Source organism: Calypte anna, chromosome W (assembly GCF_003957555.1).
Source record: "Calypte anna isolate BGI_N300 chromosome W, bCalAnn1_v1.p, whole genome shotgun sequence".
Taxonomy (NCBI): domain Eukaryota; kingdom Metazoa; phylum Chordata; class Aves; order Apodiformes; family Trochilidae; genus Calypte; species Calypte anna.
This window is the reverse complement of record NC_044276.1, coordinates 25,155,328-25,299,506: the sequence shown is the minus strand read 5'-3', so window position 1 is coordinate 25,299,506 and position 144,179 is coordinate 25,155,328. Positions and strand designations below refer to the sequence as shown.

The following is a 144,179-nucleotide window of genomic DNA, read 5'->3' as shown; positions in this document are numbered from 1 at the left end:
TTCGGCACAACCACACTAAAAGTTAGATTGTTACAAATGGCTCCACACCTCCCCCAAAGCAACATTTCCAATGTTAAACAGTATCCTATTCCTGTTGCAGCAAAAGAGGGGATCAGAGAAGTAATTTCTGATCTAAAACAGAGGCACCATTGTGCCTTGCCATTCTCCATTTAACTCCCCAATCTAGCCAGTAAAGAAAACAAATGGTAAATGGAGAATGATAGTATATTATAGGAAATTAAATGCTGGTACCAAAAAATTGACTGCAGCTGTTCCAAACATTGCAGATCTGGTACGAGAAATACAGGAAGTAGCACATCCTGTGCTTGCCTCCCTCTATGTGAAAGATATGGGTTTTTAGATTCCCATTGACTCAGAAGATCAAAAATATTTTGCTTTTACTTGGGATGGGATACAATATATTTTTATGTGGTTGCCTCAGGGTTAACACTCTCCCATGCTTGCCCACCATTGCTCTTATCCATGAACTGGAAAACATTCCCGAGATAAAAGACAATCCGAATGTAAAAATCTATCAATATATTGATGATGCACTGATAGAAGATCCAACTGAGGTGGCCGTGAGAAGAGTTTACGATGCCATAATTGGGCACTTAATGAGCTTGAAAATAGAAATTCCTAAGGAGAAAAGGCAACCTCCCTCCCAAGAAACAAAATTTCTAGGAATCAAATGGAAAGGCGGGAATGGAATATTCCTAATGATACTCTCTCTTACCTAGGAGAAATAAAAGCACCCAAAAATAAAAAGGAATTACAAGAAATTATGGGAACATTTCAATATTGGAGAAGGCACATTCCCGATCATTCAATGATTGCATGCCTGTTATATGACCTGTTAAAAAAACACCAACACTGGGAATGGAACCACTCCCATGATGCAGCACTAAAACTCTTACTCTTGGAGGCACAAATAAAATATAAAATAATAATAATAGTTACGGACTGTGACACTTAGAACACTGAAGACCAATGGGTTCCAATTGTTACTTCAATAGTGCATCAATGACAATATCACACCAACCAAGATGCTGTGATGCCCATTCATAAGCTGGGAGAAGAGGGCGTGAGTGGCTGCGTGGTCCTTTGTTAGTGGCTGGGCTTAAACCATGAAAACAGCCTTTTCCAATGCTTGACAACCCTTTCGGTAAAGAAACTATTACAATCTAAACCTCCCTTGACACAACTTGAGGCCATTTCCTCTTGTTCTGTCACTTGTTACTTGGGAGAAGAGACTGACACCCATCTCACTACAACCTCCTTTCAGATAGTTGTAGAGACCAATAAGGTCTCCCCTCAGCCTCTTTTCTCCAGGCTAAACAACCCCAGTTCCCTCAGCCGCTACTCCCAAGACTTGTGTCATGGTTTAGCAGTTTGGGTGGACCAAAACCCAGAGGACAGATTGCTCTCTATTACCCCCTTCCACCCTCCCAAAGAAATATAAAAGGGGAAAAAGGACAAGAGATGTAAAAGTTGGAAATTGAAATAGGTTTACTAGAACAGGAGAAGTGTTGGGAGAGTTTTTGGAAGAAATCAGACGTGAGCAATCCTGACTATTCAGCATTAGCCAGAGTGAGCTAAGGGCCTTGAGGCCCAGCTGCAAGGTTACTGAAAGATCAGCTATGTGCAAAAGATAAGGGAGTTGGCAGTAGAAGAGAAGAATAACAGGCTGGGAAATCATCTCACAGACAAAACATAAAGAGTTGTACTTAACCCGTTAGATAATGCACTGCGGTGTACGAAAGATGTGTCGTACCAGTCAGCAAAATGTTTGTATTATTGTTATCTGCCTGCCTGTGTATAAAAGGGCTACTGCTGCTCCCAATAAACGGCAATACTTGGATTACATTAATCTGTGTGTTGTCCACTGATTCTCCTGCAGAGAAGGGCAATAAAACATAGGATAATGAACAAATATACAAATATATACAAATATATATACAAGCTGATCTTGATGATCACAGGTATAGGTGCCTCAATTCCCCTTGTGGCAGGGCTGACTCAGGACAGGGCTCCACGGCTCTTCCAAGCACCGGATGGATGTGGATTCTGAAGAGCATGTGGCAAGCTGATGGTAAAGGAGCACAGGTGAACAGCAGCAGAGCAAGGAACAGGCAAAAGAGTGGGGCTGCCAGTCTGCCTGACCTTTAGAGAGTATGGGCAGGAAATGGGAGGGAATATCGACCCCTCGGTGTTCCACCCCTCTCGGATCCCTCAGGGTCCTAAGACCTTTTCCTTTAATTCCTCATACTCAGACTTTGAACACTTGTGCTCTAGATCCTTCACCAGCTTGGTTGCCCTTCTGTAGCGGGAGGAGCCATTCTTGCTCCTGAAGCTCAACGAGCTGCTGGTCTCTTCCAGGACTCCAGCCACCACACAGCGCTTCCAGGGTAGAAGTGTAGCGGGAAGAGCCTTTTTACTCCAGAGGCTCGACGAGCTGCTGACCTCTCCATGCCTTGCACCAGAGTGAGCTGAGGTTTTTTCTGTGGGTGTGTGTCCCACCTTTATTGGCCCCCTGGTCTTGCTCATGCCCAATAGGGGCCTGTCCTAATCAGACACAGGTGGACTCACACCCACTCACTGGCAACTCACGGCACCTGGTTGACAATGTTTCTCTACATTTCCCCCTTTTTTTTTTTTTTTTTTTTTTTTTTTTTTTCACAACAAAGCTTTCCCGGTTTGCCCTAGCTTATAGGATTTTTACACACACACATTTTTACAACACTGATTACAGGATACACTTATACAGGATTTAGACATACAGGATTTTTCTTCGGGCCCCGCGGGACACTCAGCTAAGAGCATCGAGGGGGGCGCTGAGGGGCAGTACAGAACACACTTATACAGGATTTAGACATAGACATACAGGATTTTTACACACAAAAATTTTTTACACAAAAATATAACTTACAAGATTTAGACATATAACTTACAGGATTTTTTACACATACAGGATTTTTTCCCAGCCCAGGCACTTTTTGTTCTTCTCCCTCCTGTATCTGCTCTTCTCTTGGCTTCCCTCTGCTCAGGGGCTTCCAAAGAGAGAATTCTTATCTTGGCTTCCCTCTGTTCAGGGGTTTCCAGTCCAAAGAGCTTGCTGATCATACCTTTCAGGGAGAGTGTTAGCCCAGGCATTTTTTCAAATCAGGGAGAATGTTCCTGTTGCCAGCTCCTCACACTGCTGCTTCTTTAGACATCTGTATGTTGCCCGCATTCTCCACCAAATGTAGCGGGAGGAGCCATTCTTGCTCCTGAAGCAGCTCGTCGAGCCTCTGGAGCAAGAAAGGCTCTTCCCGCTACACTTCTACCCTGGAAGCGCTGTGTGGTGGCTGGAGTCCTGGAAGAGACCAACAGCTCGTCGAGCTTCAGGAGCAAGAATGGCTCCTCCCGCTACACCCTTCTTTGGACAAGCTCCAGCAACTCAATGTCTTTCTTGTAGTGAGGAGCCCAAAGCTGAACATGGTATTCAAGGTGCGGTCTCACCAGTGCCAGATACAAATGGACAATCAATTCTCCTACTGACCACACTATTCCTGATACAAGCCAGGATGCTGTTGGCCTTCTTGGCCACCTGGGCACACTGCTGGCTCATATTCAGCCTACTGTCAACCAGCACTCTCAGTTCTTTTTCCAATGGGAAGCTTTCTAGCGACTCCTCCCCAAGCCTGTTGTGTTGCATAGGCTTGGCAGGACCCAGCACTTGGCCTTATTAATCCTCCGCTTTGCAGCCAGGATTAGAGTTGCTCTGTGGCTTATCTTTGGTAACTGCTGCTTAAGAACTAATTGTGATATGGTCTTCGATACCGATCTAAAGTGTGGTATATGGTTCAGTGGTGTTTCATATAATAGAAAACTTTGTTGGTAATTACACTTATAGTTTTAATTTGGGAAATTATACCACTCCATTTTGTTTCAGACCGAGTCCACTAGATTTTAGTCAGAATAGCATTATGGTTCTGAATTTCCTGCTGGGTGTTATTAATGTTTGGGAAGGAGTAAGACAGCTATCCCAACTGTGAGAGTGAGCATGTCTGTTCAGATATTGAGAGTTGCTGCTCAGAGAGCGAGAGCTGCCTCCCATAAAGAGAGCACTGCTGCTTTTGTCCCCACAGTCACTGCTTAACCCCCCACATGCAAGGCCACAACTCTGATATGGCCGGTGAGCATTGCCAGCTGTTACGGTCTGTAAATATGATTTTATATTTTGTTGTGAGGATATATTAGCCTCTGCTCGTATATGCGTCACATGAATTTGCAAAAATGACAGGTTTTATAGTTTAAGCAACTTACAAAGATTTATTTCAGGGAAAGGAAAAAAAATTGGCGCCACCTTTAAAAGAGAGGTTTGTACTAGGAAAGGTTTTACATAAATTAGTTGCTCTGGGGAAAGAGTAGTTAAGAAAAGAAAAAGTAGGCAATTAAGTCTAGGGGCTGTTTGGTCACAGGCGAGGTCCTGGAGTCGCTCCTAGGCTCTTGGTGCGCTGCTGATCTGGTACTGTAGATGCATTTGTAGTCATAGATGTAGCCAAAGTCGAAGAAGCAGTGTCTCCTTTTCCCTCTGAGTTTTTATAACAAAAAAAGGGTTCTGTCTGTTTTCATTAATTATTGTCAGAGGCTTGCGATTTTGGGGATTTCCTTGATATTCCGTATTTCTTCAGTTTTTGTTATCAGGATCCAGTCTCATTAGCATTTTATCTAGTTCTGTCAGAGGAAAGGGTCTGCTGGCTGATACATTTCAAACAGAATCTGGCAGACCAGGCTTTTATTTACTGATACGTTTCTAAATAATGTAAATTAAGATGTGTAGTGAAATGAGGCAACCAGGTGCCACTAATTGCCAGGGAGTGAGCATGAGCTTGTGTCAAGCCCACCTGTGACTAATTAGGGTGAGCCTCCACTGCACATGAGCAGGACCAGGGGGCCAATAAAAGGTAAGGCCTAAGACACAAACTCAGCTCACGCTGGAACTCACAATCTCGGCATGCTTGGCTTTAAGTGCTGCTTTCAGCACTGCACTACCTTTATTGCTCCACTAGAGCTCATCGCCAGCAGGGTGAGGCTTTGAGGAGTCTCGAACCCGTGGCCTCCAGCATTGCTCAGGGTGTGTCGTTACATGCTTAGCCAGCTGCGCCACTCAAGCCTCACCCTGCTGGCAATGAGCTCTACCTTTTATTGGCCCCCGGTCCTGCTCATGCACAGTGGGGGCCTACCCTAATTAGGCACAGGTGGCCTTGACACAAGCTCATGCTCACTCCCTGGCAATTAGTGGCACCTGGTTGCCTCATTTCACTACAAAGATGAGCCAGAGAAATAAAAACATTTTGCTATAGATTTTTAAAAGAGTAGAGAAACGCTGAACCAAGAGACAGTTCATAATTTCCATGTGTCCACATCACCAGTGTATCTGCTACAGCCACAGTTGCTGCTTCCCCCCTGCCCAACATGCTGCCGCTGTTCCAGTTCAGGAGGTAAGCCCTGCTGCTGCTGCCGCTACTGCTGTAGATACCACAGCCTCTCCCCCTCAATCCACACTGCTACTAGTTGACCCTGTGACTAGGAGAAAAGCAAAACAAAACAAATCAGATCTTAGCCCTTGTCCTCCAAAGTTTGTACAAGATCAGAGGAGAGAGGATATAACTTTTTCAAGCAGATAAGGGAGCAGAGCCTTCTAAGGCAGAGTAATCTGAGGAGGAGGAGTCAGAACCAGAAGTACTTGTTCAATCCTATTCTATGAGGAACTTACGTACTCTGAGAAAGGATTTAGGCTGTACTGCAGGTGAACCACTCCTCACTTGGTTACTCCAGTGGTGGAACAAAGGGGTTGATACCATGGCATTAGATGAGAGAGAAGTCAGCCAGTTGGGATACCTGGCCAAAGATGCAGGTATTGATTGGGCATTTGGGGAAAAAGGCTGGAACTATCAGCGTATGGAGGCAACTCTTGTCAGCTGTGAAGGAGAGATATACCTATACAGATGAAATACACTGCCCACAGATCAGAGCAGCCACACTTGAGGAAGCTATCACATATCTGAAAGAATTGGCTGTGTGAGATGTGATTTATGATGATGGTCAGATTGCAAATCTTGATGAAATGCCATGCCCTAAGCCTATGCTGCAAAAGTTTGTGTATGCTGCACCACCACCATTTACCCATACATTGTCAGTAATGTTATGGGTTCCTGGAGACCTAAAACCAACTGTGAGTGATGTGCTTAGACAAGTACAAGAGTATGCAGCTGCTGCCACTACTACTCATCGGGCCTGGATCTCAGCTGTAAAGAGAGTGACTTAGAGACTCTGTAAACACCATTCTTCCCCAACAGGGGAAGGAGGCTGCATTGCAGCCATTAGGAGGAGACGCTCTGCTATTAGACCGAATTGAGAGAAACATAATACAATAAGAGGTATCCTATGGTCTCTCCTTTGTCAGTATGGAGAGGAAATGAAAAAGTGGGATAAGAAACCTACTGCTGACCTACAAGCATGAATATGTGAGCTGCTAGGTACAGGAGGTCCTTCTAGGAGGATGGCTGCTCAAGTCTCCAACATGGAGTTACCAATCGAAGTATGTGGGTGACTCAAGATCCCTGTACATCAGATATGAGTAATGGGAGTGCAAACCCTAGTAACCCACTTGCAGAAAGTGCTATATGTGCTCAAGCTTGGAGTTGACCTGCCTCCAGCCAGGAGGAGGAAAAAGAGACAATTGAACTTATTGGACTGCATGGATTTGATTGCCTGGCACATTAGAACCACAAAAGTATAAAGCCTTGGTGGACACTGTTGCACAGTGCACCCTAATGCCATCAAAGCAGAAAGGGACAGAATCCATCACTATTTCTGGAGTGATGGGGGGATCTCAAGAACTGAGTGTTGTGAAGGCTGATGTGAGCCTCAATGGAATAAGGTGGAATACTCACCCTCAAGTGACTGGCTCAGATGCTCCATGTATCCTTGGCATATGCTACCCCAAGGGAGGTGACTTAAAGGACCCAAAAGGGTACCGGTGGGCTTTTGGTATAGCAGCTTTAGACATAGAACACTGATGACCAGTGGGTGCCTATTGTTCCCTCAATAGTGCATCAACAACAATATCGCACCAACCAAAATGCTGTGATCCCCATTCATAAGCTGATCTGGCAACTAGAGAGCCAAGGAGTGATCAGTATACATCACTCACCCTTCACCAGTCCTATTTAGCTAGTGCAAAAGCATACTGGAGTGGAGGCTAAAAATGGTCTATTGTGACTTAAATGAGGTTACACTGGACATGCGAGAACTTCAATATGAACTGGAGTCCAAGGCAGCCAGGTGGTATGCTACTATAGACATTGCTAATGCTTTTTTTTTTTTGCTATTCCTTTAGCACCAGAATGCAGGCCACAGTTTGCTTTCACCTGGAGATGTGTCCAGTACACCTGGGATTGACTGCTCCAGGGGTGAAATGACAGCCCTACCATCTGCCATGGGCTGATTCACACTACCCTAGAGAGAGGTGGAGCATCTACAGTACATTGACAACATCATCGTGTGGGGTAACACAGCAACAGAAGTCTTCAAGAAAGGTAAGAAGATAATCCAAATTATTTTAAAAGCTGGTTTTGCTGTAAAAAGAAGCAAGGTCAAGGAATGTGTTCAAGAGATCCAGTTTCTGGGAAGTCAAGGCATAATGGGCCTTGCCACATTCCAATGGATATGATTAACAAAATAACAGCTATGGCCCCACCAACTACCAGAAAGGAAACTCAGTCCTTCTTAGGAACTGTGGGTTTCTGGAGGATGCATATTCCTGCTTACAATCAGATTGTGAAACCTCTCTATGAGGTTACCCAAAAGAAGAAAGACTTCAAATGGGGCTCGGAACAACAAACAGCTTTTGAACATATTAAAAAAGAGATTGTGCAAGCAATTGCCCTTGGATTAGTTCAAACAGGACCAGACATTAAAAATGTGCTCTACACCGTAGTTGGGAGCAACGGTCCTACCTGGAGTCTCTGGCAGAAAGCTCCAGGAGAGACTCGAGGTTGACTTCTAGGATTCTAGGGTCAAAACTACAAAGGCTCCAGGGCCAACTACACTGCCACTGAAAAAGGGACATTGGCTGCATATGAAGGAGTTAGAGGTGCTTCAGAAGTGAATGGTACTGAAGCACAGATCCTCCTGGCACCTCGATTACCAGTACTGGGTTGTATGCTCACAGGTAGAGCTTCTTCTCCTCATCATACCATTGATGCTACATGGAGTAGCTGGATTGACTTAATCTCACAGAAGGCTCAATCAGGAAACCTTAATCATCCATGAATTGTAGAAGTGATCACAGACTGGCCAAAGGGCACATACTTTGTAATGCCACCAGACAAAAAAAGTGACTGAGACTCAATACTGGCAGCAAATGCCTTATGGGGCTGGTTAAAGCAGTGGGAGCAAAACAACTGGCAGCATAAAAATAAACCTATCTGGATTGCCAAACTGTGGTAAAACATTGATGCTTGGTTAGAGAAACTTGATGTAAAGGTGTGTCATGTAGATGCCCACATACCTTCATACTGAGCTACTGAGGAACACTGAAACAACCAACAAGCAGACAAGGCTGCTCAAGTGTTCCAAATAGATCTGGACTGGGACCATAAAAGTGAACTGCTTTTAGCTTGGTGGGCCCATGACACTTCAGGTTATCAAGGAAGGGATGGAACATACTGATGGGCTCATGACCGAGGAGTGGACTTAACTCTGGACCCTACTGCGCAGGTTATCCACGATTGTGACATAGATGTTACAATTAAGTAATCCAACCACTTGAACCCTTTGTGGTATGGAGATAGATGGTTGAAATATTGGTTTGGAGAGGCCTGGAAAATTGACTGCATTTCACTGTATTGGTGATTTCTTTTATGTTCAAAAGATTTTGCTGAATTGGGTGACCAAAACTGACCAAACAGTGTATTCTGTCCCATATGGAATTGTGTCATGGATAGCTATGTGCTCTTTAGGAAAGACAGGTCATCAAAGCGGGTGGTGGAGTGGCTCTTTATTTGAAAGAGCACCTGGAATGTATCAAGCTCTGCCTAGGAGAGAAGGAACAATGTGTTGAGAACTTATGGGTGAAAATTAAGGGGCAGGGCAACATGAGTGACAGTGTTGTGAGTGTTTACTACAGGACACCTCACCAGGATGAGGAGGCTGATGAGGCCTTTTACAGGCAGCTGAAAATAGCTTCATAATCACAGACCCCGGTTCTCATGGGGCATTTCAGACACTCACATATTTGCTGGAAAGTCAACACAGCCAGGCACGCATGGTCCAGGAGGCTCCTGCAGAGTGTTGATGACAACTTTGTGATGCAGGTGGTTGAGGAACCTAGAAGGGGAGGTGCACAGCTGGATCTGTTGTTAACAAAGAGGGTCTTGTTGGGAATGTAAAGGCTAGGGGCAACCTTGGCTATAGTGACCATAAAATGGTGGAGTTCACTTTTTTGTGTGGAAGAAGTAGAGAAATAAGAAAGATTACAACCCTGGACTTCAGGAATGCAAAGTTTGGCCTCTTCAAAGATCTACTCGGTGGAATACTATGGGTCAGGGTTCTGGAAGGTATGGATGCCCATGAGAGCTGATCAACTTTAAAACACTACTTGCTCCAAGCTCAAGACTGGTTCATCCCAATGAGGAAGAAATCAAGGATGTAGGAGACCTGTGTGGATGAGTAAGGGTCATCTGGAAAAACTCAAATGGAAGAAGGAAATTTACACAATGTGGAAAATGGGACGGGTCACTTGGGAGGAATATAGGAACATTGTCAGAGAATGCAGGGATGCAACGAGGAAAGCTAAGGCCCACCTGGAACTAAATGTGGTTAGGGATATCAAGGACAACAAGAAGAGTTTCTTCCAGTACATCAATAAAAGAAGAATAGGGGAAATGTAGGCCTGCTGATGAATGAGATGGGTGCCTTAGAGGCTGAAGACACAGGAAGGTGGAGTTATATAGTGTAACAAGGCAACCAGGTGCCACTAATTGCCAGGGAGTGAGCATGAGCTTGTGTCAAGCCCACCTGTGTCCAATTAGGGTGGGCCCCCACTGCGCATGAGCAGGACCAGGGGGCCAATAAAAGGCGAGTCCTGAGACACAAGCTCAGCTCAGTCCTGAGCACGCTTTGCAGAGAGGTCAGTCGCTCTTGGAGCACTGTGTTACCTTCATTGCACCACTAGCGCTCCTCGCCCTCAAGGTGAGGCTCTGGTGGCGCAGCTGGCTAAGCTGCACTACTGCAATGCCGAAGCCCCGGGTTCGAGACTCCTCAGAGCCTCACCTTGAGGGCAATGAGCGCTAGTGGTGCAATGAAGGTAACACAGTGCTCCAAGAGCGACTGACCTCTCTGCAAAGCGTGCTCAGGACTGAGCTGAGCTTGTGTCTCAGGACTCGCCTTTTATTGGCCCCCTGGTCCTGCTCATGCGCAGTGGGGGCCCACCCTAATTGGACACAGGTGGGCTTGACACAAGCTCATGCTCACTCCCTGGCAATTAGTGGCACCTGGTTGCCTTGTTACACTACAGAGTTATTGAATGCCTTACTTGCTTCAGTTTTCACTGCAAAAAACAACCCTCTTGAATTCTGGACCCTGGAGGTAAGAGAGAAGGTCTGGAGAGAGGAAGACTTTCCCTTGGTACAGAAGGACCAGGTTAGAAGCCATTTAGCCAAACTAGATGTCCATAAATTCATGGGACCTGATGGGATGCATCCACAAGTTCTGAGAGAGCAGGCAAATGTTATTGCTAGACCACTCCCCATCACCTTTGAGAGATCATGGAGAAGAGGAGAAATGCCTGAGGACTGGAGGAGGGGTAATGTCACTACAGTCTTCAAAAAGGACAAGAAGAAGGACCTAGGGAACTACAGGCTGGTTAGTCTCACCTCTGACCCTGGTAAGGTGTTGGAAGAAATTGTTTTGGATGTCATCACAAAACATGCGTGTCATGGCTTAGCAGTTTGGGCAGGCCAAAAATCAAAGGACAGAATTATTATTACTCCCCCTTCACATAAAGGGAAGATAAAAGGGAAATAAAAACTGAAGACTCCAAGTTGGAAATTGAAAACAAGTGGAGAGAGATTTACTCACTCAGGGGAAAGTCAATAACAGAAGCGATAAAGTAACCAAAATACAAATATATAAATATATATATATATATATATACAACCTGATCTCGTTGACAGCAGGGATAGGTGCCTGAGGGCCCCTTACAGCACCAACTCAGGAGGGGGGGCCCATGGCTCTTCCCAGCACCCAACAGGTATGGACTCTGAAGAGCATGTGGTGAGCTGGTGGTAAAGAAACACAGGGGAACAGTAGTGCAGAGAGGAGTGAGCAAAAAGAGAGGAGGGGATGCTGGTCTGCCTGACCTTTATAGAGTATGGGCAGGAATAGACCCCTCTGTGTTCTGCTTCTCTCAGAGTCTAAAAGCTCTCCTTCTTTAGTTCCTCAAGTTCAAATGATGACAATATGAAAGCAAAGAATGTCATTGGGTGAAGTCAGCATGGATTCACCCAAGGGAAATCATGCTTGACCAATCTACCTTCTATAATGTCATTACTGGCTGGCTATATGAGGGGAGAGCAGTGGATGTTATCTACCTTGACTTCATCAAGGCTTTTGACACACATAACATCCTCATAGGGAAGTTTAGGAAGTGGGGGTTAGATGAGTGGACCATGAGGTGGATTGAGAGCTGGCTGTGTGACAGAACTAAGAGGGTGGTGATCAATGGAGCAAGGTCGTGTTGGAGGCCTGTAAGAAGTGGTGTCCCCCAGGGGTAAATACTCAATCCTGTCTTGTTCAACATGTTCATCAAGGACCTGGACGAGGGGACAGAGTGCATCCTCATCAAGTTCGCTGATGATGCAAAGCTGGGAGGGGTGACTGAGACTCCAGAGGGGTATGCTGCCATCCAGTGTAACCTGGACAGGCTGGATAGCTGGGCAGAGAACAACCTTATGAGGTTCAACAAAAGCAAGTGTAGGGTCTTGCACCTGGGGAGGAAGAACCCCAAGTACCAATATAGGATAGGGGTGAACCTGCTGGAAAGCAGTTTGGAGGAGAAGAATCTGGGAGTCCTGATATATCGTAAATTATCCATGAGCCAGCAGTGTTCCCTTATTGCCAAGAAGGCCAACGGAATCCTAGGTTGCATAAAGAAAAGTGTGGCCAGTAGGTCAAAGGAGGTCATTCTCCTCCTCTACTCTGCCCTGGTGAGGCCACAGCTGGAATACTGTATCCACTTCTGGGATCCCCAGTTCAAGAGAGACAGGGAAACTACTGGAGAGGGTACAGCAGAGTGCAACAAAAATGATTGGCGGATTAGAGCATCCTCTTATGAGGAAAGGCTGAGAGAGCTGGGACTCTTTAGCCTGGAGAAGGCTGAGGGGAGACCTTATCAATGTGTACAAGTATCTAAAGGGTGGGTGAAAGGAAGATGGAGCTGGCCTCTTCTCAGTAGTTCCCAATGACAGGACAAGGAGCAACAGACACAAGCTGGAACACAGGAAGTTCCATTTAAACATAAGAAAAAACTTCTTTACTATGAGGGTGACAAGGCACTGGAACAGGCTTCCTTGGGAAGTCGTGGAGTCCCATTCTCTGGAGATATTCAAAACCTGCGTGGATACAGTCCTGTGTAATGTGCTCTAGGTGATCCTGCTCTAGTGGGAGAGTTGGACTAAATAATCTCTAGAGGTTCCTTCCAACTCTGATGATTCTGTGATATGTGTCATACATACTTGGTATAAATTTCAGGGGTCACAAGGGTCAAGCTTCTTCCTCTTTTTCTGCACCTTCGCTCCTGTCCGGCATCTGGGGAGGATTCCATTTGTTCATCTGCCTGTGGTCCCGATCCATGCCATTCTGAATCTGTGTGTTCCTGCCTCCAGCTCCTGTCTACTGATGACTCTTTGAGCCCAGCCTGGGACTTTTCTAGGGCCTGCCCTTCAGCCTCAGTGTTGATGTAAGGGTTACTGGGGGGAAGGGGAGGAATGTGATATCACTTTTGTGTACATTTGTATATATTTGATTGTTTTCCCTTTCATCATTACTATTTCATTAAAGCTGTGTAGTTTAGTTTCCAACCCATAAGTCTCCCTCCCTTATTCTTGCTCCTTTCTTTATCAGGGAGGGAAGGGGGATTAAAAGAGAGCATCTGTCATTGGATAAATTGCCGGCCCAACATGAAACCATGACAGCTAGATATTAGGAAGAATTTCTTTACTGAGAGAGCAGTTAGGTATTGGAATGGACTGCCTAGGGAGGTGGTGGGATCACTATCCCTGTAAGTATTTAAAAAACATGTACAGGCACTTCAGGACATGCTTCAGTGGGCATCGTGATACAGATATTGATAAACATATTTTATTTATTTTATTGGGGGAGGATGTTGATGGCTGGATGTGGTGATCTTAGAGGTCTTTTACAACTGTGACAATTCTGTGATTCTGTAAGCCCAAAACAGCCTCTGACCACTACATTGCCCACCAGTCCTTCCCTGTTTGTATACAATAGGTCTAGCAAGGCACCTTCCAAGGTACACTCACTTATCAGCTATCAGGAAGTTATCTTCTATACACTTGAAGCAATTCTTGGCCTGTCTCCTCTTTGCTGTTGTGTTTGAGGAAATAATACAGATAATAATACAGAAATAATACATATCCTATGAGGAGAGGCTGAGGGAGCTGGGGGTGTTCAGCCTGGAGAAGAGGAGGCTCAGAGGAGACCTCATCACTCTCTACAACTACCTGAAAGGAAGTTGTAGCCGGGGGGGGGTTGGCCTCTTTTCCCAGGCAACTCTCAGCAAGACAAGAGGGCATGGTCTTCAGTTGTGCCGGGGCAAGTTTAGGTTGGACATTAGAAAGAATTTCTTTAACCAAGAGGGTGATCAAGCATTGGAATGGGCTGCCTGGGGAAGTAGTGGATTCTCCATCCCTGGAGATATTTAAAAAGAGACTGGATGTGGCACTTAGTGCCATGGTCTAATAACTGCAGCGGTAGTGGATCAAGGATTGGACTTGATGATCTCTGAGGTCCCTTCCAACCCAGCCAGTTCTATGATTCTATGATTCTATGATAATTCTGATCTGTAGGGGACAGATATTTGGTGTGAAATTGGGAATTTGAACCCCTCCCCCTGGTGTCCGCATAGGCGCATACCAGGGGTTAACAGATAAAGCAAGCTTTGCTTGTTTCCTGGCCGCCCTACTGATTGCACGTGACAGGGTGCTCCATGAATAAAAGAGAGAAAAACCAGAAGGAGGTCGGAGAATGACTTCTGGAGGAACATTATAGTTTTTCCACAGGAGGACTCCCGTTAAACTTTTCTTTCAAGTAATCTGAGTTCAGTTTTGAGGAAGACTTGTTTTGTGAATCCTGTCAATGACTTCCATATTGCAAGTAATTTGTATCTGTGTGTTTATAGTTGGGATAGTGTAATAAAACTGTTTCTAGTAGGTTTATGTTATGGTTTAACACTGGCCCAGCAATTAAACCGAGTGACAGATGCTCTCTATTAATCTCTCTCTCCTCCCTGATAAAGAAAGGAGAGAGAATAAGGGAGAGAGACTTATGGGTTGGAAACTGAACTACACAACTTTAATGAAACAGTAATGGTAAATAGGAAAAAATTACTAAATATATACAAATATACAGGAAAATTGATACCACGTTCCTCCCCCCTTTTCCCCCAATAACTCTCATGTCACCACCGAGGCTGCAGGGCAGCCCTGGGAAAGTCCAGGCTGGACTCCTGGAGTTGGCAGCAGTCGGGAACTGGTTGCAGGAACACACAGATTCAGGCTGGCACAGATCAGGATCACAAGCAGACAAATGGACGGAATCGTCCTAGAATGCTGTAGGAAACAGGGAAGGGGTGAAGGAAGGGAAGCAGGAAAGGCAGGAAGGGCAGCAAGCTGGAAGCATGGCTTGGCCCTCGTGATCCCTCAAATTTATACTGAGTATGACGTATATGGGATGGAATACTCTGTTTGCTCAATTCTGGCATCTATCTTATCCGTTCCTCCCCAAAGGAGGGCTGCAGGTGGGACCTCTTTATTCCTTCTGGAGGGTAAAATGTTCCTCAGAGCTGAGCAGTGTCCTTGGCTCTGCATACCAGTCTCTAGCAGTAACTATAAACATCAAGTGTTATCAGTCCTAGAAGCACACTCTGTCTGAGAAACTTGCTGTTAATTTCAGCAAGTGCAACTACTTACAAGAGACTCTGCTGAAAGCAAAAGTACACGACAGAAAATCACCTTTATCCTGGCCGAAACCAGGACAGTTTATAAGGAGTTTGTATTTGTAATTTCTTGCTCAGTCTCAGACCTAATGGGAACAGCTGTGTTATATTTCCAGCAGACATCTGGATGGTTGAAGTCCCTCACCAGAATAAAGGCCAAGTGACTGTGAGACTTCTGCCAGCCACTTGTAGAATATTTCTTCACCTCCTCATACTGGTTGGGTGGTCTATAATAGACACCCAACAGCATATCTGCCTTATTCAACTTTGCCCTCATCCTTACCCATAAACACTCAAACTTATCATTGATCTCTGTTTAATCGAAACAGTTCCTAACATATAGAGCCACCCCAACACCTCTCCTTCCCTGTCTATCCTTCCTGAAGAGCTTATAGCCATCCATTGCAGCACTCCAGTCATGAGAACTATGCCCTCATGTTTCTGTGACAACGACTAAGTCATAGCTGTCCTGCCATACAATTGCTTCCAGTTCCTCCTGTTTGTTTCCCATGCTGCATGCATTGGTGTAGATGCACTTGAGCTGGACTATTGATTTCACCCTCAAACTTGGCATGTCACCCCTAGGTTCATCTCTGGTGGGCCCAGTTTTAACCCTTTCCCACTTCAAACCTAGTTTAAAGCCCTCTCAATGAGCCCTGCCAACTCCTGGCCAAGAATTCCTTTCTCCCTTAGTGATAGTTCTACACAATTTTTTGCCAGCAGGCCCAGTGCCATATAAACACCCCGATGATCAAAGAAACCAAAATTCAGTTGATGGCACCAGCATCTAAGCTGATTCTGATTCTAAGTGTGAATTACAGACTTGTTTTTCCCCTTTGTTAATAATGCTAATACTTTAGATGTTACTAAGAAGGTAAAGAATGAAAATGTTTATAGTCTCTTATGCCTGTGGAATAATTGCAATAATTGCTAGAAATTACCCAGAGTCCATTTGTATTCTTTAAGGTACAGAATTTGGAGCTGGTGGAATGTGGCCAGTGTAAAATGACTACCTCAGATGTAGCATTATCACAGGTATTCAGTGTTCTAACTCGAAGAGAAATTGCATGGAAGGTGAAGCAGAGTGGAAACACCGTGGCCATGCTCTGTGGCAACAATACCAACTAATTGCACCTTTGATACCCTGGGCCAACACCAACAACCTGCAACCCTTTGAAAAATGCTGTTCATGGAATGTACTTTTGCTCATTGTAATTTCATTATAATATAATCTCAAAATTACACCTCCATCCCTGAAGTTACCCACCTCCAAGGTGCGACCACCCCTCATGGAGGCTGTGCACTGAATTTTTTTTAGCCTATATCTTTAAATGCTAAGCGAGAGAACTTTGCACCAATCAAAATAAAGATATGCTTGACTAGAGTAACTCAAGCTCCACCTGTCAGGTAAAATAGTATAAAAATAGCCAACAGGGGAAAGGATGTCAGGGAAGATACCATCACAGGGAAGATAGCATTTCAGGGACACCCCAACTCCTGGGAGCAGTTGACAGGCTGAGCCTCTCTTCCCCCCTCATTGGGATGCCTTTGGGTAAGATTCTAACACTCGAGTGCCCCCCTCCCTTTCTCTTCCCCTTGATTCTGTAGAGTGTCTTTAATAGTATAAATGTCTACACCTGTGGTTTTGGCCAGGTTGCCACCCAGGAAATCTCTATAGAGTACTCATAGCCTAGGCATTTTGCGTGTGCTTCTTTTGCAGACAAATCTATCACTGACAATCCAAAAGAACTTGTATGGTGTTGCTTTAATAAATCACAATATTCAGTAATCTGGTGGTGAGAAACCTCATTGAGCAGGACTGAATTTTAGTGTGTGGCTGCAATAGCTTTTATTAAACATGACTGGATGGGCAGTGTGGTGTTAGTAGTACATCCAGATCCTTGTTTTCCAGCCTACTATAGATAAATTGTCTATCACTCAGAATCTAAGCCCAGCCACCTCCAGCTCCTCTAATATCTGAGGGTCACCTGAATTGCAAAGGGGTTTCTTTTTTGCCAAATTTCTTTATTCGCTTTAACGCAATAATGCCCATGTTGTTTTTTATATATATAAATGTGTCTTTCAGTGAGGAATCTGCTTGCAGATTAGAAATAATGACAAATATCTCAACTGGGTGTGTTGAGTGGCTCTTTGCACACCAGGTGAACAACCCAGATTTGGGACAGCATAAGCACTCCTCAGCAATAACTAAAACATCCCTGTGTCAGTAAAACTCAACTCCTATAATAGATTTGAGGCAATGGGCACAAACTGAAACACAAGAGGTTCTGTCTGAACATCAAGAAACACTTGGTACTGTGAGGATGACTGAGCACTGGAAAATGTTGCCCAGAGAGGTTGTAGAGTCTCCCACCTTGGAAATATACGAAAGTTTTCTGGACATGATCCTGGTCACCTGCTCTAGGTGTCCCTGCTTGAGCAGCAGGGTTGGACCAGATGACTTCCAGAAGTCCCTTCCAGCTTCAACCATTATATGATTCTGTGTTTCTTCAAATACCCTGCTTGCCAACTTTTCACAGGCAAAAGCCTGAGCAAATATGTAGCATCAGCACTATTTGGTACTAATTTAACTCTTAACATAGCAGGTTTGGTAGCTTGTGAATCTGAACTTAAATTTAGCAATTTTTTTAGACATAACTAAAGACTTATTTCCCCTTTTATATTGATGATGATGGATAAGTAAGAGTAATTGAAAATTTCAGTCAACCTTACTCATACTTTTATGTCTTGCGATTGATGCAACATAGAATCATAAAATGATTTGGGTTGGAAGGAACCTTAAAGATCCACACCCACCTCACACTAAAACAGGTTTCTCAAAGCTCCATCCAACCTAGCCTTGAACACTTTCAGAAGGGGGCAGCCACAACCACCCTGGGCAACCTATTCCAGTGTCCCACCACCCTCACACTGAATAATTTCTTCCTAATACCTAATATAAATCTACCGTCTTTCAGCTTGATACTGTCCCCCCTTATCCTATTGCTACACGCCCTTGAAAAAGTCCCTCCACAGCTTTCCTGTAGGCCCCCTTCATGTACTGGAAGAACTCTATAAGGCCTCCCCAGAGACTGACCAGCCTGTAGTACCGCTTGTCTTCATTTTTTCCCTTTTTGAAAATGAGTATTATGTTTCCCCTTTTCCATTCAGTGGAAACATCACTGGACTGCCACGACTTTTCAAATATGCTGGATAGTGTTTTAGCAACTTCATCCACCCTGAAGAGCCATGAATGGATTTCATAAGGTCCCATGGATCTGTGCATCATAGATGCATTCTCAGACCATTTGTTAGATGGACTTGAACCTTATCTGCCCCTACCATGTGTGGTTTTACATTCTCACACTCCCTGCCTTTGCCTTCTGTGACTTGGGTGGTGTGGCCTGAGCACTTGTTGGTGAAGACTGAGGCAAAAACATCGAGTACCTCAGGCTTCTCCATATACCAAGTGACCTGTTCTACCATTTTCTTCTGGAGACAGTCCACATTTTCCCTATTTTTAAAATACTTCCATGAATGGTGATTCTACCACCTCTCTGGGCAGCCCATTCCAATGCCAGACTACTCTCTCAGTAAAGAAATTCTTCCTCATATATAGTCTAAACCTCCCCTGGTGCAGGTTCAGGCCATTTCCTCTAGTCCTATCATTGTTCACTTGAGAGAAGAGGCCAGCAACCACCTCCCTACAACCTCCTTTCAGGTAGTTGTAGAGAGCAATAAAGTCTCCTCTAAACCTCCTCTTCTCCAAACTAAACATTCCTAATTCACTCAGCCTCTCATAGGGCTTTTCTCCAGACCTTTCACCAGCTTGGTTGCCCTTCTCTGAACTCATTCCAGCAGCAAAATGTCTTTCTTGTAGCAAGTGGCCCAGAACTGAACACAGTACTCGAGGTGCAGCCTCACCATTGCTGAGTACAGGGGCACCATCACTTCCCTTCTTCTGTTGGCCATACTATTTCTGATACAAACCAGGATGCTGTTGGCCTTCTTGGCCACCTGGGCACACTGCTGGCTCATATTCAGCCTACTGTCAGCCAGAAGCCCCAGGTCATTTTCTGCCTGGCAGCTCTCCAGCCACTCCTCCCCAAGCCTGTAGTGTTCCCTGGGGTTGTTGTGGCCCAAGTGCAGTACCCGGCACTTGGCCTTGATAAACCTCATTTTATTTGCCTTGGACCACTGGTCCAGCTTGTCCAGGTCCCTCCGCAGAGCCTTCCTACCTTCAAGCACTCCCTCAGAACTTAGTGTCATCTGCAAACTTTCAAAGGAAGCCCTCAATCCCCTCTTCTCAATCATTAATGAAGATATTGAACAAGACTGGCCCCAAATACTGAGCCCTGGGGAACACTACTGGTGACTGGTCATCAACTGTTTTTAAATCCATTGACTACAACTCTCTGGGCCTGGACATGCAGCCAGTTTTTAACCCAGTGAAGAGTACACCTGTCTATGCCATGAGCTACCAGCTTCTCTAGGATAATGCTGTGGGAGACGGTGTCAACGACTTTAATAAAATCCAGATAGACACTGTCCACAGCCATTCCCTCATCCACTAAGTGCGTCACCTTGTCATAGAACAAGACCAGGTTGGTCAAGCAGGACCAGCATTTCCTGAACCCATGATGGCTGGGCCTGATGCCCTGGCTGTCCTGCACTTGCCATGTGAGCGCATTCAAGATGAACTTCTCCATAATTTTTCCAGGCACTGAGGTCAGGCTGACAGGCCTGTAGTTCCCCAGATCCTCTTTCTGGCCCTTCTTGTAGATGGGCATCACATTGGCAAGCCTCCAGTCATCTGGGATTTCCCCTGTTAACCAAGAGTGTTGATAAATGATGGAGATGCTTGGCAAGCTGCTCTGCCAGTTCTCATGTCACGGCCCGCCAATTAAACCGAATAACAGATGCTCTCTATTAATCCCCCTTCCCCTCCCTGATAAAGAAAGGAGAGAGAATAAAGGAGAGAGATTTATGGGTTGGAAACTAAACTACACAACTTTAATGAAACAGTAATGATAAACAGGAAAACCATTATTAAATATATACAAATATATAGGAAAATTGATACCATGTTCCTCCCCCCTTTCCCCCAGTAACTCTCACGTCACCACCAAGGCTGCAGGGCAGCCCTGGGAAAGTCCAGGCTGGACTCCTGGAGTCAGCAGCAGTAGGGAGCTGGAGGCCGGAACACACAGATTCAGGCTGGCACAGATCAGGACCACAGGCAGATGAATGGATGGAATCTTTCCAGGATGCCAAAGCAAACAGGGACAGGCGAAGAAGGGGAAGCAGGAAAGGGTTTGATACTTGTGATCCCTCAAATTTATACTGAGTATGACGTGTATGGGATGGAATACTCTGGTCAATTTCTGGTCAAGCTTCTGCTGGTGGTCTCAGGCGAGGCCAATCAGCTGATAAGGGGCAGCACCCAGCAATGCCTAGAGGGATATAAAGGGCTGCGAGGAGCGCCAGCAACCCAGAGCAGGCAAACAGTAATGTGGCACGGCAGTTAGCAAGGCAGTTTGCGCAGGAGGGGCACAGCCACCTCCCAGCTCTCTTGAAGGAGCAATGGTTTCCAAAAAAGCAAAAGCTGTTGCTGTTAAGACGAAGGGTGTGTCCACACAGACAGAACCCCTTAAGAGGGACACCAAGATGGACATAGCTGTTCAGGCCTCTGGCTGTGTAGAGTGTTTGAGCCTGGTGTTAGCACCAGAGGACAGTGTGAGTGGGGTCTGTGTGCGATGCGAGCAGGTGAATGACTTGCTATGCCTGGTGGCAGAGCTCAAGGAGGAGGTGGAGAGACTAAGAAGTATTAGGGACAGTGAAAGGGAAATTGACTGGTGGAGTCACACCCTCTCTAACCTAAAAGAAGTCCAGAAGGAGATGGTGAAGCCCTGCCCCTCCTGCCATCAGGCAGTTGGAGCAAACCAGGTGGATGGGAGGGAATGGAAACAGGTCCCTCATCAGAGAGGCAAAAGAATTCCCCCCCAACCCCCACCATCCCCCCAGGTGCCCTTAGAGAACAGATATGAGGTCCTGGACTCAGAGAATCAGGCAGAAGACACACAAGAGGAAGATCTGTCTGGAAGGTCTCCTGTTTGCTCCCCATCTACCAGATGGGTTACAACTACAGCTATAAAGAAAAAAAGGAGGGTAGTTGGTGACTCCCTTCTGAGGGGAACTGAGGGCCCTATATGTTGACCGGACCCATCCTACAGGGAGGTCTGCTGCCTTCCTGGGGCCCGGGTGAGGGTTATTAGTAGGAGACTCCCCCTGCTAATTCGACCCTCTGATTATTATCCACTGCTGGTAGTCCAGGCTGGCAGTGATAACATTAATGGAAGAAGTACTAAGATAATTAAAAAGGACTTCAAGGCACTGGGTCGTTTAGATGATGGGTCAGGAGCACAGGTGGTGTTTGTCTCAATTCCTGCAGTAGCAGAGATGAATGAGGAGAGTAGGAAAACCTATCTTATCAATAGGTGGCTAAGGGATTGGTGCCACCAGCAGAATTTTGAGTTTTTTGACCATGGGCCAAATTTCATCAAACCTAGTCTCTTCAAACCAGATGGGTTTCATCTATCTAGCAAGGGCAAAAGGACTCTAGCCCATAAGTTGGCAGGGCTGATAAGGAGGGCTTTAAACTAGGTTTGAAGGGGGATGGGGTTGAAACCGGGCTCTCCAGAAAGGAGCCCAAGGGTGGACAGCCCAAGTTAAGAGCCAAATCATCAGCCCAGCTGAAGTGCATGTACACCAATGCACACAGCATGGGCAACAAACAGGAGGAGCTGGAAGCCATCGTCCAGCAGGAAAGCTATGATGTAGTAGCTATCACGGAAATGTGGTGGGATGACTCCCATGACTGGAGTGCTGCCATGGGTGACTACAGGCTCTTCAGAAGGGACAGGCAGGGTAGGAGAGGTTGGAGGGGTAGCTCTGTATGTTAGAGAGTCTCTTGACACTGTAGAAGTTGAAGTCAGTAATGATAAGGTTGAGTGCCTGTGGATCAGAATCAGGGGGAAGGCCAACAAGGCTGATATCCTGGTGGGAGTCTGTTACAGACCACCCAATCAGGATGATGAGGGTGAGGAATTATTCTACAAGCAGCTGGCGGATGTTTCAAAATTGTCAGCCCTTGTTATCATGGGTGACTTTAACCTGCCGGATGTCTGCTGGGAACTCCACACAGCAGAGAGGAGGCAGTCTAGGAAATTCAGAGTGTATAGAGGATAATTTCCTGCTCCAGCTGGTAAATGAGCCTACCAGGGATGGAGCCCCGCTAGACCTCCTGTTCACAAACAGAGAGGGGCTGGTGGGAGATGTGGTGGATGTCTGGGACACAGTGATCATGAAATAATAGAGTTTTCAATACTCAGGGATGCAAGGAGGGCCATCAATAAAACCTCTACATTGGACTTCCAGAGGGCAGATTTTTGCCTATTCAGAAGACTAGTTCAGAGAGTACCCTGGGAAACAGCCCTTGAAAACAAAGGGGTCCAGGAGGGATGGACGTACTTCAAGAAGCAAGTTTTGAAAGCACAGGAGCAGCTGTCCCGGTGTGCCAAAAGGTGAGCCGGCAGGGAAGACAGCCGGTCTGGCTGAACAGGGAGGTTTTGAAAGAAATTAGGGTAAAGAAGAGAGCCTACCGATTACGGAAAAAAGGGCAAACTACTCAAGAAGAATTTAGGAATATAGTTCGGTTGTGTAGAAAGAAAATTAGAGAGACAAAGGCACAACTTGAACTGAATCTCACCACCTCTGTGAAGGATAACAAAAAGTCCTTCTACAGATACATCAATAGCAAAAGGAGGGGCAGGGAAAACCTCCATTCTCTACTGGACTTGGGCAGGAATAAAGGTATCAAAGATGAAAAAAAGGCCGAGGTATTTAACACCTTTGCCTCAGTTTTCCACAGTAAGACAGGTTGTCCTGAGGACAGCTAGCTTCTGGAGCTTGTAGAAAGAGACAAGAATCTGAACAGCCCCCCTGTAATCCAGAAGGAAAGAGTCAGTGACCTACTGAGATGCTTGGATCCCCACAAGTCTATGGGACCAGATGGGATCCACCTTAGGGTGATGAGGGAGCTGGCAGAAGAGCTCGCCAAGCCTCTATCTTCTACCAACAGTCCTGTCTCACTGGGGACATCTCAGATGATTGGAAGTTGGCAAATGTTATGCCAATGCACAAAAAGAGCCGGAAGGAGGACCCGGAAAACTACAGGCCCGTCAGCCTGACCTCAGTGCCTGGCAAGGTTATGGAGCAGATCATCCTGGGGGCAACCACACAGCACCTACAGGATGGACAAGGGATCACACCCAGCCAGCACGGGTTTAGGAAGGGCAGGTCCTATCTGACCAACCTGATCTCCTTTTATGATCAGGTGACCTGACTGGTGGATGAGGGGAAGGCTGTGGATGTGGTCTACCTGGACTTCAGCAAGGCCTTTGACACCATCTCCCACAGCATCCTCCTGAAAAAGCTGTCAGCCCACAGCTTGGACAGGGGCACTCTGCGCTGGGTTAGGAACTGGCTGGAGGGCCGGGCCCAGAGAGTGGTGGTGAACAGTGCTGCATCCAGTTGGCGACCGCTCACCAGTGGTGTCCCCCAGGGATCAGTGTTGGGTCCAGTTCTGTTTAATATTTTCACTGATAATTTAGATGAGGGGATTGAGTCCACCATTAACAGATTTTCAGATGACACAAAGTTGGAGGAAAGTGTCGATCAGCTGGAAGACAGGAGGGCTCTGCAGAGGGACCTAGACAGACTGGAGAGTTGGGATGATTCCAATGGGATGAGGCTCAACACGGCCAAGTGCCGGGTCCTGCACTTTGGCCACAACAGCCCCATGCAGCGCTACAGGCTGGGCACAGAGTGGCTAGAGAGCAGCCAGGCAGAAAGGAACCTGGGAGTCTGGATTGACAGGAAGCTGAACATGAGCCAGCAGTGTGCCCAGGTAGCAAAGAAGGCCAATGGCATCCTGGCCTGTATCAGGAACAGCGTGGCCAGCAGGTCCAAGGAAGTGATTCTTCCCCTGTACTCAGCGCTGGTGAGGCCACACCTCGAGTACTGTGTCCAGTTCTGGGCCCCTCAGTTCAGGAAGGATATCGAGGTCCTGGAACAGGTCCAAAGGAGGGCAACTAGGCTGGTGAAGGGACTCCAGCACAAGTCCTATGAGGTGAGGCTGAGGGAGCTGGGGCTGTTCAGCCTGGAGAAGAGGAGGCTCAGGGGAGACCTCACCACTCTCTACAACTACCTGAAAGGAGGTTGTAGCCAGGTGGGGGTTGGTCTCTTTTCCCAGGCAACTATCAGCAAGACAAGAGGGCATGGTCTCAAGTTGTGCCAGGGGAGGTTTAGGTTGGATATTAGAAAGAATTTCTTTACAGAGAGGGTGATCAGACATTGGAATGGGCTGCCCGGGGAAGTAGTGGATTCTCCATCCCTGGAGATATTTCAAAAGAGACTGGATGTGGCACTTAGTGCCATGGTCTAGTAACCGCAGCAGAAGTGGATCAAGGGTTGGATTTGATGATCTCTGAGGTCCCTTCCAACCCAGCCGATTCTATGATTCTATGATTTTGGCCATCTATCTTGTACGTTCCTCCCTAAGGGAGGGCTGCATGTTTGACCTCTTTACTCCTTTTCTCCTGGATGTCAAAATGTTCCTCAGAACTGAGCAGTGTCCTTGGTTCTGCATACCAGTCTCTAGCAGTAACTATAAACATCAAGTGTTATCAGTCCCAGAAGCACACACTGTCTGAAAAACTTGCTGTTAATTTCAGCAAGTGCAACTACTTGCAAGAGACTTAGCTGAAAGTAAAAGTACAAGACAGAAAATTACCTTTATTCTGGCCCAAACCAGGACACCTCAATACTTTTGGGTAGATCCCATCTGGCCCAATTGACTGTTGGGCATCCACGTGCCATAGCAGGTCGTTAACTGCTTCCTTGTGGATTATCGGGAGCTTGCGCTTCACTCTCTCCTCATCTTCCAGCTCTAGGGCTGAGTGCCCTGGGGCTGGCTTGTCTGACTGATGAGAATGAAGGCAAAGAAGACATTAAGTATTTCAGCCTTTCCCTCATCCTTGGTTGCATTATTTCCCCCATCGCATCCAACAAAGGATGGAGATTCTCCCTGGCTCTCTTTTTGTTTCTGATCTATTTGTAAAAACTTTTTTTGTTGTCCTTTATGGCAGTAGCCAGATTGATCTCCAGCTGCGATTTTGCCTTTTTTCTTTTTTTTTTTTTTTTTTTACATAACCTAACTAGATTCCTGTACTCTTCTAGAGATACCTGTCCCTTCTTTCAAAGGACGTAAATTCTCTTGTTTTCCCGAGTCCTGGAAAAATCTCCCTGTTTAGCCAGGCGGGTCATCTTCCCCACCATTTTGTCCTATGGCACATGGGGACACCCCTCTCCTGTGCTTTTAAGATTTCCTTCTTGAACAGTGACCAGCCTTCCTGGACCCCTTTGTCCTTTAGGACTGTCTCCCAAGGCATTCTCTCTACCAGTGTCCTGAACAGACTGAAGTCTGCTTTCTGGAAGTCCACAGTGGAGGTTTTGCTGACCCTCCCTCCTTACTTTACCTAGGATTAAAAACTTCACCATTTTGTGGTTAAGCCCAAGATGGCCCCCAGCTACTACATCCCCCACCAGTCCTTCCCCATTTGTGAATAACAGATCTAGCAAGGCACCTCCTCTAGTAGGCTTACTTACCAGTTGTGTCAGGAAGTTATCTTCCATTCACTCAAGGACCCTCCTAGCCTGTCTCCTCTCTGATACATTATACTCGCAGCAGAGCTGGTAGGTTGAAGTCCTCTACCAGAACAAAGGCCAGCAATTGTGAGACCTCTGCCAGCCGCTTGTAGAATACCTTGTCTGCCTCCTCTTTCTGGTTGGGCCATCTATAACAGACACCCAACAGGATATCCTCCTTATTTGCCTTCTCCCTCATCCTCACCCATAAACACTTGACCTTATCATCATTATCATCATCAAGCTCTATACAGTCAAAACACTCCCTAACATATAGAGCCACCCCACTGCCTGTCCTTCATTGCCTCTCCTTTCTGAAGAGATTATAGCCATCCATTGCAGCATTCCAGTCATGAGAGTCTTCCCACCATGTTTCTGTGATGGCAACTACATCACAGCTATCCTGCCACACAATGGCTTCCAGCTCCTCCTGTTTATTGCCTGTGATGTGTACATTGGTGTAAATGCACTTGAGCTGGGCTATTGGTTTCACCTCTAGCATCGCCATGCCACCCCATGGCTCATCTCTAGTGGGCCCAGTTTTATCCCACAGAAATCACAGAATCACAGAAAGTTAGAGGTTGGAAGGGACCTCGAAAGATCATTGAGTCCAACCCCCCTGCCAGAGTGGGGTCACTTAGAGCAGGTCATGTAGGAATGCATCCAGGCAGATGAAGAGACCCAGCTCCCTCAGTCTTTCCTCATAAGGGAGATGTTCCACTACCTTAATCATCTTGGAGGCTTTGTGCTGGACTCTTTCAAGACATTCCCTGTCCTTCATGAACCGAGGGGCCCAGAACTGGACACAATACTCCAGATATGGCCTCACCAGTGCAGAGTAGAGGGGGAGGAGAACCTTTCTCAACCTACTAGCCACCCTCTTTCTAATGCACCCCAGGATGCCATTGGCCTTCTTGGCCACAAGGGCACATTGCTGGCTCATGACCTTCCTTCCATCTACCAGCACCCCCAGGTCCCTTTCCACTTCACTGTTCTCCAAGAACTCCCCTCTTCAAACCTATTTTAAATCCCTCTCAATGAGCCCTGCCGACTCCCGGCTGAGAATCCTTTTCCCTCTCATGGATAGTTCTGCTCCATTCCATGACAGCAAGTCTGGTGCCATGTAAACATCCCCATGATATAAGAACACAAAATTCAACCTATGGCACCAGCCTCTAACTTTTCCAAACCTGATCCCTGGATGCTCGGACAATTTCTCTGTATTTCTCTGGTGGGGGCTGGACAGTTGCTCTGTCACTTAACCCCACCCAGAAGGAGGAATCAGGAAAAGGAAAGGAGACTCACAGATTGAAGTGAAAACAAATTTAGTGAATAATAATAATGAACTGATATTAATCCCAGCGCTTATATAGGATACAAAGTTATACTCAGCTCCAGATAGTATTCATGAGCTCTGCGCTTCTAGCAGTGAAGGCTGAATGCACAACGCTGCAAGCATGACATCTCCAGAGTGAATGCGGTGGTCACAGCAAGTGGAGGAGTAGGTCTTGACCGATGAGATGGACAAGACCTTCTTGGTAAGGCAGCCATGGTAGAAGCCTAAACATCCTTGCAATGTTCCTGATTTATAGTGAGGGCAACATTTATGGTATGGAACACTTCTGCTGGTTTCACGGTTTAATGCTGGACTGGCAATTAAAAGAATGACAGATGCTCTCTATTAACCCCCTCCCTTCCCATCAAGGGAAAGGAAAGAGAATAAAAAAGAGAGATTTATGGGTTGGAAACTAAATTACACAGCTTTAGTGAAACAGTAATGATAAAATGATAAAAAAATAATGATAAGAAAAAATAAAATCTATACAAATATATACAAACACAACATCATGCTCCCCCCACCCCAATAATGCTCACATCACTACTAAGGCTGTAGGGCAGGTCCTGGGAAAGTCCCAGAATGGGCTTCTGGAGTCAGCAGCAGATGGGAGCTGGAGGTAGAAACACACATTCAGGAATGCACAAATTGGAATGAAAGGCAGATGAACAGATGGAGTCCTCCCAGGACACCAGCCATGAATGAAGAGAGATTGACCCTTGTGATCCTTCAGCTTAATACTGAGTATACTGCTTTATACAGCTTTATACTGCTTTACACTGCATTTGGTCAATTTTGGTCACCTGTCTGGCCCACTCCTCCCCAAAAAAGAGGGTGTGACCCCTTTACTCCTTTTTTCTTTCTGGAGCATAAAATGTTGTAGTGTAACAAGGCAACCAGGTGCCACTAATTGCCAGGGAGTGAGCATGAGCTTGTGTCAAGCCCACCTGTGCCCAATTAGGGTGGGCCCCCACTGCGCATGAGCAGGATTAGGGGGCCAATAAAAGGTGAGTCCTGAGACACAAGCTCAGCTCAGTCCTGAGCATGCTTTGCAGAGAGGTCAGTTGCTCTTGGAGCAATTAGTGGCACCTGGTTGCCTTGTTACACTACAAAATGTTTCTCAGAATCAAGCAGTGGCCTTGGTTCTGCATACTATTATAGAATTTCAGGGTTAAAAGGAACCTTTAAGATCATCTAGTCCCAACCCCCCTGCCATGGGCAGGGACACCTCCCACTAGATCAGGTTGATCAGAGCCCTGTACAGCCTGTCCTTAAAAACTTCCAGGGATGGGGCTTCCTCCACCTCTCTGGGCAACCTGTTCCAGTATTTCACCACCCCCGTGGTGAAGAACTTCTTCCTAATATAGAATCTAAATCTACCCTCCTCTAATTGGAATCCATTCCCTCTAGTCCTTTCCCTACTTGACATCCTAAAAAGTTCATCGCTGACTTTCTTGTAGGCCCCCTTCAGATACTGGAAGGCCTCTCTCTGTCTGTCCTCATAGGAGACGCAAAGTCAGTGTGAGTTATAAGAATGTACTAATGAAGTACCTTGTTAACAAAAGGGATGCTGGAAAACTACTGAAAAACACTGGAAAAACCTTAAAACCTTAGTGGAAGGATCCCTGGGGGAGGGGCTAGAGTATATATATGGACCCTCAGGTGAATAAACTTTGTCTCATTAAGGGAAGCTTGGGAGTGTGAATAGCATGCCACAAGTCTACATGTCAGAGTTGACATTTTTTGGTTGTTTAATAGATGTTTTAAATAAGTTCAAACCTAAATGTTGATGAATGTTTTGCGGTCAGACAGAAAAGAATCTTTAATAGAGGTAGTTTCTTTCCTACCCATTACTGAGACTCTTCTCCTAGTAGAGGTTCTTAATAAAAAAAAAAAGAAAGTGGTTCCATTGTGTCTGTTTTTAAATTATCCATCTTCTTCCTCAATAACTTTTATCAGCTAGCAAGTTCAATCAAGTCTTTCGAAATGGCAGGGGCTCTAAAAAGATAATGCCTCATGAGGGGCCTAAGTGAATGCCCTACTTAAAAAAAGGCTCTGTCTTGAGCTCAACTGGTATCCAACAAAGCCAAATCAGTCTCCTCCTGCCTTCTTCACCTTATTACAGGACACAATACTTTTTGTTCAGCCAGCAGTTAATGGACATAAAAAGGAACTTGAGGTGTTGAAGCGTGAGAAAAGTCATAGGGAATATAACAGAGACTGAGATGGTGCTATACAGAATTAAAAAATTGAAGCAAGATCCTCTTAGTTGTCCCCAAAACACCTATTCATTTTCCTTAAAAATGTGGAGATTGTCAGACAGTCTGAACCTGCAACAAAGCTAACTAATCTTGCACTGTAAACAAAAGAAAGATCTATATAGCTGGTGTGGCTATGGCTGAACCTGTCCTTTGGTGATTTTCTATTTATATAAAAATCCATAAACTTGATAAACAATATTCAAAGCCTGATTGATTTTAAAACTAAAGTACTGTTTCAAAATAAGATGCTATTCCTATGATATCATATGAATAATGGAAACGTGGTGGGACAACTCATAGAATCCTAGAATTGTCAGGGTTGGAAGGGATCTTTAAAATCATATAGTTCCAACCCCCATGCCATGGGCAGGGACACCTCCCACTAGATCAGGTTACTCAGAGCCTCATCCAACCTGGCCTTAAGAACTTCCAGGGATGGGACTTTGAACACCTCCCTGGGCAACTTGGTCCGGTGTCTCACCACCCTCATGGTAAGGAACTTCTTCCTAATATCTCATCTAAATCTAGCCTCCTCTAGTTTGAATCCATTCCCCCTTGTCCTACCACTATCTGAGATCCTAAAGAGTCCCTCAAAAGCTTTCTTGTAGGCCCCCTTCAGATACTGGAAGGCCACAATAAGGTCTCATCAGAGTATTCTCTTCTCCAGACTGAATAACCCCAACTTTCTCAGTCTGTCCTCATAGGAGAGGTGCTCCAGCCCTCTGATCATCTTCATGGCCCTTCTCTGGACACGCTCCAGCACATTCATATCCCTCCTGTAAAAGGGGCTCCAGAAGTGGACACAATACTCCAGGTGGGGTCTTATGAGAGCAGAATAGAGGGGGAGAATCACTTCCCTCGACCTGCTGGCCACACTTCTTTTGATGGAGCCAAGGATCTGGTTATCTTTCTGGGCTGCAAGTGTACACTTGTGGCTCATGTTGAACTTCTCATCCACCAGCACCCCCAAGTCCTTTTCCTCAAGGCTGCTCTCACGCCAGTCACTGCCCAGCCTATACTGGTGCTTGGGATTGCCCTGACCCAGATGCAGGACCTTGCACTTGGTCTTGTTGAACTTCATGAGGTTGGCATGGACCCACCTCTCCAGCCTGTCAAGGTCCCTCTGGATGGCATCCCTTCCCTCCAGCATATTAGCCATACCACACAGCTTGGTGTCATCAGTGAACTTGCTGAGGGTGCACTCAATGTCGTTGTCCATGTCACCAACAAAGATGTTAAACAGAACTGGTACCTGTACTGATCCTTGAGGGACTCCACTTGTCACTGACCTCCACTTGGACTTGGACCCATTGACAGCCACTCTTTGGGTGCGGTCATCAAACCAGTTCTTTATCCACTGAGTGGTCCATCTGTCAAACCGATGTTTGACCATCTTGGAGACCAGGATGTTGTGCGGGACTGTGTTGAAGGCTTTGCTCAAGTCCAGGTAAATGACATCAGTTGCTCTTCCCTTATCTATTGATGTTGTGACCTTTTCATAGAAGGCCATCATGTCTGGAAGGCACAATTTGCTCTTGGTGAAGCCGTGTTGATTATACCCAGTCACCTCTTCATTATTCTTATGCCCTAGCAGTGCCTCCAGGGGCAGTGAGACTGACTGGCCTGTAGTTCCCTTGATCATCCTCCTTTCCTTTCTTGAAAATGGGGGTTATGTTTCCCCTTTTCCAGTCAGTGGGGACTTCACTGCACTGCCATGGCTTTTGGAATATAAGACAGCAGTTTACCAACCTCATCCACCAGTTCCCTCAGTATCCATGGATGTATCCCATCAGGTCCCATGGACTTGTACACTTTCAGGTTCTTCAGATGGTCACAATCCTGATCTTCACTTACATTTGGCAGTTCTTCCTTCCAGCCGCTGCCATTATCTCCTGTCACTCCAGGAGTATGGCTGGAGCCCTTGCCAGTGAAGACTGAGCTAAAGAACTCATTGAAAACCTCATCCTTCTCCATATCACTTGTAACTAGTTCACCTGTTTCCTTTCTGAGGGGGCCCACACCTTCCCTAGTCTTCCTTTTGTTGTTAATATACCTATAGAAATTTTTACTATTCCCCTTAATTTCCCTGGCTAGATTTAGTTCTAACTGAGCTTTAGCTTTTCTAACCAGGTCTCTTGCTGCTCAGACAGCTTCCTTATATGCCCCCCATTTTGATGTCCTTTCTTCCACTCTTTGTAAAGTTTCTTTTTGTGTGATACTGTGTCCAGGAGTTCCTTGTTCATCCAGACTTGTCTCCTAGCATTCTTTCCTGCCTTCCTCTTTGTCGGTATACTTTACTCCTGGTCATGGAGAAGGTGATCCTGACCAGCTGTCCTGGGCCGCCCTTCCCTCTAGGGCTTTATCCTATGGTACTCTGGACAGCACATCCCTGAAGCCATCAAAGTCTGCATGCCTGAAGTCCAGGGTCAACTCACATGACTAGAGGATTGTGATAGAAGACTATAGGCTGACTTTAGGAGAAGAGGTGGACGTGTTGCACTCTATATTAAAGAGAACCTTGAATGTATAATTGTGGAAACCCTATCGAATGCCTCTGGGTCAAAAATCAGAGGGGTCATCTCCGAAGGAGACCTTACAGTGGGCATCTGTTACTGACCCCCAAACCAAGATGACAAGACCAGTGAAGTGATTCTTGGGTCACTTAAGCAAGTTTTGGGAAAACAAAACCTGGTTCCTGTGGGAGATTTTAACTACTGAGACATTTGCTGGAAGAACAATACAGCAGAATACAGCAGTTCACGTGTCATCCATCAAGTTCCCAGAATGTGTAGAAGACTCCTTCCTCACAAAAATGTTGGATGTGCCAACCAGGAATGGGGTGCTGCTGGACTTGCTGCTCACTAACAAAAAAAACCCCTGCTTTGTAATATCTCGATCAGTGATAGCCTTGGATGCAGTGACCACAATATTGTGGAGTTTGGGATACTGCTGAACATGATGAAGGTTAGTTCCAAGACTAAGGTTTTAGATTTTAGAAAAGCAAACTTCAGTTCACTCAAGGGTCAGTTGGAAGGGATCCTGTGGGAAGCTTTCATGGAGGATAAAGGAGCTAGGGAGTGCTCGGAGTTTTTCAAGAACACTTTGCTAGATACACAAAAACAGTTCATCCCCTCTAAAGGCAAGGGAAGCAGGCAGAGCAAGAGACCCCCTTGGCTTAACTGCAAGCTTCTGCTCAGAACCAAAAGGGAAACATACCATAGTTGGAAAAATGGAACATTACCATTTGAAAATTACAAGGGCATTACCAGGGAATGCAGAGAAGCAGTTAGGAAAGCAAAAGCTCAGCTTGAACTTAAATCGGGCAGAGATGTAAAAAACATCAAGAAAGCGTTCTTCAGATGTGTTAACAACAAGCACAAACAAGAGGAGAATGTTTGCCCACTAAAAAAACCCCAGGACAGATGAACTAGTCACCAACAACGCTGAAAAGGCAGAAGTCCTCAACACCTTCTTCACCTCTCTTTTTACCAGCACTGTTGGGTCCCAGGCCATGGGAACAAAAATTCAGGTTGATGCAGACACAGACCCACTGTTAGTGAAGGAAGAGTTGGTGTGTCAACTCTTACTCTTACAGGAGCTTGATCCATACAAATCAATGGGCCTGGATGCCATCTACTGAAGGGTGTTAAGAGAGATGGCTGATGTCATTGTGAGGCTGTTATGCATAATCTTTGAGCAGTCATGGAGATCAAGAGATGTCCCTGAAGACTGGAAGAAGACTAATGTCACCCTCATCTACCAGAAGGGCTCCAAGGAGGACCCAGGTAACTATAGACCCATTAGCCTCACTTCAATCCCTGGAAAAGTTATGGAGCAAATCCTCCTGGGGACCGTCACAAGTCAACTGAAGCATGGGATTGGGAAAAGCCAATATGGATTCTCCAGGGGCAAATTGTGCTTGACAAACCTGATTGCCTTCTACAACAAAGTAACCCACTTGGTTGATGCAGAGCAAGCTGTGGACATTATCTACCTGGACTTCTCCAAGGCTTTTGACATGGTCCCCCACAGCCTCCTCCTAGAGAAACTGACATTTTATAGCCTAGACAAGTGGTCTGTATGGTGGGTGCGGAACTAGCTGACAGGCCATACCCAGAAGGTGGTAGTAAATAGTTCTTTCTCAAACTGGCAACCACTCACAAGCAGGGTCCTCCAGGGATCCATATTGGGCCCAATGCTGTTTAATATCTTCATGAGTGATCTGGATGTTAGGGATCAAGAGCATCCTAATGAAGTTTGCAGAAGACACCAAAATGAGTGGGGAGTTTGACACTCCAGAAGGGACAGCTACCCTCCAGGAAGACCTGGACAGGCTTGAGGAGTGGGCTAGCAAGAACCTTGTGAAGATCAACTGGGACAAATGTAAGGTCCCGCACCTGAGAAAAAATAATCCAGGAGTGCAGCTCAAACTGGGATCCACCTGTCTGGAGAGAAGCCCCATGGAAAGGGACCTGGGGGTCTTCGTGGACAACAAGCTCAACATGAGTGAACTTTGTGCTTCAGTGGCAAAGAAAGCCAACAGGATGCTGGGTTGCATCAACAAGGGCATCATCATCAAAGATAAAGAAGTAATTATCTTACTCTACTCAGAGCTTGTCAGACCACATCTAGATTACTGTGTTCAGTTTTGGTCCCCGCTATACAAAAATGATGTGGGCAGGCTAGAAAGGGTCCAGAGAAAGGCCACAAGGATAGTCAGAGGACTGGAAGACCTGCCATATGAAGAAAGGCTGAGAGAAATGGGTTTTTCAGACTTGAGAAGAGAAGGCTTAGGGAAGATCTTATTACCATATACCTGTACTTAAAGGGTGGCTACCAAGAAGGTGGAGACTCCCTTTTTACAAGAAGTCACATGGAAAAGACAAGGGGTAATGGGTACAAGTTACTCCTGGGGAGATTCCGATTGGACTACAGAAGAAAATGTTTCATCATGATAAGAGTTGGACATTGGAATATTCTCGCAAGACAATTGGTGGATTCACTACATTGGACAGTTTTAAGACTCAGCTTGACAGGGTGCTAAGCCATCTCATTTAAACTATATTATTACCTAGAAAGGTTGGACCAGATGGTCCTTAAGGTCCCTTCCAACCTGACATTCAATGATACTGATTTACATATGTGTAGATAAGAATAAAAATAAGCTATATCTTGTCTTAGATACTGTTACTGGACCCATATACTTTTTTTTTCTGGATAACTGAAGCACTCTAAAAATTCAGAATAAAGCACAGTCTGTCGTGAAGGAGAATTTCAGTATCCAAATCAAAAGAGCAAGAAGTCTCTCTGCTGTTATATCTAGCTTCTTGGCTTTTTTACATATAAAAGTCATAGACCTTAAATTATCAGGTTCCTAACACGGACATTGACTAACAATACAATTTTTACTAATTACAGTAACAGCTTTAATTGCTCCTTTACAAGCACAATTATCAATGGTCCTAGAAGAGTGGAAAGAGCTAAAATCGTAGACCAAAATAAATAAATTCAACATAAACCAGAAAGCATATATATTCTATTCATATCAGAAAATGTCTTTCCTTTTCTAGACACATCAAAACTAAAAGGAAACTAAAGATTGGCAAAATCATCTCAGAATGAGTATGTCACAGGCAATTAAGGGAAAAGAGTCTATTTCTCTCATTATCCAATTCCAAAACAGAACTAACAAGAACTCTAAAACTCACTGCATGGCAATATCATCTAATAAAGAAATTATTTAATAATTCATTCATAGGCTATTTAAAAGATATATGCATAGGATTAGCGTGATTTAAAAAAACCCACAAACCAATAAAAAGATTTAATTAAATCAACAAGTATAATTAAGGGGAAAATAGTAATGTTTAAAACTATCATCTGACACTTTTTTATACAAAGACAATTTACTGCTTGAAGGATCATGGCTATACATTTCTTTTTTAACCCTGGATGCTGAATTTATTGTTTTTATCTTCACATGTAAATATTTATTGTGATTGAGTAAGCCTTTAGGAATTAATTTTTCCCCTACCCCAGAATATAGCCTGAAGCAGTCTACTGTATAGTTTTTCCTTCATCTTAAAAATATCAAGCATTACTGCCTAAGGAAAACAAAAAATACTTCACTCTCACTTCACACTTTCCCTAGCTAATCACTGAGAAGGTTATATTAACAGGAACACAATATTTATAGAGCAGGCATTTTAGATTTTTAGAGAGAATTAATGCTTCCAGCAAACCAAGAGCAATTTACAGACAGACCAAATAAAACAGCAGTAGAAAGAGTAGTGCGAAGATTTTCTCAGCTGTCTTGATGGTTTAAAATTTGAAGCTTCATTATAACCATGTCAATGTTTTAATTATTTCTTCGGTCTGTTCAGCAGAACCTTCAGCTAATGCACTAATTCATTGTCACTGTTCAGATGTTCCAATCATGTACAGATACTCTGTCCATACAGAGGAAGTGATCTGGAGAAAGGATATAGGTTATTGTACTACATATCACACCTGCAACCCTCCTTTAGGGAGGAGCGGACAAGATAAATGATAAAAATTGACCACAGTATTCCATCCCATACGTGCCATACTCGGTATAAATTTGAAAGATCATAAGGCTCAAACCCCTTCTGCCTTCTTCGGCCTTTCACCTTCGTCTGTTCCTGTTTGCTTCGGCATCCTGGGAGGATTCCGTCCATTCGTCTGCCTGTGGTCATGATCCGCGCCAGCCTGAATCTGTTCCTGCCTCCATCTCCCAACTGCTGCTGACTCCAGAAGTCCAGCCTGGACTTTCCCAGAGCTGGCTGCCCTGCAGTTCCGATTTTAGATAGGAAAACCCTGAAACAAAAAAACCCCACGCTGCACTAAAGAGTAACGTGTGGCTTGGGCCAGATTCCCTACCACGCTGCACGGGTCATGGGTGCCCGCGTCTGTTAGCTGCTGCTGCTGGGGGCGCCTGTTTCCCCCAGCCCCGACAGTATACAGGCACTGCAAAGGAGGCCGCTTTGGCTCCACTACTCCCTCCAAGCAGCCCTTCCTGCCGCCATGGCCCAGCGGCGCTGTCCCCTCCCCGCTGTTGCTCCTCCTCCCTGCTCTGTCCCAGAGCGCAGGACTGACATCACGCCCAGAGTTTCCATCCGATTAAGAGAGGAAGAGGTTGAGCGTAGTGGCAGCGCAATGGCGGGGGTCGGAAGGACTTAAGCGACGGCGGCGGAGCAATACACCATCCACTTCCCAGGCTTTTCCCTGCTCAGTTTGGGGCCCTATTGTTCAAGCCGGTGGGGGCTAGAGGCGATCCTGCAGCGTGGGGCTGTTAATGAGCCGGAGGCCCAGGCTCTGTGACGACTACAGGAGCAGACTCCAACCCTAGGTTGCTGCACAGATCTCTCCGTGGGGTGAAGCGCCGTCTCGCACTAGGCCAGCCCTAGAGGGCCGGGCGCACACACGCAGGCACGCAGGTAGGCAGAGGTCCGCCATAGCCCCTTTCCCTGATACGGAGTTGTGTGGTGGCTGTCGCTTTCAAAGATGGATAGGGAAGCGACTGGCATTGAGAAGAAGGGGTTGAATGCCCAGCGCAGAGATGGGGTCCTGACCCCCTCGTTTTTTTCCTAAGAGGGAGGGAGGGAACTGTGAGAGCAGAGGCGGGCAGCCGCGATTGAGCCTCTTTCGCTGTGTCCTATGAGGGGAGCCTGTGACGAACTGGCTGGGAGGCAGGAGTGCGGCCTTCGCTCTTTGGCCATGGGGGGGCGCTGGGAGAAGCAAGCACAGAGGACAGTAACCGCTTAGGCAATACTACCAGGAAGCCTTGGCCAGGACCCACGCCTGTACGGGTCGCGCCACCAGCAGAGGGCCGTCTCCAGGGGCGGGAGGTGAACCCGCGGGAGATTATGAGGCAGCCCTGGCCTGGGCTCTCCCCGGGAGCGCTTTGGTAGCGGTCGGTCACGGGAGGCCGCGAGAGCGTGATGCCGGTGGTTGGGGGGAATCGTCGCAGAGCAGGGAGTGGGCGACAAGAAGTGAGTTTCGTGGCCACTAAAGATGTTTCCTGGGGCCTGGGGAGTACGGGTCCTGGAGGCGGAAAGGTTGTAGCAGACAGCGCGGAGCTTGGCTTTGTCGGGCAGCAGCGGTCGATCCGCTAGGAACCATTAAGCTGCCCGGCTTGCCGCCGCGGGGGCCTCTGGTCTTTTCTATCAACGCTCTATCCTATCACTTTTCTTCCGTCATCGCCTTTGTTTGCCGGTTTGAGTGGCCCTGTCGTCTTAGATAAATGCCTGAGCGCAGGGCTTTTTCCATCCCGGAACGAGGAGGCTCCCGCCTCCATCATGAGCTGTCGGGCGGTATTAGAGGAGTGCACCTCGAGGCGGGCAACCTGCAGGCGATCCCAAATCGCTATTACACCACTGAATCTGATTATCAGTGAGTTTATATTTGCATTACATTTAAAGTGAACCTAAACTTTTTCTAGGAGCATCTGACGCGGCAGAGATCCGATTGAAGACGTTCATTTATATGAAATAACTATCACTCCATCCGTGGGATCCTGTTAGCTTGATGTAGTTGACATTCTCTGTTTTCCTCTCTCTTCCCCCACTGGATGTAAACATTTTTTCTTTGCCTGGAAATAATTCTTATATGTTTGGTTTGTGCATTAATAATTTTGCTATTCAGATCTTGGAGCATTAATGACCATAATTTATGTGTTTGGGGAGGCTGTTTTCCTTTAGAAGTTAGATCTGATTATTCTTAAGACAGTACTATGGCATACCAAAAGCTATTTTTCAGTTTAAAAAAGTTGTCAAATGTGATAGATATGCCCTTTCAGTTTTGTTGTGGCGAGACAGGTAATTTTCAATATCTTTCAGTTGCAACCATCAAATATTTCAAACCATGTAAACATTTTCTTTTACTATTTTAGGTAGTTTGTGAAAAATCTTCAATACTTGCAGAGAACAGTTGAGTAAACAAGTCACCTGGAAAACAGAGTGCCAAGAAGTAGATTGCCCTCTAACCTGAGTGGACTTCTATTTCTCTTTTAAGCATCTTAGTATTTACAATGAATGGACACAGTGATGAAGACATTATAAGAAATAGTAGTGAAGAGTCAAGGTAAGCACTTTTTATCCTTGGCTACATATTCTCCTGTATCTTGTTTATTAGAACTGGTTTACATTTTACCTTTGTGCCAAAGCTTCCTGGTAAGCAAGTAGACCGTTATTTGGGAGGACGGGTCATGCTTTTTTACAGATGCTTAATCTGCTTTTTAGAATTAGTTAGCTTCATTTAATAACTATAACAAACATGTATAAATATCTTACATAATACAGTTTTAATACTATTTAAGTTCTATCAGCATTCATTATTCTTTTCCCTCAAACTTGTCTGAAGTGTCAAAAGCTGAAAGATTAGATTGAAATGTTTAAGTAAAACTCATGTCTGTGAAGTGCAGGGCATGCATGCATAATATGTGCTGTATAAACCCCAAACTAGGCTATCTCTAAAGTTGGAACAGTAGAGTTCTAGTGAGACTTCCTTTTTTTGTTGAATTGTTAAAGCAGTATAACTGAAAGCCTTAACTTCATGTTTGTTTTCTAAAGTGAAAGTACAGTTTTCCCATCTGTTTTATTAATTAAAACAAAAAAAAATTAAAAAATCCACCCCTCTAGTGTCAATAACTGGTGTTCTAGGATGTCTAGAGGGTTTACTTAGTTTGACAAGCCTGGTTAGAACCACCCTGCTGCAAGATGAGGAGAACAGTAAACTTGTAGGGGTGAAATTAATTTTTTATTCTAGAACACTGCTAAATTCTACAAGTATCTACTGTGCTGGTTAGTTAATATTTCTAAAACTGGGAGTATGATGAGTGCTGCAGATATATTCTTAAAGGCAGACTAACAAATAGAAGTGGTTGTGATCGTTTTGTCAGTCTACCCATCTGTCTCCTCTTTCTGATCATAGCCTGTTGAACCTGTTAGTTGATTCCATCTGTCAGAGGTCATAAAGAAAACTGAATTCTGTGGACTGTGAAAACAGGCAGTTGGATAGAGGGGATAGATCTAAATTATTGGTATAAGTGAAGAAATCCAAGAACAACATAATGGACAGCTGATCATTCAGCATGTGGCCATTAAGCTTGCATGTAGCATAGTGAATAATAAGGTGGGAAGAAGGGGAAAGAGAGTTTAGGTGAAATGTTAGTCAGAAGTGTTCAGGTGATAGTAGGTGCAAATCTTTAGGAAACCTATGATCAGTAAACCTAACAAAGCTTTTTTAAGCTTTTTTTTTTTTTTTTTTTTACTGAAAGCTTCTGTATTATACTTAGAAATATCCCAAAAAGTCAGTGAATTTTGAATCTTGTGAATAATTTGTAAGGTTTTTTTGTTTGTTTTTTTCATTCTTGAGATTTCTCCTTCCAGTAAAGATGGTACTTGTCTAGTTAGCATACAAATATTTGGCTTCTTCTAAGAAGTGGCAAAATATTCCTGATTACTTTTTTAAAAAAGAAAAAACAAAAGAACCAACAACCCCCCCCCAAAAAAACCCCAAACAAAACAAAGCAAAAAAAAAACCCCAACAAAAAAAAAAAAAAAAACCAAACAAACAAAAAAACCACAACCAAACACAAAACAAGCCTTGTCAGTTCAGTAGAGGAATATGAACAAAATAAAACAGTGTGAACAAAGCTAGTCATCTGAACTTTTAGAGTTATAACTAAGACCTCCAATAAATATTAACTTATGGGGGATAACTCTGATGACTTTGTATTTAGGAGTTGTTTAGCAGTTGAAATGAGCCACCTAGCTAAAGATAATGTAGGAATAATGCTGCATATCAAACTATGACCACTTGTAAATACCAGTATATCAGTTATTCAAAAGTTGAAGCAATTCTCATAAGACTGAATCAACTAAATATCAAAAAAGCTTCCAGGCACCTTTATTCTAAGTAAATATAAGGAAGAAGCAAATTATTTAAAACATGATAGTTGCCCATGAAAGCGAGACTTTGTTCTGTCTTAAATATGCTGCTGAACACATTTTAAAGCATTAAAAATGCTTAAAAGTGTTAAATTCCCCCCCTCAGGCTTATATCAGTCACTAACCCTGTAGTGTAATTCACAGGCAGATCTCAGAAAACCTATTGCTTGCCATTTACTATCAGAAAACTTTAGGTGAAGGCTTCCAATATTAAAGAATTGAGCCCTTTTTCTGTCCAGCCTATTTTCATTATTGTTGGTGTCATGTCTGTTGTTGTCACTGCCCTCCCCCCCCTTCTTCAAGTTTTCCAGAACTCTGAATGGTTTCTACTAGAAGGAAAATTCATTAAGGTAGCTGTAACTGTGGACTAACTGTAACCAGGGAAGTTAAGATGCATTTAGTCTTCAAATGGTCTGAAAATATGAATTCTACAGAATGAAAATCGGTAACAAAATAGCTACTACTGACAGCAAATTATCATTACTAGGCTTTTAGTGTTCCTGTTCAATTCAGAATGCTAGGAAGAGAAGCAAAACAAGTTGAGAAACTAATTGAGAATTGCTGCTGGAAAGAAACTGCAGAACAAGTCAGGCTTTGAAAAGTATGTAGAAAAGGAGAGATGAAGGCAGATACAGTGACAAATTTAGACTAGATATTAGGAAGAATTTCTTTACTGAAAGAGTAGTCAGGCACTGAAATGGGATGCCCAGGGAGGTGGTGAAGTCACTGTGCCTGGAGGTATTTAAAAACCATGTAGACGAGGAACTTCAGGAAATGGTCTACTTGGATGAGATGATTTTTTAGGGGGTTGATGGATGTGGTGATCTTAGAGTTTTTTTCCAATCTTTATAATTCTATGATTCTGTGAAACTAGACAGCAGCATTGGTGATAATGACAATAAATCTTTGAAAAGTATGTGACACAAAAAATATGACACTTTACAAATGCAGAAATGCCATTTTTCTCTCTTTGATGTCTGCATATTGTTCTGGGGTGACAGTCCTGATCACAATTAAATATAGGCAGATCTGAGGGAACCACCATCACTACTTTGGAAAGTCAAGAGAAGCAGTGGATCTGGACTGGCTTTAAAGAAATACACAGAATGATGGATACTGCTTTATATTGTTTCAAAGAAACTCTTACCATGAATTGCAGAAGTTGTGGAAAGCCTCTAGTATTCTCAGCAATAGGAGGGATGGAGAAAGGGCTAACTGGAAATCTTAGATTGTGTATACTGCCTAGCACTGTGGTAGCTGTCTTCTGTTCCCTGTGACTGACTGTGAAGAAGCATTTCTGAAGCATGTGGGAAAGAAATGACCAATTTGCCATGCCCCTGTGTTCCTTTTCACTGTTGAGCCTCTTCATCTGGCTGGTAGATGACCAAAAATCTTTCTATTGCTGCCAGTGCTGAGCCTGAAGTTCTGTTGTAGAAGTTGAATCCTTTTTATTTATTGTTTAATAACTTGTTGCACTTTTTGGACTTCCCTTGGCCATGTTAGCAACTGCTGAAGTTATAAATCTGTGCTAGTACCAAGCATGGTGAAGGTTATACATTGACATAAACACTATAATCTAATCTTGCTGCTTGATGGTAGAATTTTTGTGTAATAATTACAGTGGAGTCTACTCTCCAGTTTTTTATGTACTTGAAATCATTGCTTTGTAATGTTTTCAATAGATCTAGGTGAAATATCACAGATAAATATTATGTGGATAGCAAGTAAATATAAGCATGAACTTTATAGCAGTGCTCTGAGAAACTGACTCTTAAATTTAAGAAAAGTATTTTTGTTTAGTGTTCTTGAAAGCATTCTATTGCAAACTTGAATAGGAGTAAGTACTTGTTAGTTAGCTAGCATTAAGGAAGCTTAATGAGCAAAGAAGAGTAGTTATAGCTGAACTGCATGCAACACAAGCTCCAGGTAGAACTGGGAATGTAGAAGTGAAACACTGATGTCAGCTGAAAAGCAATCTGGTTTCCCATCTCTTTCTTCTTCCTGTGTTTCCTGTAGAACAAGACATGGAGCGCTTGAGCAGACCTTACTTCTCTTTAGGTAAAAAAGACTGTGCTTAGTAAAGCTTATCTAGAAAGTAGCTGGCAGGAGTTAATTGCATTTCCTTTTTCCAGTAAGCAGAAAGTGGCTTCTTGCACCAAGGTACTTTACCATTACGTTCTCACAAGCTGATGTCAATACAAGATTGTAATTTCTTCTGTGCCTGGGAAGATCAGAGAACAGATCCTCCTACAAGCTATGCTAAGGCTGATGGAGGACAGGGAGGTGATTTGAGACAGCCAGCTGAGCTGTCCTGGTTTGGGCCAGGATAAAGGTGATTTTCTGTCTTGTACTTTTGCTTTCAGCTAAGTCTCTTGTAAGTAGTTGCACTTGCTGAAATTAACAGCAAGTTTCTCAGACAGTGTCTGCTTCTAGGACTGATAACACTTGATGTTGATAGTTACTGCTAGAGACTGGTATGCAGAGCCAAGGACACTGCTCAGCTCTGAGGAACATTTTACCCTCCAGAAGGAAGAAAGAGATCCCACCTGAGCCCTCCTTTGGGGAGGAACGGACAATATAGATGCCAGAATTGACCAAACAGAGTATTCCATCCCATATACGTCATACTCAGTATAAATTTGAGGCATCACGAGGGCCAAGCCATGCTTCCAGCTTCCAGCTTGCTGCCCTTCCTGCCTTTCCTGCTTCCCTTCCTTCACCCCTTCCCTGTTTTTGCTTCGGCATTCTGGGAGGATTCCGTCTGTTTGTCTGCCTGTGGTCCTGATCCGTGCCAGCCCATATCTGTGTGTTCCTGCATCCAGCTCCCAACTGCTGCCGACTCCAGGAGTCCAGCCAGGACTTTCCCAGGGCTGCCCTGCAGCCTCGGTGGTGACGTGAGAGTTATTGGGGGAAAAGGGGGGAAGGAACGTGGTATCACTTTTCCTGTATATTTGTATATATTTAGTAATTTTTCCTATTTATCATTACTGTTTCATTAAAGTTGTGTAGTTTAGTTTCCAACCCATAAGTCTCTCTCCCTTATTCTCTCTCCTTTCTTTATCAGGGAGGAGAGACAGATTAATAGAGAGCGTCTGTCACTCGGTTTAATTGCCGGGCCAGTGTTAAACCGTGACACCAGTATGGCTTTACTAGGGGCAAATCCTGCCTGACCAATCTAGCGGCTTTCTACAGTGGAGTGACTACACCAGTCGACATAGAAAAGCAGTGGATGTCATCTATCTGGACTTCTGCAAGGCCTTTGACGCAGTCCCCCACAGCATCCTTCTCTCTAAATTGGAAACATATGGATTTGATGGGTGGACTATTCGGTGGATAAAGAACTGACTAGATGGTTGCATCCAGAGAGTAGTGGTCAATGGCTTAATGTCCAAATGGAGATCAGTGACAAGTGGTGTCCTTCAGGGGTTGGTACTGGGACCAGTACTGTTCACCTTGAGGGAGGTGATTCTGCCACTCTATTTGCCTCTTGTGAGACCCCCACCTGAAGTCCTCAGTACAGTAAAGATATGGACCTGCTGAAGCTGGTCAGGAGGAGGGCCACAAAAATTATAAGCGGGCTGTAACACCTCTCCTATGAGGACAGACAGAGATTTTAGCTTGTTCAGCCTGGAGAAGAGAAGACTCTGAGGAGACCTTATACTGTCCTTTCAATACTTAAAAAGGAGGCCTATAAGATAGATAGTGTCCTTGTTTCAAGGAAACAGAATAATGGGCTAGTCATGGAGGGCAGGCCATTAGTAAACTGCTGTAGTTAAGCCCTGGATATCATAGAATCATAGAATGACTAGGGTTGTAAGGGACCTTAAAGATCATCTAGTTCCAACGCCCCTGTTTGGGCAGGGACACCTCCCAATAGACCAGGTTGCTCAAGGCCCCGTCCAACCCGGCTTTGAACACTCACAGGGAGGGATCATCCACAACATCCCTGGGCAACCTGTTCCAGTGCTTCACCATCTTCATAGTAAAGGATTTCCTCATAATGTCTAACTGACATCTCCTCTCTTCAAGTTTCAAATCATAGAATCATAGAATTGGCTGGGTTGGAAGGGACCTCAGAGATCATCAAGTCCAACCCTTGAACCACCGTTGCAGTTGCTAGACTATGGCACTGAGTGCCACATCCAGTCTCTTTTTAAATATCTCCAGGGACGGAGAATCCATTACTTCACTGGGCAGCCCATTCCAATGCTTGATCACCCTCTCGGTAAAGAAATTCTTTCTAATATCTAACCTGAATTTCCCCTGGCACAACTTAAGACCGTGCCCTCTTGTCTTGTTGAAAGTCGTCTGGGAAAAGAGACCAACGCCCACCCGGCTACAAACTCCTTTCAGGGAGTTGTAGAGAGCAATGAGGTCTCCCCTGAGCCGCCTCTTCTTCAGGCTGAACAGCCCCAGCTCCCTCAGCCTCTCCTCATAGGGTCTGTGCTCGAGTCCTTTCACCAGCCTGGTTGCCCTCCTTTGGACCTGCTCCAGGACCTCAATATCCTTCCTAAACTGAGGGGCCCAGAACTGGACACAGTACTCGAGGTGTGGCCTCACCAGGGCTGAGTACAGGGGCAGAATCACTTCCTTGGACCTGCTGGCGACGCTGTTCCTGATACAGGCCAGGATGCCATTGGCCTTATTTGCTACCTGGGCACACTGCTGGCTCATGTTCAGCTTCCTGTCAATCCAGATTCCCAGGTCCCTTTCTGCCTGGCTGCTCTCCAGCCACTCTGTGCCCAGCCTGTAGCGCTGCATGGGGTTGTTGTAGCCAAAGTGCAGGACCCGGCACTTGGCTGTGTTGAACCTCATCCCATTGGAATCAGCCCAACTCTCCAGTCTGTCCAGGTCCCTCTGCAGAGCCCTCCTGTCTTCCAGCTGATCGACACTTTCCCCCAGCTTAGTGTCATCTGCGAATTTGCTGATGATGGACTCAGTCCCTTCATCTAAATCATCAATAAAGATATTGAACAGAACTGGGCCCAACACTGATCCCTGGGGGACACCACTGGTGACCGGCCACCAACTGGATGCAGCACCGTTCAGCACCACACTCTGGGCCCGGCCCTCCAGCCAGTTCCTAACCCAGCGCAGAGTGCCCCTGTCCAAGCTGTGGGCTGACAGCTTCTTCAGGAGTATGCTGTGGGAGACGGTGTCAAAGGCCTTGCTGAAGTCCAGGTAGACCACATCCACAGCCTTCCCCTCATCCACTATACGGATCACCTGATCATAAAAGGAGATCAGGTTGGCCAGACAGGACCTGCCCTTCCTAAACCCGTGCTGGCTGGGTCTAATCCCTTGCCCATCCTGCAGGTGCTGTGTGATTGCACTGAGGATGATCTGTTCCATGACCCTGCCAGGCACTGAGGTCAGGCTGACGGGCCTGTAGTTTCCTGGGTCCTCTTTCTGGCCCTTTTTGTGTATTGGCGTGACATTCGCCAACTTCCAATCATCTGGGATGTCCCCAGTGTGCCAGGACTGTCGATAGATGATAGAGAGAGGCTTGGCAAGCTCTTCTGCCAGCTCTCTCATCACCCTTGGGTGGATCCCATCTGGTCCCATAGACTTGTGGTGATCCAAGCAGCTCAATAGGTCACTGACTCTTTCCTTCTGGATTACGGGGGGGTTGTTTAGATTCTTGTCACCTTCTACAAGTTCCAGAAGTCATCTGTCCTCAGGATAATCTCTCTTACTGTTGAAAACCGAGGCAAAGAAGGTGTTAAATACCTCAGCCTTTTCTTCATCTTTGACAACTATATTCCCGCTCATGCCCAGTAAAGAATGGATGTTTTCCTTGCACCTCCTTTTGCCAATAATGTATCTGTGGAAGGACTTTTTGTTATCCTTCACAGAGGTGGCAAGATTCTTTTCAAGTTGTGCCTTTGTCTCTCTAATTTTCTTTCTACACAACCTGAATTCCTCCCGAGTAGTTAGCCCTTTTTTCCATAACCGGTAGGCCCTCTTCTTTACCCTAATTTCTTTCAAAGTCTCTCTGTTCAGCCAGACCAGTCGTCTTCCCTTCCGGCTCGCCTTTTGGCACACCAGGACAGCCTGCTCCTGTGCTTTCAAAACTTGCTTCTTGAAATATGTCCATCCCTCCTGGACCCCTTTATTTTCAAGGGCTGTTTCCCAGGGTATACTCTGAACTAGTCTTCTGAATAGGCCGAAATCTGCCCTCCGGAAGTCCAACGTAGAGGTTTTATTGATAATCCTCCTTGCATCCCTGAGTATTGAAAACTCTATTATTTCATGATCGCTGAGTCCCAGCCGACCACCGACCACTACATCTCCCACCAGCCACTCTCTGTTTGTGAAAAGAAGATCAAGAGGTGCTCCATCCCTGGTAGGGTCAGTTACCAGCTGGAGTAGGAAATTATCTTCTATCTATCATTGTCCCTTGTCCTCTCGTTATACACCCATGCAAAAAGCCCTATCCCAGCTTTCTTGTAGGCCCCCTTCAGGTATTGCAAAGTCATTATAAGGTCGCCTGGGAGCCTCCTCTTCTCTAGGCTGAACACCACCAGTCTTCATAGGGGAGGTGCTCCAGCCCTCTGATCATTTTTGTGGGTCTCTTCTGGACACACTCAAGGAGCTCTATGTCCTTCTTATGTTGGGGACTTTAGAACTGGACACAGTACTCCAGGTGGAGTCTCACAAGAGCAGAGTAGAGGGGGAGAATGACCTCCCTTGACCGGCTGTCTATGCTTATTTTGCTGCAGCCCAGGACATGGTTGGCTTTCTGGGCTGCAAGCACCCATTGATGGCTCATGTTAAGCTTGTGGTCCACCATCACTGCCCAGTCCTTCTCCTAAGGGCTGTCCTCAATCCTTTCACCTCCCAACCTGTATTTGTGCATGGGATTGCCTTGACCCAAGTGCACAACCTTGAAATTGGCCTTCTTGAAATTCATGCAGTTTTCACAAGCCCACATCTCTAGCCTGTCAGTGTCCCTCTGAATGGCATCTCTTCCTTCTAGTGTGTTGACTTCACCACAAAGTTTGGTGTTAACAAACTTGCTGAGGGGGCATTTGATTCCACAGTCCATGTCACTGACAAAGATGTTAAACAGCACCATTCCCAGTGCTGACTCTTGAAGAATACCACTCGTCACAATCTCCATTCGGGCACTGAGCCATTGGTCACAACTCTCTGGATGCAACCATCTAGCCAGTTCCTTATCTACCAAATAGTCCACCCATCAAATCCGTATGTTTCCAGTTTAGAGACCAGAATGTCATGTGGGACAGTGTTGAATGCTTTGCACAGGTCTAGGTAGATGACATCTGTTGCTCTGCCTTTGTCCACCAAGACTGTGACCCCATCGTAAAAGGACACCAAATTATGCAGGACTTGCCCTTAATGAAGCCGTGTTGGCTGTCACCAATCACCCTTTTGTTATCCTCGTGCCTTAGCAGAGCCTTCAGGAGGATCTTCTTCATGATCTTGCCAGGCGCAGAGGTGAGACTGACTGGCCTGGAGTTCTCTGGGTCTTCTTTTTTTCCACTTTTGAAAATGGCATTAATGTTTCCCCTTTTCTAGTCAGCAGGTACTTCACCAGACTTCCATGACTTTTTGAATATGATGTACAGTGGCTTTGCAATTTCATCTGCCAGTTATTTCAGGAGCTGTGGGTGAATCCCATCAGATCCCATGGGCTTAGGTGGTCTTGAACCTGCTTTTCCTCTACAGAGGGAGGATCTTCCTTTTCCCAGCTGCTGCCTTTGGCTTCTGTAACATGGAAGGTGTGACCAGAGTCCTTTCTGGTGAAAACAGAGTAAAAGTAGTCATTGGGGACCTCAGCCTTCTCTACATCTTCGGTGACCAGCTCTCCCGTTTCCTTCTGGAGTAGGCCCACATTCTCCCTAGTCTTCCTCTTATCATTGCCATACCTACAGAAACTTTTCTTGTTGCTTTTAACCCCCCTTGCCAGATCCAATTCTCTCTGTGCTTTTGCTTTCCTAACCTGATCACTTGCTTCTCTGACTACTTCTCTGTACTTCTCCCAGGGTGACTGTCCTTGCTTCCATCCTCTGTAAACTTTGTTTTTACCCCTAAGTGTGTCCAAGATTTCCTTGCTCATCCATTCTGGCCTTCTGGCACTCCTACCTGCCTTCCTCTTCATTGGGACACACTGGTCCTGGGCATGCAGGAGGTGATCCTTGAATATGGACGATTGAGTCTTCCTATCCTAGCTCTCTGTGAGAGTAAAGCAATCCATTTACTCCAGGTAGCATCGGTAGCATGATGGGAAGATTCTCTACCTATGTACATAAAACCCAGTACAGGTAATCGTGGCACTAGGAGGAGCTGTGCTTCAGTACCAATCACTTCTGAAGCAGCTCTAACTCCTTCGTATGCGGCCAGTATCTCTTTTTCAGTGGCTGTGTAGTTGGCTTCAGAGCCTTTGTAGCTTCGACCTCAAAATCCTAGAGGTCGGCCTCGAGTCTCTCCTGGAGCTTTCTGCCAGAGGCTCCATGTAGGACCATCACCTCCATCTCCGGTGTAAAGAACATTTTTAATATCTGGCCCTGTTCGAATTAGTCCAAGGGCCATTGCCTGCACAATCTCCTGTTTAATACTCTCAAAAGCAGCTTGTTGTTCTAAACCCCATTTAAAGTCTTTCTTCTTAAAGTCTTTCCTTTTCTCCTAGTTACAGGGTCAACAAGTAACTGTGTGGGCTGAGGGGGAGAGGCTGAGGTGTCAGCAGCAGTAGCAGGGCTTGTTTTCTGAGCAGCAGCAGTGTCTGTGGGGGTAGAGACAGCAACTGCAGCTGTAGCAGAAACACTGGCAATGCTGGCTGGCCTTATCTGAGTTGTGCCTTTGCGCGAGGGGGGGCGAGAAGCAGCTGGGGAGGCAGGAGTGGGGGTGCTCTCTGTACGAGGAGCAGCTCTCACTCTCCGAACAGTAACTCTCGGCCTCCGAAAAGGCATACTCATTCTCAGTACTGTGGTTTTTGTGTTACTCCTCACCAATATATGAGAGAAATTAACAACACCCACCAGAAGATTGAGAAATGAAATGCCATTGCTACTAAAATCTGGTGGAGTCAGCCCAAAATACGATGGAATGGTATAATTTTCCAAATTAAAACTGGGAGTGTAATTACCAACCAAGTTTTTATCTCTGTATGAAACACTACTGCACCATGCACCATGATATACACCAGTGTTGAGGACCATATTGCAACGATGGTTCTTAAGCAGCTCTTATGAAAGACAAACCACAAAGTAACAGCAATTCCAGCTGCAAAAAGACAGATCGCATACCCTAAATACCAAAGGTATGGCACAATTGGTTTATTCTCCAACCCTGTGAAATTTTAGGGTGAGGCCCGAACTCGGGGCTTCGGCATTGCAGTACTGTGTCTTAGCCAGCTGCGCCACCAGAGCCTCACCTTGTGGGTGATGAGCGCTAGTGGCACAATGAGGGTAATACAGTGCTCCACAAGCAACTGGCCTCTCTGCAGACGTGCTCAGGACTGAGCTGAGCCTGTGCTTCAGGACTCACCTTTTATTGGCCCCCTGGTCCTGCTCATGCGCAGTGGGGGCCCACCCTAATTAGGCACAGGTGGGCTTGACACAAGCTCATGCCCACTCCCTGGCAATTAGGGGCACCTGGTTGCCTTGTTACACTACAATTACAAGAGAGGAAATTAACTCTGTCATGACCCAAACCAGGACATTCCACCCTGTATTCTATACCATTTGCATCATGCTCCAGTCATGACTCTCTTGTCCCTAAATACACCTAAACACAAATTATTACTATTTCTCTATACTAAAACCCACTAAGTTAATTTAGTCTATGATTGCAGATGTTCATCTATTGTATCAGACTCTTAAGGCAAGGAACAGTTGTCACAGTTTATGTCCAGGGTCCACAGGTTGCAGATTACATATGTTAACTTTGAGGAAGTTACTGGATGTCAGTGAATGAACCTAGTTTCATCACCTCAACATTATCCTGAAAAACACTTATTGAACACTTAGTTTATGCAACAAGTCACATAACAGCAATTAACGTGGGGCACAAATCCACAACTCCCAAATTTCCATGATCTACCAACTGAGCTAGTCAAGCAAAAATTAGGTATTCTAACCCAGTATTAGAATCCCTTGTGGTACATGTTGTGCTTCATCTTTCATCATCACCCACCAAGTCTTTCCAGGCCCTTGAGCGAAAGCAACCCCACAAATGGGTTTGCCTTTGCCCGAGGCAGGATAAACCCAAACTGTTTTCCCTAGCAGATTCTTTTCATGCACCACAGGTACTTTGTCCCCATCTACTATGTGTGGAAGATGTGACTGAGCAGGACCAGCTCGATTGATGGAACCCCTGGTGTTAACTAACCAGGTAGCTTTTGCCAAGTGCTTGTCCCAGTTTTTAAAGGTTCCACCACCCATTGCCTTCAGGATAGTTTTTAACAGTCTATTGTACCTTTCAATTTCTCCTGAGGCTGGTGCATGATAGGGGATATGGTATACTCACTCAGTACCATGTTCTTTGGCCCAATTACTTACAAGACTGTTTTTTAAATGAGTCCCATTGTCCTTCTCAATTCTTTCTGGTGTACCATGTCTCCACAAGACTTATTTCTCTAGGCCCAGGATGGTGTATCAGTCTGTGGCAATGACGCACAGGATATGTTTCCAGCCATCCTGTACTTGCTTCCGCCATTGCAAGCACATAGCACTTACCCTGGTGGATTTGAGGCAGTGTGATATAGTCAATTTGCCAGGCCTCCCCATACTTTTATTTCAGGCATCTCCCTCCATACCACAAAGGTTTCAACTGTTCAGCTTGCTTAATTGTGCCACATTTCACAATCATGGATAACCTGTGCAATAGCATCCTGAGTTAAGTCCACCCCTTGGTCATGAGCCCATTGGTATGGGCTAGACACAAAGCTAATTCTATACTGGGCCAAATCAGTACAGCTTTGATGGGGTTCTGAGCAACCTGACCCTAGCTGATGATGTCCCTGCTCACTGCAGGGGGTTTGGACTAGATGATCTTTAAAGGTCCCTTCCAACCAAAATTATTTTACAATTCTATATTTCCCTGTTTCCTACCTCCTTTGCAGATACAAGCTTTTGGCTATAATACTGGTTGTGTCTCCAAGTCAAAGCTCTACTGAAACTTAGTTTGGAAAGCAGCCTCTTCCCCTCCCTCCTCCCCTAGGGAGAACACATGATAAATTTAATTTGTGCTGGTAGTCCTCAGAGCCTTCCATAGCTGATCATCCTGTAGCCAGTGAATAGGGAAGTTCTTTACACTTTAGTAAAAATCATAGAATGGTTAGAGTTGGAAGGGACTGTAAAGATCCTCTAGTTCTAACCCTCCTGCATGAGCTGGGATACCTCCCACTAGACCAGGTTGCTCCAAGCCCCATCCAACCTGGCCTTGAACACTTCCAGGCATGAGGCATCCACAGCTTCCCTTGGCAATCTGTTCCAGTGTCATCACCCTCTCAGGAAAGAATTTCTTCCTAATGCCTACCTTAAAGTCAAAGCTATTCATCTTGTATGGTTTTTGTGTGTGTGCTGTAGATCTCTGTTTATGTATAGTACATATAAGAGGGTGTACAGGCAGAAACTAGTGGTTTCCCACAGCTGCATTAATTTGGATCACTAAGTTGACATAAACTCTACCCAGTATGCGTTGGTCTTCTGTGATTGAGCTCCTATAGGTAATTTTACTAGTGAATTTGAAACTTTTTAAAGCATGTATGATCACTGCCATAGCATCCCAAGATTTGATAGATGTTTTAGTAAGGCCTTGTTTAAAAAAAAAAAAAGAAACCACCAAAACTTGCTGATGCTTAGTTTGCCTTTTTCCATTTTCTTATGTTGATTTAATACTGGAGTAAGTAATACCTTGTGGATGGTAGGGCCTTTAAACTTTACCTTTCTGGTTTTTCATTACAAATTAGCTGTTAGTCTTTGGTATTGACCCTGCATTCTTCCTCATAGAGGGTTTCATTAGGGTATCCCTGAAACAATTGTGGTGAACCTTTTTTTTTGTTTGTTTTCTTTTTCTTTGTATTATCCTTTCTTCATCTCCCCATCTCTCTTGCTTCTAGCTACATATTTGTACTGTAATCTTGCATTTATTAATAAATTAATACTGACCGAAACTTTTACTGTTTTTCAGGTGTTATTATTAGTTGATATGCAATCTGGTCATATTACCTTCCTCATGTCCAAATTGGGTCAGAAGCATATTGTGAGAAGCAGAGATGATGAGACAGGTCTTATTTTGCTGATCCTGCTAAGCCCAGTGGGGAATCCATTCCCAGGTAGCTGCTGTAATGAGGCAGTGTTGCAAAGATATGGAGTCTATGTATTTTGCCTTATCACTGAATATTGTATGACCCACATCTGTTAAATGGTGTTACTTAATGGAGAGCATAGATGATAGTTGATCTCTTAATAAATACAATTATTTGTAATTAATAGTTTTTTACATCCAGCTCCTGAGCATATACTTTCAGTATCTATTAGACTTTTTCTTTCTATCTTGCAAGCCTTTTGTTTTTCAACTTGTCATTTCCTATGCTGAAAAACATTTTTGGTGGCATTTTGTCATCAGGGACTTGTCTGGCAGGTATTTACTTGGGTCTCAAGGTTTCTCCTTGCTGAATTCTCTTCATGTACCATCTTCCACAGTCTCTTTCACTTTTACCTATGGCACTGTGCTATGCTGAGAAATGCTGTTGTTTTATAATGCCTGAATTTACCCAACACTAAAGGTAAGGTAGCAGTGGTGTACAATATTACTGTACTTAAACTGTCTTTGGTGAATCATGGTGGATGTTGCCCTTAATTTCTTGTCAATAGTTTAAAATGCAGCCATATTCTACACTGGATGCCTTGCTTTTATTTTTCAAGTCAGGTTAATGTGTTAGTGTTATAGCATCTTGCCTGAAGTAGGCCTTTGAAAGGAATGAGAAGTTTGGAAGCAGCCTTGTTACTCCCTGGTTTTCTCTTCAGCAAGTGTAAGTAAATCCAGCGGTTGTATGTCTTCATATCTCCTCACTTCAAAATAAGGAAGCTTTTTTATGTTTTGTTTGTTTCTTTCAAAGTCAACAGATGCAGATGGTTGTTTGAGGTGCTGTGTACAGGAATACATTTGTGAATAGCTTCATTTTTTTCGCCTCACAAGTACAATTGAATTGCTGTTAGCAAAAGGAAGAGTAGTAGTTCTGTTTTGTGGCTTTAAACATTGTCAAGTGTATTCTAGTGCAGAAGTTGATCAACCCACCACCCCTTGCTGTCTGACAGCCAGATGAATTGTGCTGGCAGCGATAGACTTTAATAGCAGCTTTTGGGGTTTTATTGTTTTGGATTTTGGTATTATCTTTAGTGGGGGTTTGTTTCTTTTTAAATTCTTGCAACTCAAGTCTACATAATTAAAAATTATTTTTCTTGTGTGTTGTTGTAATCCCAATGTTTTCCTTCATGATATCTCTAAAATATGGTAGTATGTAACCTAATGAGGAATTTGATTTAAGTTTTAACTCTGTTCCTTTGTAAAATTGTTTTAGAATACTGTGTTTCTATGTTTTTGAATAGTCATGAAAAAATGTTTAACTTTAAATATTATTCTATTTAAATATATTAAATCTAATGTGAAATGAATGTACAGGTGTAATAATCCAGTGGCTCAAGCATATGCTAAGGTCACTGATTATATGACTTGATACAGAGTTTGTGTGAGCAATTTTACTGCTGTTATTTTAACAGTATGAGATGGTCTGCATAGATTTATGTTATGAATGAAAACACTTCTGGTTTTCCAGTTAGTTTTATAAACACTTTATTTAATCAAGTGTTTGGTTGTGTTTTGTATATTGTTGGTCCAAATCACAACATGAAATATAATTTGCAAGTAGTTCTTTAAAGAGTTTTCTCCCTATTGTTTTTATAAAAAAAAAAAAAAAGTAAAACTTGGGAAGTAAACCAGTTTATATTTGCTTTGAAGAAATGCATACTCAAAAAATAGATAAATTGGGAGGGGGAGGGGCACACACTGCTGATTTTGAAAGAACTTAAAACAGTTGTGTGTGTATACAGAAAAATATAGAGCTATGTAAGGCTTTGGGTGGGTGAGGAATACCCTTGTTTGTCTTGTCTACATTAATGATTAATGTTCTCCCTTCTTTCTTGCTTCTCTCTTTTTTTCCTTTTTCTTTTAAGGTTTATAGAAAAGTATCTGATTAAACTCTGACTTTTCATTCCTGATCTATTTAATCCAGCGCATTCATTTGTATGCTGTGTGTCTGGGCTAACCTAACAGCTGATTTATAGGCGAAGCTGAAGTCTTTTTAATGTAAGGTTTTTAAAATCCTGTTTAATTAGCCATTGTATAATATCCTGTGAACTTCTAATTGCAGACAATCAGATGATGATTCTGGGTCAGCATCAGATTCTGGATCTAGTTCAAGCTCTGGAAGCAGTAGTGATGGAAGTAGCAGTCAATCAGGTAGCAGTGACTCTGAGTCTGTTTCAGAGTCAGGCAGTCAATCAGAATCACAGTCGGATGCATCTAGAGAGAAGAAACAAATTCAAGCTAAGCCACCACCAAAAGTTGATGGATCTGAGGTAAAACAAAACATACAAATTAACCCTTTGTGTGGGAAAAAAAGCACTCTGCATAGCAGTTACAAGAGCACTTTTAATTAAAAAAACCAAAAACCTTCATAATTTTTACTTACAATTTTTACTTGATTGAGTTAGTGAACACATATGCTTAGCTGTCATAATGAATGTTGGGCTCTTAAATTCTCATCTCTCTAAATACCTACAGTTGCTTACCTAAATTTTATCACACAGAAGCACCCATTAACTTATTGCGTATTTCTGATGACAAAGACACACATAATGTTGTTATTTCTGATTTTTTTTAAAGTAATCTGCCAAATTTAGAAAAAAAAAAAAGTAAAAAAGTGGTGGTTAGAAGTCTCTGAAATGCAGTGCATAAAAGTTACCTGAACTCTTCTCTGTGTAATATGGCCTTAATTTGGATGATATAGGATATATATGAAAGATAATAAAATATTTCTTACCATAACATTCAAAGGTTGTTAAGGATCATTTTTGATCCTTAACATGGTAGTTTGGGTTGATGGCAAGTTGAATGCAAGTCAATACTGTGCCCTGGTAGCCAAAAGGGCCAACTGTGTCCTGGGGTGCATCAAGCACAGCATTGCTAGCTGGTCAAGGGAGGTGATTGTCCCACTCTGCACCACTAGTGTGACCCCACCTCCAGTACTATGTGCAGTTTTGGACACCAATATAAGAAGGGCATCAAACTGCTGGAGTGTAGTTTGGAGGAGGGTGACCAAGGTGGTGAAAGGCCTCATGGGCAAGACTTATGAGGAGAGGCTGAGGTTACTTGGTTTGGTCAGCTTGGAGAAGGCTGAGCGGTGACCTCATCACAGTCTGCAACTTTCCTCAAGGGGGACAGAGGAGGGGGAGGTGCTGATCTCCTCTCTCTGGTGACCAGCACTAGGACATGAGGAAATAATAGAATGAATTTGTGTCAGGGGAAATTCAGATTGGACCACTCTAGTAAAATGCTCTTCACTGAGAGGGTGATTGATCACTGGAACAGGCTTCTCAGGGAAGTCGTCATGGCACCAAGCCTGTCAAGAGTTCAAGGAGCATCTCATGCCGCTTATTTATATGGTTTAGTTTCAGGCAGTCCTGTGAGGAGCAGGGAGTTGGCCTTGGTGCTCCTTATGGGTCTCTTCCAACTTGAGATATTCTATGTGCTTTGGTATTTTAATGTCAAGGCTATTGTTATACTTACTGTAAAAACTGTGCTAGTGGTTTTCATAAAACATTCACAGAATCATGGAATTGTCATGGTTGGAAAGGACCTCTGAGATCACTGAGTCCAACCATACACACACACAACAAGCAAAAAACCAAACCCCCTACAATCTTGGCCACTAGAGCATGCCCTCAAGTGCCACATCAACATGTTTCTTAAATACCTCCAGGGTTGGTGACTCAACCACCTCCCTGGTCAGGCTGTTCCAGTGCCTGACCACTCTTTCAGTAAAGAAATTCTTCCTAATATCTAATTTAAACCTCCTCTGCTGCAATTCCTTTCAGCAGAAGTCTCACTGCTTTAAAATGCTATCAAATATTATTGTGTGCAGTGTTTTCTAGTGAATTTTTTATTATTAATAAAATTGAGATCCATTTGAATAGTGATGCTGCTCATCTAAAGTAATTGCATAGTAAACTTCAAAATTTCATTAGGTTTAAATGATTCTTGTATCTGAATTCCAATTCAGTTTTGGAAGTCCAGTCCAAGTATACTTGCTGTGCAGAGATCAAGAGTGCTTGAGAAGCAACAACAGCAGAAGGCAGGCTCATCAGACAGTGATTCAGAAGAGGTGAATAACATACACTAGTAAATAAAATGTAAACATGCATGTCTCATTACCCCATATGTTAGAATAAAATTATATTGAGCCAAGTTATGTTCTCTTAAATGTATGTGTTTAAAATTCTGGGTTTAGTCTATAAAAGTAATGTTCAAATAACTGACATGTTCATAAGGAAACATAGGGGAGGAAAATACTTATTTGCATGTATTCAGGTGAGTTGTGCATGTTTATTGCATATGTCTGAAGACAAAGCCACACATAATGATGAGATTTCCAATTTTTTTAAAAGTTATCTCTCTAATGCTTAATTTCTTCACATCAATAAATGATTGACAATTTCAGGCTTAGATACGGCTTGTCTTCTGTATGGGGAAAAAGTTGACCAAATTTAGGAAAAAAAAAGTAAAAAAAAAGTGGTAGTTAGAAGTCTCTAAAATGCAGTGCATAAAAGTTACTTGAACTCTTCTCTGTGTAATACGGCCTTAATTTGGATGATATAGGATATATATGAAAGATGATAAAATATTTCCTACCGTAAGATTCAAAGGCTGTTAAGGATCATTTTGTGGTTTTATTGATTTTGCTCATGCTCATGCTTTTGATACTGCCTCTTACAGTATCCTTCTGAACAGAATGTCTAGCACATAGCTAGATAAGTCCATAATGCAATGGGTGAACAGTTGGCTGATGGTTTGGGCTTAAAGAGTTGTAGCAAATGGTAGCAAGTCAGTAGTGGGGTTCCCAGGGCTGAATTTTAGGTCCAGTGCTTTTTAATGTTTTTATAAATGATCTGTATGCAGGAATTGAATGTACATTAAGTAACTTTGCTGATGATACTATACCAAGGAGGAGCTGTGGGCTCCCTTGAGGGTAGAGAGGCCTTACAGAGATATCTGAGAGCTGGGCGATCGCCAACTGTGTGAAATTTAAGAAGAGCAAGTGCCAGATTCTGTACTTAGGACGGGGTAATCCTGGTTATACATACAAATTGGGGCAGGAGAGGCTGGAGAGCAGCCCTATGGAAAGAGTTCTGGGGGGTTGGGTTGATGGCAAGTTGAATGCAAGTCAGTATTGTGCCCTGGTAGCCAAAATTTTCCTGGTGGTGTTTAAATGTGAGAGAATATAAAAGGTGAGAGAGCTCCCAAAAGGGCAGAAGATTTTATTCGACTTTTCATAGAGCCTTTATCTTGATTTATTAACTTGAAGCAGTCTAAACTATGATTATAAGTAGGCACAGTTATTATATTCTCAGTTTTCTAGAGTTTTGCTGATGTGGTATGTTCAAGGAGAAATAAGAAATCAATAGCAATCCTGGTCTTATTCAGTATCAGCAGGTACATTGAAGGGAATGAAGAGGTTAAGACATGAAGAATATTATTTCAATTTGAAAGTGAGAGCTGAATTATCTTTTTAGTGCTAAAAATACTTCATTCTTTTTGTGGTAATGAATCGTATATATTCTTTTCACCTGCAGGATTCATCAAGCAGTGCAGATTCTGCAGATGACTCTTCCAGTGAAACCAAGAAGAAACACCATAGAGAGTAAGATGTTTTTCATAAAGAATATAATTTCTTTTAGGGTGAAATAATGCTTATAAATTACCCAGGCTTCACTTCTATACACTTGAAAGTTTTCCCTGAAAATTATTGAAGAAATAGGAAACTAAATAAGTAGGTTGTCTCAAATAAAATTTAAGTTGGAATAGTATAGCTTATGTCAGATTTTTAAACATTTCAGAGGCAAAATCCCAAAAACTTACTGCAGGTTTCACAGAATCACATTCTGTCTTTGGTTGGAAGAGACCTTCAAGATCATGCAGTCAAACCTTTGACCAACACTGTAAGTTCACCACTTAACCATGTCCCCAAGGACCGGGTCCACATGCCATTTAAATTCCTCCAGGGTTGGTGACTCCACCACTGCCCTGGACAGACTATTCCAATGTCTGACAACCCTTTAAGAAAAAAATGTTTTCTAATGTCCAGCCTAAACCTCCCTTGGTGTAGCTTGCTCCATTTCCTCTGGTCCTGTCACACACCACCAAGGAGAAGAGGCTGTCTCCCTTCTCGCTCCACTCTCGTTTGAGGTAGTTGAAGAGAGCGATAAGGTCTCCTCATATCCTCCTCTTCTCCAGACTAAACAACCCCAGCTCCCTCAGCTGCTCCTCACAGGACTTGTGCTCCAGGCCCTTAATGAGCCTTGTTGCCCTTTTCTGGACACACTTCAGCACGTCTATGTCTTTATAGTGAGGTGCCTGGGACTGAATGCAATATTCAAGGTGTGGCCTCAACAGTGCCGAGTACAGTGGGATGATCACCTCCCTATTCCTGCTGACCACAGTGTTCTCAATACAAGCCAGTATGCCATTGGCCCTCTTGGCCACCTGCACACACTGCTGACTCATATTAAATTGACTATCAACCGATACCCCCAGGTCCCTTTCCAACTTTTAGCTATCTAACCACACTTCCCCAAATCTGTAGCTTACCATGGGTAAAGTTTTGACACTAAAAAACCTCTCTTGTGTAGTAAATAAAGCTAAGTTGAAATTGAGCTGTTTTTAAAGCTGTAGATTAAAAGGTTTGTGAAAAAGGTTATAGTTTCTCATTGGTAGTGATCTCTGGGGGCTGGAGTGTGCATTTGTGTTTTGTTTTGGGTTTTGCGGTTGCAGGGTTGGTTGGGTTTTTTTAATAAATAGTGTAGAGAAATAGGATTGTTCTCTCATTCCTCTTTTCCAGTTAATTAAATTATCTCAATGGTTGTTTAGGTGTTTTTAAATTTACTGTTTGCAGAAAAAAAATTAAGGTGGCAGATGATTCTATAGTATTTCTAAGACACACAGATGTATCAATCACAATGAAAATGTAATTTTTAGGAACAGTGTGTATTTAAGTGAAAGAACTGTCAAAGCACTGATTCTTAGGCTTCCTGATCTTAATGAAAAGGCCTTTAAGTAATATTCTACCTTTGAAGGCCATTAGAACTGTTTGAGCATCTTGATCAAAGCCCCCTAAACCTGATAATGGATGGTAGTACAAAGATTTAGCAACTTTTCAAGGATGCATGCCAGACTTACCCCCCCTCTCAGATTACATTTTTCTGTACAGAGACTGAGGTAAGGTACTGATGATCAGTGGGTACATCTTTCCTGTTGCACAGTGGATGATCTCAGCTATGCAGGAGCACAGAAATACTGCCACTGGAAGTCTCAAGTGGCTTACTCATAGTATCTTGCATGGGTGTGAAGCACTGATTTGGAAGCTCAGTGGGGGCTTTGGGGAGCCAATGCCTCTCATATTGCCATGGTTCAAGTCTTTCTGTGTGTTTGTCAAATCTGATTCTGCATTAATTTGGTTCCTGTGCAGAAGTTGCTAATTATTCACATGAGGCACATGGAACATAGCGATTAGAGAATGTTGTATTCTGCAAAATATAATCTTACGGGGTTTTATCACTTGAGCATAGGTAAGTTCCCATAAATATGTATCTTTCCAGCTAAAGTCTTAATAAGGACTTTGGGTTTATTGACGTCAAATTAACTTGGTTATTAAAGCTGTAATTTATACAGAAATCCATTTTTTTGTTTGATTTGGTTTTTACATCTGCCTCATGATAAAAGAAAATTTAATTAAACTCCCTTTGAAGCCATTGGGCAGTTTTATCTGTTATCCATTCATGATAAGCCTGTCCTTCCAGCTGAAATGACTATTCTAACATATTTTATTTCTGTGAAGAATGTTGAAATTAAAGCAGCAAATCAGTGGAGAATACTTGATTAAAACAAAACAAAGCCAAACCAAAAAACCCCAAAACAACAGAACTAATGTGAGTTACTGTTTTCTGTCTCAATATGTACAGTGAAGACTGGCAAATATCTGGTTCAGGGTCAGCATCAGGAACTGGTTCTGAATCAGAGGAAGATAGAGAGAAAAGCAGTTGTGAAGACAGTGAATCTGACTATGAGCCAAAAAACAAGGTCAAAAGCTGGAAACTTCCAAGCAGGTAAGAAGTCTTGCATTTTAGATACTCTGATATTATTTCTAATTCGCAATCAAATATTGTACTACTATACAAGCAAATGAAAACATTAATATTTATTACATGACTTTGAAGACATTTTTTAAGCTAAAGATGTTACCATACCAGTGGTTTGTGTTCTGCCTTTCCTGTCTGCTCCAACTGAAAGTGGTATAACTGAGCAGTCATGTACTATATGTATACAGAAACAAATGCATAAGACTTGTAGTTGTCTGTGTTGAAGCCCCACTGTTGTGTTGTATGTTATTGTCTTCAAGAATTGAGCTGAAAAGCGGCAATAAGATTGCAGGACAAAAAAAGAAGCAGCTTGATTTATTGGATGGTGGTGACTATGACAAGAGAGGATCTCGTCGCCAGGCAACAGTCAACGTTAGTTACAAAGAAGCTGAAGAAATCAAGACAGATTCTGATGATTTGTTGGAAGCTTGTGGAGAAGATGTCCCGCAGCCTGAAGAAGATGAATTTGAAACTATAGAGAAGTTTATGGATAGTCGAATTGGCCGAAAAGGAGGTATTTTTATCAGTGGTCTTTAAAATGCTGCAGTGCATTGTGGTGCAATGTAAACAGCAGTTGTTCTCAACTGTAGGGTAACCCATGATGTTTGTGAAGAATAAATTTAAAAATACCAGAAAGTAATCTTATTCTCTTTTTCATACTCATAAGGATGTATCTTTTGTAATCTTTATAAAGTAAATCATAGTAGAACTTAAGTAACTAAGTAATGCAAAAAGAAAAAATGGAGTGGAATATAGCTCCATATTGCATAAATGCATACCATACCGTTACACCAAATTTGCACAATTTATTGATACCTGATAGATATAAACTGTATACAGGGGGGTGGAGAAAAAGTGGACTGGATATGACAACTAACCAGTTTGCTTGCATGTGCACTTCTAAAAGTAATTTTATCAATGATGGTAGATGTGTCATATTTCTAGCAGCTGATAGGATATAGTGTCCTGCTTATGTGTTTGTTTGGGGTTTTTCACTCTGCAAATCAGGATTCTGATTATAGAAAACTTGAGCCTACTCACACTTCAGAACTGCCTTTATCCATTAGTTATGCCTGATCTCTAGAATTTTTGACCTGTCTCAAGATCTTGCATTCTCTTTACTCTCAACAGTGTGTCCTTGTGGTAAAGAAGGCTAATGGTGTCCTAGGCTACATTAGGCAAAGTATTGCCAGCAGGTCGAGGGAGGTGATCATTCCCCTCTACTCGGCACTGATGAGGCTGCACCTGGAGTGCTGCATCCAGTATTGGGCTCCTGAGTACAGGAGACTGATGGCACTACTGGAGAGTCTGACAAAGGGCCACAAAGATGATGAAGGGACTGGAGCATCTCTCTTATGAGGAAAAGCTGAGAGAGCTGGGATGGAGAAAAGGCTCAGGGGGGATGTCTCATTAATGTATATAAATACCTGAAGGGTGAGTGAAAAGTGGACAAAGCCATGCTCTTTCCATTGGTGTCCAGTGAAAGGACAAGAGGCTATGGGCACAAACTGAAATACAGGAGGTTCCTTTTGAACATCAGGAAAGACTTTTTTGGCTGACTGAGCCCTTAAATAGGTTGCCCAGAGAGCTCCTGAATTTTCTCCCTTGGAGATACTCAAAAGCCATCAGGAAGTCATCCTGGGCAAGTGGTTTTAGGTGACCTTGTTTGAGCATGGAGGTTGGACCAGATGACTTGCAGAGGTCCCTTCCAACCTCAGCCATTCTTCGATTCTGTGAATTGTATTTATAGCATCCATAGTAATAATTGAATAGTAGGCTATTCAAGTCTCAAGGCTGATTAAGCACAACATCAAATATCTGTTATATTTTCAGAGATGAGAAGGATATAGCAAACATGACAGCAAGCAGTGTTAGTGGAGCATTCGCTATGGATCACTAGGAAAACTAGGAATGCGAAGAAAATTCTCATGAAATGAGATACTGCAGGTTAGAGAGCGCTTTTGGTTGTTTTTTTATAGCTACATCAGAATTCTTCAAATAAGAGGAGTGACATAAGAGTTGTAGATTTAATTAGTCAAGTTACATGCATCACAAATTGCTTTCAGCGGTATTTTTTTTACTGGTTAATTTATGGCAGTGCACGCCTAATCAAGCCTTATGGTGTGGTTTCTTTATCAGCCACTGGTGCTGCAACCACCATCTATGCAGTTGAGGCAGATGGTGACCCAAATACTGGGTTTGAAGAGTCAAAGGAGCTAGGAGAAGTACAGTATCTTATTAAGTGGAAAGGATGGTCACACATCCATAATACTTGGGAAACTGAGGAAACACTGAAGCAACAAAATGTAAAAGGAATGAAGAAACTGGACAACTATAAGAAAAAGGATCAGGAAACAAAACGCTGGTGAGTAATTTTATGACTACTTCCACATTGCATATTTTTTATAGCAATATAGATGTTTCATTGTATTTCTATGAGTTCTATTGCCTCTTTGTGAAGGCATAGTTTCAAGTACCTATATAACAGGAAGACAGAAGCTTTAAAGTTGAAGCTTCCCTAACACCTTATGATCCTGTAAGATTCTGAGCATACTGACTTTACTAGAGCAAGTGAGAATACTCCTATGTCTTGTAGAATCAGGCCCTTAAGGAAGCAGCTTCTGCACATAGATTTTAATGTTTCTATTAGAAATGAAGTTTTAACAAGATGGGTGGTGGCTTTTCTGTTTTTGTTTTAAATCTTACCTTTTACTAATTTTGTCATTGATAGGTTGTATTTTGATCAAAGGATTGCTGCAGAGATTAAAACAAAAAAACCCAAACAACCAAAACAACCAAACAAACCAAACCACCAAAAAACCACAAGCCAAAACAGAAATGGCTAAAGCACTCAAAACATTGCAGCAGTTACTTTTCTTGGCTCAAACTTCTGTTAATGCCTCAGAACCAAGAAGTGAAAAAAATCCTCACATTTTAGTGCTATGTTTTCTTTTTCCATTTTATTAGTATATTTAATATTATCTATGAATAGTGGTGGGATTTTTAATGACTACTACTCATAAGATAGGTTCTTATAGTGAGCCATCAGTGCTCTTCCATGAAAATACTATGTGAAGTACACCGCTCAATGTTGAGAACAGGTATTATAAATTATCTGCATGACTAGTATGAGTTGTAGCTGATAGTGATGTCTCTTAATAAGCTTTTCTTAGTCATCAATAATGAGGTACCTAGACCAGATGCAACACTTTTATAACAGGAATTTTAGAGTTGTAGCTTCTTCAAAGACACTCACTAAGCAGCATTCCTATGGTGTTTACGTTCAGAGCTTTAAAATGGCAAGATTCTCTTAGTTTTAGAACTACACAATGTAATAATTGCTGCAAATAAATTCCTGTTTCAGGCTGAAAAATGCTTCTCCAGAAGATGTGGAATATTATAACTGCCAGCAGGAACTTACTGATGATCTACATAAGCAGTATCAAATAGTGGAAAGGATAATTGGTATGTGACAAACTTCCAGATGGAAATCAGTGTTGAGAACATTACAAGTTTATTGCTTCCATGTTGAATCTATAGTTAAGAAATTTAGGTTATTAATATCCCTAACAACTTAAGGCAAGCAAAGTCTCTGATGAAGAGAAAAGTCATACTGTCTTTGCTGTGAAACTAGTTCATGTTGTCTTATCACCTAAAATGAGTGCTTTCTTAAAATACAGAAGGAAAATATTGATCTGGTATCTATGTATTTCTGCAGCTCATTCAAATCAGAAATCAGCATCTGGTTATCCAGATTACTATTGCAAATGGCAGGGTCTGCCTTACTCAGAATGTAGCTGGGAAGATGGTGCTCTCATTGCCAAAAAATTTCAGGCATGTATTGATGAGTATTTTAGCAGAAATCAATCTAAGACCACTCCGTTGAAGGACTGCAAGGTGAGTGTGTAATTTCAATGGATTTATACAGTTGAAATAATAAAGAAAACAGTTGATGTATTTTATCCATCTTAAAATAAGATGCATATTATAAAATTTTGTTTTGAATGTTGTCTGGAACAGTATAAGGTAGCTATATTTATAAATGTAGCAACTATTAGGTACAGTATTAAGAAGAGCCTTTTGTAGGTATTTGTTCACTACTTATTTTATTGCTGTTCAAAGATGGAATTGTTTAGTACTTGAATTTGTTTTACAAGTAACCTTTGTAAATGAGTTCATGACACTTCTGTTTTGATCAGCGTTCAAACCAATTTTAGCTTGCAAATGAGTGGTTATTATTATATGGTGTAGTTGTCTGTGATGAATAAAGGCTAGTAGGCTTGGTGGCCAAACAGATGACTACTGCTATTTTGTTTTTTTAAGGTGACACTTTGGTAACTTAGTAGTAGGACTGATGCTCAATTTACTTTTGACAGATTCTAAAACAGAGGCCAAGGTTTGTTGCACTAAAGAAGCAGCCATCTTATATTGGAGGACATGAGAGTTTAGAGTTAAGAGATTATCAGTTAAGTGGACTGAACTGGCTTGCTCACTCGTGGTGCAAGTAAGTATACACTTAAATTAGTCTTGCTGGTTTAAATTTGAAAGCATTTATAAATTTATTTGTTTATTATTTGTTTTGTTGTTTTGTTTGTTTTGTGTTTTTTTAGAGGGAATAGTTGTATTCTTGCAGATGAAATGGGTCTGGGTAAAACAATACAAACAATTTCTTTTCTGAACTACTTGTTTCACGAACATCAACTGTATGGGCCTTTCTTGCTAGTCGTGCCACTTTCTACGTTGACATCTTGGCAAAGAGAGATTCAAATTTGGGCTCCTCAGATGAATGCTGTGGTTTACTTAGGAGATATAACTAGCAGAAATATGGTGAGTATTTCTTTGTATCATTGAAAAAGATTAGTGGTAAACAAGACTCACTTTCACAGAATCACAGGATCACAAAATTATTGAGGCTGGAAAAGACCTCTGAGATCATCGAGTCTAGCCTATAAGCTAACACTACCACATCGTCTAGACCATGGCACTAAGTGCCACATCCAGCCTTTCCTTAAACACCTCCAGGGATGGTGACTTCACCAATTCCCTGGCCAGTCCATTTCAATGTCTGATCCCCCTCTCCATGAGGAAGTACTTCCTGATATCCAACCCAAACCTCCCCTGGCTCAGCTTCAGGCCATGCCCTCTCCTCCTGTCACTAGTTGCCTGGGAGAAGAGACCAACCTCCACCTGACTACAACCTCCCTTGAGGTTGTTGTAGAGAGTGATAAGGTTCCCCCTCTGAGTCTCCTCTTCTCCAGGCTAAACAACCCCAGCTCCCTCAGTCTCTCCTTATGACTTTCCCCCTAGTCCTTTCACCAGCCTCATTGCTCTCCTCTGGACCTGCTCCAGTACCTCAGTATCCTTCTTGAAGTGAAGGGCCCAGAACTGTACATGGTACTTGAGGTGAGGCCTCACCAGTGCTGACTACAAGGGGAGAATCACATCCCTAGTCCTGCTGGCCACGCTATCCCTGCCTTATGCTAATCTCCAATGTTTTGATTAGGAATGAGCAAATACTTGAAACATTGTATGTGTTTAAAATGAAAATTAAAAGCATGAATTCTGTTCTAATGTATGGGAAAGATTTCATTCCTGCTTAATAATAAAAAAGATTAAAAATGCAATCTTGCATTGGAAAAGAAATAGTCTTTTGTGATTATTTAGGTGCATAAAATAAATATTTAAGACAGACAGACATAATCTTAATTTGTTTTCTCAAAGGAGGAATGTAAGTAACCTTATCCCTTAAAGTTTAAAAAAACCCAAAACAATACAAAAAACCCCAAAATCCCACATGCAAAAATCCACAAAAAAAATAACCAAACCAAAACCACCCCCAAGTTTATTAACATAATAAACCCCAAACCTTTAAGTGTTATGTTCCTTTTTTACGTGATCAGATTCTTGTATGTCACTTAACATCTATGCTGCTATAGTACTTCGAGTCATCCTGATTAGTAAGACCATTTTTCTCTAGCTTATGGTTCACTTCATTCTTCTTGTAGATAAGAACTCATGAATGGATGCATCCACAGACCAAGAGACTAAAATTTAATATACTTCTAACAACTTATGAAATTTTGCTGAAGGATAAGGTAATCACACTTACTTCTTCAGGGAGATAAAATAATTTGTAGAATGTAAAACTCCTTTAAAGTTGGTGCATATTGGATTCTGGGCCATCAAATGGATGGAGAGTATGACAGCCTTGCCCTTGGAAGTATGAAAGGGTAGTTTTCTTTAAGTACTTTTAGATTGTATATATATGTTGTGAGGTTTCTTTTTCTTCAGTTTGCTTGACATTCACATTACTGTAGTAAATCCTTCACATTTCAATATCTTGGCTTTCACATAGACCATCATCCAGGAACTGAAAAAACAAACAAACCCCTAGCCCTAAACACCTGCGATTCACAACTCTGAAATCCCACGTTTCATCTTTCTATTTGTGTGGGCAGTATTATGCATATGGATATTACTACTCTTGTCATAATGGTAGCACATGCAGTTATTCTTAATCCTAATAATATGAAAATTTTAAACAAGTTCTGCTTGATTTCATTTGTTTGTACGTGCTGGAAAGAAGAGAGTTAAGAGTGGTTTTCTAATTTATTTTTTTTTGTCAATTGGAAATTTATAGATCAGCTGTTTGCCTTCCTCCTCCCCCTCAAATATAAGCATGCTTTATATTTTCCTTTTAAACTTGGGATGCCTGTATAACCTTTTGTTGAATCTAGCAAACATAATTAATGCCAAAAACATAGGTGTCCATTTCTTATTAAAATAAAAGGAGTGATGTGTAAATAACCTCAGTAAAATGTCAGAAATAGCATAATGTATTAATATGTATGTCTCTCCCCCACACCCCCAAGTCATTCCTCGGTGGTCTGAATTGGGTATTTATAGGAGTTGATGAAGCTCATCGTTTAAAAAATGATGATTCCCTTCTGTACAAGACTTTAATAGATTTTAAGTCTAATCATCGTCTTCTGATTACTGGAACCCCTCTGCAAAACTCCCTCAAAGAGCTTTGGTCTTTGCTGCACTTCATCATGCCGGAAAAGTAAGGAATGCGATTTTTTCTTCCCCCTTCTCCTTTTGTGGTCAAGTTTCTTACAGTGGAATATTGTAGTGGTTGGAGAACCTATAGAGATAAAAAATTGCATTGTCAAATAGTTTAAATATATAAAATAAATGCATATATTTTTCATGCTGCTCTTGATAAATTGTCTTGATAGCAGTTTTTACTTACTGTTTTAGCAGTCCTCAAAAAAGATGTATTGATATATGGCTCAGAACCCTGAAAAGATGCTTCATCTTAATCTAAAAGGAAAATCATATGGATTTACTTTAGGGAAATAGAATGGGGCTGAGGATGTCTTCTTGTCTGTTTTAGTACCATGAATGAAAACAAGACTGTATCACAGCGGCCAATATCCAGTTCAGTCAGGCAGACAATTTGCCCTTATTGGTTTGCATAGAATAGGTTTACTGTATTGATGTTATTGTATGCTGACCTGTCTTCATATCTGCGATAAATAAGAGCACATGTTCCTTTCAGTTATTTTGTAAATACAAAGCACTGTAGCTCCAATTAGTTTTGGAGCTACGCATTGCATTGACTTCTTCAGAACCTTACGATCAAAGCCACAAATGTTGTTATCTGGCACCTATTCCTCATTTGATCACAAAATCCATTCTCTTAGTCTGTTAGCACATACCAGAGGATAATCACTTTTTAGCTAGTCCATACAAGCTGCAAAAAGTATGTGAAGTGGTCTGTTCTTGCACTTCCTCTAACTGTACAACTTTTTTCATACTGCTCTGGAGAAATATAATGTAATTTCTGCAACCTTCTACCTGAGTTTCCATACAAAACATAAAAATGTTGGACTTTCACTAGAGAAATTAAAATTCAGTAGTTTCTTTTGAATTTTCATTCTGCAAAAGTGTTTGGAAAACTCCATTTTCCTATTTGGAGACAAAATATTTGCAATTTCTTGTGAGATGCAAATTCAGAAACTTATTAAATAAAACAGGGAAGTGGGGAAGAAGTGTTTGTGTGCGTGTGGTATATTTATGGTCTTTATGGTGTGTCACTATTTTACCTTTATTGTTTCTTATGTGTTGAAGGTTTTCTTCCTGGGAAGATTTTGAAGAGGAGCATGGCAAAGGGAGAGAGTTTGGTTATGCAAGTCTTCACAAAGAACTTGAACCATTTCTACTCAGAAGAGTTAAAAAAGATGTAGAAAAGTCTTTACCTGCTAAGGTTGAACAAATTTTGAGGATGGAAATGAGTGTGTTGCAGAAGCAATACTACAAGTAAGTAACGACACTTTTTAAATTCCTGCTATTTTAATGATATATTTTGAATTATTGAAGTGTAAATGTTCTCATGCAATTTGAACTGATATTTTGAGAGCTTACATCTTTCGTATTTCCACAAATGGCTAGCAATTACTTCCATTGCACATTCTATATTCTAGGTGGATTTTAACTAGGAATTATAAAGCTCTGAGTAAAGGTTCAAAAGGTAGTACCTCAGGTTTTTTGAACATCATGATGGAACTCAAGAAGTGTTGTAACCATTGCTACCTCATTAAACCACCAGATGATAATGAATTCTATAATAAACAGGAGGCCTTACAGGTAATACCTTTTTTTGTAAGTATTTTTACATTTCTAATATGCATATGGTATTTTTATAGTGTTCTGGAAATGTATTAGTTCTTATTAAAGTGTATTAATGAAGAATAAAACTTCTCTTAAATGTGCATCCTGGGTTTTAGAGGTAAGTGAACTGATTATTTTTGTTTCTTAACTGAAACTGAAGAATAGATCAATACAAAATAAAATATTTAGGTTGAATAATAAAATATTTAGGTTGAAGTAGTCTGTGTATTTTTAGACTAAATAACCATAAGACCTATTTTAAACCCAGAATAAATAAAGCATTTAAATAATCAGGTAAATTTAATTCAAATGGAAATGCATGTGACTGGCAGTGGTACATCAGCAGAATCTTTTTAAGGTGGTTTTTTTTTGTAAACACACACTGTTCTCTGCATGACTTGAAACAACCAAAGTAAAAGGAAATGAAAGTAATAACTATACAAATCTTAGCCCGCTTTTGTTTTTTGTATAAATGAAAGCAATTATAGCATTGCTACCAAAGATGGTCTATGATTTTGTTGTGGGTTAATTTTCGTACTAAACAGTTGAGAACCAGAGAAACAAATAAAAGGTCTTTTACAATTGATGCAGATTAGAAACATTTATGGTGTTGTAAAGATCGGGGTGAATTTTTTTCTGTAAGCTTTGAAGTTCATAATTTTAAAACTTTCCCAAAACTACCAGATTAAAATCACAAGCTGTCACTGAACAAGCTATTTTATATTATAAAGTGCTTATATAAAGTGCTTATCAAAGCTGAAGAATGTTTTGCTTGCAACTTGGCACACTTTAATTTAAATTTATAATTAAACTCATCGAAATGGTTCATTCATTATTGCTAATAATTGTATACTTCTAGCAATTATTTCTTTGGCTCATCTGCATGAGCTTTTTTAGCTCCAGTTATAAATGATGCACCCTTCTCATTTTTGGCATAAATAATAAAAGCACCTAACTCCACATTTTTTATTTTTATTCCCCAGAATTCTATCCTGAGCCTCTTCAACTAAATGTTTTCAACATCAAATTCTATATGCACCAGAGTTTATATTCTGGTTGCTCCCATTGAAGCTGAGGAGGCTTAACATTGTAACCTAGCTAAAGCCTGTTGACCTCTACAGACAAGATTCCCCTCATTTTTATCTTGCCTGACAAACTTGACTGATGAGGCGTTGTTTAAAAATACTTAGAGGATCAAGTAGCAGTGCTTATGCCTGTTTCACAGACAGCAAGTAAGGAACAAGTAGTACTAAGATAGTCAGGTAGTATCTTTGTTGTTGTTTATTTGGTAGAAAAGGACTTAAGTTTACACTGTAATTGCTCTAACTCATGTCACAGTATATTTAATGCTTTAATGAAACGTTAGGATGCTGGTTTATGAGTCAGTTGAGAAACTCATTTATTTGAAAAACATGCTAGTCAGTACTCTTGATGATTTCAGTTAATGTACTTAATGCTTTTATAATGAGTTTTTACAACATCAGGACTGACTAAATTGAAACTTTCATGTTCACTTAATGAATGTCTAACTGCAGTGTATATTAGTGTTGAGGTGAGCTTATATTGCAACACGTTTTCTTGTCTTATAGCATTTAATACGTAGCAGTGGGAAACTAATCCTTCTTGACAAGCTATTGATTCGTCTACGAGAACGTGGCAACAGAGTACTTATTTTCTCTCAGATGGTGAGGATGCTAGACATCCTAGCAGAGTATTTGAAGTATCGTCAGTTTCCTTTTCAGGTAAGAATTTTGCTGGTAGTAGTCAAGAAACCTTGATCTTTACCTTTTTATCTTAAGCGTCCTTTTTGTATTAAGGCTTATGAAAGTTTAATTTTATGCATTATAAAAGATTGGCAATTACCTATGCTAAATAGTATTTTGAAACAAAGCTGATGAATAAGAAAGATAAAGTGTTACATTACTCTTATTCCCCACCCCAATTGTTTTGGCAATTGTGAATTCAAGTCGCTTGGATTAGAATACAGTAGGAGTTCTTTTTTAACTTTATTATTCAACCTCTATAGAGACTTGATGGATCAATAAAAGGGGAATTGAGGAAACAAGCCCTGGATCGTTTTAATGCAGAAGGATCAGAGGTATAGTATTAATGGCTAGTTGTTTTCTTAATCTGCTCAGCTTTATCCCCCCCCCTCCCCCCGAAATATAAAAAATATTACACAAAAATTAATAGATTAAGACAATCTTACAATTTTTACGTGAGCCCTGAACTTTTAAACAAGATTTTGACATATAAAACCTACTTAGGCAATCAGCAGAACTGAGTTGGGTATATCCTTGCATGAAGAAAAACTGTCGTTAATAACTTTAAATCTGGCTTCTCTTATTTTCGTTATTTGCTTCTTATTTCCTTGCCCTGGAAGAAACTGAAGAAACTATTTTCTAGACATTGTTTGTGCACCACTTAAGACTCCAAGTTGTCCTGGTTTGAGAGAACTAGGATAGAAAAGCACTTATTTATTTAGGTTTCCTACTATGGAAGCCATTCCGTATCTTTGATAATCTTAGGTCCTTTGCCCTACACTTGCAGAATTTTTCAGTAGTAGAAGGAAAGCATTTGTCAATTGCTGCTGAGCTTATGTTTCTGCTATGATTGAGGAGGAAGGACTTAATCTTGTTACATAAACTTTTTTTCTTAAATACACAAGTTAGTTCTGTTTTAAATTTTAGTATAGGCAGCATTAGATTTTTTTTCTGGAATTTTTTGTTTTAGTTGTACTGTACAGATTTTAAGGTTAAGAGGGATCCAAACTTCACATAGTATTCAAGAATGGAGGCAAACTGTGGACTTGTGCAGCAATATAAACATTTCCTGTTATATTCTCTATTTCTTTCCTAATAATCAATACAACTTTGTGCTTTTTTTTTTTTTTCCATTACTGAGCTAAGGTATTCATGAAAATATCTATGACAACTCCAAGGACTCATTCCTGAGCAATAATGGCTTGCTATTACGTTTTGCTGTATATAAAACTCAAATGTTGTTCTTATTTCACTTATCTTTAATTTCATATGTTTTTTTTATTACCTGTCTCATAAGATCCTTCTGTAGTCCTTTGTAGATGTCCCTGAACAACTCTGTCTCATCTGCAAACTTTGTGACCTTATTGCTCATCTCATTTTCATATTGTTTATTAATATGTTGATATGTTGAAGAACATTGACCCCAGCAGAACACTTCCATTTTCTAAAGAAAAAAATACAGAGGGACTTGGGCACATATGAGCCTTTTGTACTTTTGGCCAGTGGTTTGCTTGTTTGTTTTTTTTTTTCCACCAGTGGCTTTTGTTCATCTTCTAGGATGCTGCTTCCTTTACACCAAAGAGAAGTCAATAACTGTTCATAAGAGAAATTGTCACTGTTTTTTTTTTTTTTTACTTGTACTGCATCTGACTGTGCTAGAATTATTTGTCTTTATGTTCAGCTTGTATGGTGCTGTGTTTTAGATATGTGACAGAAGCAATGCTATTAACGCACTAGTGTGTTATCTTTCACTGAACAGTGTTTGCATGGTGTCACTGCCTTCTGTTTCTTACTCTGCCCCCCCATGAATAGATTGAGAAGTGTACAAAAGGTTGGAAGGAGATGTAACCAGGCAGATGACCTGAACTAACTGAAGAGATATTTCATCCCATATAATGTCGTATTTAGAAAAAGGGAGGTTAGCTGTGTGTTTCCTTGGGAACTGTCTGGGCATTGGTCCTACCCATGGGAGGTGGTGAATACTTCCCTTTGCATCACTTGTTTGGTTTCTTTCTTTCTCTCTTCTTCCACTTCTTTGCTTATTAAACAATTTTAATCTCAACCCTCAAGTTTCCTTGCTTTTAGTCTTCCTCTCCTCTTCCCTTGTCCCACTGATGGTTTGGGGAGAAGTGATAGAGTGGCTGCATGGTGCTTAGATGCCTATGGAGGTTAGCCCACAACATATTGACATTTAAGGCGACAAAGATGATTGGGGGATTGGAGCATCTCTCTTATGAAGAAAGGCTGAGAGAGCTGGGACTCTTTAGCCTGGAAAAGAGAAGGCTTAGGGGAGACCTTATTAATGCCTACGAGTATCTAAAGGGCAGGTGCAAGGAGGATGGAGCCAGACTCTTCTCAGTAGTTCCCAGTGACAGGATGAGGGGCAACAGGCACAAGCTGGAACACAGGAAGTTCCATTTAAATATGAAAAAAAACCTTCTTTACTTTGAGGATAACAAAGCACTGGAACAGGTTGCCTAGGGAGGTTGTGGAGTCCCCTTCTCTAGAGATATTCAAAACCCACCTGGATGCAGTCCTGTGTAATGTGCTCTAGGTGATCCTGCTTTAGTGGGAGAGTTGGACTGGATGATCCCTAGAAGTCTCTTCCAAGTCTGATAACTCTGTGATACTGATCAAGAGAGCTTTAAACTAGAATTCATGGGGGGAAGGAGATAGCAACAGGATTGCAGTAGGTAAGCTAATGTTGGCATGGCATCATCTGAGGGTGGTGATGCATTTACACTGCTCCAGAGAGCACAGAGGTCTCAGGAGCATATCTGAAATGCTTGCACACCGAAGCACATAATATGAGAAACAAACAGGATGAACTAAAAATGGTTAGTTTCCAGAACTTCTATATCATTGGTATTAGTGAGACCTGGTAGAATGAGTCCCATGATTGGAGTGCTGAGATGGAGGGTTAGGCAGAGCAGGTGAGATGGAGGTGTCATTGTTTATTGATTATACAGCCCTTACAGTTAGGGATAATGTGGCTGAGACCCTCTGGGTGAGGATTAGGGAATTTAGGAATTTTAGGATTTAGGAATGGAAAACAAAGGAGTGGTGGGTGTCTACTACCAGTCACCCAACCAGTATGTAAGCACTGGTGAATTATTCTATAGGCAATTAGAAGAAATTTCAGGATCATTAGCCCTTGTCCTTATGGGATATTTCAATTTCCTAGACATCAATAAGAAATACTATACTGCTTTGACAAGCAAGTCTTGGAAAATCTTGAAGTTTGTAGGAGATAACTTACTGTTGCAGGTACTCAGTGAGCCAACTAGGAAAGATGCCATCTTAGACTCACTATTTGTGAATAGAGAAAGACTTGTGGGAGATGTGATGGTAGATGGCTGCCTTGGCCTCAGCAATCCTGAAATGTTTGAGTGTAAAATTTTCAGTGTAATGAGAAAAAAGGATAAGAAGAGTTTAATAACTGAAATAAAGTTAGAAAATGCTAATACTAATAATTGTATGAAAAAGGGGATAACAAAAAGAAAGAAATAAAACCCAAGGAAGATAAGTGATGCATAATTTAGCTGCTCATCACCTGTTGATTGATGCCCAGATAGTCCTGGAGCAGCAATTGCCTTTCCCAGCTAACTCCCCCCCTTTTATATAATGAGCACAACATCTTATGTTATGGAATATCCTTTTGGGCAGTTTAGGCAGCTGTCCTGGTTGTGTCTCCTCCCAGTTTCTCATAGAGAAGAAGCTAGGAGGATAGGGGTAGTTGAGAAACTGAAAAAGTCCTTGTCTTAATGTAAGCGTTGTTTGGTGTTATGGTTTTGACTGGGACAGAGTTAATTTTCTTCATAATAGATGGTATGAGGCTATGTTTTGGAGTTATGCTAGAAACAATGTTAATAACACAGGGATGGTTTAGTTACTGCTGAGCAATACTTTCACAGAGTCAAGGCCTTTTCTGCTTTTCATACCACCCCACCAGCAAGTAGGATGGGGGTGCACAAGAAGTTGTGAGGGGTCACAGCTGGGACAGGTGACCCCAGCTGACCAAAGGGATTCCTTACCATATCATAGAATCATTGCAAGTTAGGGGTTGGAAGAGACCTCAAAAGATCATATAGTCCAACTCCCCTGCCAAAGCAGGGTTACCTACAGCAGGTCACATAAGAATGCATCCAGGTGGATTTTGAATGTCTCCAGGGAAGGAGACTCCACAACCTCTCTGGTCAGCCTGTTCCAGTGCCCTGTCACCCTCACAGTGAAAAAATTATTCCTAATATTTATACGGAACCTCCTATGCTCCAGTTTATAACCATTGCCCCTTGTCCTATTATTAGTCACCCCTGAGAAAAGCTTGACTGTCCTCCTGGCACTTGCCCCTTACATATTCAGAAAGATTGATGAGGTCACCCCTCATTCTCCTCTTCTGCAAACTGAAGAGAACCATCTCCCTCAGTCTTTCCTCTTAAGGGAGATGTTTCACTCCCTTAATCATCTTGGTCGCTCTGTGCTGGACTCTTTCAAGCAGTTCCCTGTCCTTCATGAACTGAGGGGACGAGAACTGGACACAATATTCCAGATGTGGCCTCACCAGGGCAGAGTAGAGGGGGAGGAGAACCTCTCTGTACCTACTAGCCATACCCCTGCTAATGCACCCCAGGATGCCATTGGCATTCTTGGCCACAAGGGCACATAGTTGGCTCATGGTCATCCTTCCATCCACCAGCATCCCCAAGTCCCTTTCACCTATGCTGCTCTCCAGCAGTTCAGTCGCCAACCTATACTGGTACCTGGGGTTGTTTTTTCCCAGGTGCAAGACTTTACACTTGGTGTTATTATAATACATTACATTTCTCCCTGCCCAACTCTCCAGTCTGTCTAGGTCCCTCTGAATGGCAGCACAGCCTTCTGGGGTGTCAGCTACTCCTCCCAGTTTTGTGTCATCAGCAAACTTGCTGATAGTACACTCTATTCCCTCATCGAGGTCATCAATAAATATACTGAATAGTACTGGTTCCAATACTGACCCTTGAGGGACTCCACTAGAAACAGACTTCCAACTAGACTCCATCCCATTGACTACAACCCTCTGGCTTGTATCCTTCAACCAGCTCCCGACCCACCTCACTACCCAGTCATCCAGGCCACACTTCTTCAGTTTAGCTCCAAGGATGCTGTGGGAGACGGTGCCAAATGCCTTCCTGAAATCAAGATTAACTATGTCTACTGCTCTGCCATCATCCATCCACCTGGTTATATCCTCATAGAAGGCTATCAGGTTGGTCAGACATGACTTCCCCTTAGTAAAGCCATGTTGACTGCTCCTGATAAGCCTCTTGTCCTTGATGTGCCTGGAAACAGCATCAAGAATGAGTTGTTCCATTACCTTTCCGGGGATGGAGGTCAGGCTAACCAGTCTGTAGTTACCTAGGTCCTCTTTCTTGCCTTTCTTGAGGACTGGAGTGACATTTGCTTTCCTCCAGTCCTCAGGCACCTCTTCTGTTCCCAACAACTTTCCAAAGATGAGGGAGAGCAACCTAGCAATGACATCTGCTGGTTCCCTCAGCACCCGTGGGTGCATCCCATCAGGACCCATGGATACAGCTACGAAGAAAAGAAGAAGGGTAGTTGTAGTTGGTGACTCCCTTCTGAGAGGAACTGAGGGCCCTATATGTCGACCGGACCCATCCCACAGAGAGGTCTGCTGCCTTCCCGGTGCCCGGGTGAGGGATATTAGTAGGAGACTCCCCCAACTAATTCAGCCCTCAGATTATTATCCACTGTTGGTAGTCCAGGCTGGCAGTGATGACATTGCTGGACGAAGTACAAAGGTGATTAAAAAGGACTTCAAGGCACTGGGTCATTTAGATGATGGGTCAGGAGCACAGGTGGTGTTCGCCTCAGTTCCAGCAATAGAAGACCTGAATGAGGAGAGAACTAGGAAAACTAATCTGATCAATAGGTGGCTGAGGGACTGGTGCTACCGGCGGAACTTTGGGTTTTTCGACCACGGGACAACTTCCGTACTACCTAGTGTACTCAAAACAGATGGGCTTCACCTAACTAACAAGGGGAAAAGGACTCTAGCGTATAAGTTGGAGAGGCTGATAAGGAGGGCTTTAAACTAGGTTTGAAGGGGGATGGGGTTGAAACTGGGCTCTCCAGAAAGGAGCCTAAGGGTGGTCTACCCAAGGTACGAGACAAACCAGCAGCCCAGCTAAAGTGCATGTACACCAATGCACGCAGCATGGGCAACAAACAAGAGGAGCTGGAAGCCATCGTGCATCAGGAAAGCTATGATGTAGTCGCTATCACGGAAACGTGGTGGGATGACTCCCATGACTGGAGTGCTACCATGGATGGCTATAGGCTCTTCAGAAGGGACAGGCAGGGTAGGAGAGGCGGAGGGGTAGCCCTATATGTTAGGGAGTCTCTTGACAGTGTAGAAATTGAAGTCTGTAATAATAAGGTGGAGTGCCTGTGGATCAGAATCAAGGGGAAGGTCAACAAGGCTGATATCGTGATGGGAGTCTGTTACAGACCACCCAACCAAGATGATGAGGATGATGAATTATTCTACAGGCAGCTGGCGGATGTCTCCAAATCGTCATCCCTTGTTCTTGTGGGCAACTTTAATCTACCAGACATCTGCTGGGAACTCCACAGCACAGAGAGGAAGCAGTCTAGGAGATTCCTGGAGTGTATAGAGGATAATTTCCTGCTCCAGCTAGTAAATGAGCCCACCAGGGATGGAGCCTCGCTTGACCTTCTTTTCACAAACAGAGAGGAGCTGGTGGGAGATGTGGTGGTTGGTGGATGCCTGGGACTTAGCGACCATGAAATAATAAAGTTTTCAATATTCAGGGATACAAGGAGGGTCGTCAATAAGACCTCTACGCTGGACTTCCGGAGGGCAGATTTTGGCCTATTCAGAAGACTTGTTCAGAGTATACCCTGGGAAACAGACCTTGAAAACAGAGGGGTACAGGAGGGATGGTCGTACTTCAAGGAACAAGTTTTGAAAGCACAGGAGCAGGCTGTCCCAGTGTGCCGAAAGGCGAGCCGGCGGGGAAGACGACCGGCCTGGCTGAATTGGGAGACTCTGAAAGAAATTAGGGTTAAGAGGAGGGCCTACCAATTGTGGAAAAAAGGGCTAACTACTCAGGAAGAATTAAGGAATATTGTTAAGTCATGTCGAAAGAAAATCAGAGAGACAAAGGCACAATGTGAACGGAATCTCGCCACCTCTGTGAAGGATAACAAAAAGTCCTTCTACAGATACATCAGCAGCAAAAGAAGGGGCAAGGAAAACATCCATCCTTTACTGGACACGGGTGGGAATATAGTTGTCAAAGATGAAGAAAAGGCTGAGGTATTTAACACCTTCTTTACCTCAGTTTTCAGCAGAAAGACAGGTTACCCTGAAGATGGATGTCTTCTAGAGCTCATAGAAAGTGACATGAATCTAAACAGCCCCCCTGTAATCCTGAAGGACACAGTCAGTGACCTACTAAGATGCTTGGATCCCCACAAGTCTATGGGACCAGATGGGATCCACCCAAGGGTAATGAAGGAGCTGGCAGAAGAGCTTGCCAAGCCTCTCTCTATCATCTACCAACAGTCCTGGCTCACTGGGGACATCCCAGATGATTGGAAGTTGGCGAATGTCACGCCAATCCACAAAAAGGGCCGGAAAGAGGACCCAGGAAACTACAGGCCCGTCAGCCTGACCTCAGTGCCTGGCAGGCTCATGGAACAGATCATCCTGGGGGCAACCACACAGCACCTGCAGGATGGGCAAGGGATCAGACCCAGCCAGCACGGGTTTAGGAAGGGCAGGTCATGCCTGACCAACCTGATCTCCTTCTATGATCAGGTGACCCGACTGGTGGATGAGGGGAAGGCTGTGGATGTGGTCTACCTGGACTTCAGCAAGGCCTTTGACACCGTCTCCCACAGCATCCTCCTGAAAAAACTATCAGCCCGTGGCTTGGACAGGAGCACCCTGTGCTGGGTTAGGAACTGGCTGGAGGGCCGGGCCCAGAGAGTGGTGCTGAATGGGGCTCCATCCAGTTGGCAGCCGGTCACTAGTGGTGTCCCCCAGGGATCAGTGTTGGGCCCGGTTCTGTTCAATATCTTCATTGATGATCTAGACGAGGGGATTGAGTCCATCATCAGCAAATTTGCAGACGACACTAAGCTGGGGGGAAGTGTCGATCAACTGGAAGGCAGGAGGGCTCTGCAGAGGGACCTGGACAGACTGGAGAGTTGGGCTGATTCCAATGGGATGAGGTTTAACACAGCCAAGTGCCGGGTCCTGCACTTTGGCCACAACAACCCCATGCAGCGCTACAGGCTGGGCACAGAGTGGCTGGAGAGCAGCCAGGCAGAAAGGGACCTGGGAGTCTGGATTGACAGGAAGCTGAACATGAGCCAGCAGTGTGCCCAGGTGGCCAAGAAAGCCAATGGCATCCTGGCCTGTATCAGGAACAGCGTCGCCAGCAGGTCCAAGGAAGTGATTCTGCCCCTGTACTCAGCCCTGGTGAGGCCACACCTCGAGTACTGTGTCCAGTTCTGGGCCCCCCAGTTCAGGAAGGATATCGAGGTCCTGGAGCAGGTCCAAAGGAGGGCAACCAGGCTGGTGAAGGGACTCGAGCACAGACCCTATGAGGAGAGGCTGAGAGAGCTGGGGCTGTTCAGCCTGGAGAAGAGGAGGCTCAGGGGAGACCTCATCGCTGTCTACAACTACCTGAAAGGTGGTTGTAACTGGGTGGACGTTGGTCTCTTTTGCTAGACGACTTTCAACAAGACAAGAGGGCACGGTCTTAAGTTGTGCCAGGGGAAATTTAGGTTAGATATTAGAAAGAATTTCTTTACGGAGAGAGTGATCAGACCTTGGAATGGGCTGCCCAGGGAAGTAGTAGATTCTCCGTCCCTGGAGTTATTTAAAAAGAGACTGGATGTGGCACTCAGTGCCATAGTCTAGCAACCGCAACGGTGGTAAAAGGGTTGGACTCGATGATCTCTGAGGTCCCTTCCAACCCAGCCAATTCTATGATTCTATGATTCTATGATTTATGGATGTCCAGCCTCATTAACTGATCCTTAACCCAGCCCTCATCAACCAAGGCAAACTCATCTTTTACCCTGACTTCCTCAGCAGCCTTAGGGGTCTGGGGCTCCTGAGTACATCCTCCAGCTGTATACACAGAGGCAAAGAAGGTGTTTAACAATTCTGCCTTCTTTGAATCCTCTGTCACCAGGGCACCCAGCTCATTCAGCAGTGGGCCTGCATTACCTCTACTATTAGTTTTATCTGCTGTGTATTTGAAGAAGCCCTTCCTGTTGTCCTTAACCTCTCTTGCAAGGTTTAATTCCAAGGAGGCTTCAGCTTTCCTAGTTGCCTCTCTGCATTCTCAGACGACAGTCTTATATTTTTCCCAAGTTGTCAGCCCTTCCTTCCATGATCTGTAGGTTCTCTTCTTCCATTTGAGTTTACCTAGCAGTTCCTTGTTCAACCATACTGGTCTAGTTCCCTTTTTTTATTTCGTTCCCATTGGGATGCACCAGTCTTGAGCTCAGAAGAAGTGGTTGTCACGGTTTAACAATGGCTCGGCAATTAAACCGAGTAACAGATGCTCTCTATTAATCCCCTTCTCCTCTGTTATAAAGGAAGGAGAGAGGATAAGGGAGAGAGACTTCTGGGCTGGATAATAAACTACACAACTTTAATGCAACAGTAATGATAAATAGGAAAAATTACTAAATATATACAAATAAACAGGAAAATTGATATCACGTTCCTCCCCCCTTTTCCCCCAATAACGCTCATGTAACCACCAAGGCTGCAGGGCAGCCCTGGGAAAGTCCAGTTGGGAACTGGAGGCAGGAACACACAGATATGTGCTGGCATGGATCAGGACCCCAGGCAGACGAATGGACCGAATCCTCCCAGGATGCCAAAGCAAAAAACAGGGGACAGACGAAGAAGGGGAAGCAGGAAGGGCAGGAAGGGGTTTGACCCTTGTGATCCCTCAAATTTATACTGAGTATGACATGTATGGGATGGAATACTCTGTTTGGTCAATTCTGGCATCTTTCTTGTCCAGTTCTCCCCAAAGGAGGGGTTCAGATGGGACCTCTTTACTCCTTCTGGAGGGTAAAATGTTCCTGAGCAGTGTCCTTGGCTCTGCATACCAGTCTCTAGCTGTAACTATAAACATTGAGTGTTATCAGTCCTAGAAGCACTGTCTGAGAAACTTGCTGTTCATTTCAGCAAGTGCAGCTACTTACAAGAGACTTACCTGAAAGCAAAAGTACAAGACAGAAAATCACCTTTATCCTGGCCCAAACCAGGACAGTGGTCCTTGAATGTTAACCAGATATGATGTCATGCTCAGCATATAAAGCTGGGGCAAGAAGGAAGGGAGTAGGGGGCATTTGTCCTCCCGAATTAACCTTTATGTGTGGTGGAGCCCTGCTTTCTTGGAGATGACTGAACAACTGCCTGCCCATGGGAAGTAGTGAATGAATTACTTCCTTTGCTTTGCTTGCATGTACAGCTTTTGCTTTCCCTATGAAACTGTCTATCTCAACCCAGAAGTTTTTTTTAGTTTTACTCTTCTGATTATCGTTTCCATCCCAACTGGGAGAGAGTGAGCAAGCGGCTGCATGGCATTTAGTTGCTAGCTGGTGATAAATCATGACACTTGGCAAGAACTAAAACATCAGTGTGTTGTCAACTCTATTCTTAGCACAAATTCAAAACATAGTGTCATGCTAGCTACTATCAAGGAAAGTAACTGAGCTAAAATCAGCACAAGGAAGGGAAATGCTAAGCTCCATTGACAGCATGCATGGCAGTGGTTCAAAGCTCTACTGCGGGGGGGGGGCGGTTTGGGGGGGGGGTTCAGACTGTGCATTGGGAAGCACTAGTTTACTAAGAGAGTGGTCAAACACTGGAACAGGTTTCCTGGAGAGGTGGTCTATGCCCCAAGCCTGTCAGTGTTAAAAAAGCATTTGGACAATGATTTAATAACATGCTTTAACTTCTGGTCAGCCCTGAAATGGTCAGGCAGTTAGATTAGGTTATTGTTGTAGTTCCCTTCCAACTGAACTGTTCTGTTCTAATAGATATCTGTAGGGAAGAGTGCAGTGGACAACACGCAGATTAATATAATAATTGATATATATATTTTATATATATATAATATATAATCTGAGGGGGAGAGGCTGTGGTGTCTGCAGCAGTAGCAGCAGCAGGGCTCGCTTTCTGAACAGCAGCAGTGTCTGTGGGGGTAGAGACAGCAGCTGCAGCTGTAGCAGATACACTGGCAATGCTGGCTGGCCTTATCTGAGTTGTGCCCTTGCGTGAGGGGGGCCGAGAAGCGGCTGCGGAGGCAGGAGTGGGGGTGCTCTCTGTACCAGGGGCAGCTCTCACTCTCTGAACAGCAACTCTCGGCCTCCGAAAAGGCATACTCATTCTCATGACTGTGGTTTTTGTGTTACTCCTCACCAATATATGAGAGAAATTAACAACACCCACCAGAAGATTGAGAAATGAAATGCCATTGCTACTAAAATCTGGTGGAGTCAGCCCAAAATACGATGGAATGGTATAATTTCCCAAATTAAAACTGGGAGTGTAATTACCAACCAAGTTTTTTATCTCTGTATGAAACACTACTGCACCATGCACCATGATATACATCAATATTGAGGACCATATTTCATTGATGGTTCTTAAGCAGCTTTATCTGCTTCTAGCATTCACTCAGAAGCTTCTAACAATTGGGCTGCTGTAGCACCTTTTGGGAGTAGTCCTAATGCACGTTTAGTTTTTTCATTAGCACTGTCATATGCTAACATATCAAAAAAATTTGTTTTCATCTCTTCTGACAAATCAGGATGTGATGTAATTGCTGAATATAAGTGATCCACAGATTTTGAATATGGCTCTGCTCCCCCCTGTTTAATATTTGTAAAAGAGGGGCTTGTTTGTGCAGGATCATGCACAGTTTGCAAAGCTTTATATGCCAATTCTTGTGAAAGTTGTAACACTTCAGTTTGAAACCATGCCTGCAAATCTGCACGTACAAAAGGACCAGCACTGAGTAACATTTGTGCTTGCACCCCGTATAATGCATCAGTGTTCTGTCTAGGAATCGCAGCTGCATTTTCACATAGCATTTACCATTTATGATGAAGTTGCAATTGTTGAGAAGGAGTTAACAGAGTATTAATGAGCATTTTTGTGTCATATGGCGTCAACAGTTGAGCAGTAAAAAGGTGTTGCAAAAGAGATTGAGTAAATGACGATTTCAAACCATACTGCGTAATGGCAGCTTTGGCTTCTTTTATCATTTTCCAATCTAATGCAACCCATTTCCCCCCTTTCCCCTGGTCCCACAATCACTGGAAAAGCCGTCGGACCCATGTTGGAAACCATTTCTCCTTCAACTATAGCATTTTGAATAATTTCCTTCCATCTAGTTACCAGATCCATACTCCCACCCCCAACCACCACCCTCCCCTCCCTATGTTGGATGTGGAAGTGGTGGAGCAGTGGGTGTTAAAGGGTTAGGGGAAGTAGAAGCAGGAATAGGGAATGGATCAGGAGGTAAAAATGGATTAGTGCCCCTGGGTTGTTCGGGATGTTCCCCGTAGCAAAAACTAGGTTTTTTTCAGGGGTATACTCATCCTTGGTCTCCAGTTCTTTCAGTTTTTTCAGCAGATCCCTTAGTTGCTTGTCTGTGAATCCCAGTTCTTCCTCTGGTTGTTGCTTTTTAGCAGGCACTGCCGGTGTTGACAGGTGAAGCGGAGGATTAATTGATGGCAAGATTTATCTTCTGGTGGTCGAGAAGATAAATCAGGCGGAGGAGGTGGGGAGGAAGGAAGCGGCGGCAGAGCGGCCGGGAGCTGCGGCAGGAGGGCAGGAGGGGGGGGGTCTGCATCCTGAGATTCCTCACCCATGTTTTCTGGCTTCTCCCCCTCTGGGTCCTCCAGCGATTCTGGTGGTGTGTCGTGATCCGCTTATTATTTTATATATTGATTATGAGGATAAATCAGCCACTACCCAGAGACGACGCTTGAATTACAAAATAACAAGGCTGTTGGATTTAAAATTAGTTACAAGGGTTTATTTCTAAAAACAGGGAAAGCCGGTTTACTGGCAAAAGGCCTTTGCATAAAGTAATCACCTTAACGCAAGGGTTGTTAAGAGTAAAAGAGGGAAAAACAAAAGAGAGAAATTATCACCATCAGCGCGAGGCCTAGCCTCGGGCTGGGGGTTGCTCCTGGTTCTCTGTCCAGAGACAGCATCACCAGCAGGTCCAAGGAGGTGATTCTGCCCCTATACTCAGCCCTGGTAAGGCCACACCTTGAGTACTGTGTTCAGTTCTGGGCCCCTCAGTTCAAGAAGGATATTGAGGTCCTCGAACAAGTCCAAAGGAGGGCAACCAAGCTGGTGAAGGGACTCGAACACAGATCCTATGAGGAGAGGCTGAGGGAGCTGGAGCTGTTCAGCCTGAAGAAGAGGAGGCTCAGGGGAGACCTCATTGCTCTCTACAACTACCTGAAAGGAGGATGGAGCCAGGCGGGGGTTGGGCTCTTTTCCCAGGCAACTCTCAGTAAGACAAGAGGGCATGGTCTTAAGTTGTGCCGGGGGAAGTTCAGATTGGATATTAGAAAGAATTTTTTCACGGAAAGGGTGATCAGACATTGGAACGGGCTGCCTGGGGAGGTGGTGGACTCTTCGTCCCTGGAGACATTTAAAAAGCGACTCGATATGGCACTCAGTGCCATAGTCTAGTGACTGTGGCGGTAGTTGATCAAGGGTTGGACTCGATGATCTCTGAGGTCCCTTCCAACCCAGCCTATTCTATGATTCTATGTCGTTCGAGCCGCTGCTCTGTCTTTTCGTAGCTGGAAGCCGAGGTGCCGAGAGGGGGGAGCGTCTGGACGAAGAAGGCACTTTTCCCTTTTTCCTTAGGGTTTTTTATACCCCAAAAAGAAAGAGGGCTCCCTTCATTGAATATGGCCCTGATACATACAAATCTCCAGGCTTCCTGGGATGAGTCATTTCTTATCTATTGTTTCCTGGAGTCCTGCTAGTTTTGGGTGACCTGATAATTTATCCTATCTTCTAGGTGTCTGTCAGGCATACATTGAGGTAAACATATGGTAATTACAAGCAGGATGAAGGAAAAAGGAAAAAAAACTGATTCAAGAGACAAATTTTATATTTTCAATTCCACATGTATACCACATGGTGTTTTCAGTTGCTTTTGGTTTTGCTTCTTGGTCCCATTTTTACTTTTCGGCGGAACCCCATGGTCAAATGGCACAGTTGGCTGAGCTTGAATCAATATAGCCCCCGCAGGTTCTGGTAGGCGTTCTTTAGGTGTCTCAAATAACTGTTTAGAGGTCGAGTCCATATTTTGAGCATTCGTCGATAACTGTTTAGAGGTCCAGTCCATATTTTGAGCATTCATCGGTACTGGTAGATCAGGCGTTAAGGCAGCGAACGCTGAGGCTGCTGCTGCCCTCTCACTTTTCATTTCTTTTAATGTGTCTCGAATCAGTCTCCACAACATGGATAATTTTCCAGCCTCCTTAGATCCTTTGCTAATTTCATCCCATAGGGACTTCCCAATTTCTTCCCACATTTCCAGCTCGAAAGCTATACCGACAGCGGGGATCAGGGCTCTCTCTTTAGCCCACCTGATCAGCTCATGGAGCTGTTTTGAATTACTAGGAATCCCTCTCTTAGAGAGTAAACTACCTAGTAACTGCACTGCCGCCTCTGTCTGCATTTCCTTCAGGTTTGCAGTGCCTACCTTATGGGGGTGAGTGGCCAGCTCACTTCCAGCTCCTGCTGCAACTTCCAAGCAGTTCCTACCCCGTCCACATCTCATGAAGTCCAGATAAACCATCTTGTGAAGCAACTATCAGCAATTCAGAGCCCCACGTTGGGTGCCATTTGTCGGGAAGAGTGCAGTGGACAACACGCAGATTAATATAATCAAAGTATTGCCGTTTATTGAGAGCAGCAGTAGCCCTTTTATACACAGTCAGGCTGATAACATAATATAAGCATATTGCTGATTGGTACAACACATTCTTCATATGCCACAGAGCGGTATCTAACTGGTTAAATACAATTGTTTATGTGCTGTCTATGCGATGCTTTCCCATCCTGTTATTCTTCTTTTCTGCTACCAACTTCCTTATCTTTTGCCCATAGCTGATCTTTTAGTAACCTTGTATCTGGGCCTCAAGGCCCTTAGCTCACTCTGGCTAAAGCTAAATAGTCAGGATTGCTCACATGTCCATTTTCTTCCAAAAACTCTCCCAACAGATATCTACTGGTTTTAGGCATGACAAACACCTTATTGCGTTACATGTTTATGATATCCCTAAAGAAGCGTATGAGTTCATAGCATGCTTCACAGAGCATATAAAGAAGTGTCATATTAGTTTTCTGAAGTATATTATAGCTAATATATATATAAAGTTATTTCTTATTTTATAATTTCAGGACTTCTGCTTTTTGCTGTCTACCAGAGCTGGAGGATTAGGGATAAACTTGGCATCTGCTGACACTGTAGTTATATTTGATTCTGACTGGAATCCACAGAATGATCTGCAAGCACAGGCTAGAGCTCATAGGATTGGACAGAAGAAACAGGTACGCACACTTGTGTTTTAAGATACAAACCTGAAGGAGGGTTTCATATGGAAGCCATAAGCTGTCTGTCTGGGCCATCACAGTCCTCATGTATTTTGAGAATAATTAATACCTGCCAAGAATGTCTAAATATGTAAATAATGTTATTTTGCCTTAAAAATAAAAATCTTCCTATGTGGAGAGATTGCATGTCAGCCATAGTATATGGATTCATAGGAAAAAGAGTTGTGGACTTGTCTCATGTTCATTGGCATCATGTCATTCTAGAAAGCAAATGCTGTACTTCAGGTGCATCTGTTTTACTTAAATAGTTCATATTTCTCCTTGGATTTCTTTTTTGCAAAAGACTTCAAGTAGTAATCAAATGTAACTCTTTTCCTTGTGGCTATGCTTGTGCTTGATCACAGAAGTTTCAAGAGGAGAGGTCTAAGAATGTCTTCTGTCTTTTAAGGTAGTTTATGTACAGACTATGGTAACATGATTGACTGGTTTCATATATGAAATACTAGTTCAATAAGATGTAGAAGATTTGTAACCACGAATAACGTTTCTCCCTGTTGTTACTCGATGTTTTTTTGGTAACATCATCTGAATATTGTTTTCCTGTGTGATTTGTAAGCATGTAAATAAAGCCTTTTTAATAATATGTATAGGTTAATATTTATCGGCTAGTCACAAAAGGATCAGTAGAAGAAGATATTCTTGAAAGAGCCAAGAAAAAGATGGTGTTAGATCACTTAGTAATTCAGAGAATGGACACTACAGGGAAAACTGTACTACATACAGGCTCTACTCCTTCCAGGTATTATTCTTTCATATTAACTTATGCCTAAATATACCTGACTATTTGAGTAAAAAAGCAAGTCATTTCGTTAATATAAGGTGAAAAATGTGGTAAGGAGTTATGTAAGTAGAGACTGCAAAATATATTGTCTTTGTACATAGATTTTTTTACATATGTTTAATATAGCTTTTAAGTTAAAAGAAAGTTATAGTAATTTGAAAAGAAATCACTAAGTGTTTATGTGAAACTTTCTGTAATTCAGCTCAACACCTTTTAATAAGGAAGAGTTATCTGCAATTTTGAAGTTTGGTGCGGAGGAACTTTTTAAAGAACCTGAAGGGGAAGAAGAAGAGCCTCAGGTAAATTAACAGTGCATCTACACTTGATGAATAGAAAAACTAAACTATGTATGAATTATTTTGTTGTAAAGAGAAACTTCTGTTTCAGGAAATGGATATAGATGAAATCCTGAAGAGGGCTGAAACTCGAGAAAATGAGCTAGGCCCACTAACTGTAGGAGATGAGTTGCTTTCACAGTTCAAGGTATTACTTTGTTCCCTCCCTCTTCCCTTAATTATACTTTCCTTTATAAATGCTACTTTTTCTTCTTCTTTTGTGCACCTATGCATCTTTTCTTCATGCTTATGAAACAGGTGCAACAAAAAGTCGACTCTTTGGCATAGAATGTCTTTTCATCTATACAGGATAATTACTGTCAGTGCAAACATTTAAAAATACATAACTTACTTTACTAACAAAATGAGATGCACAGATACATTAGTCTTTGATTTAATTATTAGAATACTGGGGAGGGCTGTTTTTCATTTAATGCTTTATGCTGTTACAGCACCTGTGGTACTTCGGAAAACAGAGAAGGAAGTTTGCCTTTCTTAGGTTATGACACTTAGGAATTCAGCCCCCGTGTACATGTGAATGCCAAGTATGCTTAACTGGATAACTCTTAAAATACTAAGTGGGTCCAAATTGTATGTGGTGGTTTTGTGTGGGGGGGGTTGTGAACCTTTTTGTTGGTGGTGGTTTGGTGTGTGCAGTGTGTTTTCACTTATTTTTTTGTTTAAAGCAGGACAGGAGTTTTTTAGATCAGTAGAGTACTAAATCACTTTCCTGCTTATCATTCATTTGCAAATTATTGTGATGTCTACAGTTTATAATTGTTTGTTTAGTTTTACATAATTATAGTTTCATATTAGCTCAGGCATTCAGTTAGGCTTGCATTCTGCTTTGAAGGAAATTAAGCAAGTCAGTTACTGGGGAGGCATTTCATAGTGTTTCTATATTACTCAACTTGTAAAAGAAGAAAAAGATTCGCATCTTCAGTTCAGCCATGTTACATGGAGTGTGTTTCATATATAAAAATACTTTCATGCTTCATGAAGCATTTCATATATGTACATCTCTAAGCATGTGGAGGAAAAGGTTATCTGGAGTAGTCAACATGAAGTCATCAAGGGGAAATCATGCTTGAGCAATCTGATAGTTTTCTATGATGGCATCACTAGCTGGGTAGATGAGAACAGTGGGTGTTGTCTACCTTGATGTGGAGTAAAGGGGGGTTTCCTGAGGTTTTTCTGTGGTGGGAGATGCCAGGGGAGCAGAGTGACGAACCAGGAGCCGGAAGCTCTCGCGGGAGCTGCTGACGAGATCTGGGCGTTGCCAGAGAAACGGAAGCCACCCCGCCTATAAAAAGCAGCCTAGGGGACGCTGCCAACACAGCATGGTATGGCCCTTTGCGCGGCAAGGCAGAAAACTGTGGCATCCCTCAGTTCTGCACACTCTAGGGCTGATGCAGCTTCCCAGACTGAGCTCTCCAGAGACAATGCTGCCACTCAGGTGACAGGCTGCAGGGTGTCCCCTACTCTCACACCATTATCAGATGGTAGCAGCGAGCATGCTTGCGGCAGGTGTGCCCAGGTGGAGAAACTCCTCCACCTAGTGATGGAGCTCTGGGAGGAGGTGAGTTGGTTAAGAAACATCAGGGAATGAAAGTAGTAGACTGCTGCAGCCACAACCTACCCTCCCTGAAGCAAGCCCAACAGGCTGACAGGGCTCATGACACAGAAGTCCTTATCCTCTCTTTGTCTGTATGAACATGGTGACTTAGAGCATAGGGATAAATGTAAGCAAGTTCCTGCCCAGCACAGCAGATGCTGCAGGCACGTCTACAGTAACTGCCACACCCTTCCCAGTTACCCTTGCACAATTGATGCAGTGCTTTGGTTTACCTAGTTTGGAGGTGTCACCAAGACTGAATTGGACTACGCCCATCAAAACCATTCCAGTAAAGAAAAAAAGGTGACTTATTGTCTTAGGTGACTCAATTCTGAAGGGAGCAGAAGGCCCAATATGCAGACCAGACCCTTCATAGGGAAGGGTCATAGGACACTTCATAAGGAAGCTTGCTGCCTCATGGGGCCTGGGTTAAAGATGTGCAGAGAAAGCTCCCTTTTCTAGTAAAGGCCTTAGGACAACTGGTTAAGGAAATCAGGAGCACAGGTGGTGTCCTCATCTATCCCTCTAGATGTGGGGATTGATGAGGAAATAAACACAAAGAGCCAGAAGATAAGCATCTGTCTCAGACTGGTGTTACCAGCAGGACTTTGGATTCTTTGACCATAGGTTGATTTACATGACACCAGGTCTGCAGGCAACAGACAGGGGTATGCTTGTCTCAAAGGAGGAAAAGGATCCTGGTGCAAGAGTTAGCAGGGCTTGTCAAGAGAGTTTTAAACTAGATTTGAAAGGGGGAAGAGAACAAAACCAAGCTTGCTCGAAATAAGCCTGGGGCCAGCACAAGAGTATTTGAGGGGAGGTGTGCTAGTAAGGTCTTTCAGTCATCCATCTCAGTGGAGATAGGGGATGGAGATTCATGCGGCAACAAAGATGCTAAGGTTCACTGGTTGATTAGTTACCATGAAAGTGCCTGAGAACAGTCAGCTAGGAATTAGGACTTCTTGAAAAAGGTGGCAGGACCATCAGCCCATCTGAAATGCACACAGCATGAGCAACAAACAAGAGGAGCTGGAAACCATTGTACAGCAGGAAAACCATGATATAGTTGCCATCACAGAAATGTGCTGGGATGACTCACATGACTGGAGTGCTGCAATCAATGGCTACAAGCTCTTCAGAAGGGATAGGCAAGGAAAGAACGGTGGTGGGGTTGCCCTGTGTTACAGAGTGCTATGAATGCCTGGAAGTTAATGATGGCAACAACAGTGTTGAATGTTATGTATAAGAAAAGGGGGAAGGCCAAAAAAGCAGATATCTTGGTGAGAGTATGTTATAGACCCCCCCCAACCAGGATAATGAGAGAGACAAAATATTCTGTAGGAATCTGAGAGAAGTCACTCAGTTGCTTGTCCTCATCAGGGACTTCAACTTCCCAGATGTCTGTTGGAAACACAACACAGCAGAGAGGGAACAGTCCCAGAGGTTCCTAGAAAGGGTAGAGGATAACTTTCTGAAACAGCTGGTGAAGGAGCCTACTAGGGAAGGTGCCCTTCTGGACCTGCTGTTTGTCAACAGAGGACTTGTGGAGGATGTGACAGTCAGGCTGTCTTGGGCATAGCGACCACAAAATGGTAAGAGTTCTCAGTTCTTGGAGAATTAAGGAAGAGAGTCAGCAGAACTACCACCTTGGACTTCTGGAGGGCAGACTGTGGCCTGTTTTGGAGACTGGCTGATAGAGTCCCTTGGTAGGCAGTCCTCAAGGGTAAAGGAGTCTAGGAAGGCTGGACATTATTCAGAATGAAAACTTAAAAGTGCAGGAGCAGGTTGGCCCCCTGTGCCAGAAGATGACTGGCCGGGCTGAATTGAGATCTGGCTGCAACTGAGGGGAAAAAAAGAGAGTTTATGGCCTTTGGAAAAAGGGGCAGGCCACTCAGGAGTACTACAAAAATGTGAGGCCATGCAGGGAGAGAATCAGAATGGCCAAAACCCAACTTGAAATCAATCTGGCTGCAGCTGTCAAAGATAAGAAGAAATGCTTCTATAAATATATTAACAAAAGGAGGACTAAGCAGAACCTTTATCCCTTATTGGATGCAGGGGAAAACATAGTGATCAAGCATGAGGAAAAGGCTGAGGTGCTTAATGCCTTCTTTGCCTCAGTCTTTTGTAGTAGGACCAGTTGTTCACTTGGTACCCAGTCCCCTGAGCTGGAATACAGGAATGGGGAGCAGTTTGAAGCCCCCATAATCCAAGAGGAGAAGATTAGCAACCTGCTGCACCTGCTGAGGAGGTCCCAGATGACTGGAGGCTTTCCAATGTGATGCCCATCTACAAGGGCCAGAAGGACGATACAGGGAACTATAGGTGACTATAGTCTGAATTCTGTTCCATGGAAGGTTATGGAACATACCATCTTGCATACCTGTCATGGTTTAGGCCCATCTGGTACTAACCAGGCCTCCACTCACTCACCCCCCACCCCCACTGTGGGACAGGGAGGAGAAAATCCACCTTAAGGCTCATTAATCGAGAGAAGGATAGGGAGGTTTGCATTTCTCAATTACAGTAACAGGCAAAGAAAAGACAAGTTCAATTTGGGAAGAAAAACCCTCATAATTTAATCTACAAGGAGAAAGAGAAAACATGCATGGCCAGATTCTTAATACCTTCTTCTCCCTCACACCTCTCTTCTGCCCAGTCCCAGATTACTTAACTCGTGTCTCCTCCTCAGTGGCATAGGGGGGTGATGAGTGGGGGTTTAGAGTCAGTTCACCACACGTTGTTTCTGCTGCTCTTTCCTCCTCAGGGGGAGGACTCCTCACATTCTTCCCCCACTCCAAGACGGTGTCCCTCTCAGGGGAGAGAGTCCTTCACAAAGCCCTTTGACATGAGTCCCTCCCACCAGGTGCAGTCCCTCAAGAACAGACTGCTCCAGTGCAGGCTTCCCACAGAGTCACAATCTGCTTCTGGAACAGTCACCTCCTCTGGAATGGGGTCCTCCATGGCTGCAGATCCACATCTGCCCCTCTCTGCAATCCTGCACAGGCTGCTGCTTCATGTCTGCCCACCTGTGACACTTCAAGGGCTACAAATCCACATTTACCCCACTGTGATCCTTCAGGGACTGCTCCACTATGCTTCTCCATAGACTGCAGGGGGACAGCCTGCCATCTCACCATGGGCTATGAGGAAATCTCTGCTTGGGCACCTCTCCCCCTCCTTCTTCACTGACCTTGGTGTCTTTTCTCTGGCATTACTCTCTGACCTCCTCCTCTGCTCTGCAAGTCTCTTTTTTTATTATTTTTTGCACTTTTTTCCCTTTCTTGAATATGTTACTTGCAGAGGCATATCCAGCTTCCTATATCTGTTAAACCTTGGGGAGAGGTGGGGCCAACATTGGAACTGGGGGAGCTTCCAGCAGCTTCTCACAGGAGCCACCACTGTGCCTCCCCTGCTTCCAAAACACCACTGCACTAACCCAAGACAGTGCCATTATTCGGCATATGCAGGACAGCCAGGGGATCAGGCCCAGCCAGCATGGGTTTATGAAAGTCAGATCCTGCTTGATCAACTTGATCTCCTTCTATGACAAGGTGACCTGCTTAGTGGATGGAGGAGGGAAAGGCTGTAGACATTGTTTACCTGGACTTAAGCAAAGACTTTCACACTGTTTCTCACAGCATTCTGGAGAAACTGGCTACATATGGCCTATACTGGTGTACACTTCACTGGATTAAAAACTGTCCAGATGCCAGGTCAAAAGAATTGTGGTAAATGGACTTCAATCCAGCTGGCAGCCGGTCACAAGCAGTGTTTCCCAGGGCTGGTCTTCTGTTGGGAAACTGTCTGGAAGAAAACAGACATGTGAGCAATCCTGACTATTTAGCTTTAGCCAGAGTAAGCTAAGGGCCTGGAGGCCTAGTTTCAAGGTTACTGAAAGATGAGCTATGGGAAAAAGATAAGAGAGCTGGCAGCGGCAGCAGAAGAATAGCAGGATAATGATGTAACCAGCAGAAGTTCTGTGAGAGCAGAATTTGTGGCCAAGATATAGCCACCTGCAAGATATCATTATATAAACAAGGGCTCTATATAAAGAGAGTGTGAATTGTTAATGGATGACTTCTCTTTAACCATATTGGTGACTATGCGTTGTCCTTAAGCCTCTGCGGATTTTTTCTACAGTCTTCTTCAGTATTTTCATCTATGATCCAGATGAGGGGATCAAGTGCTGCGTAAGTTTGCAGATGACACCAAGTTGTGAATGTTGATCTTCCTGAGGGTTGGAAGGCTCTGCAGACAGACCTAGACAGGCTGGATCAGTGGGCCAAGGCCAATTTTATGAGCTTCAATAAGGCCAAGTGCCAAGTCCTGCACTTGGGTTACAACAACCCCATACAACACTGCAGGTTTGGGGAAGCATGGCTGGAAAGCTGCTGGGTGGAAAAGGGCCTGAGGGTGTTGGTCAACACCTGACTGAATATGAGCCAGCAGTGTGCCCAGGTAGCCAAGAAGGCAAACAGCATCGTGGCTTGTATCAGAAATAATGTAGCCTGCAGGATTAGGGAAGTGATTATCTCTCTGTACTCAGCACAGGTGAGGCCGCACCAGTGAGGCTGAACCTCAAATACTGTGTTCAGTTTTGGGGCCCCCCACTGTAGCAGGAGGAGCCATTCTTGCTCCTGAAGCTCAACGAGCTGCTGGTCTCTTCCAGGACTCCAGCCACCACACAGCGCTTCCAGGGTAGAAGTGTAGCAGGAAGAGCCTTTCTTGCTCCAGAGGCTCGACGAGCTGCTGGCCTCTCCATGCCTCGCACCAGAGTGAGCTGAGGTTTTCTCTGTAGGTGTGTGTTCCACCTTTATTGGCCCCCTGGCCTTGCTCATGCCCAATAGGGGCCTGTCCTAATCAGGCACAGGTGGACTCACACCCACTCACTGGCAACTCAAGGCACCTGGTTGACAATGTCTCTCTACATTTCCCCCTTTTTTTTTTTTTTTTTTTTTTTCCCTTCTTAAAGCTTTCCCGGTTTGCCCTAGCTTACAGACATTTTAACAAACATACAGGATTTTTGCACAGGATTTTTAAACATACACATATTTTTTTCTACTGACACACAGGATTTTTTACAAAAATACACTTATAACTTACGGGATTTTAACCCTAGCTTAGGCAACCGAATGTCAGCCCAGGCACTTTTTCACAAAGTCTCTACCTTTTGTTCTTCTCCCTCCTGTTTCTGCTCTTCTCTTGGTTTCCCTCTGCTCAGGGGCTTCCAAAGAGAGAATCCTTCTCTTGGCTTTCCTTTGCTCAGGGGTTTCCAAAGAGATTTCTGGTTCCTCATGGGTTTCTGGTTCCTCCGTGGGATTCCATACTTTTACTTTTATTTACTTTTACTTTTTTATTTTTTTCTTTTTTCCTCCGTGGGATTCCATACTATGAGATTCCATCCTCCTGGCTTCCCTCCGCTCAGGGGTTTCCAAAGAGAGAATCCTTATCTTGGCTTCCCTCTGTTCAGAGGTTTCCAAACCAAAGAGCTTGCTGGTCATACCTTTCAGGGAGAGTGTTAGCCCAGGCATTTTTTCAAATCGGGGATAATGTTCCTGTTGCCAGCTTCTCACACTGCCGCTTCTTTATGTTGCCCGCATTCTCCACCAGATGTAGCGGGAGGAGCCATTCTTGCTCCTGAAGCTCGACGAGCTGCTGGTCTCTTCCAGGACTCCAGCCACCACACAGCGCTTCCAGGGTAGAAGTGTAGCAGGAAGAGCCTTTCTTGCTCCAGAGGCTCGACGAGCTGCTGGCCTCTCCATGCCTCGCACCAGAGTGAGCTGAGGTTTTCTCTGTAGGTGTGTGTTCCACCTTTATTGGCCCCCTGGCCTTGCTCATGCCCAATAGGGGCCTGTCCTAATCAGGCACAGGTGGACTCACACCCACTCACTGGCAATTCGAGGCACCTGGTTGACAATGTCTCTCTACACCCCACTACAAGAAAGACATTGAGGTGCTTGAGCGAGTCCAGAGAAGGGCAACAAAGCTGATGAAGGGTCTAGAGCACAAGTCTTACGAAGAGTATCTGAGGGAACTGGGAACTGGGGTTGTTTAGTCTGGAGAAAAGAAGCTGAGGGGAGACCTTATTACTCTCTACAAACTGCCTGAAAGGAGGTTGTGGGGAAATGGGAGTCTTCTCCCAATTAACAGGACAAGAGGAAACAGCCTCAAGTTGTACCAGAGTAGATTTAGATTGAATATTAGGAAAAAATTCTTCACTAAAAGGGTTATGGAAAACGGGAGCAGGCTGCCTAGGGAGGCGGTTGAATCAACATCCCTGGAGGTGTTTAAAAGACATGTAGATGTGTTGCTTGGGAAAATGCTTTAAGCACTGGACTCAGTGAAGTTCAGTTATGGTTGGACTTGATAATCTTAAAGGTCTTTTCCAACCAGAATGATTCTGTGATTCTGTGACTTAAGTAAGGCTTTTGACAGTATCTCCCATAATATCCTCATAGGTAAGCTAAGAAATTGTGGGCTGAATGATGAGTGGACAGTTAGGTGGATTGAGAAATGGATAAATGGCGGAGCTCATAGGGTTGTGATCAGTGGTGCAAAGTCTAGTTGGAGACCTGAGGAATAACCCCATGTACCGATACAGGTAACAGGCTGACCTGCTGGAAAGCAGTCCAGCAGACTGTAACAAAGATGACTGGGGTACTGGATCACCTCTCATATGAGGAAATCCTGAGATATCTGGGTCTGTTTAGGTTGGAGAAGAGAAGACTGAGAGGGTATCTTATCAATGCTTATAAATACCTAAAAGGCAGGTGTCAGGAGGATAGGGCCTGACTCTTTTTCAGTACTGCCCAATATGATATATACACAATATATATTGTATATATTGATATATACACAATGAGAGGATATATGTCCAAATGACAGGAGAAGGGGCAATGGGCACAAGCTGGAACATGGAAGTACCATCTGAACATGAGGAAAACCAACTTTACTGTGAGGGTAACAAAGCACTGGAACAGGCTGCCCAGAGAGGTTGTGGAGACTCCTTCTCTAGAGACATTCAGAACTTGTCTGGACACAATCTAGCTGTTGAAGGGACTCGAGCACAGACCCTATGAGGAGAGGCTGAGGGAGCTGGGGCTGTTCAGCCTGAAGAAGAGGCGGCTCAGGGGAGACCTCATCGCTCTCTACAACTACCTGAAAGGAGGTTGTAGCCAGGTGGGCGTTGGTCTCTTTTCCCAGGCAACCCTCAGCAGGACAAGAGGACATGGTCTTAAGTTGTGCCAGGGGAAGTTTAGGTTAGATATTAGAAAGAATTTCTTTACGGAGAGGGTGATCAGGCATTGGAATGGGCTGCCCAGTGAAGTAGTGGATTCTCCGTCCTTGGAGATATTTAAAAAGAGACTGGATGTGGCGCTTAGTGCCATAGTCTAGCAACCGCAACGGTGGTTCAAGGGTTGGACTTGATGATCTCTGAGGTCCCTTCCAACCCAGCCAATTCTATGATTCTATGAATCCTGTGCAACCTGCTGTAGGCAATCCTGCTTTAGCAGGGGAGCTGGATTAGATGATCTTCAGATGTGTCCCTTCCAACCCCTATGATTATGTGTATATATCAACTAAATATGTCATTCTGAACTATGTTTTCCTAAAATATTACTGACTTTATTTTCACCAAATCAATATATGATTTTAAAACATTTATGTTCTAATACATAAGGTGGCTAACTTTTCCAATATGGATGAAGATTATCTTGAGTTGGAACCAGAACAAAATTTAAGAAACTGGGAAGAAATTATTCCAGAAGTCCATCGGCGACGAATAGAAGAGGAAGAAAGACAAAAAGAGCTTGAAGAAATATATATGCTCCCAAGGATGAGAAACTGTGCAAAACAGGTATCTCTGCGTTTTGATCAACTAACTTTTATTTAATTTTTGTTTTTGTTGTTTGATTGTGGTTTTTTGCTGATGCTTTGGCTTGTACTTTTGGGTTGGGTGGTTTTCATAAATGGTGCCCCCCATTTTTGACAGGCTAGATAAAACATTAGTAGTATAATGTCTTAGTGACATAGCTTTTAATTTCTTAATCTGAAATTCCAGATCAGTTTTAATGGAAATGAAGAGAAACACAGTAGAAGCAGAAGATATTCTGGATCTGATAGTGACTCCATCTTGGAAAGAAAACTACCAAAAAAACGCGGAAGACCACGAACTATTCCTCGAGAAAATATTAAAGGATTTAGCGATCCAGAGATCAGGCGGTAAGATGTGGGGGAGCTGCAATGTTTAAAGGGACACAACATAATTTTTTCTTTTTTCTTCTTAGAGATTGAAAATATGGAAAACAGTCTACTTTTCCTGAATTGAGTTGAAAATCTTTATTCTAGGCATTTAAGGCTTTACTCTATATCATTTGGGGTGCTGACATAAGGAACTGTTATGTCAAGAATTTGAATCTATTTTGTTCTCTGGTGTTTTACAAGTGATTTCAAAAAACAGGTTTCTAAAGTGGGTAAGCTTTTTTTTTTAACACCACAAATGAAATATTCTATTTCTCATAATTTAGTTTACACAGTTTAAACAAGGAACTCCTGGAAAAACTCAGATGGAAGAGGGAAATTTAAAATATGTGGAAAAATGGTTTGGTTAATTGGGAGGATTATAGAAATATGGCAAGAGTATGTAGAGATTTGACAAGAAAGGCCAAAGATCTCTTGGACTTAGTCTGGTAGGGAGATGAAAGAAAACAGGATGAGTTTCTTCAAATACATCAATGAGAAAAAGAAGAGTAGGGGAAAAATGGGTCCACTGGTAAATGAAGTGGGAGATATGGTAACAGAAGATGCAGATATGGCAGAGTTGCTGAATGCCTTCTTTGCCTCAGTCTTTACTCCAAAGACCAGCCCTCAGGAATCCCAGTCACTAGAAGTAAGGGCGCATAACTAGAGGGAGGAAGACTCTCCACTGGTCAGTGAGGATTGGGTTAGAGATTGCTTGGATAAACTGAAAACACACAAATCCATGGGCCCCAGTGGGGTGCATCCCCGTGTGCTGAGAGGGCTGGCTGATGTTGCTGAGCCGCTCTCCATCATTTTTGCAAAATCTTAGAGAACAGGAGAGGTGCTTGAGGACTAGAAGAAAGCAAATGTCACTCCAGTCTTCAAAAAGGGCAAGAAGGAAGACCCAGGAAACTAGAGGCCAGTCAGCCTCACCTCCATCCCTGGAAAGGTGATGGAGCAGCTCATTCTAGAGGCCATCTCTAACCACTTGGAAGAAAAGAAGGTTATCAGGAGTAGCCAACATGGATTTACTAAGGGAAAATCGTGCTTGACTAACCTGATATCCTTCTACAAAGGCATGACCAAATGGGTAGATGAAAGGAGAGCAGTGGATACCTTGACTTCAGTAAAGCTTTTGACACAGTCCTCCCATAACATTCTCGTAACAAAACTCAAGAAATGTGGGACAGATGATTTGACTGTGAGGTGGATTGATAAGTGGCTCAACAACAGAGTTCAGAGGGTTGTGATCAGCAGCACAGAGTCAAGTTGGAGGCCTGTGGCCAGTGGTGTTCCCCAGGAATCAGTACTGGGTCCAGTTTTGTTCAATATATTCATCAATGACCTGGATGAGGGGATAGAGTGTACCCTCAGCAAGTTCTCTGATGATATAAAGCTGGGAGGGGTGGCTGATACACCAGAAGGCTGTACTGCTATCCAACAAGATCTGGACAGGCTGGAGAGCTGGGCAAAAGTCAACGTCATGAAGTTCAATAAGGACAAGTGTAGAGTCCTGCACCTGGGGACAAATAACACCAACCACCAGTACACATTAGGGGACATCCTGCTGGAAAGCAGCTCCATGGAGAATGACCTTTGAGTCCTAGTGAACAGTAAATTCTCCATGGGTCAAAAATGTGCTCTTGTGGCCAAGAGGGCCAATGGTATCCTAGGGTCCATCAGGAAAAGTGTGTCCAGCAGATCTAGCGAGGGTCTCCTCCTCCTCCTCCTCTACTCTTCCCTGGTGAGACCACACCTGGAATACTGTATCCAGTTCTGGGCTCCCCAGTTCAAGAGAGACAGGGATCTACTGGAGAGAGTCCAACAGAGAGCTATGAGGATGATTAAGGGACCTGAGCATCTCTCCTATGAAGAAAGATTGAGAGAACTGGTGCTGTTCAGCCTTGAGAAAAGAAGGCTGAGAGGGGATCTTCCAAATGTCTATCAATATCTGAGGGGTGGGTGTCAAGAGGAAGGGGCCAATCTCTTTTCAGTGGTGCCCAATAATAGGATGGGGAATAAGGGGTTTCAAGTAGAACATAGGAAGTTCCACCTCAACATGAGGAGAAACTTCTTTACTGTGAGGGAGACAGAGCACTGGAACAGTCTGCCCAGAGAGGTTTCTCCTTCTCTGGAGACTTTTAAAACCTGCCTGGATGTGTTCCTGTGTGGACTGCCCTAGGTTATCCTGCTTTGGCAGGGGGGTTGGACTAGATGATCTCTAGAGGTCTCTTCCAACCCCTAACATTCTATGATTCCATGTGATTATGTTGATCCAATATTAACTGCCACAGAAGGAGGATGCCATTCAAGTGCTTTATGTCAAACAGAAAATCAAAGAGAAAACATTAATAGAAAAAAGTGAATAGCCATCTTTACCACATGAGTGATGTTTACCTCATTTCCCTCAACTTCTTCATCAGATTTTTCTGAGGGTGGTGATGAGGAGTCACTTTTTATTTGTTCTTTAATTTTTGCAGCCTTTGAATAGCGTTGGTGCCTAATAACAGTTACTTGGGAAGACAGATGCCATCACTCCAACTGTCCCATCCTTTCTCCTTTTTAACAGAATGGTAGGGATCAGAAGGGACCTCTGGAAATCATCTAGTCCAACCCCCCTTCAGGTTCACCCAGAGTAGGTGGCACAGGATGGTGTCCCAGTGGGTTCTGAATGTCTCCAGAGATGAAGACTCTACTACCTCTTTGGGTGTAGCAGTGCTCTGTTACTCTTACAGTAAAGAAGATCTTTCTGTTTTGGTTGAATCTCAGGGTACAGTTTGTGACCATTGCCCCTTGTCCTTTCACTGGACATGACTGAAAAGTCTGGTCCTATCCTGACATTCACCCTTTAGATATCTGTAAGCATTGATGAGATCCCCCCCCCCCTTAGTCTCCTCCAGGCTGAACAGGCCCAGCTCTCTCAGCCTCTCCTTGTATGGTAGATGTTCCAGTCCCCTAATCATCTTAGTGGCTCTGCACTGTACTCTCTTCAGTAGTTCCTTGTCCTTCATGTATGGAGGAGTCCAGAATTGGACATTAGTATTCCAGATGGGGCCTCACTAGTAGATGGGGAGGATAACCTTCCTTGACCTGCTTGCCACACTCTTCTTGATGCACCCCAGGATGCATCAGTACTTACCCTTGATGACCACCACTTATTACAGCCCTGCAACTAGACTCTGCACCACTAATCACAACCCTCTGAGCCATCTTTCAGCCAGTTTTCAATCCATCCCACTGTCCATTCATCTAACCCACACTTCCTAAGCTTCCCTATAAGGATGCTGTAGGAGACAGTGTCAAAAGCCTTGCTTAAGTCAAGGCACACAACATCCACTGCCCTCTCCTCATCTATCCATACAGTCATGCCATTGTAGATGGCTATCAGATTAGTCAGACATGACTTCCCCTTGGTGGATCCATGTTGACTACTTCTGATAACCTTCTTTTCCTCCACATGATTTGAGATGATGCTCAGAATGAGCTGTCCCATCACCTTTCCAGGGATGGAGGTGAGGCTGACTGGCCTCTAGTTTCCTGGGTCTTCCTTCTTGCCCTTTTTGAAGACTGGAGTGACACTGTCTTTCCTCCAGTCCCCAGGCACCTCACCTGTTCTTCAGGACCTGTAAAAGATGATGGACAGTGGCCCAGCAATAACTTCTGCCAGTTCCCTCAGCACTCAGAGGTGCTGCTCTTCCCCCAGCTATATATGCTGAGCATGACATCATATGGTATGGAATATCCCTTTGGTCAGTTAGGGTCACCAGTCCCAGCCGTGTCCCATACCAACATCTTGCCTACCCCCAATCTGCTTGCTGGTGGGGCAGTGTGAGGAGCAAAAAAGGCCTTGGTGCTGTGTAAGCACTGGTCAGCAATAGCTAAAACACCCGTGTATTCATAAATCCAAAATGTACTAGCAGGTATGGTGCTCTGAAGAAAATTACTATCTCAGCTAAAAACCAGCACATAAGTGAATCTGTACAGCTGGTTCCATCATTTTGTTGCTAAAGATATGTCTTTGATAGGAGGAGCAGAAATTGTTTTGCATTACTTAGGTTTGTGAAATGCTACTTTGTTTCTGTAATTTGAGTATTCATATTTCTCTATGTTACAATCTGAGTTATTATTTATATTTTGATTGCAAGGTAACAAGGCCTTATGATTTAAGAAAGTTACAAGGGTTTATTTTAAACAGGGAAAACCAGTTTCCAGGCTAGCAGAAAGCCTTTACATAAATTAGTCACCTTGAAAAGAGAGTCATTAAGGTAAGAGGGAAAAACAGAGATTTTGTCACCATCCGCTGGCCCTGGCCTCAGGCTATAGTCGTTTGTGAAGGATCCTTCGCTTCTGCCACTTTTCTGTGTCCGCCTCATAGCTGGAAACCGAAGTGCCGAGAGAAAGGGGCATCTAGAAGAAAAGCTGCTTTTTCCTTTTTTCCTAGGGTTTTTTATATCCCAAAAGAAAGAGGGGTCCCTTTATTGCATAAGTCCCTGATACATACAGATTTCCAGACTTCCCGGAGATGAGTCATCCTTATCTTTTTGTCTTTTGGTGTCTTGCTACTTTCATTGTTTTTGGACTCCACCATGCATCAGGAGGCGACCTGATAAGCAATCCTATCTTTTAGGTGTCTGTCAGGCATACATTGAGGTAAACATATGTTAATTGCAAGCAGGAAGAGAGAAGAAAAAAAAAGTGATTCAAGAGACATATTTTGTATTTTCAATTCCACGTGTATACATCATTTCACCCCGTGGCTCTTGAGTCAGTATTTTTTTTTCTATATATAATTTTTTTATATGTATATATATATATACACACACATCCCTATATATAGACACATCCCATTTGGCGTGGTTATGTCGTATGGCTGTTTTTATAGTCTGTGCCATTATAGCAGGCAAATTCCATCTCCGACGTTTCCACCAAGGAGCAACCGAGAATTTCACCTTGCCTGACACAGTTTTTCCCACCGCACGTTTACCTAGCTCAAAAGACAGAATATTGTTAACGTGTGTTTGGGGGGGGGGGGATTGTGGTAAACTGTCTGTAGTACCACACATTTTCCACATCATACATACCTCACATCACGTCACCTCACCCCATGGGTTTTGAGGCTAGGGGAGTGTGTTTTCGGGATAAACACATTTTTATATATATATATATATAAATAATTTTTTTTTATTATTTTTTTTTAATAGCATAGAGCATATATTAAAGGTTACAAAAAATCAACTTAATACAAGTAAGGTATGTGCGTGTACAAAGCAATAGTGTTAGGTAGGGATGTACAAAATGTATAGAAAGAAAGGTAAAATATTGATCGTTACAGAATCTCAGCAATTAAATGAGAAAGAGAAGATGTCGATTATATATGAGAGCTAATAATAACAATAGCAATAGTAATAATAAATATAGGAATTACAATAATTATAAAATAAAATACAATGCAATAATCATAAGTACATAACATAGGCATATTTCATACACATACAAATTATACCACCAATAAAATGCATTACAGGTAACAGCAATCCAGGAGCAAGCATGGACAAAATCCTGATGTTATAAATTACTTTACCTAGGCTAAAGAGGTGGCTAGCCTCCCAGCCAGCAGTAAGTAATTTCTTCCAGTTTCAGTTTCAGATTAGCCAATTCTGAAACTGTACACCAGGGGTGTTTTGTTTTGATGTCCTAGGATTCCTGATGTCTGTAGTCACATTAATTCAACTCCATTCTGTCCCAATACACAAAACCTAATTACACAAAAGGACCAAAGAGACACATTGGTTTCCAGAATACAAAGTAACCATTTACTGCACACAGACTATCCAATTTGTACTAATCTTGTGTTGTTTGTCATTCATATCAGTCGCTACCCATGTGTTTGAATTCAGTGGAGTTTGCAAAACCTGTTTAATTCTACCTATATTCGGTAAATTTACATAAGCAGTTTGTCCAGGTTGTAGGCGTTTTTTGAAGTTTCTAGGAGGTGTTTTTTCAGTGTTGCTATCTTGATTAGGCGACAGGGGAAAGAATGCTGTCATTCTAGGACACCCGTTCACACCCCACCTATTATTGACAGTGGTAACTGCATAATTAAGTCTTTCATGCCAGTTAGTCTCTTGAGGTCTAATGAGTTTTTTAAGTAGGCCATTTGTTCTTTTCACAATGACGTTTTCCTGGGGATGGTAAGGAATATGAAATGCCCAGTTAATATTTTCACTTTTTGCCCATTGCTGGACCAGGTGGGAAGTGAAATGAGTACCATTATCAGACTGAATACTGGTAGGTTTAGGCAAAATTCCAAAGACCTTTTTCAGGAAAGAAACAGTATTCTCTCCATTGGCTTTTGCATAAACTTCAGCACAAGTCAGCCCAGATATAACTTCTACCATTACAATAACATACTGTTTGTTTCCTGACCTTCGGAAGGGTCCTATATAATCTATTTGCCAAGTAGACCATAATGTTTTACCATCTCTGATATGTAAATTGTCAGCAGTCAGAGGATGCTCTCCCACACAAATTTTACACAAATCACATGAAGGAATTATTGTTTTACATTGTTTTTTTTTTTTTATCATAGAATTGGCTGGGTTGGAAGGGACCTCAGAGATCATCAAGTCCAACCCTTGAACCACCATTGCGGTTGTTAGACTATGGCACTAAGTGCCACATCCAGTCTCTTTTTAAATATCTCCAGGGATGGAAAATCCACTACTTCACTGGGCAGCCCATTCCAATGCCTGATCACCCTCTCCGTAAAGAAATTCTTTCTAATATCTAACCTAAACTTCCCCTGGCACAACTTAAGACCATGCCCTCTTGTCCTGCTGAGGGTTGCCTGGAAAAAGAGACCAACGCCCACCCGGCTACAACCTCCTTTCGGGTAGTTGTAGAAAGCGATGAGGTCTCCCCTGAGCCGCCTCTTCTTCAGGCTGAACAGCCCCAGCTCCCTCAGCCTCTCCTCATAGGGTCTGTGCTCAAGTCCCTTCACCAGCCTGGTTGCCCTCCTTTGGACCCACTCCAGGACCTCAATATCCTTCCTAAACTGAGGGGCCCAGAACTGGACACAGTACTCGAGGTGTGGCCTCACCAGCGCTGAGTACAGGGACAATTGTTCTCGTGATACAGACCGACGAGATTGTGCCTATTTATACAAAGCAAAAATACCTGAATGGCCTCTCTTGCAATGAAGCCGTTCTAGTAATTTCCCCCATTCTTGGACTGCACCTTGATTGAGAGCATCTCTGATTTCAATGACATTAATCCTTGCTAATGCATAAACTTGGTTATTATATTTGCTGGCATCATCTTTTAAACTGCATTAATGAGAAGGTATCCAGCCTACATGAAAATTGGGTTTTTGTTTTGCAATTTGTAGAATTTCTTTCCATTTCTCTGTATGCCATACAGGCACTCAATTTCCCAGTTATTATTTTCCCAAAATGTCACCCATTCTCCACAGCCTTTAAAGACAGCAAAAGAATCTGTATAGATATATACAGATTCCTTAGTGGCTTTTTCTTTTACAAATACATTCAAAACAGCATCCAGTTTGCCTGCTTATGCACTTCCTGCGCCTTGATTTATTATTTGTTCGCCTGTGGAAGGCTTAATAGCAGCAGATTTAAAAAACCATACTTTTCCTTCCCTTTGGGAAGAAACATCTGTTAACCAGGCTGTAGTCATATCTGTAGCAATGACAAACCTCTTTAAGGGCACAGCACTTCAAGGTCAAACCAGGTGTTCCAACAGAGACTCACAAATAGTGCTCTGAGCCTATAGCCCTCAGGGTTGACTAGCCTGGATTGGTGCTATTGCTCCAAGAGCAACTAACCTCTCTGCTAGCTAACTCAGGACTGAGCGGAGGCTGTGAGCTTGAGCCTCACCTTTTATTGGCCCCCGGTCCTGCTCATGTGCAGTTGGGGCCTGCCTTAATAAGGCTCAGGTGGGCTTAACACAAGCTCATGCCCACTCCCTGGCAATTAGTGGCACCTGGTTGCCTCATTTCACTACACATATCACTTCTGAATTCTGGGGCTTCTTTAATAGGGCTAGGAGTTTTCATTATTAAATCTTTTTCATTTGTGGATTCAATTGATTCTTGAATTTTGAGGTGTTTATCAGGACCTTTTATAATTTGAAAAAGTTCAGCAAAATATTTCATCTGGGTATACCATTTCCTAATTGTGCCTTTCTGAGAGATTCCTTCAGGAGATGGCTTTCCAGACAATACCTGGTTAATTATCTTAAAAGGTCCTTGCAGGATTACCTTTTGTTTTTTAATTATCTTGCTTATCTCCTTCAGCGCCTTGCTGACTGTTAGCAAAGCCTTTTCTAGGACCAAATACCGCTTCTCTGAGTCCTTTAATGACTGAGAATAAAACGATATGGGTCTGGTGGCTCCAGCTGGACCCCATTGCCAAAAGTGATAAGGCACTGGAAGAAAAACCCCATTCGATTGTTATCGGGTCCTCTGGGTGAAGAGGTCCCAGGGTTTGAAAGGTCTGTGCTTCTAGGAGGAGGCGTTTTAACGCCTCCTCATGGTTGTGATTCCACTCCCAATGGTGGTGCTTCTTTAGCAAGTCATACAAAGGTCTAGCTATTATTGACAGGTCTGGTATGTGCTTCCACCAGTATTGCATAGTTCCCATAATTTCCTGCAATTCCTTTTTATTTGTGGGTGCTTTTATTTCTCCCTGGTGAGAGAGAGTATCTTGCGGGATATTCCATGTCCCACCTTTCCATGTGATACCTAGAAATTTTATTTCTTGGGAGGGAAGTTGCTGTTTATCCTCAGGAATTTCTATTTGTAAGCTCATTAAGTGCCCAGTTATGGCATCATAAGCTGCTCTCACTGCTTGCTCATTTTGACCACCTATCAGCACATCATCAATGTATTGATAGATTTTCACATCTGGGTTATTTTTTATTTCTGTAATATTTTCCAGCTTCTGCGATAGAGCATGTTGGGCAAGCGTGGGTGAATGTTTGTAGCCCTGAGGTAACCTAGTGAAAGTATATTGTACTCCATCCCAAGTTAAGCAAAATATTTTTGATCCTCGGAATCAATGGGAATTTGGAAAAACATATCTTTCACATCGAGAGAGGCAAGTACTGGGTGCACTGCCTCCTGTATTTCTAGCACCAGATCTGCAATGTTTGGGACAGCTGCAGTTAATTTCTCAGTACCAGCATTCAATTTTCTATAATCTACAGTCATTCTCCACTTACCATTTGGTTTTCTTATGGGCCAAATCGGGGAATTATAAGGTGAATGGCATGTCACAATGATACCTCTTTGTTTTAGGTCAGAAATTACTTCTCTGATACCCTCTTTTGCTGCTACAGGAATAGGGTATTGTTTCACATTTACAATTTTGCTTTGCTTTATGAAAATTCATAATTTTCAGACCAATCATTTTGATTTGTAGGGAGGGTTTCCCAAGGTTCATTCAGGGGGTCAGTAGAATTTACTGAACTGGGATGAGGACCTGCCTCCTCTCTCTGCCGTCTTTTTGCTTTCTTTTTAGTAGCAGAAAGAGGGCTTTTTAGTTTCCTGAATTATGGGAATTTCCAGATCTTTCCCCTGAATTTGACCTGGCAGGCCAGTCTTCTACCAAGGCTTTTAGATGGCCATAGGTAAAATTGTGAGTCAAAAGTGAAGGAGGGATGCCTTTTCGCTTAGCTTCCTCTTTAAGCTTTGCAAAAGGTCCCAATTCACCTGGTGGTGAATTATTTCTGTCTCGGAGTGTGGGAAAACAGTCTGCAGAGGCTTAAGGATTCCATGTGCACATCAATATGATTGTATGAAATCGTTTATTAACAACTTGCACTCACTTATATAGAGAAGTCTTGTTTACACCATCTTATAATGCAGGTGGCTTTGTATTCCAATTACACATACCATTCTCACAGAACGATTCTTCTCACATAATTATTTTCCTCTTCTGTTGCCAGTTATCTCTTTCCCAGTAGCTCATTCTCAGAAAGCCTCTAACTAGGCCTCAATAGCCATTAACCCAATGTGGCCTAAATTGAAGTAAGTCAGGATTGCTCACAACCTGTATATTTCTGAACTGTTTCCCCAACATCGGAGGGGCCTATTTTGACATGTGGTATTATAATTATTATTATAATTATTATTATTTCTATTATTATTATTTGTTCGTCTGCCTCCTCTATTTACAACTGTCCATTCACCCCGTGATTCCTCCTGCTGGTGGGGAGGAATTTGGGGAGGTCTGGCAGCCGCAGCGGCATACGTCAATTTTTTATTATAATTAAAAGTTTCTAAAGTTTGAAGAATTCTTACCGATGCAGACTCAGCTTTGGGTGCCACATATTTGCGTCTAAACTCTGTTAATTCAGTAAGCAGATCGGACCAAGTATAGTCCGAACGTAATAGCGAATTTCTATTTGAATTTTCGATTCTAGCCTTGATCTGTAGGGCTAGATTTTGCAGTTGCGTAGGTAGCCCTCTGAGGAGAATATCCATTCTCTCAGGTTTTACCTTTAGCATAAGTGGGTCCTCCTGGTTAATCACCAGAGCATGGTCATAAATCATTTGGATCACACTGGCTTTATGAACATTGTCCAGTAGCTGGGTGAGACCCCCTCGCAATACATGGGGTTCTCCCCTAGCTATGGGGTCAGTGAAGCCCACATTATAAGCAGCTCGTTGGGTCAGGGACCATGGAGCTCTGGAATTACCAGTAATCAACATAACTCCAGGACCCCAGTGGCCTGACACTTCTTTCTCTGATAATAATATGTGGTCTCCACCCAAAGATGAAACCCTTACTACATAGTCTATATCAGTTTCCACAGGTAATCTGCCAAATTCCCTCTTTAATTGGCTCATTTCCAGAGGAGAGTATGGAAATTCTTTATGAGCAATTAGTTCTCGTCCTGTATCTAATTCTCATGTATGTTCTGCTCTAATTACAGGACACAGATGCTTATGTGTATAGGCATGCTTTCATCTTCTGAACTATCAGAAGTCTCATGGCAGGAGGAAGATTGAGTAGAGGACTTCTCGCTCATTACAGCGAGCTGCCGGACCTTTTCCTCCAATTTATCAAATCTTTTAGCCCCAGTTTTATAAATGTGCTGACCCATTTGCGTAATTCAGCCATTTCTCCCTCGGGCGGGTTAACAGCCTGAGGGGGAGTGCCTGCTTGTGTGTTGGCAGCTTTCGGCTTTGGCTTTGATTTTAATATGGAGGGTCTGCTTTTCCCCTTTTTTAGGTGCAAAACGCACCGGTTTTTTACGGGGTCTTTCAGGAGAGATATACTCCCCATCGTCTGTTGTATATTCAGATGCAGATGTAGTGCCTTCCAGCATCGGACCAAGGTCAGCACTGATTTCAGAATTTGGCTCAGCTTCGTCAATATTTTATAGGAGGTCCCTGAATTCTACAAACATGCCACTTTCAAGATTTTCCAATCTTTGGCGCATTTCTTCTTTCTCCTGCCAAATTATAGTGGCCAGGATAAAGAAGGCACGCGCGTTGAAAAAGTCTACCCCGAGTTTTTTCACTCGTTTTTTGCAATCTTTGTCCAGAGCAGAAGGATTGTCTTAAATTTTTACAGATTTAGCAAGGTTGGTAAAGTCACCATTCTTATAATTTGTGTAAATTAAATCGTAAAGAGTATCCTTCGGGATATAGCTATGAGTTGTTAGGTGGTCCCAGAAGGGGCGAACCAGAGCATATTCACGGAATTCTTCCTCCTTATAGAGGGAAACAGTCTGGTTTTTACCTCCACTCGATTTGGCAGAACAAGCTATGGCCTCCATTTGTTTTTACTTTGACTTTAAGTTATTTTAAATTTCTTTAAGAGTTAGTTTTGCAATTCAGGCGTCAGACTAAAAGTAGGCTCTGATATTGTTCCTCGATTTTATCCTGTCAGTGACGCCAATAAAAATGTTACGATCCGAGTTATTATTTATATTTTGATTGCGAGGAAAAATCAGCCACTACTTATGGATGACACGTGAATTTACAAAAATAACAAGGCGTTATGATTTAAAGAAAGTTACAAGGGTTTATTTTAAACAGGGAAAACCAGTTTCCAGGCTAGCAGAAAGCCTTTGCATAAATTAGTCACCTTGAAAAGAGTCATTAAGGTAAAAGGAAAAAACAAAGAGCTTTTGTCACCATCCGCAGGCCCTGGCCTCAGACTGTATTCTTTTGTGAAGGATCCGTCGCTTCTGCCGCTTTTCCGTTCCTCCGCTGTAGGTGTCTCGTAGCTGAAGCCGAAGTGCCGAGAGAAGGGGGCGTCTAGAAGAAAAGTTGCTGCTTTTTCCTTTTTTCCTAGGGTTTTTTATATCCCAAAAGAAAGAGGGATCCCTTTATTGCATAAGTCCCTGATACATACAGATTTCCAGACTTCCCGGAGATGAGTCATCCTTATCTTTTTGTCTTTTGGTGTCTTGCTACTTTCATTGTTTTTGGACTCCACCATGCATCAGGAGGCGACCTGATAAGCAATCTTATCTTTTAGGTGTCTGTCAGGCATACATTGAGGTAAACATATGTTAATTGCAAGCAGGAAGAGAGAAGAAAAAAAAAAAAGTGATTCAAGAGACATATTTTGTATTTTCAATTCCACGTTTATACATCACTCTAAAATATTGTAAAGCTTATAAAATATTTTTAATATATAAATAAGCTTAAAGAGCCTTGTTTCTTTTACATATAATCTAAGATTGTTTTTCCTGCTTTCATCAGGGGTATTTTTGTGCTTGAATTCCTTTATTTTTCATATTATGTTTTCCTAATTCCTTGAAATTGCAGCTAGCTTTCCTTTATTGAGAAACCTAACATAATATCTAAATTCTCTACTTGCTGTAATTGCACATATTTTCACAATTAGGCACAATGTTTATGAGTCCTTTGTCTTGTGAAACTAACTACTAAATTATTTAATAAGTTGTAACTTACATTGGCTTCTTTACATCATTTATTTAGTCAAATAGAACTTTGGCTTTAAATGAGGGTTATCTTTATATACTAAGTTGTCTTTGTCTCTCTAGTTATTTTCTTTGCATTGTCTACATAAACTCATCCTAAGACTTTACAAATAGATTTCTAAAATCAGTGGAATTAAGCATATTTTTTAACTGCAAAATTATTTTCTGTTACTAGGTTTATCAAGAGTTATAAGAAATTTGGTGGCCCACTTGAAAGGTAAACTTCTTTGATTATATTTTTATAGTGAATTGGAACCTTGCTGCCATGGTTTAAGATTGGGGTGGCATTGAAACAAGTGACAGATGGACTCTATTAACCTCCCTCCCTTTCTCTATAGGAAAAAGAGAATAAAGGAGAAACTTATGGGTTGGAAACTAAACTATACAGCTTTAATGAAACAGTAGGGACAAAAAGAAAAATTATTAAATACATACAAAAGCAATATCACATTCCTCCACCCTTCCCCCCAATAATGCTCAAGTCACCACCAAGGCTGCAGAACAGACCCTGGAAAAGTCCCAGGCTGGGCTCCTGGAGTCAAATAGCAGATAGGAGCTAGAAGAAGGATGGCTTGGTTTGAAAAGACAAGGCTAGAAAACCCCTCCCTATGACACAATCAGCAACTGCTAACTTGTTTATGTGGCAGTTATAATGGGAAGCAGCTGAGTCTATGAGGAGGAGAGGATGAGTCAGGTGACCCAAATGGACCAATCACAGTATTCCTTCCCATGGTGCTCATTATAAAATGGCTCCAATGAAACCCCTATGGTGATTTCTGTGACTGGTGTCTTAGGTGGTTTAAGGTCTGATGATGGTCCCTGGAGAAGAATATTTGTGATGTCAGCTTCCCTCCTGCCTTTTCAAGTAGGACCAGTTTGGTTTTTTTTTTTTAAAACTGCTGCAAAGTGTCACTAGGACTCTGGACTTGGGCACTCCTATCTGTTGCCCAGACCAGTGTGGGGTTTTTTCTGGTTAGGAAGTAATTGCTAACTAAGAAGGGCCTGTTCTGTGTTTACATATTCTTATATACATTTGTAATTTGTCATTACTACCTCATTAAACCTACCCTAGTTTTTTTTCTTCCAACCTTAAAGTCTCTCTCCCTTGTCCCCTTCATCTTCCCCTGGGAGGGTAGTGGGGAATAACAGAGACCATCTGTCACCTAGTTACTGTTTAAAACTGTGATACAGGAATACATATTCAGGAGGGCAAGGATTGTGATCAAAGATAGATAAACTGATGGAATCCTCTCAGGATACCAGCCATGGGCAAAGAAAGCTTAAGACTCTTGATCCTGCAAATTTATACTAAGTATGATGCTTATGGGATGGAATACTCTTGTCAATTTTGATCACCTGTGTGATCCCTTCCCTGAAGGAGGGTTGCAGGTGTGACCCCTTTACTCCCTGTCTCTTTCCAGAGCATAAGATGTTTTTCAGAACCAAGCTGATTCTGCATACCAGTCTCTAGCTGTAACTATAAACATCAAGCATTTAGTCCTAGAAGCAGGTGCTGACTTAGAAACTTGCTATTTTCTAAGACTAGCAAGACTTAGCTGAGTGTAAAATTACAAGAAAGAAAATTGGTTCTTTCCTGGCTCAAACCAGGACACTTGTTTTCATTAAAATTAGAACAATATACCAAGAAACCTTAGTTTGAAGAGAAAATAGTGTGCTTAATCATTTTGTCTTGTCACTATGATGTGAATTTAATTTTTTTTTTCCTAGACAGCCAGTATGACAAATATTTCAATTTTGCAAGACTGCTTGTTTTTTTTATAAGGAGACCTACTGTCTTGCTTAATTTGCATTAGTGTTTGATAGAGTTTATAAAGCCATAGGCTTTCAACAGGCTAATTGCCAGCTTTTTTTCTCTTTGTTGGTTCTTATTTTAAGCTTTCTGTATTTGCATTTTGAGAATTTCATTTTCCTTAATATTTATAAGTGTCTATGATATTATTATGTATAGTAGTTCCTTTTTTATTTGGAAGAATATGTAGTAACATAAAACTGTACAGTTAGGGTCCTTTATAGTTCCTGTTGTATTGTCCTCTATGTGAAACACTTATAATTTTTGTGTTCTTTTCTGTAGTTGCTTTTAACTGCATGGATCAAAATTGTACACAGTATAGCAAGTGTGGGTGAATGATAACTTTGATCACTTCTCTAGTTTCCAAATATGAAGGAATCATTCATAATACTACAGTTTCAGAGCTGTAAAAGCATTTGTTTTTTTACAGGTTAGATGCTATAGCTAGAGATGCTGAGCTAGTTGATAAATCTGAGACAGACCTTAGACGTCTGGGAGAACTTGTACATAATGGATGCATTAAAGCTTTAAAGGAGAATTCCTTTGGACAAGAAAGAGCAGGTAAAGTGTGTTTTAGGGTGGGGGGGAGAAATAAAATGTGTTGAGAGGTCTGAGTAATTCTTCCACTGATTATAACAAAATAGTTGTGTTAGGGGAAGATGTTAAAAAAATTAACATACTAGGGGATTTTAGAAAAAAATATTCTAGTAAGAAGACTTCTTGGGTTTGCTTCCCCCCCTTTTACTGAGTGAGTTGTCACAGTAGAATGCAGCATGTTCTTGATTTACTTTGAAATTTAAAATGAATCTTCTATTATTATCTGGAAGACCTTGAGATTCTGAGCTTTAATTAAAGCATTTGATCAAGAAAGTAATTTGCTATAATTGAATGTCTACTGCTAAAGCATTGCACTTTCTTTTTTTCTTTGTGTTTGTCTAAGATACACATAAAGGCTAAATGTTTTAATAATTTTGTCCTTTATTTTAAGGAGGGAAACTTGGGAAAGTTAAAGGCCCAACATTCCGAATATCAGGAGTGCAGGTGAATGCAAAGTTAGTCATCGCTCATGAAGAAGAGTTGGCACCATTGCATAAATCCATTCCTTCAGATCCAGAAGAAAGAAAAAGGTGGGGTTTTTTTTCCTAAATAAAGCCATAATTTAGAAAGGTGTTCAAGGCTTTTGTGCGTATATTTAAGCAATACAGACTCTTAAGGACACTGGGACACCAGTGTCTCTCCATTCTCTCTTAAGAACTGGCAGCAAAAATGGACGGTCCACATCCTTTCTTTATTCTTTCTTCTCTCTCTTTAGAACCCAATATTTGTATTGGCTTCTGAACACTATTCATTGGAGAACTTGGTTCAGTTACTCTTGATTATTCCAGACTAGAAATTAAGCTTGTTGAGGAGCTGCTTTGTGTCACCTTTGCCTGAGAGAAAATTTGTTAAAGTGGAGCAGATGGTAACTGTTGGTAGTTAACTTGCAAGCTTGACATCTTGTGTATCGGACTATTTCCTTATTCAATTAGCAGTTATACCCAAGTAATATTTTATCTTCATGGTTAGCTAGTTCTGACTCAATCCATAGCCACAGATAGATGTGTGTTGTTCTTTATATCTTAATCTTGATCTGCTTTAAAACGTGTTTTGGTGTACTGATTTCAGTAAATATTTTCTAGAAATTGTAAGAAAACCTGATAGACATCTGGATTACTTACCTAAATATATCAGGGACTTAGTGATGTGTCCTCTCTCCACTGCTAAGTTTGAGAAGATCACTTTTTTATGTTTTCAATTTATTTCTACTAGATATGTCATCCCATGCCACACCAAGGCAGCTCATTTTGATATAGATTGGGGTAAAGAAGATGATTCCAATCTATTAATAGGTATCTATGAATATGGCTATGGCAGCTGGGAAATGATAAAAATGGATCCGGATCTCAGTTTGACACAGAAGGTATGTCATCTACAAAATTTCATCAAGGACTTTTTTGTTCAGGTAATAAAGCTAATAGTTACTGAAAGAGCTTATTTTATGATAACTGAAATTGAACAAAGTTAGGTCAGTTGTACCTTTCTGGTAAATAGTTTTAAAGATTTTGTGTATTCTTGAAGTATTGAAGTATACTTCTTGGAGACTTATGTTTCTGTATTACCATGTATTTGGGTCTCTGTCACTTGAATTCTTTCTCTTTGTCACGGTTTAACACTGGCCCGGCAATTAAACCGAGTGACAGACGCTCTCTACTAATTCCCCTCTCCTCCCTGATAAAGAAAGGAGAGAGAATAAGGGAGAGAGACTTATGGGTTGGAAACTAAACTACACAACTTTAATGAAACAGTAATGATAAATAGGAAAAATTACTAAATAGATACAAATATACAAGAAAATGGATACTACGTTCCTTCCCCCGTTTTTCACAAGGTGAAACTCTTGTGGTGAGGCTCTCGTGGTGCAGCTGGTTAAGACCCAGTACTGCAATGCCGAAAGCCCCGGGTTCGAGACTCCACAGAGAGCCTCACCTTGGAGGGGATGAGCACTAGTGGCGCAATAAAGGTAATACAGTGCTTGGGAGTGAGCTAGTCTGTGGCTGTGAGTTTCACCTTTTATTGGCCCCCTGGTCTTGCACATGCTCAATAGGGGGCCTGCCCTAATTGGGCACAGGTGGATTTGATACCGGCTCACACCCACTTCCCGGTAATCAGAGGCGTCTGATTGCTTTGTTCCACTACATAAAATGTTTAAGAAATTTTTTGTTCCTTGAAGCATGCTGGCATATTGGTCAGGTATAGTTGGAGTGGATTGGTGTTTTACTCTTTTTTAAAAATTCTGATATTTCTATTCCCAGTGCTGCAGACCAGCAGCTTTCTAATTCGATAATGTGTACTCATAGCTGATTCTACCATTCCTTTTCCCAGATTTTACCTGATGATCCAGATAAGAAACCCCAGGCCAAGCAATTACAGACCCGTGCAGATTACCTCATTAAATTACTGAATAAAGACCTTGCAAGAAAAGAAGCACAAAGGCTTACTGGTGCAGTAAGTAAAGATTGATATTTGGTAGTGAGATGACTTAATATGCTTGTTTTATTCTTCAAATCTGCTTAGTGCAATTTTTCTCCATATTGCTATTCATATTATATGAGACTAAGGAATTAATTGATAGTTTGTTTTATTCTCTCTTCTTTGTATATATTCTCTACGGTTGTACTATGCTTGCTCTCCAGGACTGAGAAAAGTGGTGGTCATTAGTGGCAATAAATAAAATTCTTTCTTTAACATAAAAACCATATCTTTTTCTGCAACTGTGCTGCAAAGACACTTGTCAGTGGACATGCTAAAGATAATTTGCATTTAGGGAAATTCAAAGAGGAGGAAAACAAGAACTAAGAAGACTAGAGTAACAAAGGCTGCAAAAATTAAAGAACAAATAAAAAGTGACTCCTCATCACCACCCTCAGAAAAATCTGATGAAGAAGTTGAGGGAAATGAGGTAAACATCACTCATGTGGTAAAGATGGCTATTCACTTTTTTCTATTAATGTTTTCTCTTTGATTTTCTGTTTGACATAAAGCACTTGAATGGCATCCTCCTTCTGTGGCAGTTAATATTGGATCAACATAATCACATGGAATCATAGAATGTTAGGGGTTGGAAGAGACCTCTAGAGATCATCTAGTCCAACCCCCCTGCCAAAGCAGGATAACCTAGGGCAGTCCACACAGGAACACATCCAGGCAGGTTTTAAAAGTCTCCAGAGAAGGAGAAACCTCTCTGGGCAGACTGTTCCAGTGCTCTGTCTCCCTCACAGTAAAGAAGTTTCTCCTCATGTTGAGGTGGAACTTCCTATGTTCTACTTGAAACCCCTTATTCCCCATCCTATTATTGGGCACCACTGAAAAGAGATTGGCCCCTTCCTCTTGACACCCACCCCTCAGATATTGATAGACATTTGGAAGATCCCCTCTCAGCCTTCTTTTCTCAAGGCTGAACAGCACCAGTTCTCTCAATCTTTCTTCATAGGAGAGATGCTCAGGTCCCTTAATCATCCTCATAGCTCTCTGTTGGACTCTCTCCAGTAGATCCCTGTCTCTCTTGAACTGGGGAGCCCAGAACTGGATACAGTATTCCAGGTGTGGTCTCACCAGGGAAGAGTAGAGGAGGAGGAGGAGGAGACCCTCGCTAGATCTGCTGGACACACTTTTCCTGATGGACCCTAGGATACCATTGGCCCTCTTGGCCACAAGAGCACATTTTTGACCCATGGAGAATTTACTGTTCACTAGGACTCAAAGGTCATTCTCCATGGAGCTGCTTTCCAGCAGGATGTCCCCTAATGTGTACTGGTGGTTGGTGTTATTTGTCCCCAGGTGCAGGACTCTACACTTGTCCTTATTGAACTTCATGACGTTGACTTTTGCCCAGCTCTCCAGCCTGTCCAGATCTTGTTGGATAGCAGTACAGCCTTCTGGTGTATCAGCCACCCCTCCCAGCTTTATATCATCAGAGAACTTGCTGAGGGTACACTCTATCCCCTCATCCAGGTCATTGATGAATATATTGAACAAAACTGGACCCAGTACTGATTCCTGGGGAACACCACTGGCCACAGGCCTCCAACTTGACTCTGTGCTGCTGATCACAACCCTCTGAACTCTGTTGTTGAGCCACTTATCAATCCACCTCACAGTCAAATCATCTGTCCCACATTTCTTGAGTTTTGTTACGAGAATGTTATGGGAGACTGTGTCAAAAGCTTTACTGAAGTCAAGGTATCCACTGCTCTCCTTTCATCTACCCATTTGGTCATGCCTTTGTAGAAGGATATCAGGTTAGTCAAGCACGATTTTCCCTTAGTAAATCCATGTTGGCTACTCCTGATAACCTTCTTTTCTTCCAAGTGGTTAGAGATGGCCTCTAGAATGAGCTGCTCCATCACCTTTCCAGGGATGGAGGTGAGGCTGACTGGCCTCTAGTTTCCTGGGTCTTCCTTCTTGCCCTTTTTGAAGACTGGAGTGACATTTGCTTTCTTCTAGTCCTCAAGCACCTCTCCTGTTCTCTAAGATTTTGCAAAAATGATGGAGAGCGGCTCAGCAACATCAGCCAGCCCTCTCAGCACACGGGGATGCACCCCACTGGGGCCCATGGATTTGTGTGTTTTCAGTTTATCCAAGCAATCTCTAACCCAATCCTCACTGACCAGTGGAGAGTCTTCCTCCCTCTAGTTATGCGCCCTTACTTCTAGTGACTGGGATTCCTGAGGGCTGGTCTTTGGAGTAAAGACTGAGGCAAAGAAGGCATTCAGCAACTCTGCCATATCTGCATCTTCTGTTACCATATCTCCCACTTCATTTACCAGTGGACCCATTTTTCCCCTACTCTTCTTTTTCTCATTGATGTATTTGAAGAAACTCATCCTGTTTTCTTTCATCTCCCTACCCAGACTAAGTCCAAGAGATCTTTGGCCTTTCTTGTCAAATCTCTACATACTCTTGCCATATTTCTATAATCCTCCCAATTAACCAAACCATTTTTCCACATATTTTAAATTTCCCTCTTCCATCTGAGTTTTTCCAGGAGTTCCTTGTTTAAACTGTGTAAACTAAATTATGAGAAATAGAATATTTCATTTGTGGTGTTAAAAAAAAAGCTTACCCACTTTAGAAACCTGTTTTTTGAAATCACTTGTAAAACACCAGAGAACAAAATAGATTCAAATTCTTGACATAACAGTTCCTTATGTCAGCACCCCAAATGATATAGAGTAAAGCCTTAAATGCCTAGAATAAAGATTTTCAACTCAATTCAGGAAAAGTAGACTGTTTTCCATATTTTCAATCTCTAAGAAGAAAAAAGAAAAAATTATGTTGTGTCCCTTTAAACATTGCAGCTCCCCCCACATCTTACCGCCTGATCTCTGGATCGCTAAATCCTTTAATATTTTCTCGAGGAATAGTTCGTGGTCTTCCGCGTTTTTTTGGTAGTTTTCTTTCCAAGATGGAGTCACTATCAGATCCAGAATATCTTCTGCTTCTACTGTGTTTCTCTTCATTTCCATTAAAACTGATCTGGAATTTCAGATTAAGAAATTAAAAGCTATGTCACTAAGACATTATACTACTAATGTTTTATCTAGCCTGTCAAAAATGGGGGGCACCATTTATGAAAACCACCCAACCCAAAAGTACAAGCCAAAGCATCAGCAAAAAACCACAATCAAACAACAAAAACAAAAATTAAATAAAAGTTAGTTGATCAAAACGCAGAGATACCTGTTTTGCACAGTTTCTCATCCTTGGGAGCATATATATTTCTTCAAGCTCTTTTTGTCTTTCTTCCTCTTCTATTCGTCGCCGATGGACTTCTGGAATAATTTCTTCCCAGTTTCTTAAATTTTGTTCTGGTTCCAACTCAAGATAATCTTCATCCATATTGGAAAAGTTAGCCACCTTATGTATTAGAACATAAATGTTTAAAATCATATATTGATTTGGTGAAAATAAAGTCAGTAATATTTTAGGAAAACATAGTTCAGAATGACATATTTAGTTGATATATACACATAATCATAGGGGTTGGAAGGGACACATCTGAAGATCATCTAATCCAGCTCCCCTGCTAAAGCAGGATTGCCTACAGCAGGTTGCACAGGATTCATAGAATCATAGAATTGGCTGGGTTGGAAGGGACCTCAGAGATCATCAAGTCCAACCCTTGAACCACCGTTGCGGTTGCTAGACTATGGCACTAAGCGCCACATCCAGTCTCTTTTTAAATATCTCCAAGGACGGAGAATCCACTACTTCACTGGGCAGCCCATTCCAATGCCTGATCACCCTCTCCGTAAAGAAATTCTTTCTAATATCTAACCTAAACTTCCCCTGGCACAACTTAAGACCATGTCCTCTTGTCCTGCTGAGGGTTGCCTGGGAAAAGAGACCAACGCCCACCTGGCTACAACCTCCTTTCAGGTAGTTGTAGAGAGCGATGAGGTCTCCCCTGAGCCGCCTCTTCTTCAGGCTGAACAGCCCCAGCTCCCTCAGCCTCTCCTCATAGGGTCTGTGCTCGAGTCCCTTCAACAGCTAGATTGTGTCCAGACAAGTTCTGAATGTCTCTAGAGAAGGAGTCTCCACAACCTCTCTGGGCAGCCTGTTCCAGTGCTTTGTTACCCTCACAGTAAAGTTGGTTTTCCTCATGTTCAGATGGTACTTCCATGTTCCAGCTTGTGCCCATTGCCCCTTCTCCTGTCATTTGGACATATATCCTCTCATTGTGTATATATCAATATATACAATATATATTGTGTATATATCATATTGGGCAGTACTGAAAAAGAGTCAGGCCCTATCCTCCTGACACCTGCCTTTTAGGTATTTATAAGCATTGATAAGATACCCTCTCAGTCTTCTCTTCTCCAACCTAAACAGACCCAGATATCTCAGGATTTCCTCATATGAGAGGTGATCCAGTACCCCAGTCATCTTTGTTACAGTCTGCTGGACTGCTTTCCAGCAGGTCAGCCTGTTACCTGTATCGGTACATGGGGTTATTCCTCAGGTCTCCAACTAGACTTTGCACCACTGATCACAACCCTATGAGCTCCGCCATTTATCCATTTCTCAATCCACCTAACTGTCCACTCATCATTCAGCCCACAATTTCTAAGCTTACCTATTCTCATCTGAATTTTGTGAAGCTTGTATAGTTAGGAACTCAGTTTCATGTGATATATGCATGTTGTATTGCAGGACAAGATTGTTTCAGTGAAACATCCACATAAAAAAATGAAAACAGAAAAAGAAAATGAAGAAAAGCTTGAGCCAGATATTGGTGTAAACAAGGGACCTGAAGAAAAAAAAGAGACAAAAGAAAATAAGGGAGATTTGAAAAGGGATAAAAGGGAATTTAAAAGTATTAAAGAAAAGAGAGAAAACAAAGTAAAAGAATCCACACTGAAAGAAAAAGAAGTAAAGGAAGAAAAGGTAACTAGATATATTTTTCTTATATAGAACTAGAAATGGCTACCAGGGTTTTTTTGAACAATTTTTAGTTGAAAAGGAACTTTTGATTCTTTATTGCAAAATTTTGCATCGTTTTAAGTTTTATTTTACCACTTGTAACTACAAGGACAGGCAAATTAAATGGGAATTTACCTCTTTAAACATACATAGCTTAATGGAAATTAGAGTGCAAGAAACTTGTCCATTCTCCTTATCCTTCCTTCAGAGAGAAAATAAGTTCTGACATTCAATGATATTACCTTTTTTCTCTTGTTAATGTTGAAGAGAATGCAGTTATTAGTGATTACTTTAATTGCAGTTTCATTCTAAACCAAAAATAAGGGTTGCTTATCAGATATATTTTCATATTTTGTTCTTAGGTCAATGAAATCAAATCTGAAAATAAAGAAAAAAATAAAAAAGTTTCCTTGTTGGATATTCCAGTCCATATTACTGCAACTAGTGAACCAATTCCTATATCTGAAGAATCTGAAGAACTGGATCAGAAGACATTCAGTGTGGTAAGTCCCCGTAAACTTAATGTTTACACTTGATATTATAAATGAACTTAATTTCTGATGTTCTTGATTGTCCTATTAGACATTATAACACAGATATCTATTGCCAGTAAAATCTTAGATCAGTGAAGGGTTATCAACACTCTATTAAAGTCAGTTTTGTTTTCAGGCCGACAGTTTTATTTGATTGCATTTTGCTTTATAGTGAGGAATATTTGTCTAGTTGTCTACGCACTGAGTGGTTTTACAATACACGCTGAATATCCATCCTCAAGAATAATTTGTTAGATACTGCTTCTTAAATTATAGAAATGAATGAATTTTAGTGCAGCTGCTGTAGTCTCTGGCTTAGCCTTATCAAACACCCCTTTTATTCTTTTTAAGCTAATGAGAAATAAAATTTCAAAGTTGAGCTTGAAGTATTACAGACTTCCTGTGTTAGAGGAAGAAACAAATCTTCAAGTCTATAGAAATATCTCATCAGAGTAAAAGCTTTGATAACAAAAGAATTTCAGTTATATCACTACTTTTGACCACAACAGAATTAATATTGGAAGAAAAGAAAATGTAAGCTCAATCAATGTAAAGTTTGATAGGTTGCTGGGGGCCCTTGGAAAGATGCTAAGGGGAGACAGAGTTACTTTGAGCAGCTACTTTTCTGCTGTGGAAGTTCTATCATTCACATCTCAATTGTTGACCGTTATTGCCAGACAGGTTTACTGGGTCTACTGTGGTGCTGTTTGTGAGAGGCAAATTATCTTGTTTTCTCATCAGTATGTGTTCTGGGTTGATGGGGTGCTGTGCTGTTTCTGGTAGCCAGAAGGGTTCCCCCAGGGGTGACTCAGAGTAGCTTCTGAATAGCTCCAAAATCCCTGGTCCTGCCTCAGGCCATCAGTGAACAAAAAGATGTTTGCTTCTTTGATTAATATATTCAAGAAGGGGAAACACCTGGTGATTAAGAGGAGAGGGGAAGGTTAGAGAGAAAAACATCAGAAGAAGAGAGGACAATGCCAGAGGACAGCAATGCCGAAGCAGAGACCAAGGTTGGTGGGGAAGAAGAGGGAGAAGGTACTTGACCAGAGATTTTTCTCTACATCCCATGGTGAGACAGCAGGCTGTCCCCTGCAACTAATGGAGAATCACAGTGGAGCAGACCCTGAAGGACCTCGGTAGAGTAGGTGTTGTGGACCTGCAGCCCATGAGGAATCCCGTTGGAGCAGCTGTGGACCTGCAGCCCAGGGAAGATCACGGAACAGATGTTGTGGACCTGCAGTCTGTGGCACTGTGGGCCACCTGTGCTTAAGCAGTTTGCTCCTGCCTTGCAGGAGAGACTCACGTTGGAGGGGTTCGTGAAGGACTTTCTCCCGTGGGAGGGACCCCGAGCTGGAGTAGGGAAAGACTGTGCAGATTTTTTTCCCTGAAGAGGAAGGAGTGGCAGGAAACAACCTGTGATGTCTGGACTGTAAACCCCACTCCCTGTTCCCCTGTGCCGTGGGCTTTGAGGAGTCTCGAACCCGCGGCCCCAGAGCATTGCTCAGGTGTGTCGTTATGTGCTTAGCTGGCTGCGCCACTCAAGCCTCACCCTGCTGGCAATGAGCTCTAGTGGAGCAATAAAGGTAGTGCAGTGCTGAAAGCAGCACTTAAAGCCAAGCATGCCAAGATTGTGAGTTTCAGGACTGAGCTGAGCCTGTGCTTCAGGACTCACCTTTTATTGGCCCCCTGGTCCTGCTCATGCGCAGTGGGGGCCTGCCCTAATTAGGCACAGGTGGGCTTAACACAAGCTCATGCCCACTCCCTGGCGATTAGTGGCACCTGGTTGCCTCATTTCACTACAGTTTTGCCCGTGACTGTAATTAGTGAGTGAAAACCTTATAGCCCTTGTCTTGACCCACAAGATTCTAGGTGGATTTCCTCCTTGCCATCCTGAAATGGGGGAAGGGGAGTGAGCGGTCCTTTGTTACTGGTCTGGCTCAAACCACGACAGTATGGGACTGACCAATTTATGTATGTGGATTTTGTCTTTTGTGTTTTTATCTAAATATTTTAAGTGACTTGTCCATAATTTCCAGGATATCTTGTGTGTGTGATTCTAATATACAGTTATGCTTTTTTATTACATTTAACTGTGGTGTACTTTGTAAACTGTCTTTTTAAAAGTTGCTTCAAGCTGTAGTTAGTGCAATGTGTAATGTAGCTGCTTAATTACTTAATGGCATGAACTGGTAATGGAACTGATTCACTGATTTTTGAGTTGTCCCTAGATATTGACACAGTTATGATAATGTTCTACAAAACCCCTCATGTTTTTGATTTTGGATATACAGACTTGCCTCTCTTACTTGGTGGGAGCAATTCTAGGTTGGGTTTGTAAATAAAACATTTTTTTTGGCCAGATCCTCTGTTCTGTAATATTCATCCTTATCCTATGGTCAGATGTGATCTAATTATCTTGATTAAGCTTTCAAATTGAAATTATTGCTGTGGGTTGTTGAGGCTAACACATTTGACTTCTTGTCTACCTTGTGACAGTTACACATATGCATTTCATATGTCTACCTTGCCATTGTGACTGAATGGTATTTCCAAGCAAGAGTCTTTAATTTAAAACTTGCTTATTGGTTTATCTGATTTTGCTATCAGCACATTGAATTAGTGGGAAAATTCAAATATGCACATATGAAGTGTATCTATGGGGACATCTGTGTTGTCATCACTGTTAATAATTTAAGCACACCAAAACGAGCTTTATTCTAGAAAGTTCAGATTCTGTTACTATCTGCATAGAACTCAGGCTGAAAAACTGCTCAGAGAAGGAATGCTGATCCTCTGTTGAATGTCAAGCTTTATTGTTGCTAAAAGTATCTATTTAAAATATAAACATTCACATACTTAATCTTGACACCAAATTTGTATAGCTTTCAAGGTCCTAAAAAGTAGAATAAGGCTTGGCCTATATAGTTGTGCTGAAAATTAAACCCATGATTGTAAAACCTAGTTGTTATAAAGCCTTTTCCTCAGAAAATCTTTTCTATTGAAGTAGTGCTTTCTTAAACCTTTTATATTAGTTACATACAACCTAATGCTTTCATATAGGAGTAAATTTTCAACTGGTTTTAACATACTACCTTTTCCATATGAAACCTTGTATTAAAACTGAAAGAGCTGTGAGCAAAGACTTGTTATTTTTTGGGTTTACAACAGTACCACCTTTGCCTGTATAAATAGCACAATAAAAGGGTAGGTCATGTTTTACAATATTTTTATTTTCCTTTGAATTAATGTGTTCTTTTTTTACATTTTATAGTGTAAAGAAAGAATGAGGCCTGTTAAAGCAGCATTGAAACAACTAGATAGACCAGAGAAAGGCCTTTCTGAAAGGGAACAGCTGGAGCATACTAGACAGTGCCTAATCAAAATTGGGGACCATATTACTGAATGTCTAAAGGAGTACACAAATCCTGAACAAATTAAACAGTGGAGAAAGTAAGTTATTCTGCATGATTTTTTTGCAAAAGGAATATACATCATAGCTTAAGCAGAAGAATTTTTAATTATTTATCTTATTTCTTATTCTTCCTTTCTTGTATTTTTCTGCTGTATTAAATAAGAACTTAAAAAATATGATACTAAATGGCTCTGGCTTTTGATGGCTTCACTTTCATACTTGCATAGCTATGTGTTTTGTCCGGTAGGTGGAGTCATCTTTTTAAAACCAAAAGCACATAGAAAATAAGTGTATTTTGAGTAAATTTAATGTTTAGTGGAAAAGAGTTCTTACCATTAAAGAATCTGGCTTCTTTCAACTTCAGAGTTTTTGTTATTTTTTAATTCATGCTAAAAATAGGCTATTATGAATTTGTGTTGAAGCTTGAATGATTTTGAGTTGCTGAATCCTTTATTTTTTAAATATATACTATAAAATTAAATCATATGTTAGCTAGAACTTTATAAAAAACATAACATGCTCAGAGAATTATTTCAAAATGAAAGAAGAGTTTTAAGTGTTATGCATTTGTGAGGTGATAACTTCAGGGATAGAAAAGTAAAAAAAAAATTGCTTTTTAAACTTGTATTTCTTTAATTTCTTAATACAATTTAAGTTAGTTTTATCATAACTTGCACTTTATTGCTTTATGATTGCAAATCTATTTTGCAGTTTCATATACAACACTCAGTCAAGTGTTCAATTTCCTTGCAAACTGTTGTTAACAGAATATTTCTGCTGTTAGTACTTGCTTTACTTCAAAATATTAGGGTGAACTGAAATACAAAAACAATATCCATGTCCTAAAGACACCTTGGTAAATGTATTTCTTTAAGTGGAAATTCATAGTAGAGCTACAATAATATTAATTCATAATAAAGCTACAGTACCATACATAGATTATTAAAATATTAGACAAATGAAATACATAAGACTTTATTAACAGTATTAATTATGTATTTCTTATACAGATGTCATTGGGCACACTGTTGGCTGCTTGTGTCTGCTTTTGCAAACCACTGGGACAAAACTATATAGATGCTTCTTGAGCCTAAACCCTTGAGATGTTTCTCAACTAAACGCTATTTAGAACAGTAGACTCTTATAAGCAGTCCACCTCTAAATTTTCCTAAAGGAATTCCAGACTAGATCTGCTGTCTGCGGTCATAGGAGCAAATGTCTTTAGGGTTTTGACTTCTTGACACCAAAAGAGTTTCTTTTCCTTTCTTCTTTCAAAGCATAGATTAGGAACAAAGTTTTTGCTATGTTACTTCCATCCTCTTTCAGATTGTTCCTTTGGTTTCAAAAGTTTTGACCAGGCTTTAGAATTCTGTGGAAAAATCCTGTTCCTGATATCTGTACGAAATGAGGCATGTAGTTCAAATTTCTTACACTGCAAGAGACTTCAAGTTTGGAAGAATCTTTACTGAGTAGTTCATACTCAAGTTTTCTGATGTATTTCAAAGTCTTTCAGAAGGCTTGCACAACAAATTGAAAACTATTTCTCTACAGTTGCACAAATCATTCTATTAACAGAATTGCCATTAATACTGCTTTTTGTGCACTTTGCATTCTGCAGTTGTGATAAATATTGCAAAATGCCAAATTATTAAAGGAATTTCTCAAATGTTTGAAATACAGCTAAGTCATGTTTGCTGTGCATCTAGGTAATATTCTGTGTAACATACTTTACAATGATTTCAGGTACTGAAGTACTGTTAAAATAATTTCATTTAAGTCCATGTTCTGATGTATGAGACAATAAAAACTAATATATGGATCATTTATAAGCTTTCTTTCTTTTTCCTCAGAAACTTGTGGATTTTTGTCTCTAAGTTTACAGAATTTGATGCCAGAAAGCTGCACAAGCTATATAAACATGCAATCAAAAAACGACAAGAATCTCAGGTAATACTTTCAGACTTTTAGAATGTAAATTTTTATATTTTAAGTTCTGTAGCTGTTTTATTAAGTATCAATTGATGAGTACATTTAGGGGAAGGCTATGGATGTGGTCTACCTGGACTTCAGCAAGGCCTTTGACACCGTCTCCCACAGCATTCTCCTGAAAAAGCTGTCAGCCCACAGCTTGGACAGGGGCACTCTGCGCTGGGTTAGGAACTGGCTGGAGGGCCGGGCCCAGAGAGTGGTGCTGAACGGGGCTGCATCCAGTTGGTGGCCGGTCACTAGTGGTGTCCCCCAGGGATCAGCGTTGGGCCCGGTTCTGTTCAATATCTTCATTGATGATCTAGACGAGGGGATTGAGTCCATCATCAGCAAATTCGCAGACGACACTAAGCTGGGGGGAAGTGTCGATCAACTGGAAGGCAGGAGGGCTCTGCAGAGGGACCTGGACAGACTGGAGAGTTGGGATGATTCCAATGGGATGAGGTTTAACACGGCCAAGTGCCGGGTCCTGCACTTTGGCCACAACAACCCCATGCAGCGCTACAGGCTGGGGACAGAGTGGCTGGAGAGCAGCCAGACAGAAAGGGACCTGGGAGTCTGGATTGCCAGGAAGCTGAAGAGGAGGCAGCAGTGTGGCCAGTTGGCCAAGAAAGCCAATGACATCCTGGCCTGTATCCGGAACAGCGTCGCCAGCAGGTCCAAGGAAGTGATTCTGCCCCTATACTCAGCCCTGGGGAGGCCACAGCTTGAGTCCTGTGTCCAGTTCTGGGCCCCCCAGTTCAGGAAGGATATCGAGGTCCTGGAACAGGTCCAAAGGAGGGCAACCAGGCTGGTGAAGGGACTCGAGCACAGACCCTATGAGGAGAGGCTGAGGGAGCTGGGGCTGTTCAGCCTGGAGAAGAGGAGGCTCAGGGGAGACCTCATCGCTGTCTACAACTACCTGAAAGGAGGTTGTAGCCAGGTGGGGGTTGGTCTCTTTTCCCAGGCAACCCTCAGCAGGACAAGAGGGCATGGTCTTAAGTTGTGCCAGGGGAGGTTTAGGTTGGACATTAGAAAGAATTTCTTTACTGAGAGGGTGATCAAGCATTGGAATGGACTGCCTCGGGAAGTAGTGGATTCTCTGTCCCTGGAGATACTTAAAAAGAGACTGGATGTGGCACTTAGTGCCATGGTCTAGTAACTGCAGCAGTAGTGGATCAAGGGTTGGACTTGATGATCTCTGAGGTCCCTTCCAACCCAGCCAATTCTATGATTCTATGATTCAATAATTTTTAAATATATTTTGCTCTTCACAGTAAACTAGTCTGTTTTCTTAGGATATTTCAGTTGCGTCCAGTGACAGAACAAGAGGTAATGGGCACTAACTTGAACATAGGAAGCTCCATGAGTAGGAACTTCTTTACTTTGAGGGGGCCAAAGCACTGAGACAGGCTGCCTAGTGAGGTGGTGGAATATCTGTCTCTGGAGACATTCAAAGCCCACCTGAATGTCATCTTGTGCAACCTGCTCTAGATGAACCTGCACTGGCAGGGGGGATTGGACTAGATGATCTCCAGAGATCTCTTCCATCTCCTAACATTGTGTGATTTTCTAAAGGATTCAGACACAACTTTGGGATTTATCAATGACAGTTTTTGTACTTGTCTCTTTTAGCAACACAGTGACCAGAATATTGGCAAGAATGTGAATACGTATTTAATTAGAAATCCAGGTAAGAAATCTTGAGTAAATAGGGGGCCTACAAGATCCAGGTAAGAAATCTTGAGCATAGGGGGCCTACAAGAAGGCTGGGGAGGGACTTTTTACAGGGACATGTAGTAATAGGACAAGGGGTAACAGTTTTAAGATGAAAGAATGTAGATTTAGGTTAGATATTAGGAAGAAATTCTTTAGTGTGAGGGTGGTGAGACACTGGAACAGGTTGCCCAGAGAGGTTGAGGATGCCTCATCCCTGGAAGTGTTTAAGGCCAGGTTAGATGGGGCTTTGAGCAACCTGATCTAGTGGGAGGTGTCCCTGCCTATGGCAGAGGGAGTTGGAACTAGATGATCTTTAAGGTCCCTTCCAACCTAAACCATTTTATGATTCTATATTATTTTGCTGGGTATTATAGCTTACAGTATGTAAAATGAAATAAGCTTAAAATTGTCTCCTAGAACTCCCATACTGCTGCATATCACATGGATAGGCTGACTTAACTTCACTAGTTTGCTGATGAAATTCAACTGAGCATGGACTAAGTTTGATACTTACTGATTTTAGTAGCAAGCCATTTGGTCATTCTTTTGAAGTAAATAAAAAGGGAGGGACCAACTCAACACTTATGAACTTCTTGGAGACTCTATACCTGTTTGTAGTAGTTGTAATGTCCCCATATCATGAGAGATATTCCCTGAAGTCATGGTTAGAAATCAGTTACATGGGATATCTTCTATTTTTGAAAATACTACTGTTTTTCTATGCCCCCACACTTACCTTCTTGTAATACTTGTTTTTATATCATGTTATGTAAAACTTTGAGTATGTTATCATGGGTTTAAAATTAGTGTAATATATTTTAGGAATGCCGCTAAAAACTTTTCATTAACAAGGTGTACCTCTAAAACTGATGTTCATGCTAGGGCTATCTCTCCTTAGAGAGGAACTTACTACCATTCTATCTAAGATTGCTTCACTAAGGGCACCTGGTCTCCACTCACTGCTCATTTGGACCTCACTGATCCTCTTCATTCAGTCTGTAAGGTAGAAAAATTTAGTTTCTTAGCCCTACATGTCTACATTTCTAGCTTGCTTGCCTTCTATTTACTTCTGAGCTTTCTCTCAGTTCTCTCACATTAGTGCATTTGCCTTTCAATTATTTAGATCTTGTTTCTGTCAAATTATAATGCTCTTTTAAATTGCTTTAAATCTAACAGGTAGAAGTGCTGTTTCAGTTGGTGAAGAAAAAATTTATAGTGTATGAGACTTATTTATAACCTCTGCTTTATTAAATAGATGTTGAAAGACTGAAAGAGAACACAAACCATGATGACAGTAGCAGGGACAGTTATGCTTCTGATAGACATTTGTTGCAATACCATGATCATCATAAGAACAGACATCAGGGAGAGGCTTACAAGAAAAGTGACTCTAGGAAAAGGTCCTATTCAGCCTTCAGCAATGGAAAAGACCACAGAGACTGGGATCACTATAAACAAGACAGCAGGTAAATTGCTTCAGCAATTATAAAATCTGTTAAGAATTCCCTTCCTGGTTTTGCAGTATGCTTGTAGTAAGCATCCAAGTATCATTTTTGAGTAATGCAGAATTGCAAAGAAATTCCTCTAATGCAGTTCTGTTGAATTGACATAACTTTCTATGTGTTCAGTAATACTAATATAAGTAAATATTTTCAGATACTATAGTGATAGTAAACATAGAAAGTTGGATGACCATAGGAGCAGAGATCACAGGTCAAACCTGGAAGGAAGTTTGAAAGACATTCGACCTTATTCAGATCACCGTTCCCATTCAGACCACAGGATACATTCAGATCATCGTTCTACTTCAGAGTACAGCCATCATAAATCTTCCAGAGATTATAGGTACCACTCAGACTGGCAAATGGACCATAGAGCTTCTGGTAGTGGCCCAAAGTCACCATTAGATCAAAAGTCTCCTTATGGTTCAAGATCTCCTTTAGGACACAGATCTCCATTTGAACACTCATCAGATCACAAAAGTACACCTGAACACACATGGAGCAGCCGGAAAACATAACGAAGACTGACATTTTCTTGACTTTCTTTTAGCCATATGCAGTAAGCTAACACAGTAGTTGCCTTATGTGACTTGAAAGATAAGGACTTGGATATTCTGTCAGTAGCAGTATTGTTACTACTTTCCAGAATGCAAGGTCTATTATCCCAACAATAGAAAAATATTTTTATATTTAAAGTTTATGCTGCACTGTGCTGCAAATGTTGTGGCGTTTTTTTTTTTTCTTCCCCTCTAAGAAATTTAAAATGTTTACTTTTACAGGGACCTCAATGCTGCCCCATTCAAATTGGAATTCATAAAACTGGTTTTAGGCTAAACACAGTTTAAATGACGTTTGTAAATGAATTTTTAAACACTGACCTGTGATCATATTTTAGTAATGAGGAGTTGCTTTTGTTTTCTTAGTAAAGAATTCTCAAGGACTTTGTTCATGTTCCAAAGCTATTTGTTTACATTGTACACTGCAACCAACTTGCCGCTTTTCATCATACGCTTGAATATTTAAGTTCTGTAACTGTAAAATTGCCAAGATTTCTTTTGTTTGTGATTAGTTGTAATAATGCCTTTTTACAAAATAAAATAAATGGCTCAAAATTATTGCAATCTAATTAAATGAGAATTTTTTTTTCCTTCTTGTTCCTTTCCCCACCAACTTGGACCTTCTTGTCACAAGTATGAAACAAAGTCACCATGCTAACACTTGTTAATCTTTATGAAATCACTGTTCAAAATCCAAAAATGGGTAAGGGGAACACTTTTATTCCATTTAGTGCCCTGTTTTTATTGGATGCTTCAGATGCATGTTTTGGTTTTTTGTTTTTCAGTTGAACTGTCAGTATTGTGATTTGTTGTAATGAAATGGTGAGAACCATTCAGCATTTGGAAAGTTTTTTCCAGTTCATTGGTTTTAAAGGAGTATTCAATATCTGAACACTTCTGAATCAAAATTGCCTGAAATTTATTGGAAATGTATTTGTTTTCCCTCTGAAAATAGGCAATGTTGAATGTGCTATGCAGCCAGTTAATATTTTAGATTGGCTTTCTATAAATAAAATTACATTTCACACTGACTTTACATAGATAACTTCTGTCTGACAAATTAAATTTAAAAGGAGATATGGACTCTTGTTTTCTGATGTTTTTCTACAGGGTACCTTTCTCAATCATAAAAATATTAAACTCTTAAGTACTAAATTTTAATACACAGCATAATTAGGGAAGATAAATGTCTACCCTGGCATCATGTGGTTGGAACTAATATGTTGCTCCAATTTTTCTCATCTTGCAGTGTGATGAGCATTTTTTGCTAATTAACGAGGTTTACATTAAAGTATTAAAATTGAACCAAAACCTTTTCAGAGTGCCTATGATCTCACTGTAAGCTGTACATTCTAAGTTAATATAACTTAGCCAAGTACATTTAAGCTTCATTGAAGCTTCGTTTAGGCTGCAACTCAGATAATTAATGCTGCTTCATTTCTTAGCTCTTCATCTTGTCACAGTACCATGATCCTTGGCAGGATTTTGAACTCTGCTTTTGAGCTTGATTGCTGAAGCAGTGTTTAGCTAGTGGTACCTAGTAAGTTTGTGCATGTGTGCTACACTTCTTCCTCTTCCAATGGTGAAACTTTAGAAGTTACAGCATCCACAACCACTGTCTAGTTCTTAGAGTTTGGTTATTGAACTGGAATTTCAGATCCACTATGATAACACATCAGTAGAACAATCCCACTAAGTCTGCTCACCATCAGTGTAGCTATATTAGCATGGCCTTGTGACAGATCATGTCTATGTGACATGGTTAATCTGCATCCATTTTAGTCCAAGTTATTGGGTCTTAAAGAGATATGCAAGACAAAACATACTTTGTGGCTTTGGTTAGAATCTTTGTGAATTAGTGTATTTAGGTTGTGTTGACTTTAATCATGTTATATGTTTAAGACTGAATGCAGAGGGGAATGAAGTTTGATGGTAGGAGGTGTTCTCCATGACTTATGAGTTTGACTGTTATGGGATTCTCCTAAATAGTAAGATATGCACCATATCCCCTGCAAATAAAACATAATTCTGAGCATGCAGATGTGATATATGATGTTAATGAATTTGTATTCCTAACCAGTAAATTCAGAATTAAACTAAGAAGAAAGTGAATATGGGGCTAGACAAAGCAATTGAGACATGCACTTTTCTAGAAAACCGGTGTAAGCAACACAAGGCCTTAACGAGACTAACTTCTGTCTCGGCGATAATTGAAGCGTCGGGCCTTGTTCTTAAAACAAGGCACTGCCAAGGCTAACTAGGCACCAAAAGAATGCGAACATCTGCAGAGAGACAACATAAAAATGCCACAACCAGCAGATAAGGGAAAAATTATGGCTAGGGTCTAATTTTGCTCTGTAACAAGATAATGAAGTCGGCGAAAACAAGAAAGGTAAAGGGTTCAAGTTTGAGGAAGACTTCTTACTTCATCCAAAGACCCCCTAACGACCCCCTGATATCTCCCCAAGAGAGGACTCCGCCTAGACTCCACCCAGACTCTGCCTATCATGAATATTGTAATAACATGATGTAATCCCTTTGAATATATATATGTAAACCCACCCCTTTTTAATATTCATAGAATTGTAATCAATATAAGGTAATTCTAGAGTTTTAGAAGTGTGCATGTGAGCGGAGCGGAGACTCCCCATGCACCCAGCGCTGTTTTGCTCACTGCAATTTCAATCTTATTAATTAAATTAAACCATTAACAGAATATTGAGTCTCGGTCAGTTTTAACACAGATTTGATCTTTATTTTGTTCTTTTATAATGGCAAATAATTGTTGAGTGTCCAGTTCTGAAGTATCCATTTGGAAACAAGCCTCTTCTTTCACATCTTAGTGTTCTCTGCAAGAGGTTTTAGGAAGTAAGAATTCTGGTGGCTCCAAGAGAACTCAAGCTACTGATAAAGATTCAGTTGAATCACAGAATCATTTAGGGGTGAAAATACCCATAAGAATGAGTCCAACTGTTAACCTAACACTGCCAAGTCCACCAGTAAGCTATGTCCCTAAGCACCAGGTTTATGTATCTTTTAAATATCCTCAGGGATGGTGACCCAACCACCTCCCTGGGCAGCCTGCTCCAGTGCTTGATAACCCTTTCAGTGAAGAAAGTTTTCCTAATATCCAATCTAAACCTCCCCTGGCACAACTTAAGGCTGCTTCCTCTTGTTCTCTCACTTGTTACATGGGATAAGAGACTGACCCCCCCGCTTCGTTACAACCTTTCAGGTAGCTGTAGAGAGCAATAAGATCTTCCCTGAATATCCTTTTCTTCAGGCTAAATAGCCCCAGTTCCCTCAGGCACTTCTCATGAGGCTTGTGTCTCAGTGTTCTATCACCCAACCCCACCAGAGAGGTAGAATTGGGAAAAGAAAGACCCATAGATTGAAATTAACACAGATTTAATAGAATAATAAATTAATATAAGATACAAAGTCATACTTGTTTCCAGATAATAGTTGCAAGCTGTGAACTTCTAGCACTCAAGTGCACAATGCTTGCAAGCACGACAGCTCCAGTGAGAACATGATGGTTGCAGCAAGTGCAGGAGTTAGGCCTCAGGCATGGGGCAATGAATGAGGCAGATGGGACGCTCTCAGGAAGGCAGACATGGTAGAAGAGAGCAACCCCACAAACTTGATTTATAGTGTGATGTTTATGGTATGGAATACTTTGGTTGGCCAGCTTGGGTCAGCTGCCCTGGGTTTTGCCCTGCCTAGCTCACTGCACCTTCATAGTCCAAAACTGCCTTTAACATCAGTCACTGCAGAAATTTGCATACCAGAGCTGGGTTTAAATTAAAGCAATATATCTTCTTTCTTTTGTTCTCACAGAATTGGAATCTGCAGCTTCTCAAAACTACAGTTTATCTGAAAAAAAAAATTATTCTAGACATCTATCCCAGCAAAACCATGACAACTTGTTCCGTCAACCCTTCACCAGATTTGTTGATCTTCTTTGGACATGAAAATCTAAGGCTTACATCTTAATTCTATCAAATATTTTCTCATCTACCATTCTCAGTACTACCTAGAAAGAGTAGGTTTGTGGTCTGTCTGCAAAAGTGCATTAAAATGCATTGGTGGTATGAGTGTTTTAAGGACAGATAAATGTATTCTCTTGACTGGTTGCCATTAGCTCATCTTCTCTTGTGCTGGAATCACCATTTATGTGTTCAGTCATTCAGTGTTTTCCTGATTTTGATCTTCAGTGTGGATGCCCTGGTATCCAAGCTACACTTAAAGAGCCTCTGGTTTCTGAGATCCTTAGTACTGTCAAATAAGTACAGGAATTGCAGATGATTTGAGCACCAATGACCTGTAATCAAGTGAGAAGGCAGTGGCCTGGGTTGGCAAGGTGCAAGGGTGATGTGGATGAGACCTTGACACCAACAAAACAGGGCAGAAGGTGACTGATCATAAGTGTAGGTGCACAAATAAGGATATACTGAGAGGATGGTATAATGGGGGAATATCTATGCCCGTTTAAGATCCAAAATAAATAAAGTCTCTATTTTGATGCATTGTTTTCTAGTGCTTTCTACAAAGCAATTTGTCTCCTTTTATACTGTTGTTTTTATTAATACAAATTAAATTCAATGTTAAATGAATAAACATTAAGGATTAGTTTTTGCTTTTCGGTTTCTGTAGTGATCCTGGTGAGAAGACCTCAAAGAGTTAGTGATCCACAATGCATTTAGCTTGAGTAAGCCTGGGCCTGTGCTGTGTTGCAGCTAGCTCAGTGTAAGAAGAGTCTGCATGCAGCTTCTGCTTGGAACTAGGCCTTGCCTTTATTTAAATCTGCAGCAAAAAAATTTCATGTGATCATTCTTTTCTTGGACAGTAGAAATGATGTGTTGGTTTTTTGTAAGAAAATAGAATAAGAGCTCAGAGGAGAAAAGCAGGAAACTTTTGAACAGATGTAGTCTGCACAGTGCACTGTGCCCTAATCAGAGGCCCATTTCATACTGCACAGATAGGAATTGTCAGCATCTGAAGAGATGTAAGATTATCTATACAGTCTTCTCCTTTATAGTCTCGGTGCTAGTAAATAACATTTTAAATGATACTTAACAGTCTGAGTGCCTTTCTTACTGGGACCATAATAGACCTGAAACTCTTGGTGCAAAACAGCTTCTGAAAAAAGTATCTTCATGCCGAAGCAAGGACGGGGACAACAGTTTGATGCAAACTAAATCCGTTTATTCGTATCCTTACATGCAGTTATATACCTTTTCTTATCCCACTATTTTACAATGGTGATTTACCCAAGGAAAGAAATCCCACCTTATCTATATCACTAATCCCTTCCAGACAATCTCACAATCAGGGGGCTGCATATTCAGGAAATTCCATACTTATCTAGCATAGCTCGGGACTATGTTTATCCCACGGTTTGTATGACAGACAGCTTGTCTCCATCGGTTGTGTTGCACTGTCTGTGCATATCACCTTTGTATCTACATCTCCCCCCTTCTGTTGCACTAAAAAAACCTTAGAAACAGTTCTATTAAGCATTCCCTGGATACATTGAAAAAGACAAGGCAATAACAAAAGCAAAATCACAATAACAATCCCAGCATAACAAAGAGTTTTAACTAAAGATAAAAGCCATCCTTTAAGTCCCATATCATGAAGCCAGGTTGTGAAAGCATCGCCGAGAGGGTTTATTTGTTGCTGAATCTTCTGTGTGTGTTGCTTCAACTGTGTGATGCTGGCGTGGATGCTCTCACTATGATCAGAAAGATTCATACAGCACATGCCTTCAAATTCCTGACAGCCATGACCCTGGGCTAGCAATAAAAAATCTATAGCAGCGCGATTTTGTAATAAAGCGTGTTGCAAACTATTTTGATCCATTAAAAGGTTATCTAAAATCTCAGTAGTAATATTTGCTTGCTTTTCCGCCCAACATGCTAATCTAGCTAGGTTAGTAAGCGCATTTCCTGCGGCAGCACCAGGAATAAAAAGAGCTAAAGCAGTTCTAGCAGCTACACTTAAAAGCCTAACATTATCATCACACTGCGGTGTGAGGCCAATACTTCTTGCGTTACGAGCACGATATATAGTATTTACAAGCTGCCTTAATTCAGCAGAGCGAGGAGCAAAAAGGGTTAACGAGCCTAAATAGCAAGGTCCGCCTACAACATTACGGGGGATGCCTTGCCAGGCCCTATCACCGCAGATCAGAAATACCCCGGGGGGTAAAGCCTTAGCAGTGTCATTTACCCAAATAAGTTTAATGTTAGCTTTGGGGTTATGTGTTGTCCCTATTACCGGCATTCGCTCCGACCCATTGTACCCACAATATCCTGATCCCAGTCTATAATCTCCAGATGTAGGACTGATGTCCGGCCAGGTATCAGGGTATGCCCTAGCAGCATACTTAGGACCAAAAACTATGCAAGTAGGTGTCCAGTTTCCTGATACGTTGCCAACTGCCTGGGATCCCAATAGATTTAATTCCTGTGGATCCCAGGGGAGGGATTTTTTCAGCCCCAAAATCAGTTCTGCTGAACAATTTCCAAGTGAAGGGCTTGCTTTGCAGGATCCAATTGAAAAGTCAGCAAACAGAGAAACATTAAAACCTGGGATACCTATAAGGCAGGTACGGAAAGGGTCTGTAGCGGAAGCCATTGCAATGCAAAAATCAGTGGTGCCAGTTGCATTTGCCCATGTTACCCACATGTTTTGCCTTGGAGAGATTTCTAATACAGCATAACAACATACAAACAATTGCAACATACAAAGCCATTTGTATAGCATTTTGCGTGTGCTGAGAGATCTGTGCTACGTCTGTTCCTTCAGTTGTCCTTCTCGATATGGGCGGATGTTCCTTGCCGGATACCACTTAGGTCCTGCTTCTGTGGAAATACAAGCGTAGCCCCTGCCCCAGGTGATTAAAGGAAATGGGTCTTCAACTTTCCCGGACTCCAAATCCCGTACTAACACAGGGGGTCTTTCCTGAAATTTAAAAAGATGGTTACTTGCAAAATGCTTTGTAATTGGTGGGGCATTGTCTGAAAAGCAATTCAAGAAATTAAAAGTATATATAGCTTTTTGCAATCTTTCTTCTGGTGTATTTATCAGTCCACCAGTTCCCCCTTTTTGTTTTAGTAACAGTGCCTTAAGGGACTGATGGGAGCGTTCAATAATTGATTGACCTGTCGGAGAATGGGGGATACCTGTCACATGTTTAATTCCCCATTCTGCAAAAAAGGTCTTCAAAAGCTGAGAAGAATAGGCAGGACCATTGTCTGTTTTAACTGTTTGAGGAACTCCTAGAGAGGCAAATGCTTTTAAAAAGTGTTTTTTGGCGTCTCTGGCCTTCTCTCCTGTATGGCATGATGCATAAATAGCTCCGGAGAAGGTATCAATGGAAGAGTGTATGTACTTAAGACGACCAAATTCGGAAAAATGAGTAATATCAGTTTGCCAGAGTTCAAGGCTTTGAAGTCCTCTAGGGTTAATTCCTCCTGCTAAAGGCTGAAAAGTAAATTTTTGACAATCAGGGCAAGCAGATAAGATATCAGCTGCCTGTTGTGAAGTCAGACCAAATTGTCTGCGGAGGCCTTTAGCATTTGTATGAAAAAATCTGTGACTTAGGCGAGCCTGTTCAAAGTTATTCGGAAGAGGAGACACTGACATTGTTAACAGGTCAGCCGCCCTGTTTCCTTCGGCTACAAAGCCTGGGAGGCAGGTGTGAGACCTGATATGCATAATAAAGAAGGCGTGTTGCCGTTTGTTGATAAGATCAATCAATGCTCTGAGCAGAGTATACAGTTGCAAGTTGGAAATGTCTCTTAGGACTGAAGACTCTGCTCGAAGCACGATACCTGCTACATAAGCTGAGTCTGTAATAATATTTAAAGGTTGGTTACTGAAAAGAAAAAAGGCTCTAGTCACGGCTGCTAATTCAACAAGCTGAGGAGAACCTGGGTGAAAGGTGATATCAGATTGCCAATCCTTGGTTTCAGGGTCTCTCCATACAATTGCAGCTTTATGAGAGATACCTGAACCGTCTGTAAACACAGTAATTGCCTGTAAAGGAATTTCACTTCTCTTTGGAACTTCTGCAAGGGAAAAGGACAATCGAAAGAGTTTATGTGGAGGAAAATGATTTGAAAATTGTCCCGTGAAGTCCTGTACGGCAATCTGAAAAGGAAGTGAATTCTGTAGAAGAAAAGAAAGATACAATTCAGTAACAGGCATATAAATTGTAGAGAAAGATCTGCCAGAAAGAGTTAATAGTCGCTCTCTGGCTTTCATAATGATTTGAGAAAACATCTCTGGTCGCTGTAAAATAGTTTTAGAGGATTGATTCGGCAGGAAAATCCACTCTAAAATCAACAATGGATCTGTAAGCGTGGTGTCCCACTGAAAAATCATGCCACAATATTTTACACCATCCTCTAAAATTATTAATTGAAAGAATAAATCAGGGTCCCACCGAGAGGCTTGCCTCTGTTCGATGGCCCTGCAAACTCTTTGTAATGCTAATTCCGCAGAGGGTGTGAGGTGTTTGGGAGCCATTAGGTCCGCGTCTCCTTTAAGAAGATCGAATAGAGGAGCCAATTCAGAATTTGAAATACCCAGAAGGGGTCGCAACCAATTAATAGATCCCAAAAGTTTTTGAGCATCATGCAGTGTGGCTATCTGAGTATTAATAGATAGCTTTTGCGGAATTATGGAATGACTGGTAATTTTCCACCCTAGATAATTCCAGGGGGTTTGTTTTTGAATTTTTTCTGGTGAGACTTTCAAGCCTGCCTGATCGATGGCAGTTAACACAGATTCTATTGCCTTTTGTAAATCACCCTCAGTAGCAGCAGCAATTAACAGGTCATCCATATAATGATACAATATTACAGTTGGAAATTCAAGAGGTACTGGGGCCAATATTTTGGCAACATACCACTGGCAGATTGTGGGGCTATTTTTCATGCCCTGAGGTAAAACCGTCCAATGGTAGCGTTTAAGAGGTGCTCCCATATTAAGGCTAGGCACAGAAAAGGCAAACTTAGGTGCATCATCAGGATGTAAGGGAATATCAAAAAAGCAATCTTTTAAATCAATAACAATCAAATTCCATTCCCGCGGGATCATTGTTGGTGAAGGGAGACCTGGTTGTAACGCTCCCATTGGCTCCATAACAGCATTAATTTTTCGTAAATCTTGCAATAATCTCCAACCACCTGATTTTTTCTTAATTACAAAAACAGGAGTATTCCACGGACTGAAAGTTGGAACTACATGTCCCTTTTTTAATTGAATTTGTACCAATTGTTCTAGGGCGGTGAGTTTTTCCTCTGATAAGGGCCACTGATTCACCCACACTGGCTCCTGTGTTTTCCAGGTTAATTGTGGAATTTCACGCCCTTCATCAGTGACCCTCGTTAAAAAACCGTTTCTAAATGCAATCCCCATTGTGATAGAACATCCCTTCCCCACAGATTCAATGGTACTGGCAATACAAAGGGTCGAGTACTAGCTACCCTGTTCTCAGGACCAATGATTTGAATAACATCTTCACTCTGGTAACTGTTACCAATTCCCCCTATTCCTGCTAATGGCTGTGCAGTGCGAGTTAGATTCCACTGGCGTGGCCACTTAGCTTGGGAGATTACGGTAACATCGGCACCTGTGTCAATAAGACCTGTTAACACAACTTGTTGACACCCATTTTTAAGTTTACATTGTTTCAATGGTCTGTCCTTTGAGATTGCATGTGTCCAGTATATTTGCAGGCAGCCTGTAGATCCGAAGGCGCCCTGCCGCGTGACATCTGAGGGGAAAAAATCAATATTTAAAGGTAACAACACCAATTGTGCTATTTTGCTTTTAGCGGGTATTTTGCAGGGTGGGGTAGGCATCCAAGCCATTATTTTTATTTCTAATGCATCGTTGTCGATGACTCCTGGTAAAACAAAAAGACCACTAAAAGTACTTGATGACCGACCCACAATAAGACCCATAGTCCCGGACGGAAGTGGCCCTTGAAACAAAGTGTCTATTATATGCACCGAGGTGTCGGCAAGAATCACTGTGAACCGGGTCGATAAATCCAGTCCGGCGCTCCGTGCTGTGGCGAGATCACTCGCCGTGGCGCACCGAGAACTGGACACCGCTGCATCGGGTATGTCCGAAACGACTGCCGAGCCGATGGGGTCCCCCCCGTGCCGTCGCTGTGCAGGGCGTGGGGGCACTGATAGCTATAGCCATGTCAATTTCTCCCGCATCTAAAGCCTGCTTTTTAATAGCAGCCCATACCGCGTATGGATCGTAATTATCGGGAATTAGATCTGGTTCTTGTCCTGTATCGAAAGGATCAGGCTCGAACGGATCGTCGCTCGGCGAATCCGGTCTGGTTACCTTGGCTACAGTTCTGGCAGGGGAAGCGTCTTCCCGCGCTCTTCCCTCTGGTAGCGGGGGGGCGCTGGGAACGGCAGAAACGGCAGAAGTGTCTGCTCGCTCCGATTCTTTAATACCTTCAAATACTGTCCGCCAGGGAAATAGGAGTTTAAGTGCTTCATGATCCCCTCGCGTACTCAGGTCCCATAAACGAACTCCCGCTTTATCCCACAGTTCAGATTCAAAAATAGTAACAGCAGAAGTACCTGGGAATTTATCGCGGACCCATTTTAAAATGAGCTTAAGTGCATGATCCGAGATTTCTTTCTGTTGCTTTAGCAACAGTTCTCTCATAAGTCTATAAACGTCCTGTTCTTCATGGGAACTTTGATTACCCATGACTTCGTTTCTCCAAGCTCACCTGCCAAACGCGAGGAGGTGCAGACGGGCGGCCGCCCTCGTCCAGGCTTCTTTCAGCCTCAAATTCAACGTTCTCGGAGACCTGCTGGCCGGCTGCTTCTTCAGCAGAATTCTTCCCGAATCACGTCCGGGGTCACCAATTGCCGCAGCAAGGACGGGGACAACAGTTTGATGCAAACTAAATCCGTTTATTCGTATCCTTACATGCAGTTATATACCTTTTCTTATCCCACTATTTTACAATGGTGATTTACCCAAGGAAAGAAATCCCACCTTATCTATATCACTAATCCCTTCCAGACAATCTCACAATCAGGGGGCTGCATATTCAGGAAATTCCATACTTATCTAGCATAGCTCGGGACTATGTTTATCCCACGGTTTGTATGACAGACAGCTTGTCTCCATCGGTTGTGTTGCACTGTCTGTGCATATCACCTTTGTATCTACATCTTCACTTTAAAGATCCAATGGCATAACCAGGGTCAGCCCCAGCTGAAAAAAAATTTGGCTTGGCACAAAGGTACATTGAGACTAAGGTTTTTCAAATCCATCTGCCACCTGAATATCATACCATGCTGCTTTCTCCAGAGGAAGATGTGTCAAAAAGGCCATGTCTCCAAGTCTCACAATGACAGTGATGCTAAGAAAAATTTGGCCTTGGGAATGATTGTACATATGGATGAAAGAAGATGAGAGATGTGGGTCTCAGGTGATTCAGTGGACGAGGTTTCAACCTTTGGCTCTTCCTAACCCCAATTTAAACATTTTAAATTACATTGCAATTTTGCAGAATCCCAAAAGAAATTAAATTAACAGGTCTAACATGGTAATAAGTTAAATCAAATTGATGCAATGAGGAGGAGTAATTAGCCATCAGCTCTTGAAAGAATTTGTCAGCTTTCCTTTAGCCCTCAGATTATTATCCACTGTTGGTAGTCCAGGCTGGCAGTGATGACATTGCTGGACGAAGTACAAAGGTGATTAAAAAGGACTTCAAGGCACTGGGTTGTTTAGATGATGGGTCAGGAGCACAGGTGGTGTTCACCTCGGTTCGAGCAATAGAAGACCTGAATGAGGAGAGAACTAGGAAAACTAATCTGATCAATAGGTGGCTAAGGGACTGGTGCCACTGGCGGGACTTTGGGTTTTTCGACCACGGGACAACTTCCGTACTACCTAGTGTACTCAAAACAGATGGGCTTCACCTAACTAACAAGGGGAAAAGGACTCTAGCGTATAAGTTGGAGAGGCTGATAAGGAGGGCTTTAAACTAGGTTTGAAGGGGGATGGGGTTGAAACTGGGCTCTCCAGAAAGGAGCCTAAGGGTGGTCTACCCAAGGTACGAGACAAACCAGCAGCCCAGCTAAAGTGCATGTACACCAATGCACGCAGCATGGGCAACAAACAAGAGGAGCTGGAAGCCATCGTGCATCAGGAAAGCTATGATGTAGTCGCTATCACGGAAACGTGGTGGGATGACTCCCATGACTGGAGTGCTACCATGGATGGCTATAGGCTCTTCAGAAGGGACAGGCAGGGTAGGAGAGGCAGAGGGGTAGCCCTATATGTTAGGGAGTCTCTTGACAGTGTAGAAATTGAAGTCTGTAATAATAAGGTGGAGTGCCTGTGGATCAGAATCAAGGGGAAGGTCAACAAGGCTGATATCGTGATGGGAGTCTGTTACAGACCACCCAACCAAGATGATGAGGATGATGAATTATTCTACAGGCAGCTGGCGGATGTCTCCAAATCGTCATCCCTTGTTCTTGTGGGCAACTTTAATCTACCAGACATCTGCTGGGAACTCCACAGCACAGAGAGGAAGCAGTCTAGGAGATTCCTGGAGTGTATAGAGGATAATTTCCTGCTCCAGCTAGTAAATGAGCCCACCAGGGATGGAGCCTCGCTTGACCTTCTTTTCACAAACAGAGAGGAGCTGGTGGGAGATGTGGTGGTTGGTGGATGCCTGGGACTTAGCGACCATGAAATAATAAAGTTTTCAATATTCAGGGATACAAGGAGGGTCGTCAATAAGACCTCTACGCTGGACTTCTGGAGGGCAGATTTTGGCCTATTCAGAAGACTTGTTCAGAGTATACCCTGGGAAACAGACCTTGAAAACAGAGGGGTACAGGAGGGATGGTCGTACTTCAAGGAACAAGTTTTGAAAGCACAGGAGCAGGCTGTCCCAGTGTGCCGAAAGGCGAGCCGGCGGGGAAGACGACCGGCCTGGCTGAATTGGGAGACTCTGAAAGAAATTAGGGTTAAGAGGAGGGCCTACCAATTGTGGAAAAAAGGGCTAACTACTCAGGAAGAATTAAGGAATATTGTTAAGTCATGTCGAAAGAAAATCAGAGAGACAAAGGCACAATGTGAACGGAATCTCGCCACCTCTGTGAAGGATAACAAAAAGTCCTTCTACAGATACATCAGCAGCAAAAGAAGGGGCAAGGAAAACATCCATCCTTTACTGGACACGGGTGGGAATATAGTTGTCAAAGATGAAGAAAAGGCTGAGGTATTTAACACCTTCTTTACCTCAGTTTTCAGCAGAAAGACAGGTTACCCTGAAGATGGATGTCTTCTAGAGCTCATAGAAAGTGACATGAATCTAAACAGCCCCCCTGTAATCCTGAAGGACACAGTCAGTGACCTACTAAGATGCTTGGATCCCCACAAGTCTATGGGACCAGATGGGATCCA

General features: G+C 42.5%; 1 protein-coding gene across 1 annotated transcript; it reads left to right on the top strand.

The window, feature by feature from the left end:
* Nucleotides 1-36,797: 36,797 nt before the first annotated feature.
* Nucleotides 36,798-131,778, top strand: LOC103539154 (chromodomain-helicase-DNA-binding protein 1). The gene is made up of 37 exons (XM_030468381.1): nucleotides 36,798-37,103; nucleotides 38,566-38,752; nucleotides 55,019-55,226; nucleotides 56,930-57,031; nucleotides 58,500-58,567; nucleotides 60,885-61,028; nucleotides 61,322-61,575; nucleotides 63,201-63,426; nucleotides 64,426-64,526; nucleotides 64,780-64,958; nucleotides 65,438-65,565; nucleotides 65,672-65,888; nucleotides 67,067-67,156; nucleotides 67,934-68,124; nucleotides 69,195-69,383; nucleotides 69,548-69,710; nucleotides 71,324-71,476; nucleotides 71,761-71,832; nucleotides 87,006-87,155; nucleotides 87,809-87,957; nucleotides 88,202-88,298; nucleotides 88,387-88,482; nucleotides 97,634-97,810; nucleotides 98,015-98,175; nucleotides 111,350-111,391; nucleotides 113,415-113,545; nucleotides 113,973-114,111; nucleotides 114,794-114,944; nucleotides 115,907-116,029; nucleotides 116,349-116,483; nucleotides 120,740-120,973; nucleotides 121,372-121,512; nucleotides 124,814-124,992; nucleotides 126,805-126,901; nucleotides 128,555-128,612; nucleotides 129,894-130,104; nucleotides 130,295-131,778. The coding sequence occupies exons 2-37, from the start codon at nucleotides 38,700-38,702 to the stop codon at nucleotides 130,656-130,658; spliced, it is 5,373 nt and encodes a 1,790-aa protein (XP_030324241.1). The 5' UTR covers nucleotides 36,798-37,103; nucleotides 38,566-38,699; the 3' UTR covers nucleotides 130,659-131,778.
* The last annotated feature ends 12,401 nt before the right edge of the window (nucleotides 131,779-144,179 follow it).

What these genes read in the sequence shown, in the direction of transcription:
- LOC103539154 (XM_030468381.1), top strand. Translation starts at nt 38,700, where the DNA reads ATGAATGGACACAGTGATGAAGACATTATAAGAAATAGTAGTGAAGAG. An exon ending in AGCTGGAAACTTCCAAGCAG is followed by an intron (nt 61,029 to 61,321) that starts GTAAGAAGTCTT and finishes ATTGTCTTCAAG; the next exon opens with AATTGAGCTGAAAAGCGGCA. An exon ending in AAGAAGTAAAGGAAGAAAAG is followed by an intron (nt 120,974 to 121,371) that starts GTAACTAGATAT and finishes TTTTGTTCTTAG; the next exon opens with GTCAATGAAATCAAATCTGA.